The 144179-nt window shown below is 34.0% G+C and overlaps 7 protein-coding genes across 15 annotated transcripts in view; 3 read left to right on the top strand and 4 right to left on the bottom strand.

Annotated features, from left to right (window-relative positions):
• Positions 1-26324, bottom strand: part of Ssh (Protein phosphatase Slingshot) — an 87600-nt gene extending 61276 nt beyond the window's left edge. For 2 of the 3 annotated variants that reach the window (XM_076768638.1, XM_076768639.1), the window contains exons 1-2: positions 26124-26324; positions 20388-20443 (exon numbers count right to left, since the gene is read on the bottom strand). In XM_076768638.1, the coding sequence (XP_076624753.1) occupies positions 20388-20443; positions 26124-26180 (113 nt within the window). In that variant the 5' untranslated portion in view covers positions 26181-26324. Of the gene's footprint in view, positions 1-3639; positions 4093-20387; positions 20444-26123 lie in introns of those variants that run through there. The other variant, XM_076768640.1, reaches the window with a different exon arrangement.
• Positions 26325-26943: 619 nt separating this feature from the next.
• Positions 26944-28367, top strand: Sbds (SBDS ribosome maturation factor). Its single transcript, XM_076768650.1, has 2 exons — positions 26944-27364; positions 27514-28367. Exons 1-2 carry the CDS (start codon positions 27234-27236, stop codon positions 28139-28141), a joined length of 759 nt encoding a protein of 252 aa, XP_076624765.1. The 5' UTR covers positions 26944-27233; the 3' UTR covers positions 28142-28367.
• Positions 28368-28508: 141 nt separating this feature from the next.
• Positions 28509-30891, bottom strand: LOC143343599 (corrinoid adenosyltransferase MMAB). Its single transcript, XM_076768651.1, has 3 exons — positions 30490-30891; positions 29097-29466; positions 28509-29029 (listed from the first exon to the last, which is right to left on the bottom strand). The coding sequence occupies exons 1-3, from the start codon at positions 30564-30566 to the stop codon at positions 28802-28804; spliced, it is 675 nt and encodes a 224-aa protein (XP_076624766.1). The 5' UTR covers positions 30567-30891; the 3' UTR covers positions 28509-28801.
• A 1592-nt stretch (positions 30892-32483) lies between these two features.
• Positions 32484-38976, top strand: Pmm2 (phosphomannomutase). Of its 4 annotated transcripts, XM_076768144.1 has the most exons (6): positions 32484-32839; positions 32921-33079; positions 37098-37182; positions 37419-37613; positions 37704-37971; positions 38249-38976. In XM_076768144.1, the coding sequence occupies exons 3-6, from the start codon at positions 37123-37125 to the stop codon at positions 38512-38514; spliced, it is 789 nt and encodes a 262-aa protein (XP_076624259.1). In that variant the 5' UTR covers positions 32484-32839; positions 32921-33079; positions 37098-37122; the 3' UTR covers positions 38515-38976. The 4 variants fall into 4 exon arrangements, with proteins under 4 accessions (XP_076624259.1, XP_076624261.1, XP_076624262.1 ...); XM_076768146.1 differs by lacking the exons at positions 32484-32839; positions 32921-33079 and adding an exon at positions 36368-36432; XM_076768147.1 differs by lacking the exons at positions 32484-32839; positions 32921-33079 and adding an exon at positions 36617-36685.
• Positions 33129-36387, bottom strand: Sgsh (N-sulfoglucosamine sulfohydrolase). Its single transcript, XM_076768141.1, has 10 exons — positions 36252-36387; positions 35711-35840; positions 35490-35626; positions 35279-35429; positions 34888-35126; positions 34618-34737; positions 34335-34541; positions 34090-34259; positions 33833-33979; positions 33129-33767 (listed from the first exon to the last, which is right to left on the bottom strand). Exons 1-10 carry the CDS (start codon positions 36364-36366, stop codon positions 33627-33629), a joined length of 1557 nt encoding a protein of 518 aa, XP_076624256.1. The 5' UTR covers positions 36367-36387; the 3' UTR covers positions 33129-33626.
• On the bottom strand, positions 38970-42225 carry LOC143343341 (methylglutaconyl-CoA hydratase, mitochondrial). Its single transcript, XM_076768143.1, has 3 exons — positions 41789-42225; positions 40671-41458; positions 38970-40012 (listed from the first exon to the last, which is right to left on the bottom strand). Exons 2-3 carry the CDS (start codon positions 41417-41419, stop codon positions 39853-39855), a joined length of 909 nt encoding a protein of 302 aa, XP_076624258.1. The 5' UTR covers positions 41420-41458; positions 41789-42225; the 3' UTR covers positions 38970-39852.
• A 22459-nt stretch (positions 42226-64684) lies between these two features.
• On the top strand, positions 64685-138769 carry LOC143343592 (ras-specific guanine nucleotide-releasing factor 1). 4 transcript variants are annotated; one of them, XM_076768633.1, is made up of 27 exons: positions 64685-65019; positions 80670-80862; positions 82673-82803; positions 83818-83934; positions 118338-118444; positions 119107-119254; positions 119942-120237; positions 120524-120753; positions 121282-121475; positions 121660-121785; positions 121868-121970; positions 124474-124725; positions 125400-125445; positions 125530-125665; positions 126302-126687; positions 126758-126858; positions 127303-127413; positions 127807-128022; positions 129914-130093; positions 130507-130829; positions 131152-131279; positions 132235-132255; positions 134862-135240; positions 136003-136100; positions 136230-136512; positions 136906-137103; positions 138149-138769. In XM_076768633.1, exons 2-27 carry the CDS (start codon positions 80835-80837, stop codon positions 138365-138367), a joined length of 4557 nt encoding a protein of 1518 aa, XP_076624748.1. In that variant the 5' UTR covers positions 64685-65019; positions 80670-80834; the 3' UTR covers positions 138368-138769. The 4 variants fall into 4 exon arrangements, with proteins under 4 accessions (XP_076624748.1, XP_076624751.1, XP_076624749.1 ...); XM_076768636.1 differs by lacking the exon at positions 125400-125445 and having other exon boundaries at positions 125514-125665; XM_076768634.1 differs by lacking the exon at positions 125400-125445 and having other exon boundaries at positions 125505-125665.
• Positions 138770-144179: the final 5410 nt, after the last annotated feature.

Below are 144179 nucleotides of genomic sequence, written 5' to 3'. Positions count from 1 at the left end.
TAAGACTACATCCTGGTTGTAGTACCGTGCGTCGAACATACAGGTTACCGGGGAAAAAAGGAAATACCGTGCTCCAGATAGCGCAGGACAACAAAGACCTTCTGTCGCGTAACACGTGCTCGGTCGTTTCGAGTTTGGCCCCGTGAAAAGCAACCGAACACAGCGAACCGGTTTCTTCGTTTCAGCGTGCGCTCTTTGGACCCGCTCGAAATGAGACAACAGACGTCCAGACTGGAGAGGGTCCTCTTTCTACCTGCCCCGAGGATCCCACTTTCAAATCGCGATCAAAAGTATACGAAGGTCGGAACCTTTTTTGCACCAAGGAAACGTGACGGAGCACCATCGTACCACGAACCACAAGTCACTTCAAATCTACAGTACTGAGAATTAGAATGGTTGCAAGCTAAAATTTTCCATTACTTTAACTTTAAGAAAAATGTTTAACCCCTTAACGTTCATGCCCGAGTCTGACTGCTTTGAAAAACGATATTTGTTTAATCTAATGGTTTAAGGGATGATAATATTTATTTTCTTTCAAATTATACGTTGGATACAACACTGTAAGTAACAAAAACTGCATTCTTAGAAACAAATCTAATAAAGAAACCTGATCATTCTTGGTTAATCCGAAAAATATGAGCGTTAAGGGGTTAACACTAGATTTACGGACTGAGTCAACTTGAATCATAAAATGATTTAACAGGTAATTATTTTAAGTACATGAAATTTATAATTTACATGAAGAAAGTTCTTATCAGAATCCTAAACACACAAAATGCGTAAACATTTATGTTCAATCTTGTCAATTTATTAGTAAGCTGAGGCAAAAACAAGCTCTTTCGTAATTCCAATTTATACATCGCGCGCGAACAGAGCATTTTTAGTGAAATAATATAATTTTATAAAATCAATTTTTTGTCAAATAATTTGGCCCACCAAGGTAATTTCGATATTTATTTATAAAAGATATATCAATTAATATCTATTTTACATTTAATGACGTAGGGTTACCATCGTTGGAAAGAATCAGAAAATCTTTTACTAAACCCTATAAAAATGGTCCAATTTTCAAACTGCCATAACTCCTGCAATAGTGAATAAATTGGAATGGAACTTTTTTCTGGAGTAGAGCTCATAGGTACATACAAAAAAGTATTAGATAACTTTTCTATGGGGCTTCAAACAAAATTACTAAAAATCAAAAACGAATATTTAAGAAAAATCGACAGGGTGTAGGTGCATTTTTCGACAAAAAAAAAATTTCATATCGTTCTGGAAAAATTATTTTCGGTTGTGGGGGTCAATTACAATAATTTTTGGTGAATAGACCTACTCTCGAAATCCTACCCACTTTCTAGAAAAAAATTCAGTACTGGCGGAACTTTAAACGTTAATAACTTTTTAACGAAGCCTTCATCAACAAATTAATATTCTTGATTTTCGTCTTATTTTGGTCTCTAGAATCTCCCATTAAAATTTTTCCCAGGGGTGGCCGAACACCCTGTATAATCAACATCCGTAAATCTAGTGTTAAATTATATGGGAAAATTATGGTCTAACGATTTAACTTTCATTTTTGTTTATTCGTATTTAATCTAAAGGGTAAATGCTATCCTATTAAATAAAACTTAAAAGAACTGACTACGAGGGAACAAAAATTAAATGAGTAAGACATTATATGAAATCTATTATGGCCCTCGGTGCTTGAAGAGGGTTGTTAAACCTGCTCCAGTTATTAAGCATAATTATTAATATGACAATATAGAATAAAAAGATATTAATAATAGTTTAAAAATTTTTTACTATAATCGTATCTCAAGACTTATATGTGAAATGATTAGACAAATTTTATTTTATATATTTAAAAATAACTATTTAGACAGTTTCAATTCGTCTAAATTTTATAAACGTACATTATTCGGGGTTACTGTAGCTTCGATTCATCACAAAATAAAATCAACTTGTTCTGTTTGATGAAAAAGTGAGGGCACTTCGTTCATCTAAAATAAGATTGATATTTCGGTGTAAAATTTTCAATTTCTCGGCTAAATACCTAAGGAGGAGCACACGAAAATTTGAATAACGATCTATTCCTCTGCCGTGTTCAATGTTGTGGTTTCCGTCTCTAAGCAACACCGCATTGCTGTACAACTCGTTAGAAACGATGATCGAATGCGTGCTAATTCAAAATTGGCTAACTCTCTAAGATACAAATTAACATTGTATGAAAGGAAAAGCCTAATCTTGCACTCCTGTTCTTCGAATTAATAATTTATTACCAATAAAATTAGGTATCTTAAGGAAAAATATTTGGCTTTATCAAGAAACAAATATTTCAAATCCAACCTTTTTTTAAAAAATTGAATTATTTTGATATATTTAAATTATATTTTTGAATAACTTTACTATCGTCAGGAATGATAAAATAACAAATACGTCGATGAATTTTGGGACTTTCGTGGTCTACGTACTACGTAATAAATATTTCCTCCGAAACAGTTTTCAAACATTATAAATTACAATTCCTCGACGACGTTTAACGTCTTCGTAATCATACAAAGTGTTACAATATCTCAAACTTGGTACCGTGAGAGATTCGAAAAACTTGTACAAAAGCTAGCCTCCTCAGCAGCGCTCTCCTTTGAAAAATAATTGCTCTTGAGGGTCTCCTTTCAAACCCCGATCGCATAAAGGATGCAGCTGTTACTCCAGTCAATTAACGTGCAAGGTAACCACCTTGCCAATAGAAACGAGTGTTAACGTCAAAAATTGTGCACATTGCACGAAACAGTGTTTTCATTCTTTATCTAGCAATCAATTTCAGGCATAATTTCAATTATGAAGATAAAAGTTACTCTGAAACATTGGCTCTAATTTTTCTAAAATCGAAACTAACGATAGAAATAATTTAATACCAAAAAAGGATCATTTTTACCGATTCTTATTCTTATTCAGTATTTTCAGCACCATTAGGTTAGTAAATTTGCAATATTATAATCCGTAATGTCACGTTCGATCAATAGGCGATGAAATTTTCTATAAAAATAATTTAAACTAAGAATAATCTTTGCGATCTATGGATTAGGAACCAGTGGCCTACTGTGTCTTGTTTATATAATATTATACTGCCAGCTTTGCACGTGGTTTACCGTTTATTTACTCTTCCTTAGCCACCACCTGCAGGAATTTTGCAATGCTATGCAACTTATATTTTAAGTTCAGTTATTTTACAGATCCGTTTCAAATTTCATCGCGATCTCTCCAGCCGTTTTCCCATGACGCAATAACAAACAAACACGCACGACTAAGTATTATTTACACACTGACGGGAGCAAGATCCAATGTAAAAACTTATTCTCCGAGTTGAATATTACAAATGAAAGCTGCACGTTTTTACTTTGTTCGGACACTGTACCCTGTAGCGGTGATTAAAAGACCGCGAAACGAGTGTAAACACAATCAACGCACGATTCGAATATCGATTTTTTTTCCCCGACAGTATCCTTTCGCGAGAACAATACACGCTTGACGTCCGGCACACGAAGCATTCTATTCGCGTATTGTACGAACGCGTGCGTTTACGAGCAAGCCACATTCTCCCGTGTTACGAAAAAAAAAAAGAAATCGGAAAATCTGTACCTGATGTATTGAATGTACCCGTGTCTGGCATCTTCGAGGAGGAACCCCGGATTCCGCATCGCGACGCTTTCGAAGACCATCAAGTCAACGCATGCCACGGACCAACGATGGTAACAAAACCTCTTTCACGAGTCACTTACGAACACGAGATTCGATCCGAATCTAGGCACTGCACACTGGTTCCGCGAGTCATAGCTTCGTCCACGGACGCCGTTTCGTCGAACATATCTTACACCGTTTTCGAAAATCATCAGCTCGCAAACACGTCACAAGTCCTGGCTCCGCGAACTTCGTTAGTAAGGAAGAACCGCTGGATCGCTATTCACTTGGAAACTGAGGTTGCCGCGATACGCGATTGGGACTTTCGTTAAAACAACATGATAAATTCGTGATACAGCTTTGTTCGACGACCGGAAGAACAACGGTGAAACAGATACGCACGGTCGGACATTCGCGAGGCAACTGAAGTGCGAAGTGAGGCGCGGAACGGTGGGAGTTCGGTTACCTCCCCCCTCTGCCCTCTGCCAGATCCGTTCGCCCCACCATAAACCATAGCGGCGACCCTAACCTAACCTACCGGACCGAAATGCGGCTCGGTCGATCGAGGAAAGCGTGGAAGTGTGGAAACCGGAGGGAAGGACGTGTTTTATGGGCATCGCATACATTTCCGTTCCGTGTCGATTCTGTATCGCGTACATTTATTCACGCATGCGTGCTCGTGTGTACCCTTGTCCTTTATCTTTCGGTCGTTTGTTTCTTATCATAATTTAAGAAGAATCGAGATATGTCGAACAGAGAGGATAACCTTGCAAAATATTGGATGTCCCATACAACTACGAAACTCTACATTCATGCATGAGAGCATTTCAACGTTCATACATATAAGAATCATATATAAAATTTTTCTGTTTCCATTGGAATCATTTTTGCTGTTATTACTATTATTCCACGTATAATTATTATCTTTTAACACGTTGACTAGAGATGCATTTAACGTTTGTTCAAATTTTAATATAAAAAAAAGAAATATTTAATAGTTTAATGATGTACCTGTATAGCATTCTTAAAAAAACTAACACTATTTAAAAGTTTATAAGCACTAGAATTCATTCATTCTAAGTATTTGGAAGAACAATTATAAATTTGAAGCGCTGATAACCAATGACCACTTTAGAAGTCAATGTGTTGATTTAAATCGTTCAAATTATTATATGCAATATTATAATTTTATTAATACGTAATCCTTCCTTTAAATTATATTATTATTTCTGTAACGGATGACAAAAATGGCTCTGTCGATTGGCCCGAACCTTCTACCTTATTAATTGGTACCAAAAAGATTAAAACATTATGGTCTATACAACAAGATGTAAGTCTCAAGATTATATTAGTAAAATTAGAAAATAGTTGCTTCATATATGGTACAGTATTATAACGTATTTATTACAAACACGCACTGCGGATCACAAAAGTATTTGAAAGTTGAAATTGAAAATTTCAGTAGAAATTTGATCCACATTTTATTGCTATTATAGCCTTAATATTATTTACTATAAAATGTACTAACTTTGATTGTAAGAAATAAAGACTATTATACTATTATAGTATTTTATTTTTAATGTGATAACCATGTGTTTCATGCTCTTTTTACCCTGCCTATAAATTCTTTATGGAATTCAAGCAAAATCAAACAAATTTTATTCACAAATATACTAAAAATTAGAGTCTATTAATGAATTTTCAAATAAGCAAAGTTGTACACAAAAGTTAGTTTATAAGCGAATCTAACAGTTTATTTGTTATTTGACAATAAAGTTTGCCCAACTCTGAATTCGAATTAACTTTGTGGTGAATGTTATATGTATAACACCTATTCTTTGACAACTTTTGTAATACACTTTGCGTCATTGTGCAATTGAAAACTACTTACTTCGTAGATCCAATTTTGGCACATTGTCTTTTGTATTTTCTTGTAGAATTTTTAAATATCTCATTTTAACTATGATTTCATCAACAAACACAAAATTCTAATTCCACTAACAGTCGTGCAATCTCACACCATCACCGATCCACCATTGTTATTTTATCAACGTTAAACATTCCGCGCATCTAGTTCGCGCACCACGTGGCGCCTGTTTCTTATCTGATGGCGCTGCTACTCCTATAACGTAAAGCGCGAAAAACAAATACATGGATACTTTCAGTTTTATACTTTTTACATCGTTATCGATGTATTATTAATTCTAGAAGGTATTTTATAGAACATCTCTGTTTTAAAAACATTTCTTTAAAAGATTTTATTAACCCTTTGCAATACAATGATAAGCCTGACACGTCGTAAACTCATTATACCAAGTTTCACAATAAAGAGACTATTATTATAATATTAATATACTAAAATCAACACATTATCACATTTTCAAGGTATTCGTAAAACAAATCTATTCTTTTTGAGAACATTTTACAAATGAATAAAATTTAAACAAAATTAAATACTATAAATGTCAAAAATTACTTGTAATTAAATAGTACGTCAAGGGGTTAAACTGATTGACCTGTAGTGACACCTAATGATCCCTATGAGGGTCTGATTAGGTTCCAAGACTCTACTCTGTTTCAGAGTTTAATAATTTCATGCAAAATACAGGTATATACGACTAATTTCGCATTGCAAAAATTGGTATTCGTAAAATCCGCCGTTCAGTTTTGTTTTTATTAATTTTATCGCCTATTTGATCGTCAGACCATGCGTCCACCAAACATTTTTAACAGCCGCTGAACGTAGACAAAGAACAACCCGTCTGATCGTTAACTCGATCACTGATCCACTCACCCGCGCAACATCGTCTGCTGCGTTTCCCCCTTCTTTTTTCTCCCCTTGATCAACCCTTTGCTCTTTCTACGCACTAAGCGAGACAATCGATAGTCGTTTATTTTTGCTCGGTTTAGCGGCCGACGATAAATTTTAATCGTCGTCGACAAAATTATTAGCAAAAAGTGCGATGGTACGATTAGAAAAAAAAAAAACAAAGAATAAAACGAAAGCATGAACTTTAAAAAAAGAAGACAAGTATTTTACGTTACGAAAAATCAGAAATGAATTCTGCGATGGCTCGATGAATCATTCCTTGAAACGAAGAAACCACAACCTTTCAACCAAGTGTCCCTTACGATGGAATGGACTGCACGTTATACAGATTGACGTGAAATGGATACTGCAATCCTTGGAAAGTGGTATCAATTGTCTAGGAATCCGGCGATGCTAACACCGATCACGTCAACAAGAAATATACTGCGTTTCTTCAATTTTTGTTTTCCAAACATAGTACGTCAAATACTTTATACTTGTAGAAGTTTAAGAAGAGTATTATACAATCTGGTATTGAAACATTGAAAAACATATTGAAGAAATTAATAAACGAAAAAAGATAATAGAAAAGCTAACTGCATTGCGTTTAATACCAAGATGTAACAGTCATAATAACAATGATATAATGGAACAACTTTAAAGAGATAAAGATGCTTGACGGAGATATTATACACATAAATTATGCACAAGCCGAACTAGTGAACGAAAGTGAAGACGATGATGTGCATTCTAACACCGAAGCGTTCGAATCATTTGAAAGTGGACTTTGGCAGTTTCAGACGCAAAGAGACTGTCAGTTTACACAATTACGTGAACAAACATATATGATTTAACAGCCGATGGGATATGAAATTTTTAACACTAGATTTACGGATGTTGATTATATACCTATTTTAACTGAAGTGAGTCAATTTGACTCATACAACAAAATTCAAGTTGTTTGTAAAAAAGATAGTTCCAAAACAATTTAAATGAATGATTTATTATTAATAATTTCATTGAAAACATTTTGCACGTATGCATTCTATTTTTAAACTACATTTAGGAAAAGAAATTTTTAAAAGGAAAAGAAACCCTAGGAAATTAGATGTAAAATCAGTATCATTTCCGCCCACACATTATATTTTCGGTAAAGAATTTTTTTCTCGAAAGTACGTAGGAATTCGGGTGTAAGTGTGTTCACCAAAAATGCTTGTGATTGACACCTGTAACTAAATATAATTTTTTCAGTATGATTTGAAATTTTGTAATTTCTTCTAAAAATTTCAGTACCTACTCGAATTTTTTTCTTGAAAGTGGGTAGGAATTCGGGGGTATGTGTAATGACCAAAAATGATTGTAATTGACCCCCGCAACTGAAAATAATTTTTTCAGAACGATTTGAAATCTTTTTTTTTTCGCTGAAAAATTTAGGCACCTACCCCCTGTCGATTTTTCTTAAAAATTCGTTTTTGATTTTTAATAATTTTGTTCGGCGCCCAACAGAAAAGTTGTCTAATACTTTTTTGTAGGTACCCATGAGCTCTACCTCAGAAAAAAGTTTCATTGAAATATATTCACTATTGTAAGAGTTATGGCTGTTTGAAAATTGGACCATTTTTATGGGGTTTTTCTCATTTTGCGGGGACAAGGACCAACTTTTCGAATATTTTTGTGATTTGTACATATTCTCCATCAAAATACGCATAGTTTGCTTTTTTAAACATCAAAATCGTCCAATCCGTTCAGAAGTTATGACATTTTGAAGATTCGCATGAAATTTCGGGGTAACATTTCTGCCCAGAAATTATATTTTCGGTAAGGAATTTTTTTCTCGAAAGTGCGTAGGAATTCGGGGGTATGTTTATTGACCAAAAATGATTGAAATTGACCCCTGCAACTGAAAATAATTTTTTTAGAACGATTTGAAATTTTTTAATGTTGTCGAAAAATTTCACACCTACTCAAATTTTTTTTTCGAAAATGATTAGGATTTCGAGGGTATATCTATTGACCAAAAATGATTGTAATTAACCCCCACAACCGAAAATAATTTTTCCAGAACGATATAAAATTTTTTAACTTCGTCTAAAAATTTCAGTACCTACTCGAATTTTTTTCTCTAAAGTGGGTAGGATTTCAGGGGTATGTCTATTCATAAAAAATGATTGTAATTGAACCCCGTAACCAAAAATAATTTTTTCAGAATGATTTGAAATTTTTTAATTTAATTTTTTAATTACTTTTTAATGAAGCCTCAGCCAAGAAATTGATATTCTTGATTTTCTTCTTATTTTGGCGTCTAGAATCTCCCATTGAAAGTTTTCCCAGGGGTGACCGAACACCCTGTATACATAGTAATCAAATTTTTAACAAGTCAAATTGGCTCAGTCCGTAAATGTAGTGTTAATTAGTGTATGTGCAATAAATGTCCGTAAATCTAGCGTTAAAAATAATGGAGACTAAGTAACAGGAATAATCTTAGAATTGTATTCGCACAATGACGCGTATCAAGATTTCTATAAAATGGAGGATGCGTTGTAGAGTTTTCAGTTTCACGTTAACTGTTGATAACTACGTTCGCGACTGTGTATTCATTGATTTTTTAGTTTGTAGCTCTCTTTAGGGGTCATTCACCTTCAACTCGTGTAGCTGCAGCTGCTGCTGAGTCTCCGCTGTACTCTCTGTTTATCGCCCACTTGTCGATGGGCTCGGTAATGAGACGCACAAAACCCTCGCGATTTATGTTTCTATCGTGGATGCGGATTTTTCTCGTCGGTAGGTTCGAAAGGTCGCGCGCGTTTCCTGCCGATGATATGCCAGAGAAATTGTTGATATTTAAACGAAGCATCGGGAATGCTATACAGTAATAATGATCATCTACGAAGATAGAAGAATCTTTCGAGAATAAGTTAATTGTTTCTTTCTCGGGTTTTTACTCGCTAGAATTTTTTTACGTCTTCTTTGTTACGTCTAACGAGGAAAGGGCAAAACCTTCGAGTTTTGGTTTATGTTGAGATTATAGATTTTGTTTTGTTCCTTGTGTAGAACAAATTTCTTTTGCTAAATGTATTTTAAAAACAGAATGCATACGTGAAAAATGTTTTCTCGTGCCTCGACTAGCAGTGGCACTCTTTAAACAAAATTTTAGTAAACTTGTTTGTTTAGTAAATAAAAAAATATGACATTTCATAGTTTTGTCATAACTTCTAAACAAAGCATTTATAAATTTGTTGTTACATAACACTTTAGTGTTATTTTTACTCGTAGAATACACTGCTGAAGTGTGTACGGAAAAATGCGGAACACCCTGTATATCACAATATGAGACCGATTTCTATCGCAGAAAATGTGCGTTAGCATAAAAATCGTTATCAATAATCATATATCATTTTTATTCATACTGCAATATATAATAATAATATATCAATAATTTTTATGCTTTCTTAATTGGTTTTTAGTATGTCTTTGGTTTATATCTATTGAAAGGATAATAAGAATGTAAGCATAGATGGAGATTGTTTGCAAGAGCATAAATTTTTATAATTTTTTTTTTAACCGTCTGGGCGTATTATTAAATGATTTCTAAATTTTTGTTATTTTCTATTAAACAAATTTGCGCGTATTCACGAAAGAGGAATAAAAAGTGTAAGGAAAAATTTTCAACACAAGGACAAATGTATCCGTTGAAATTTTCATTTGTTAAATATAATTTCGGTGGCTCCGCATCGGTGCATAGGTATTCTTGTTTGCTCAATTGGGACATTATTCATTCTAGTCGGTTATTGGTACATTTACCGTACTTATACCACGAATGTCGGGTAAAACGAAGAAACAATGACTGCGAAGTAATCTGACGACCTGTCTGGACACTGAAGCCGACCCCAAGGTTGTCTACCTTGAACGGAATTGTTGGTCGTTTGGTAATTTCAATAACAAAGAGCCGCGACTTCGTCGGGAATAATGACCGGACGTTGCGCGTCTTTTCCTTCGTTAACGATACTGCTCGGATAATACGAATGTTATTTTGCACGAGCAAACAGCATAAATTCGAAACACTTCGGCTGTTGCGCACTTTCGCGCTTCTGGGAAGAGAAATTTATACAGGGTGTACGGCTACCCTTGGGGAAAAAATTTTAATAGGATATTATATAGGCCAAAACAAGACGAAAATCAAGAATATCAATTTGTTGATTGAGGCTTCATTAAAAAGTTATTAACAAATTTAATTAAAAAAATTCAAATCATTTACGAAAAAATTATTTTTAGTTGTGGGAGTCAATTACAATCATTTGTTGTGAATAGAAATATCTCTGAAATCCTACGCTCTTTCGAGAGAAAAATTCGAGTAAGTGGACTTTGTTGACAAAATTGAAAAATTTTAAATCATTCTGGAAAAATTATTTTTAATTTCAGGAGCAATTGCAATCATATTTAGTGAATAGACATGCCCCCGAAATCCTACGCACTTTCGAGAAAATAATTATATATCGAATATATAATTTCTGGCCAGAAATGGTACCTCGAAACCTCATTCATATCTTCTGAACGGATTGGAGGATTTTAATGTTTCAAAAAGCAAACGACGCGTATTTTGGTGAAGAATATGTAGAAATTCTAAAAATATTCAAAAAGTTGTTCCTTAATCCCGTAAAGTGAGAAAAAGTCGAGAAAAATAGTCCAATATTTAAACTGACATGACTCCTACAATAGTGAAGTGTATACGGAAAAATGCGGAACACCCTCTATACTAATATTGAATTTTGCCTATTTATTCCGCACTGTGCGATCGTTTGGCAAGTAGAATGAATAAGGGGAGACACACCAACGATTCTCGATCCTCCAAGATTTCTCCTGTAGCCTCGGAATTGAAAATTAGTGCTAATGGACGATAATTTATCGAACGACCCCTCGCCCATTTAACTACTACCACAATCAAACACGACGTACGCGTAGATTTGTCTTAATCTGTTTTAATTAACCATACTGCACGCATAACTACCGAAACGGTTACTATTAAGCGACCCATACACGCTAGATATTATACTAGCAGACTTGTCTTTTTTATCAACTATCATGTCCGATGAGTTAAACAGTCTGCTCGAGTATATAGTCGATTAATATCATTCTTGGAAAATCTATTACGTCCACAAATTAATTCGCATCCCCGACATTAAATTACTCATAACATTTACTCAAATTGAACTTTCTTCCCGCGATTTTGAAATCATAAAGCAGCCAAAGAATACCAACTTTAAAACTACAAGGGTGGTCCCAGAAGTACCCAACCTAACAAACAAAACACAAGAAATTTGGGAACAAATATCATTATTTGTCAACATAATCTCCTTTTAGCTGGGTACACTTTCCCCAGCGGTGTTCAATAGCTTCGATGCCCTGTTTATAGCGAGAACCATCGAGCTCCTCAAAATAGCCATTAACCGCAGACTCCACCTCTTCATTATTGGAAAATTTTTTACCACTGAGCCATTTTTTCAAGTTTGGAAAGAGAAAATAATCCGAGAGGGCTAAATCTGGCGAATAGGGTGCGTGAGGTAGCAATTCGAACTTTAACTCCGGGATTTTGGCCATCGCAATAACGGATGTGTGAATTGGTGAAACAACACATTCTTTTTCGCCAAATGCAGCCGTTTTTCCTTGATTTAGTCACTCAAACGCTGCAATAAATTCGCATAATACTCGCCGTTGATTGTTTTTCCTTTTTCAAGATAATCAATGAAAATTATTCCACGCGCATCCCAAAAAACTGATGCCATGACCTTGCCAGCAGATAGAACTGTCTTTGCCTTCTTTGGAGCTGGTGCTCCCCTTACAGTCCATTGTTTCGACTGTTCCTTCGACTCAGGTGTGAAGTGATGGACCCAGGTTTCATCCATAGTTATGAATCGACGCAAAAACTCGGCTTTATTCCTGTGAAACATCGCCAAACACTCGATCGAAACATCCTGGCGACGCTGTTTTTGTTCCAATGTGAGCAAACGCGGCACCCATCCTGCGCACAGCTTTCTAATATCCAAATTTTCAGTCAATATGCGTTGTACAGCACTTTTTCGAATGCCTACCATGTCTGCAAGCTTGCGCACTTTCAGTCGACGATCGTCCAATACCGTTTTGTGGATTTTCTTCACCATTTCCGGTGTGGTCACTTGATTTGGTCGACCACTGCGGTGTTCGTTTTGGCTCGTTTAAATTCTGCCATCCAATATTTTATTGTTGCAAATGAAGGAGCAGACTCCCCTAGAGTAGAATCTAGCTCAATTTTGATATTGGTTGGACTGAGACCTTTCAAATGAAAACATTTTATCACGAAACGATGAGCAATTTTTTCCATGTTTACAAATTCACTGCGAGCGTTTACTATTAATGGCTGTCAAACAAATACTAAACAATGTAGCGTCTTCAAACTCGAAACTTGAGCTCTGTGAGGTTGGTACTTCCGACCACAGACAAGGTACACGAATAGATCTTTCACCTAATGTATTTTTTCGGCCCGTTTCGTACGGTTCATAATTAGACATTAATCGATTAATTTCATTAGAAAAAATCAATCGATTAAGATTATTTAAAAATTTCAAGATTATTAAAATAGCTAAGGATGTATCTCAATGATACGTATACCGCAACTCACATGTATTCACGCATGGACAGCTTCGAGAATTTAAGAAAGAAGGCGAATGTGAGTCTTTCTTTCTTGCTTTCGAAACAGCTGAAATCCGAGGTAAAGAATAGACCTATCGCTAGTGGGATGAACGCTATCGCTGTACCATGAGTGTCTTATAACATGAGATACACTCTTCCAAAGTGGAACAAAATGTTAAAAAGATCATGCATCAAATTGTAAGGAGATCCTCGTAAAAAGGCTTTAATCTTCCTAATGGTTTTAATGGGTCGATGATCAACAATGACTAACTTATGACTTATGGTCACTGGTGGTCAACAGTGAGGTTGACCTCAACGTCAACGGTCCAGTGAAGATCCAGAAATGGTCAAGAGGTGGGACCAATTGAAATAGGGTTGTGCTCTAGACCAAGCGGTTCTTAACTCTTCACGTTGACACTGTCTCCCCACTCTTTGACTTCCCTACTTGAAGACTACCACTGGACAAATTCTTCAGTACCCCTGGAGCATCCAGGGGGGTCGGGTCTCGCGGGCCTAAGCCAGGCCATTCGTGGAGTGCCGACCACTGGGGACTAGGAGTGACCAGGAGTGACCAGGAGTGACCAGAACTGACCAGAACTGACCACTACTGACCAGTGCTGACCAGTGCAGATCCGACTACTGACCAATACTGACCACTACTGACCAGTGCCGGACCGTGATGACCACTGGTAAGAACTATTTAAAATTGTTCTCCCTACTTCTATTTTGTCGTTTGATACGAACTGAACGTTATGGAACTGTCCATCGCTTTTGCTAAATTACGAATCGTTTCTTATGTTACAGCTGGAGCTTTAGTGCTTCTTTGGTAATGGTAACTAATGCTCAACAAGTAGTAAGCCCACTTTAGTTATTTATATTATTATCACAAAATTGACCGGTTTATTTTATTTGTTTGGTCATAATTCGGTATTGTTTTATAGTCCGGTTTTATCTGGTTATTATGTCTTCCTCCTCTATTTCTACTTCTGACTTATTTTTTGAATTGACATAATTGTGCTGAATCATGTACTATTTTTGTTTGCATATTATTTTATGAATTTTGATGTCACTAATCAGAATAAGATTGTTATTCTTGTTCTATTTCGCTACGATATTTCGTTTAATTCTTGGATACTTTCATGCTTTGATTTCATCGTTGGATTTAGAATAAGATTTTTATTCTTGTTCTATTTCGTTAAGATATTTTGTTTAATTGCTGGATATTTTCATTCTTTGATTTCATCGTTGGATTTAGAATAAGATTTTTATTCTTGTTCTATTGCATTAAGATATTTTGTTTAATTGCTGGATATTTTCATTCTTTGATTTCATCGTTGGATTTAGAATAAGATTTTTATTCTTGTTCTATTGCATTAAGATATTTTGTTTAATTGCTGGATATTTTCATTCTTTGATTTCATCGTTGGAATTTCAATTCTGCTCAAACTTTGTTTCTGTTCATCTTCGTTTGTACGATTCTTCAGATAATTTTCATAATTGTTTGCTATTTTACTTCAACATTATCTCTCCTTCTATTTATCACTCGTTACGCAAGTATAGGTTGAATACTTTATATCATGTGTAAATTTTGTACATTTTCTTAGGTAGGTCTAGCATCGAGAATCTTGTAGATTCTCACTTTTAGGTACATCAGCACGACTAATTATTCCATCGCTTCGTCTAGTTTGCATGGTGTTTATTAAATTTCCTTTCGTATGTCACTAATATGGGTATCAATTTTAGTTTCAGATTATTCGCAGGGACATCGGGGGAGTACGCCACATCCGCCGAGGGACTTTTAATTCTAGGTTAATTAGATATAAGCTTCGTCGCGAATCTTAAAATTAACGTCGAAGATTTCTTTATTGTACATATTTTCGCGTCTGTACCAAGCAATTATTCAATAAGTAGCTTCTCGTTTTCTCGTTCCCTCGTTCCTAGCTTCGGTCACCGCTGTTTCATCGATTGAAACATGTGATCGGCCGTGTATCTGGTCCGAAAGATCTAATCGCCTTCCCTTGGTAAGCTTGATTGAGGGAAAACGGCACTTCGCTGGAAGGTGTGGAGTTTCCGTATTCTGCGGAAACGCATACCTTCCAGCGGAAGTCGACCCTGTTTCAGGTACTCTCTCTTTGTCAGACAGCCTAAGTCGGGTCCTTCGGGCTCCCGGCGGGTTGCGTTGGAGAAATGGAGACCTCGACTCGGGGTTGCAGTTCTCTGTTTTCTTGTTGAGATCGAGTTAGCAAGGGCAGTAGGTTCGATCCTCGGATCAGCTGCACGGTACAGCATCGCGTCGCGTCGCATCGCGTATCCCACGATTTAGCTTCATCCCTCTTTTTAATCACATAATTGCTTGGTACAAGGAACTTCGTTTCCTTCTATCGTCCGAATTTTAGCTTCAACTTGACTAGACTTGAGCTTCGACGTTAATTTTAAGTCCCTATTGTATGCGTCTCCCAATATTGCCAAGTAATTATTTAACAAGTAGCTTCTCTCGACTCGTTCTCTCGTTTTTTGCTTCGGTCACCACTGTTTCGTCGAACGAAACATGTGATCGACCGTCCAGTTTGTCCGAAAGATCTAGTCGCCTGCCAATGATAGATCGATTTCTAGAAATAGAAATCAATCTACCAAGGGTAGTGTTGATTCGATCCGAAGATCTGCTGCACGGTTCAGCATCGCGTCGCGTCGCGACTCCCATAATTTAGCTTCATCCCTTTTTAAACGAAATAATTACTTGGTACAACTAAGCTAGAAGATCGAAGGAACATTGCTTCCTTCTATCTCTCTAGTTTAGTAATCTAGTTTGTAAGAATGTAAAAGGAAGATCGATGGAACTTTGATTCCATCTATCTCCCTTCGGGTCTCCACTCGCAGCAACCTCCTCGTGGTGAGACCTGGGTAATATTATTTAACGTTTAATTAATAATCATATCACTCTTAGCTGGGTAATGCAATTATTAATTAAAAGCTAAATAATATTAGCGAATTGGCTGCGATCCGCTTTGCATAGGTCATCATAAATATAGAGCTTCTTCGTTAGACTATTTTTGATTCTCATTGATTCATCAAAGATTCTAGAGTATTGTCAAAGACGAGGTATACGAGCAGATCTTTCACCCAATGTATTTTTCGGCTCATTTTTATGGGGTCTCGAACTAACTGTACATATTTTGGTTAAAATAAGCATTTATTCAAATAAAATGGACAATATGTATTAAACCTCTTCGCAGTTCCACGTTTCCAAACATGCTAGTAAAGTGTCTGACTAAAAATGAATTTTTGGAGAATTTATAAGGAGACGAAAAGTTATTTGAATTGGAATCAGTCGGTAGAATAATCGACTACCTAGAAGTCCTGCCCGGATGCGAAAATGTACAACGTGCAATTTAAACCAGTTTCAGCCCGATGCGAATGCCATTAGCTACCGGCTATGCTGCCCATAATCGAAAGGCGTTTGTCGGTCAAGTCAGTCCCTTAAGGGGCCCTACTTTCTAAGTCTTCATCGTAAATATGATACACTATACAGGCTGAGGCACGAACAAGCCTCCACGATTTTTCAACCCCCTTCGACGATCTGACAAAAAGTGTTTCCTATCGAAGTTAATCAGTATTTAACCGACAAAATTGCAGTTGCTTAAATTTAGAAAGAAATTGATTTTTGATACAAAATTAAGGTCACTGTTATATTTTTAAATGAAACCAGGTATTTTTAACTTTGTAGAATCGATTGTTTCAATATTTGAAATAATTCGGCGATACATAACACCAAAGCCTCGCATTTAGACGTAAACAAATGAACGTAAACATTACGAATGCTCATTTATTCAACTTGAGAACTTAACACGCAAAATAAAAGGAAAATTTATACTTAGTGTTATGTATCGCCGAATTATTTCAAATATTGTGGCAATCGATTCATGAATTCGTCTCGACGTCGCCTATAAAACTATCAAGTTAAAAATACCTAGCTCCTTTTTAAAATATAGCAGTGATCTTAATTTTTTTTATCAAAAATCGATTTGTTTTTAAATTCAAGCAAATGATAGGGAACATTTTTCATCGAAAGGGACTGAAAAATCGTGGGAACTATTTCGTGGCTCACTCTATATACGAACATGGTCATGAATTAGCATACGCTTACTTAGTCTGGTCTAGAATACGTAGAACTTCATTTATATAAATCCAACAGTTCTGAAAATATAATTTTAAAACAGGGAACTGTTACTTAATCGAACAAGCGAGTTCCTTTCTGCGGAGAGACTCTGATTGTTCACGCTTCCTCCCTGTGACAATAATTCAATTAAGCCAGCTTCCCGATCCGAAGAAACTCTCGTGCGAATTTCCTTGAGCCTATTGGATGCAAACATTCGCTAATTTGCAGGAAGTCTGAGCGAGCGACTCTTTTCTTGCCTTAATCGTTCGACTTTCTACGCCGGTACTTGCGTAATTTGTTAAATTGCGTCGACGTAATCAAACGACCCTCTCTTAGAAACAGGAAGAACACCGGAAATTAATGCTTCTCTCTTCGCGAATAGCGACGCGCTTTCACAGATTCGTTCATCGAAATAGTCTTCTCGCGTCTTTCACGAAATACGAAACCTAAAAATGCAAAATATTCTTACTAGATTTACCTACGAATATAATACTATTATTAAGCGATCTGACGCGCTATCAAGTCATGCAAACCGTCTCGAGAGGTTGCAGAGGTACTAAATGTTGACCACTCGACGATTATTCGTCATTTATCTCGAAATGGTAAATGCAAAACACTGGATAAATGGGCACCGCACGAGCTAAACGAAAATCAAAGATTTCGTCGGTTTGGAGTTTGCTCAGCTCTGCTTTTAAGAAACACACACGACCCATTTCTTGACCGAATCATAACATGCGATGAAAAGTGGATCTTATATGATAATCGACGGCGCTCTGCTCAGTGGTTAGACCAAGATGAAAAGCCAAAACATTTTCCAAAAGCAAAATTTCATCAGAAAAAGGTTATGGTCACTGTTTGGTGGTCCAGAAGTGGAATGATGCATTACAATTTTCCCAAACCAGGCGAAACTGCCACAGTAGTGAAATATTGCGAGGAAATCCAAAAAATGCATAACAATTTGAAAAATTTATGCTCAATACTAATCAACCGGAAAGGAGCTATTCTATTGCATGACAACGCTCGAGCACACGTCTCACAAATAACAACTTAATGAATTGAAATACGAAATATTTACTCATCCACCGTACTCACCAGACTCTTCACCAACAGATTATCATCTATTTAAACATCTGGACAATTTTTTGCGTGAGAAAAACTTGAAAACTCAGGCAGTAGCAGGAAACGCATTTAAAGAATTCATCGGTTCTAGGCTACCAGAATTCTACAATAATGAAATAAACAAACTTGTATTACGTTGGCAGAAGTATATAGAATCGAATGGCTCCTATTTTGATTAAAAAGCTTTATTCTAACCTAACACATATTGTTTTAAAGTTTCTATTTCAAAACCACAATTATTTTTGCACCAACTTGAAAAAAAACAATACGAAATGGGAGATCTCCCCAATCGGTTAATAATGATGTTACCACATTACCGACCGGTAGCCTATTAATCGACTTTCTGCCGCCAACGTTTACCAATCGGTAATCTATTAATCGGTTGTAATGAATATAAAAAATATTAGATTTAATTACCCTACAATAACTTTCTACGATAACAGAAAACGAACAATATAGTTGAGCACTTTCACAAAGTTTGATATAACATTTCTATAAGTATAAAAAAAGCGCATATACATACATGTATATTCTCAGGCGATAAGTTAGGGTCGACCACTACCAGTCGGTAAAGTGTTTTAAAATTTACTGAAATTTTTCTTTCGACGCGAATTTCACTAGCTGTTGCGCCATCAATAATAGATGACAAAGTGCATAGAAAGTCAATTCCGTTTCGGTTTAGAGTAACGGGTTCCCGTGACGGACGTTAATAAGTTTGCGGTCGGGTTCTGAATTGACGGCAGGTCATACGAAACGTGAAAGTGAACTACAATTCCTGTTGTCGGGACATCACCGAGCCTTGTACTCGATTCGAGCAAAGTTTTATTTCTTTCCGCGGAATGCAGGACATTTTGCTGACTTTCACGAACAATCGAATGCATGGAATTCCCTCCGACCATTGTTATTCGCATATCGAATCAATCGAAACGAAAGAAAAGGTATGTACATCGTTCTCGTATAAACCTCTTAACCCTGTCGTTTCCCCCCAGTCACGGTACACGTTTCTACTTCTTTCTCCTTTTTTCTTTACGTTACGAACATACAAATTTTTTACTACCTAACTTGAAGATTTTTAAACTTTCTGGTCACGCCAAAATATTTGTATATTCATGTTGAATTGCTAGCTAAACGTGTGATTTATATCACGTTTATACAAGTAATATTTCTGTTTTAGAACTTTTTGGTAACTTCGATCAAAGTTTTGATTGCCTGAGTTAAAACTCTGATTTTAATACAGGATAGTCCATGCAACTTGTGCATCTCTATAACTTCCAAAGTATGCGTTGCTAAAAAAAAAAATTTGTATAAAAAAGGCGAAGGCGTTTCGAAGATTCGGAAATATTATACCTTTTATATAAAAATATGGAAGTATATCAAATTCTGAGTAAGAAAGTGTTAATCTGTATTAACCCTAAACCTAATAACTAATGAGTAATTCCACTTTATTTTTTCTGCAGAATAGTAAAAACTGTCGAAAAATAAAGTGAAATTACTCATTAGTTACTAGGTTCAGGGTTAATACAGATCAACACTTTTTTACTCAGAATTTGATATTCTTCTATAGTGTAGTATAAAAAGTATTTCGTTTAAAAAAACAAAGTTTGCCTTCAAATTTCCAAAACCCCTTCACCTACAAAAAAGACAAATGCACTACATAGTGTACCCTTTAAAACCATGCAACTTTTTCATACAAAATTTTTTTGAGCAATGCATACTTTATACGTTATAGAGGTGCACAAGATGCATAGACTACCCTGTATATGGGACTTCATGACGAGTGGAGCCTCGTTACTGTGAAACTTGGCAAAAAGAACTTACGACGAACCAGACTAAGGCAAGGGGTTAATATAACCGTTACCAATTACGTAGCATTCACGTAATATTCTATTTGGTAATAGAATAATTCCTTCAAGTTACTTTCTATACGCGATAATTGAAGAATCCAAAAGTGGCGCGTAACATTACCTTTTACAGTTCCTCGCCGCTTCATCGTCGTCTGCCGGCGCACCAGCGCCCGAATCCTAAAACCAACAACTACTGTTAGCCATTAAGGACGACAAAATTGAACGAACACATACAATAATATGTATATTCAACAAACTATCAAGATTAAATTCAACTTCCTAGAATTCCCTCAGAATGTAAAAATACAAAGTGTTCGACCACCCTTGGGGAAAAATTTTAATGGCAGATTCTATAGGCCAAAATAAGACGAAAATCAAGAGTACTAATTTGTTGATTGAGGCTTCATTAAAAATTTATTAACATTTAAAGCTCCGCCTGTAGAATGGCAATCTGGGAACTGCGTGCACGCGATAGTGACTCTCCCTCAGCATTAAGAGCTCCATTAATACCCATTGTTTGTATTTTTAAACATTCAATTCGTCCAAAAGTTACGATTCCTTAAACATACGCATGAAATTTCAGGGCAACATTTCTGACCACACAGTATATTCTCGATAAAAAAATTTTTTCCTGAAAATACGTATGATTTCGGAGGTATGTGTAATGACCAAAAATGATTGTAATTGATCCCCGCAACCGATAATAATTTTTTTAGAATAATTTGAAAAATTTTTTTTTCGCCGAAAAATTTCTACACCTATCCGATTTTTTTTCTCGAAAGTGGATAGGATTTCGGGGGTATGTCTATTCACCAAAAATGATTGTAATTGACCCCCACAACCGAAAATAATTTTTCCAGAACGATTTGAAATTTTTTTTTTTCGCCGAAAAATTTAAGCACCTACCCCCTGTCGATTTTTCTTAAAAATTTGTTTTTCATTTTTAGGAATTTTGTTTGACGCCCTACAGAAAAGTTGTCTAATACTTTTTTGTAGGTACCCATGAGCTCTACTTCAGAAAAAAGTTTCATTAAAATATATTCACAATTGTAGGAGTTATGGCTGTTTGAAAATTGGACCATTTTTATGGGGTTTTTCTCATTTTGCGGAGTCAAGGACCAACTTTTCGAATATTTTTGGGATTTGTACATATTCTCCATCAAAATACGCGTAATTTGCTTTTTTAAACATGAAAATCGTCCAATCCGTTCAGGAGTTATGATATTTTAAAGATTCGCATGAAATTTCGGGCAGACATTTCTGGCCAGAAATTATATTTTCGGTAAATAATTTTTTTCTCAATAATGCGTAGGAATTCGGGGGTATGTATAATGACCAAAAATGATTGTAATTGTCCACTGTAACTGGTAATAATTTTTCCAAAACGATTTGAAATTTTTTAATTTTGTCGAAAAATTTCACACCTACTCGAATTCTTTTCTCGAAAATGGTTAGGATTTCGAGGGTATGTCTTTTGATCAAAAATGATTGTAATTAACCCCTGCAACCGAAAATAATTTTTCCAGAACGATATGAAATTTTTTAACTTCGCCGAAAAATTTTCCGGTCGGTATGGCAGTCAGATTGAGTCACGAAAGTCCATAAGGTATAAGATCTACTCGTATATCTCGTCTGTGGTGAGAACTACTATCGCGTAAATTGCCGTTCTACCGGCGGGACTTTAAACATTAATAACTTTTCAACAAAGCCTCGATCAACAAAGTGGAATTCTTGATTTTGATCTTATTTTGGCTTCTAGAATCTCCCATTAAAATTTTTCCCAGGGTTGGCCGAACACCCTGTATATTATCAATATAAAAACCAAAATTATTGTGCCTGTGGTTTATCTTAAAGATCATATTCCAATAGGAAATGTGGAAGACCTTTGAATTGATTTGCCAAGTTACAACTTCGTAGAAAACACAGAAATTCACACTGCTCGCATCGGTTTCCCGCCGATTGTTTAAATTCCTAGAACACAATGTTCGCTTTATGATCAAAGCACAGTGTGACGTGGTTGAATGAAGCAGCACGCGCACTTACACGGGTCTAATGCACACTGGAGTGTGCGCAATGAAAAAAAAAAAAAGACAGAACACTGGCAGCCTAGCACCTGTTAAGGCTGCCTTTGTTAAACGATTTTACGCGTTGTGCTTTGAAGTGCCACTTGCCTTTCACGGTCGTTGTACGATACTTCGCGTTCCTTATTAAAACTCAACAGCTGCGACACGATGTACGAAATGTCGGCAAAGATACGAAACGGAGACGCAGACATGTGGAAAGTAACAACGTATTGGGTCAACGTTTTCCAACGTGGCGCGTACGCCCCACAGGGAAGCAATTAGAGAATTATATTACATTAAGGGGGCAGTCTCATGTGTACGTTGCAAAATTTAACCATATTTATTAATTTTTTTTAAACTGAATGTTACATCTAACGCTATAGCTTATTTAACTATCCTTTGGGAATACAAAATAAATTTTTCAATAATTTTTATTGACTTTTCACGTTTTTATTACGCCCACAGTAAACATGTGTTTAAACACTGGCGTAGGTGAGTGCAGCTCTCAAGGTTGACTAAATCAAAACAAATCAAAAAGATTTTTATTCGGTAGGTTTCCTGTTATCGCCTGTAGCAGAATGTGGTCCGATAGTAATATAGAATATAATTTATTCAAGTCTAATAAATCATACAGCGAAATTGTAATACTATTTCGATTTTGAAATTTTTTAATTTAATTTTTTAATAACTTTTTAACGAAGCCTTATTCAAGAAACTGATATTCTTAATTTTCGTCTTATTTTGACGTCTAAAATCTCCCATTAAAATTTTTCCCAGAGGTTTGCTGAACACCCTGTATATTACTATACCAAATTTATATTTTATATTATGAAATACAAATTAATTGCAAGTTGATAAATATCTATGATAAGTATTATGAATTGACCAACAGGTCTGACTAGTTACGATATAATCTACTTCCTACAAACCGAGGTGGGGCTGGAGGAAGTAGATTGCACTATCAATAGTCAGACTTGCTGGCCAACTTTTAACCGAATAAAATTTTGTTTGCAATAGTTGAAACGTAATCAGGTATTTTAACACGTCAGCTGATACGTCGGTTTCGCTATAACAAGATTCATAAATTGCAAGAACCCTCCTACAACACGGTTTGGCTATAACACGATTAAAAAATTGCGAAAATCTTTGTAAAACACTGTACTTCTACAGCACTGGATAACATGACTTTTGCTTAACATATTTAAAAACTAAATTACATTATAATTTACTAAATTAAGGTTGCGTTAAATTAAATAATATTTTTTGTGTTCTTTTTATTTTGTGTTATACATACATTTATATTTTTCATAAAAATTAGGTTGCTTATGTAGAATAAAAAAAGAATATTTGTTTTTAATAAGTTTTCGGAACGTAACTCCCCTTTTTATACTGGCTCTGGGTCTCATATAATACGGTTTCACACAACACGGCATTTTTTAGGAACCTATCTAGCGTGTTATAGGGTTACCTGTATTTATATACGAGTGACACAACTTATTCTCTAAAGAACTACAAATATTAATTTCCAAGATGAAATATTAAGAAAAATAAATGTGAATAGGACACGTGAATTTCGACGAGGTTATCAAAATATAAACACCGTGATAAACGTTGGATTAAATAATGGTATTTTAAAGCACGATGTGCAACTTTTATTGTTACTGTACTTGTGTATACAAGGTGGTCAGCCACCCCCGGGGAAAAATTTTAATGGGGGATTCTAGAGGCCAAAATAAGACGAAAATCAAGAATACCAATTTGTTGATGGAGGCTACATTAAAAAGTTATTAACGTTTAAAGTTCTGCCCGTACTGAATTTTTTTCTCGAAAATGCGCAAGATTTCGGGGGTATATCTATTCACCAAAAATTATTGTAATTGACCCCCACAACCGCAAATAATTTTTCCAGAACGATTTGAAATTTTTTTTTTCCGTCGAAAAATTTAGGCACCTACCCCCTGTCGATTTTTCTTAAAAGTTCATTTTTGATTTTTAATAATTTTGTTTGACGCCCTACAGAAAAGTTGTCTAATACTTTTTTGTAGGTACCCATGAGCTCTACTTCAGAAAAAAGTTTCATTAAAATATATTCACAATTGTAGGAGTTATGGCTGTTTGAAAATTGGACCATTTTTATGGGGTTTTTCTCATTTTGCGGAGTCAAGGACCAACTTTTCGAATATTTTTGTGATTTGTACATATTCTCCATCAAAATACGCGTAATTTGCTTTTTTAAACATTAAAATCGTCCAATCCGTTCAGGAGTTATGACATTTTAAAGATTCGCATGAAATTTCGAGATAACATTTCTGCCCAGAAATTATATTTTCGGTAAGGAATTTTTTTCTCAAAAGTGCGTAGGATTTCGGGGGTATGTGTAATGACCAAAAATGATTGTAATTGACTCCTGCAATCGAAAATAATTTTTCCAGAACGATTTGAAATTTTTAAATTTAATTGTTAATAACTTTTTAACGAAGCCTCAGTCAAGAAATTGATATTCTTGATTTTCGTCTTATTTTGACCTCTAGAATCCCCCATTAAAATTTTTCCCAGGGGTGGCCGATCACCCTGTATGTTATTGCAATATTAACACTTTTCCTAAACTCCTAGCAATAATATGATTCAACCGATACTTTAATAATTCGTGCAACATTAAAATTAATAACGTGATATTTTTAAATAATACACATCGTGTCTTTATAATACCACTTAAAAAACCAAGTTTGTCGGGGACATTTACCTTCGGTCGCAGAAAGCAGCACTATTTTGTTTCGGCTGAATCATTTTACTCGGAGAAAACGCACTCGTCACGGCTCTAGTTCACGGAGAACAGATACATATAACAAAATCCACGTGTTCCTTTCACTCTCTTTTTCGACTCTCTTTCGCCGTATAACCAAGGTGACGAGAAGCGCCAAACCGACTGGGGCTGTCGGCATCGCGACGCCGTAGATTATTACGTCCGACGCACACGTGTGATTTTGCACAGAGTATCGGTAACAAGAACGATTCCTCGCGACGAAAACTGGAAAAAAGAAAAACGCGGGAGCTCGGATTCTCTGCTTCTTCTTCGAACTTCGCTTTTCCGCAACACTCACAGGTTATTTTCGTTATCAACGAGTTTTGTAACGCATTGGATACATAGATTCGCTAACAAACGGTTCACCAACAACGTCGTGTTGCTTCTTTCGTCACCAGGAATCCAAGAAAGCATTGCACTTGACTTTTTTTTAAAATAAAATACCAATAAAAGAAAATTAACCAATAATATTTCCCAACGAATCGAGCGACAAAAGGTAAGACGATACCAGATATGGTTGTAATCTATGCAAAAAACAAGTCATCTAGTGCGGTAAACTGCACGAGGTTCGTTGAAACGATACCTGGAATAAAAAGATATGTTGCTTCTGAACGGATTAGATAGCGAAACTATGATTAGCCGCGAACTCTCGTGCGGCTTTGTTTCGAATCGTGACCACCGATCGTAGGAAACATCAAAACAAGCCTTTGTTTATTATGACCCTGATTTTTCCACGATGCCAGGTTTCTTGACTCGCTGTCACTGCGAAACACAGGACAGAGAACTTTGAATTTTCTCGATTCCCTTCTTCGCTCGACTGTCAATACACCGCCAAATAAGGAAAAAGCTGTTCGAACGAGGCCCAAGGATCCCGCAACGTGTTTCGAGCATGATATTCCGGACGACAACGGAAGTAAATTTTCAAACGACGCGTTCTTGATAGAAATTGACAGCACGTATCAACAAAGACGTACAAAGCGAGGAAACTCACCGAACTCTGCGGGGAATTGGATACACTAGGAGATCGTTGCACGGTGACCAACGCCATGATAATGGCCTCCCACGTCGTCGAAATGCTGGAGACAACACTCACTGCCACTATGCATAGACGTACAAACGACCGTGTCGTTCGAACCACGAAAAAACGATCATTTTTCACGCACTTCCAATGGCATCACGCTCGCGGCGGCCATGTTCGATACAGTCTAATGTAGCATGCGGTCTGCGCATGCGCGCGTCCATAGCATGCGCAACCCCGCGATTCTGCTTATCGTACGATGACGTCATTTCTACCATTTTTTTTTCTTTTTCCTAATTAAAATAAATGTAAACACATGACAAATGGCTCAAATACAAATAATTATTAAATTTCTAATCGATACTTGTTGGAATTGTTAGAGAAAAAGCAATGTAATTTCGTAAAATTTTTTGTGCATCAAACGTAAATTTTGTAACTGTGGAAGATAAAATATTTCCATCATTTTCTTTCAAATTCCTTTAAATTTTATGATTCTAAATTACATCAAATCAGAGTAACATATTTTATTTTCAACAATTGTATAACAACACATAATCTTTTATCGAATAAGAAATCATACGTAACAAATATGTCTAATAATATTTTTGTATTTATTTGTAATTAGAGTTATAAGAAAAATATACTATGGTACTTGTACTTTTCCCACTTTCCGAATCGAATTTCAATGTATTCCAGGAAAAATGATTACATCATTTTTTTAGCAACTTTCTGGATAAGTGAAAATTAATTATTACGGAAATAATATTAATAAATACGTACCAACTTTAAAAAATGATTCTACATGAAATGTAAAGTAACCGTTGTAAAGGTGAACTCAGGCACGCATCAAAAAATGTTTCAACCCTTTCGATAATACAAAGAAAATAGACATATCGATAATTCGATAATAAATCGAGTGTTCAAAAATCGCAATAGAAACATTAATAACTTTTAGAATAAATAAGAACTGTGCATAAAGTATCGAAGACGAGTCTATGATCAAATTGTGCGAACTATAATTTTCCTACTTGCACATATACGTTTTTGTAAAACACATAGTGTATAATAGCTGCAATATCGAAAATGTCGAAAATTTTCACACCAACGAATCAAATAAGATTAACCAATGTTGCCGTGGTTCGCATGAAAAAATTAGGCAAACGATTTGAAATCGCTTGTTACAGAAACAAAGTTGTCTCATGGAGAAATAAATTGTAAGTCCGTGACAGTTGATCGAAAAGAAGACGTACTTTGTCAGCACGTTCTTTACACCTAACCTGTTTCTTGTAACTTGTTTCATACTTTTTTTATGCATTGCTCATTTAAATTTACTCGTAACGATAACAACGACATTACATTTCAGAGAGAAAGATCTCGACGAGGTTCTACAAACACACACAGTATTTATAAATGTTTCAAAAGGTCAGGTAGCAAAAAAGGAAGATCTCCTAAAAGCATTTGATACAGATGACCAGACAGAAATTTGTAAAGAAATCCTTACGAAAGGGGAGCTTCAAGTTTCAGATAAAGAAAGACATTCTGCTCTAGATTCTATGCTTAAAGACATTGCGACAACCGTTGCCGATAAATGCATAAATCCAGAAACTAAACGTCCGTACACTGTAACAATGATAGAAAAAGCTATGAAAGATGTACATTACTCTGTGAAACCAAACCGAAATGCAAAACAGCAAGCTTTAGACGTTATTCAGCAATTAAAGGCTGTAATGCCGTTAGAACGTGCTCAGACAAGACTCAGAGTCACAATTTGGGGTAAAAATGCAAAAAAGTTAAGAGATAAAATAGTTAAATTAGTAGCAAAGTTAGAAACAGAAGAATGGGATAATGGTACGTTGAATTTAGTTTGTTTGATCGATCCAGGTCGTTACAGAGAAATAAATGAAATGGTAACAACTGAAATGCAAGCCTCTGGATTATTAGAAGTGCTCAATTTAAAGGAAATTGTTGAAGGAGATGAAATTTTGGAATAAATCGTAGATTTAATTAAGTGTTGTTAGTTATAATCTTATAAATCTTAATACAGTTAAGTGTCATAACTTTTATATTTTATTTGAATGTACATTCATTTACAATCCTTTTTTTGTATTTCTTTCTGTATGTATAATTACATCTAAATTCAGTATAAAATATTAAGTTTCTATTTAACCAAGGTTTATTGTGTACAAAAATAGTGTAATTAAATATTTATGAAGCTTATTCGAGTAAATTATTTAAATAAATAACCACCATTATTTTGATCAAATTATATCCGAGTATTTAATGAAAGTTTAGTAATTCTGAATTTTTTAAATAAATGTATATATATATATATATATATAAGGAAATAAAATATTTATATCATAATGAACGACTATACCTTATTAGAATTTATTAAAAATGTTTAAATATCAACTACTTGATACATTGCATAGTTCCTATATACATATTTTATATAACAATACAACAATATAATCAATAACTGTCATTTGTAACTCGAATGAAAAATATTTACAACCTACCAATGCTTTGAAATTTATATGGAAACAACATTATTATCAAATTGCAGCATACATTTACCGTTCGCATTATTATCAATGAACGGAAATGATTAGAAAATATTACTGTATGAATTTCTTTCAAGAACATTGAAATTACTTGTTTTCATTAACTTCTGCTCTAGGAATATATATATTTTCTGTTCGTTGATCACACTTGGCTGCAATACGTGATGTTGTCAATAGGAAGTTCTGTAATTTATTTAAATATATTTGTGCTTCTTTATTTAATAAACCATCTTGAACCAACGATGCAACGTTTCGTTCTACTCGCTTGCATATCGCTTTTGCCGAATGCAGAGTCGAACACGCTTTACCACCTCCCTATTACAAATACATGAAATAAAATAAATGAGGTAAAATAAAAAAAAAAGACGAATTTCGTTATTACCGGCATAATATACGTTTCCTGAGGTGGCAGCTGACTGGCATACTCTGATATCCATTCTTCCAAATCACTAATATGTTTCCTTTCAAACGACTTACTTTCTCCAGGCATTGTTTTTGATATAGCATGACTTAAATCAAATAGAATCATTTGTACTCTTTTTAATTTATCGATATAAGGATGATCAACTTTACTATCGCTAGCAAATTCTCTTGCCAATCCTATTTGTGCAAGTAATTCTTCGGTCGAGACAAGAGCATTAAATGTCACGTCATCTTGCAAGTTTAAATCTACATCTGTGCTTGTGACTTGAGAATCCTCTTCTCTGATAGAAGTAGCTTTTTGCTTTGTTACTTTCGATATAGAACTGCTACTGCAATGTTATTAAAAAATAATTTTATCCCAAAGTTGTTCTACCTTCTATGCCTTCTATCAATGATAAAGATGGTAAAAATATCGTTCTAATAAGAAATATTAATAATTTGACTGAAAGTACTTATTTTTTTCAATAATCTATAAATTATCCCTGAATAACAATAGTAATTTTATGGTATTAATTATTGATATTTATTTAGTTTATTGTTTGTTCTTGATATTAATTAACATTGATTAATATTTATTATCAGCTAAGAATACAGTTAACTAACTGGTGCTTTTTATATGTTTATAATTATTGACAACATATGTCTCTATATTAAAATTTCAATCACATTTTGAATATTAACAAACATATAAACTGAATATAATTTTATGCTATTCGATACACAATACCAAAAATATTTATAATTTATAACTGATATATATTCAAATATTTAATACAGTCTATTAATTTCCATACATATGTTTCAATCCACTTAATATTATCAGATTTTTTTCACAGACTAAAAACTCATATAATAATCAGTTCTATTATTGAACACGTTATACATAAAACATAAAAACATTAAATACATTCATAGTCAAATGCACAATATAACACGGAACAATGTATTTTGATAATATAAACAAATAGTTAATATGCAGAATGTAGAACAAATTGCTCTTCAAATTATATTACAATTTTATACGTGTAAATTATAAAGCAAAAATACATAATAAAAAAGTGTACCGTTTTATACGGTGACACATAAATTGGAAATGTCTTTTTCTAAAAAAACTGCTACTGTATAAAATTTCATTGTATATAAATTATAGAAAAAAAGAAACGATAAAATACCGGTAAATTGCTAACATAAATTGGTACAATAATGATTGTCATGTCAACGTCTGTATATTTACATTTCGGTAAGAGTTATAGTCTAAAAATATTTCTGCAGCATCGAAATTATCCGTTCCTCTACTAGTCTTGCCAAAAAGTATAAAATAAAATTTAGGTTATATCAATCTCACCATGTACCTATTTCGTAAAGACGCTTGTACTCCAACCTTATATACCAAAAGAGGTTTTTTCCATACACTTCTAACTACTTCCATGTCAGTAACAAACAAATTACAATACAATTGCGTTGATACGATTTTATGTGTATAATTTTAGTTGCAGAAAACGTTAGGATTTATAATCAGTAATTTGCTTCTAGATCACACTGCTACCCAAAACCTGCGCACTGTCACGTACAATTTTATTTATATTAAAAATTTCGACCAAAAAATGATATAAATATTGATTATACATTTACAACCGAATGCACGCAAACTGGATTTCAGACATACTTTTTATTTCGAGAAGATAATAAATTTGTATACAATAATTAAACAAAAAATAAATATCAACATGCAAGGGATCTTGGGCATCATGTTTATATTTCTGTATTTTTCTTGCGCATACAATTCAATTTTAATTTATTATTTACATTTATTTACGCATAATATGTATGCAAAATATTTGAGTAATTTCTATAGACTTTATATGACTCATGTATAATAATAGCTTATTACACATTTCATAAATAAATAAATAATCCCATTATTTAAACAGTTTAAATGTTTCGAATAAAATATTATCAACAACGCTATACATAACTGAAATATGTTTGAAGATTTACGTTTAAGATGTACATAAATAAATGGCAGACTGGACATTATTTAATAATTAGTATGTTAACTGACACAAAAGATAAATTTATCGGAAACATAGGTAAAGTTGTTTTTCATTTAATATGTGAAAATTTCGCGTTTGATATTTTATTTCTGATAAACTGATCGCAGCTTATTTTAAAATATGAATGAGCAAATAGCAGTGACGTATCTTAAATTGCAATTACTGTAAGTTTTTATAATTTGTTTTTTATTATGGAGTTATAATATGAATATCGAATCATACGAATTCTTCGAGCAAAATTATTAAACGATTAAAACGCGTTCCTCCGTCCCCATCAAGAAGTCTATAGTATAGTTCTCTCAGTGAGGTCAGATTTGGCATAAGTTGAGTGCATATCGACGGTGACACTACTAATGACAAACTTCCTTAGCGTCTATGGGAGTGGTGGGGGAAGCAAAGTACGTTAGTGCCCACATAAGTGACCAAGTTCAGGACCGGCCTCAGAATTTAACGGAGATAACGAAAGAACATAAGTGTGAGTGAGAAAAATTTTTTTATAGAAATACTCGTTTTAAGATCCCTTAATCATATTTTAACTATTGGAAAAAAAGAAATTTTTTTTTTACTATTCCTATGAATGAGCGTACATATGTATATTATTACGATTGAGTATAAATATTCGAATGAATTTCAACGAAACTCACATTTAAGTTTTATGTACATAATCAGCCCGCGGATAATAATGATTGTTGCTGTTTTTTAGTTGTTTCGATACATAGGTGTTATTTATAAAAAATGTTTTAAACGTTTCATATAAATCTTAAAAAGATTTTCTTTATCTTCTTTAGAAAAGAAACAAATTAAACAAAATCTTATACATTACACATTTACCTAAATCGTATTGAAAACGAAAACGAAAACCACAAATATTTTAAAATAATGTTGTGCAAAATGGTCTCACTTACAAAGGGTTTGTGAGAAATAAATGTTTAGAAAATAAAAACAAGTAAAATTTACTAAAATGAAAAGCCACTATTAATCAGTACCGTGCACGCTGTAACAACCTTGAATAGTAAATATTTTTTAAAGATATAATCTAAATAGAGGAATTAATTACTACAGAAATAGACTCTTCCTATTGTTTTTCAATAGTCGTATCAATTCATTAGACTGAATCAAACATGTAAAACGCGTCGTTGCTGGGTGCAACGTTTTTATACCCTTCCACAAAAGAAGAGACAACGAGCGACATCGTCTTGCACCAACGAATGGCGAGTGCCAATTGCCAATCTTGCGTTTCTAACAATGTTATTTCAAATATCGCACCGTGAAATGTGAATCACTATCCGCCATATTAGATTTACCGGTAATATGTGAATTATGCTACTTACATTACTTGCAATGTATGTGTCTGATAATAGTTGGCGCGTGTAATTTACAATTATGAAATAACGTTAAGTTCCTAGTTTATACATATATACATTTAAACAAACGATATTTTTTAAATACATTTTTACGGTTAATCGAAGTTTTTAACTGTAAGTAAGCATAACCTATACGAGTAATGCTCGTTTTACGTGGTTTTCAAAATACAAATTTACTCGTATTAGTCGGCGGTCTTTTTCTGTGTCTTGTTTTTATAATACAAGTTAAACAGATCTATAATAACAATCAGAAATACAACAGATATTTGGGATATAAAGAATACGTAAGATTTTACTGTAAAAACGACGTAGATGTTCTTATTAATGCTTACTCATTTGTTTTAATCGATTCGCTTGTACATTAGATGAATGAAATCTCGACAGAATTAAAAGCAGTAGAAAAATCGGCAAACAAGTCATCGTCCTATGTTCATCAATTAAATGAGATTCTTTCGAAACATCGAGAAAGGGATATGAAAAATATTTCTATGCCACGCGTCGTTCTTCCGTTATAAACTTCAGCGGCAAGTATATTTAAAAGAAAGTATTAAACTATTTATAAATTGTTTGTACGCTAAAATACAAAGGTGGTAAATCTAATAAATCTACTAAATTTTTGAAACACATACCTGGGCTTTCCTGATAATGTTTTGTTTACGTTGTCATTACATCGTGATTCAGTTGAAAGATGTTTAATAATCACTTAGCGACAATAAGTGCGTAAAGGGAAAGATGGAAGAGGAATTATGTAGTCTTCTATAGTTAACATTACAATATACATCGATTTTGTATTTTTATAGTATTTTTCGGGACACATTAGTTACTTGTACTTAAATTAATATTACACCCTGTAATATTTTTTAAAACATTAAAATAGTTAAAAATTCATATGGTAAAATAACAGGTTGAATGGATTGTGATAAATGTATATTTTTATATGCTTTTAATGTGACATAATGATATAGAGAAGTATTTCACTTTCCCTTTACAGTTTCAGAATTACATATATAAACATTAACGAGTACAAATATTTCTGAGTATTTTAGCAATATTTAATTAAGTAAATCACTCTTAAATAAGATTTTCAAGTGGCATACATTGAGGGCTTTTAGTTTTAATATTGCTGAGAATTCCTCTTGGTGCACAAAGCCATGGATCATTTGTTACCTCTTGCCACTCAAATAATCGTTTTTGTAAGTCAGTAAATATTTCCTAAAGAAAAGTTTAAGTATAATTTTCCACTTTAGAATTTATTTTAATTAAAAACACAAAACTACCTGTGCAGATGACTTTGTAGCAATGTTATTCTTTTCTTCTGGATCATACTTTAGATCATATAATTCCCACTCGGATCTCTCATAATAACTTTTTAATGTTTTGTACCACTTCAGTGGTTGATTGTTTTTAGTTCTATTTAAGAGATCCTAAAAGAAAACATAAATTACATGTTATATAAATGTTGCTTTGTAAGTGTGAATAACAAGTCAGTACAGTATCTTTTTAACAATGGTACTTTTACTATTTTGCAGATTACCTGAAATGTTGGGGATACGTATAAATCTTGATCAATGGGAAATGGCATTTTGTAATTAATATTATGTATAAGCTTATATCGTTTAGTTCTAATAGCACGCATAGGATAATACATGGTAATTTCATGGTGTGCCTGGCTGGCAAAAACAGCTGTATTGTTTTCTATGGGCTCTGCATTACAGATGCAAAATAAAGCAATATTAGGGATTGTTTAAATGACGAGAATTAATTGTTTGTTGGGTTTACCTTCATCAAGAAGTGGTAGAAGCGATTTTCCCGTTAAATGCGGAAAAGAAACTTCATTTGTATCGTGTGAAAATTGATCCTTGTAGGATATGTTAAACCAGTCTAATAATGTTGGTACAATGTCCAATAAAGATGTTAAGCTATATGTCACGCTATTTTTTCTATGACCGCGAATTGGTGATCTGATCATCATAGGTTCTGCTAAACCTAACATTATTAAAGAGTTAATTACTCTTCTGTAATAGGCATGTTCAATTTTTTTGATACATTTTTTTAATAGTACCTGGTTCATATAAATTCGTTCGACCATTCGGAAATGGTATACCATTATCGGATGTATAGATCACCAACGTGTTATCTTTAAAACCAGCATTTTCCAATTCTTTTAAAACTAAACCTACACCTTTGAAATTTTAATAATCTGTTATTAGTTCTTCAAATATTCTTAAATGACAAATTCTAAGTTATTATGTTTCATTATTTAGTACAATAAAATAGAAGCGCGTTATTTTCGTATTAATCAAAATCGTGAAGCTTTAATATGTAAGAATACCTTGGTCTAAACGAGAAATAGTTGTATATTGAGCAGCAATATCTCGCCTAGCAGCTTCTGTATTTTGAACAAAATAAGGGAGCTTCACTTGATCCCATTGATAATATATTGGATGCCAGTCAGGGATATTACCCATACCAATATCGCCATTACCAAATTTTTCACAAAACTTTCCATATTCTGGATGGGTGTGACCACATCGATGGGGATCGTGAAATGCAATATACAAAAAGAAGGGCCTAAAATGTTTCAAATTAATCTGTATCTGTTTCTTCTTTTTCTTTTTATCATTACTTATGATATCAAATTTACTAGTGTGTATTTTAATGTGGTCAGACAAAATTTCTATATCGATAAGAGACAATTAATTTAATATGTAACAATTTCATACTGTGTTCCATTATGGGAGAGGAATTCTCTAACTAAAAGTTTGATTTTAGTGATATTACGACCAACTTGAAGTATAGAATTATTTTCTTCTGTTTGCGAGAAATCAAATGGGTATACACTCTCTGGTCCTACGTGCTTTTTACCAATAATACCTGAAAAATTTATCATTCCAATGAACTAATCTTTGCTATTGCTATTTAGTTTAAATATACCTGTACGTATATTATTTTTCTTCAATATTTTTGGCAAACTTTGAACATTTTCAAATGAATTAAAATGATGAATTCCATGGTGAAGACCATACATTCCATTTTGATGACAGGGTAAACCAGTCAGTAAAGAGGAACGACTAAAATTTTAGGAAGGTGTATATAAGCTATTGAATATATTTTTTCAAATATTAGAAACCCTTATCATCAAACAAAAATTGTACCTAGGTGAACAGCTGCTAACCGAAGTATATGCATTATTAAATAATAAACTTTCTTTTGCCAAATTATCTAAATTTGGTGTTTGACAAATTTTATTCAAATAGGATCGCATTTCGAATCCTCCATCGTCGGCTGTATAAAAATTAAATTATCGTGTTGATGAGTAAATACAAATTATATTTTTTTTATTTATGTACGTATTTGACGGATTCGTCATCACTATTTAATCGAGGAACCGCCCATTACATTTATAATAAATTCTATGTAATTTAATATGTGCTTCTAATTATAAACAAATAGTATCGAATAGATCCACTTAATATTGTAAATTGTATATTACATTAACATTGATCCATAATTTGTACAGATGTACAAAATCATAGAAAATCATTATTATCGCGCACACGAGCCGTCGGTCTCGTGCGAATTAGCGTTGTAATATATGACGCATGGTAGCAGACGTGTTAAATATAAATTGGTCTTATTTGTTATACAACGAAAATTACGATACTTTATGTCAAAGAAAAAATAACTAATGTTTACCCAAAAGTAAGACTACATTTTTATGTGTCACAATGTTTGCATTCAGATTACACAACTCTAATAAGATAAGACCGATAAAGTAGTATAATTTATTCGGACAAATATTCTTTAACATTGTAATTCTAACAGATAGTAACGGAATCCACAAAGAGCGCGTCAAACTGGCCACGTCTCAATTGAAGTACCGTTTATACTATTTTTTTTATTTATTTTACGTGCAATATTCAATTTATTCCAAGATCGACGAGACTATAGTTAAAACAGAATTGGAATAAAATATCTAATGTGGTCGCGAACTTTCTCTTATTTTTTCTCGTGCATATGATATGTAGTATCAGTTTTATGTATGTATATATATATATATACATATATAGGTTATATTCGCTGACACGAATGACGAGTGGTGAAATTTGTCGGACTCGTGACTTTGACGTGTATTTTACAATTTTTATAAATTTTACAAATATGGATTTTAGTGAAATGTCTTTCTCTTTTTTTATTCGTACAAGTAGAAATGTTTACTTCATTCATGAAAAGAGATTTTTAAATGTATTAAAAATTTGCGAGGAAGAATTACGATGTTACAGCTGGAGCAGGACGAAGGGGGGGGAGCAAGTTGTTAATATATAATGATGGGAAATGCCTTGCACGTGATTTAGAAATATATTACTCAGTCGCTTAGTATCACCGTTTTTTTTCAGATAGTAAAAATAATATAGTAAAGATCCTTGGGTATTAATGTTGATTATTTATTTTTAAATGCCTCTCAATGATTGCATTTGTATTTTTAATTATTCCGTGCGGTTTTATTTCAGCAAAAGTTTAATATAAGAATTTATGTTTCAGATTAAACGATTAAAACTATTTTACTATGTCTAAGAAGATAATATGTTTATTTGATGTTGATGGCACGTTAACTGATCCTAGACAGGTATATTTTATTTATAGATGTTTATATGTAATAAATTCTAGAATCACTGGAATAATATAGAAAAAACTTTTTCTACAGAGTAGCTTGTTTTTCCAGTTTAAACATAAACTATATGATAGTATTATTCTGCTATTAATTATTTATATAAAATAGACCCTAAATATACTTATGTAAAAGCAGCAGACGCAAACTTTATCTTTCTATAATTATGCGAATATTTCTCGAATTTTTATTAGCCAATTAAGCCACACGTAGAAAAGTTTTTACTGGAGACTGTTAAAAAGGACTTTGACGTAGCTGTGGTTGGAGGGTCGGATTTAAATAAGATTAAGGAGCAGTTGGGTGGTGGAAGTTTATTTGAAAAATATAAATATGTTTTTGCTGAAAATGGACTCGTTAGTTTTATGGATGGTAAAAGATTACCTACCGAAGTAAGCAATACAGCCAGGAATTGCTATTAAAAGTATATGATACTTTTTAAATTCTACATGATGTATTTTAAAATTAATTTCTTATTTTAGACAATTCAAGATAATATCGGCGAAGAAGCACTGCAGAATTTGATCAATTTTTGTTTGAAATACATATCTGAATTGCATTTGCCCTTCAAACGTGGAACTTTTATAGAATTCAGAACAGGCATGATCAATGTATCACCAGTTGGTCGTAATTGCACTAAGCAAGAACGTATTCAATTTTATGAATACGATATTGAGAATCAAATTCGTAAGAAGTTTATTCACTCCCTTAAGAAACAATTCCCGGATCTTGCTTTAACATACAGTATTGGTAAGTAAATTTTTTATTTACGATAAAATGTATTTATTCTTATTTATTTAGTTATATGTCCGCGCTATTAATTGAAATAATCAGGTTCGCTGTATTGTTAACGATTGTGTTTGTGGTCGCGAAAAAAATATTAAATTAAAGAAGGTAATTTTTAAAGAACTTGCTTTTAGATTCGGTTTAAAAAAAGATCGCCTCGCGAACGCGGAAAGATGATAACAAATATTATTAGTCGAATTAAGTTGTAATTGAAAAAATTCCTCTTATTTCACGTGTACAGGAGGTCAAATATCTTTTGACATCTTTCCCGTTGGCTGGGATAAAACGTACTGTCTTAGACATATCCAAGGATATGACGAAATACATTTCTTTGGCGATAAGACACTAGAGGGTGAAAATGATTTTGAAATTTATGAAAGTGATTTAACAGTTGGGCATCGTGTGACTTGTCCAGATGATACAATCAATCAGCTGATTGTTCTTATGGCACGTACTAAAGAAAACAAAGAGAAGGAACAATTTACTGTTCCAATGCAATGTGTTTAATGTTTTCGATTATAAACGGACAAAGTATTTTATTTAAGAAACACATGGTACTTTTATGTGGTACATCAGTCACTTTTGTCAAGCATTCCATTTTTTTTGTTAAAAGTAATGACATTTTGACTCTGTAAATGATTGTAAATTTCTCATATAAAATTAAATAACAGTTCAGCGAATTAAATTTTTTATTATAGAGCAAATCATGCATCTCATATTACCAAAACAACAATTTAATAAAAAAAAAATAGTTTTTTTTTCTCGGAATTTGATTCCTTAGAGAATAAAATATCAATCGACAAAGTTTTACTTTGACCTTGATAAAATAATATTTAAGAAATGTTTAGACAATGCTTTATTGATGTTTCATGAAAGATTATAGAATGAAAATATAAATTTATTTACAGTTATTTTATTATAAACTAGATATACAGGGATAAAAGGTGAAATAAAAGTCAGTATTATAAACATAGTAATATTATTTTCAAAAAATATATGTGTATATTCCCCCTTTCCCCCATTCATACACACATGCTCACCTTAACAACAATAATATCTGCCTATCTTAATAACAATATTAATATAACAAATCTGAGATATAATAAATCTTTTTCTTTAAATAAGAGTAAATTATAAAATATTTAAAGATATAATCTATGGCATTGAGATTATTTCCTTTAACACAAGCGTTTAAAATATCTCTGTTTATTTTAAAGATACAAAACGAAGCAAATATTGTTCATTCTGGGGGAGAAAATATTTTGAGATATTAATCTTTTTTTTAATTTTATAAAATATACATGTGAAAAGGAATATTGGTTTATTACGATATTCCGAAGTGAACAGTCTTCTCTTTTAATACGTTTTCGTATCTTAAAGAAAAATAAAACGGAAATATTCTAGATGATCACGTTAACGGAAACAATCCTAGATTGTAAAGCCTAAATGTTCTGTTATAAATGCAAATATGGTTTCTTGAACACATTTATGTAAAAGTTTGTTGTGTTACAAGACTGTAATAAAAGTATAGCGTGTTGTTCGGTTTCCGTGTTCAATGCTAGTATAGAAATACATTTTTCTGATATTTTAACCCCTTAACATTCATGCCCGAGTTTAACTGCTTTGAAAAACGATATTTGTTTAATGTAACGGTTTAAGGAATGATAATATTTGTTTTCCTTCAAATTATACGTTAGATACAACATTGTAATTAAAAAAAACCGCATTTTTAGAAACAAATCGAATAAAGAAAACTGATCATTCTTGGTTAACCCGAAAAATATGAGCGTTAAGGAGTTAAGCGTAATGAAATTGTAAAATATATTGCACGTTAATTTTGCAGATTTACATGCCTTGATAAACAGGTATTCGTTTTGCTGCAAATGCCGCAAGTCCTTCGATTCTGTCTTTTGTGTCTATGATTTTGTTATAACATTGTCTTTCGATTTCAAGTCCATCCATGATTGGCACGTCAAGGCCTTTTGATATTGCTACTTTTGCCACTCTAAGGCATAGAGAAAAAAAAGTATTAATATCATTTGTTGAAGAACAAATCAATATGAGAAGCATGAAAATTGTTACTCAAAGTGTTTGTTTCAAAGTTACGGTCGAAATAGTTCGAAAAGAATGGATTATCGGGAGATATGTTTTAGGCGAAAACACAATAATTTTATTTGTTATTTGTTCAGTGTTTTCACGGTTATTTTAAGGTCAATTTGATCTTTTTAGATGGAAAATGTATTTCAATTCACGAATTTTCCAATGATTAGATAATATGTTTTATCTTTTTAAGATGAAGTCTAATAAGAAATGTCCTATATAAAAGGTTTTCCATTTTTCCTGTAAATGTTTCTATTTAAAAAGACCAAGTTGACCTTTAAATAACCTTGAAAACATTTAACAAATAAAAAGTAAAATAAAATAGTTGTATTTCCGTCTTGAAACCGAGAAACTTTTGTATTAAACACTAGCCTCGAAAATGTATTTTCGAATTATTTCGACCGAAAATTTTCAAACGAACGCCCTGTATATACCTCCTTTATAAAAATAAACTGTGAACTTGATAATCATATGTAAATTATGTATCTGTTATGCTAATTTGGAAAATATTAATATTTAATAACTAATTTTCATATTCAGCATAATGTATATTTGATATATACTTGACACCAATCGGCCCATTAGGTAATATTTCTCTTGCAATAGAGAGAGCAGTCTGGTAAGCAGCATCACCATCTTTATTTTGTGGAACAACTTCATTTACAAGACCAATCTTCATGGCGTGTTCACCATCGAGTACACGCGATGTGAAGATGAGTTCTTTTGCTTTAGCAGGTCCAACTATTCTTGGAAGCCGTTGAGTACCACCTGCCCCTGGTATAATAGCCAATTTTGTTTCTACAAGTCCCATTTTAGCTTCGGAAGTTGCTACCCTTATATCTGTGGCTAATGCCAATTCTAATCCTCCACCTACAGCTACACCATCTATAGCTGATATTACAGGAGTTGGTAACGATTCTATGTTAGTCATAATATTTCTTAGCAAACAAACGAATTTCGAAACTTCAGAATTATCCATCTTTAATCTTTCTCGTAAATCTGCACCAGCACAAAATATTTTTGGGATTAAGCTGCGGATGATTATCACTCTCAATTTTGTATCTTCTTTAATACAAGAAATTGCATTGCTTAGTTGACCGACTAAAGTTTTTCCAAGCGCATTACGAGCAGAGGGCCGGTTTAGTCCTACTACCACGATACCATTATCTTTCCCATCCAAATATTTTAACACAACTTCCTTTGCATCGTCTTTAGGATTTAGCATTACATTGGCAGAAATTGCTCTAGTCGCAGTAGTGCAAATTGAACGAAAGGTAGAGCAGACTCTGACATTCATTATTAAAGGGCCCATTTTGTAAAGTTGATGTACTAAATCTTGTCAAAATACAACCTAAAAATTAATCTTTTCATTATTAACAATAATAAATGTTTCGTTACTGTAATTACGTTGCATTTACGTATAGTAAATACAATTTTTTTTTAATTCAAATGCCTTTTGTAGTAAATACGATATTAAATATTAATAATGGTATTGACAAGTATAATTTACGAGTAACGGGTTTATTATTTATGCGTATGATTTGCATTTCTATTTTAAATATATTACTGGATAGCGAGTACAAGTAAAAATTACAAGTTGCCGAACAACGAACAACAAATCTAATTACAGTGTTATTGAATGCTTATAAACAAAAATATGTATACTGAACAGTAATCGTACCGTATTTTTTCTAAACTATGGAAGAATGTCGTAGTTGTTTCCTTGGACTTTATGCACTGTCTTGTTTCGCCAATAACATCACAACATTATTTGTGGAAGGGAGAATCAAGGAAAGTTTAAATATTACAACGTAACCTCCGCCCCACTCACTACCGCCGCGGCGACGTCGCGGACGCAACTGGTTGTTTCAGAAATCGAAAGGCCTAGTATATTCTGCCGTAATGTTATGTAGATATATTATTTGTATACTGTGGTCAGACAACAAAACTTGATGCATAGTAACTTTTTCATGAAAGTCGAGTTATATGAGTACTTTTCCATATACGTCTAAACGAGATCAATTAATTTGTAAATGATAACACCTCCTTATCGCGTAGTCAAAGAAAAAAGAGTGGCGGTAATTCATGATATGTGAAATATTTTCTTATAGCATGGTGACATATCGTGATATATTGTTGTGCCATTTAGTAATTTCCTATGACGTAAAGTATCACATTCTCATTCTGGGCCCAACAATCTAAGTTAGTTGGATTATAGTCAGATTGTCGTACATACTCGGGCAACTTTATATTGGAACGCGGAGTATAATAACTGTGCAGCTAAAAACAAAAATATTTTCAGCTGCTTTCGCAGCTCTTCCCTTTATTTGCATTTGTTCTCGTTGCTTCATTATAATCGTGTACCAACAATAAACGTAACATTTGTAAGAAATGACAACCCTGTATGTGCTGTAAGAGAAGAGATTTTCTACGTTTGCTAACTTTCGTCTGTGATTTAAAGAACGTTGATCTTTAAATCACAGACGAGGTATACAAGCAGACCTTTCACTACCGATGAGGTATACAAGTAGATCTTTCACCCAATGTATTTTCTTGGCCCATTTTTATGGAATCACGAAACCCCATTACCATTTTCGTGTCATTCGCAACGTTACCAACAGATTCAGAAATGAATTTTAATCCCTTTCATAGTCAACTCACATGTATTTACGCAACACTGCAGCTGTTTGCCTACCAATGCTAATTCAGTGAATAGTTTCTCAACTGACCGTCATACATGAGAAGAGGACGCTAAAATCACCTCCGAATTTTCAGATCGGTATGGCAGTCAGATTGGGTTACGAAAGTCCATAAGGTGAAAAGTCTACTCGTATATCTCGTCTGTGGTGAAAGGTCTACTCGTATACCTCGTCTGTGCTTTCACCTTATGAACTTTCGCGGCCGAATCTGACTGCCATACCGACCTGAAAATTCGGAGGTGATTTTAGCGACCTCTTCTCATGGATGGCGGTCAGTTGAGAAACTCACTGAATTAGTGTGATAAGCAAACAGATTAGATGTGGGTAAATGCATATGAGTTGAGAAGTACGAATTATTCGCGATTCTTTGGTTAGTTAAAGTTGTAAATAATTTGCATGTAATCATCGAAGTGAATAATGTTAACAAATTCAAGAATCTTGTCATCTGCTACTGTAAATCAACAAAAGTGTGAATTATATTTAATTTGTATGTACATTATATCGCCATCCATCAATATACATAATTCTAAAGTCAAGGTATTTACGTTGTTCTAGGAAGTCGCGTATCCGCGGTTTCTATTTGAGGCATCTCTATTCCTTTTCGAATAATAAGCTTCGCGAGACATCGGCTCTTTCCCCCACCCCGCCAACTAATTCGCGAGCGTTACCGAGGTGTCGCCATTTGTACTCTGACGATTAACGTAGTAAGACGCGTCAAGACGTACCGGCGTTTCGCGACCGAGGTGCGTAATTCTAACCTGTTTATTCTTCCATTATTACTACTCGCGTTTTAATTACGATCTCTTGCAATACGGTTTCGATTTAATCATTACTTAATTATAATAATCGTTTATGTTCTGTAGTGGATCTTTGTTTCGTTTCTGTTACAGTCTCTTATTGGAATTCGAAATCAAGAAATTCCTTTTTGAAATACAAGACGTGTTGAAACATGTCAAGACGTGTCGACGTATCGCGACAAACGAAGTACGTATTTCTAACCTCTTGATATTTCTTCGTTATTATCAATTATTGTTTAATTATGATTTAATTTGTATTTTATTTCTGTTGCAGTCTCTGATTGAAATTCGACGCCATCGAAAATTTCATTGGCGCGTAAACGACACCATGATAGATGGCAGTCAACTCGACTTTCGAAGGGAGTATTGATAATGTTTAAACAATTAACAAAGAGTAAGATATATATTCATATTTATTCGTTGATATAGAGAATATTTCGCCTTCGAGGCATTGACCTTTTACGGTTAGTCGTAACGAACTGTATAACAGTTGTAAGTAAAGCAGTATTTCTGTGACGAACATTGAGTAAGAAGAGAAAAAGAGAAAACTGATAGGAAAAGCACACGAGTGCTTGTTGTATTTCTTGTCTCCTGTCCCTTTCTTTCCAGGAAATTTTGTTGGCCGCGCGCAATGCGGCCGGTAGATTCAGTGTTTGTGCGTAGCAACAAGTTTGTTTCTCGGGGCAAAGTGACCCTGAGTCGTTTTCGTGTTAGGTTACGCGATAATAGCATCAGTGTTTCTTACGCAGTTTTAAATCACTTCCAGAGCATCGTGGCTCTCCTTGTTTTCTGAATCGCGAAAATAGAATCCTTTGTTCGCCGATTTCAATCTTCGGTCGCGGTACTCTAACTTAATACTTTCTAATCAAATTTATTATTTTTTCAATTTGAAATTTAAACTCCTCGTTACCGGAATTAGAGTCAGTGCATCACTGAAGAGGACTATTGGGCGATGCTCCACGAGCAAACAATGTAAGTATAAATTTATACTTTCAAATGTTTAATTAAAAATCTTTACAGTTGTAAGAATAGATTCTAATTGTTTTTTTTTACAGTTTTCTTACAGTCTCTGGACCTCATTCTGGAAACCGGCAGCAGTACCCGGGGGGTATCGGGCGGTGGACCACGAGCGAACAACGTAAGTATAAATTTATACTTTGAAATTTGTTAATTAAAAATCTTTATAATTTTAACAATAAATTCTAATTGTTTTCTTGCATTTTTCTTACAGCACCTGGACCTGATCCTGGACCTGAACCTGAACCTAACCAACAGGACCATGCTGACTGATGGATGACTTCGAGAATTTCCAGTCATCATTAGTGAGTCGCATGTTGTTTGTGTTCCTCTGGTCCCCAACCATGTTGTAGGATGAAAGATCCGAATCAACACGGGTGACCAGTTGTATACTTGCTATTTTTGACGAGTTAAGCGACCGCGGGTATTTTCAATACCCGTGAGTAGTAACATCAACTGTTATATTTTTTAGATCAGGTTTTAGGGTCTTCTTGCACTCGCGTTTCTTAATGTTACAAATAAATATTACACATTATGATTATTATAAAATTTTTACAAATATATATAACACAACTTTTATAAAATATATGAAATATTTTTATTAACTTTGTATGAATTATATGATCGAATAGAAAATGAATTAATATAAAGTGAAAACATTGTATTTATCACATGATCGAGTAGAATATGAATGATAATATGACATTGTACAATAATATTTACACCATTAATAGAAATTATTAAATATTGATCGCTTATTTAATTAATACATTATATGATGTATTTAACGTGCAAGAAGGCATTTCGCGATAGGTCAATTTTTGAGTCAAAGTAACATGCATCTTATACTAGTTACATATTTAAAAAAATTTACTTTGACGACAGAATTGATCAAGGATAATTGAATATTTTGAATAACAATTTAATGAATTCATTTCAATTTTTAAAGTAAATTATTTTATCATGAAATCTTAATTAAAGTCTTTCATTTTAAATAATTAAATTTCAATCATAACAGTTTTTTTGAATAATAGTATTTTTCAATATTAACGTATTTTATTATGGATATATTACATATAAAAAGTCGAGTCATTTTAACTAAAAATTAAATACGAAATACCGTTTAGCTATTAACCAGTATTTCTAGTCAGGATTTTCAGATAAATCTTTCCGTGTTCGTTGCCTGAACTCACTCACGTGCCCAGGTGTTACTTGGCTGAGCGAAGGCAACGGGGCACGATGACTTTATTTATAACAATTCTACGACATATTGACGACTGACATTGATTAGTGAATCGTGCGCGACGTACTGTCTACATGTGTGTGTTGTGGTTAGGTTGTGGAAGTGCGTCGTTTCAGATGTTTTTATAATTGTAATTTACATACAGAATTTTATAACATTACAGTTTTATCAGTAATAATATCAAATTTCAATTCGTCATTTATTTGAAAATTGTTGATCTTAATAGATTTCAATCTTAATATTTTTCAATTCTCTATAATGGTACATACATTTTATTAAAGACTAGATTCCATATATTAAAACATTCTACATATACAAATGTTTATCTATATAATACAAGTACGCAAAGATCACTAGCCCTTGTCAGTCGATTTCAGAAATTGGTACGTACCTTAGAGTGTGAATGTTTGCAATGTTCGGGTGTCGGAGGAACCCCGGGGAGTCCTCTCTAGTTTAGGTCGCGCCCGGACATAGTGTATGAGAACCGTGGAGTGTTTGTTTGAGAGACTGAGTTTTGCAATTTTTTAAATATAGCGTTAGGTAGGCAGGTAACTTGTTCTCTGGTGTGTGTGTTTAGACCTAAGTAGGTAGCGTCAGGGCAGGACTGTCCACATTAGTAATTCGGGCAGGCGCGTTTTCGCGTGGCAGTTCTGTTCCTGTAGTTACGATTTCGAGAGTAGAAATCTTGCTGATTCAAACGGTGCATGCTGTTTGTTTTAGCTTTATTTTCGACTCCTCGAATCGCGCGACTCTTAAAGTCGCTCTCTCGTGCTCGCGGTCGTGGCTAGGTCTCTTTCGAAACGCTCGTCCCCTCGAGATTCACCACGTACGCTCTTCCAACAATTCGTGCATTGTTGGAAGACTACGTATTGCACAAAATCTCGAGCCCAGTCTTACGTAAGTTTTAGGCTTTGGCAGGACCGCCGAAGAAAGAAAAGGCTCTACATGAGTTGAAGAGGCCCTGACAAATTGTCGCAAGAGTGGGCTACAACAAATGGCTCTTCATTTTCATGTTCTGATGAGAATGGAAAGTCATCACCGTTATTATTTTGTCACTTAACTCGTCAGTAGTTTTGTAGTTAGTTTGTATTTTTGGTTGGCTCATGTATGCATGTACTTCGTACATGATTGCACCATACATGCCAGCTATCAGGGCAACTCACGGTTATGATATACATAGAGTTGCGAATATGCAATAATCGCGTTTGCTTGTAGAGTTGCGAATCACTGTTTTTCGCGTTTCCTTTTCAGGGTAGTGCTGCGCCTTGACACGATACGCGATTGGTTTTTTGCAAACTTAGGTACTGAACGTTTGCTTAAAAATAGCGTTGCGAATTATTGATAAACGCGATTGCTTGTAGAGTTGCGAAATACTATTTTTCGCGTTTGCTTTTCAGGGTAGTGTTGCGAACAATCACGATTCGCGTTGCTTTTTCACTCTTTTATATATATAATGGATGTCAGCCGCGTTTGAAATTTTCATATTATAAATTAGCGTTGCGATCTCGATTAATCGTGCGATTTTTTATTTAGCGTTGCGATATTTTCAATGCCCAAATTCTACCCCAATTGTAGTGCTAGTAGTAGTTAATTTATTTTGTGGCCAGTACATCTACCAATAGCCCTTGATTAAAGTTAGAGTTGCGAATAATATATAATGTTCGCGTTTGCTCGTAGAGTTGCGAACAAATATTTATCGCGTTGATGTGTTAGTGTTGCTTATAAACTCGATTCGCGATTGTTTTTATGCAAACCTAGGAACCGGGCGTTTGCTTTAAAAATAGCGTTGCGAATTTTTAGTAAACGCGATTGCGAATTAGAGTTGCGAATTACTATTTTTCGCGTTTGCTTTTCAGGGTAGTGTTGCGAATAATTACTATTCGCGGTTGCTTTTATTGTTACAAATCGCGTTTGGAATTTTTTTATTATATATTAGCGTTGCGATTGTTGATTTATCGCGTTGTTTGCCCCGTAGTGTTGCGATATTTAAAACGTCTAACTTCATCCCCATATCTGCCACTCTATTGTAGTTTGAAGTAGCTTGAAGTAGTTAGTTTATTTATTGCATGTGTATTTGCATCAACGATGGACGCCGCCAGCACCATGATCCAGCATTTTTGGGCAAAACGCGATTTGCATTAGCGTTGCGAAACATAAATATATGTCCATTAAAAATAGAGTTGCGAATACACAATAATCGCGTTTGTTTATAGAGCTGCGAATTCCTATTTTTCGCGTTTCCTTTTCAGGGTAGTGTTGCGAATTCCTTACGTGATTGCTTTCATTGTTATTTAAGAATAATGTTGCGAATGCACTGATCGGTTTGCTCTTAGCGTTACGAATTACTATTTTTCGCGTTTACTTTTCAGGGTAATGTTGCGAATAATCACCATTCGCGGTTGCTTTTACTGTTATGAATCGCGTTTGGAATTTTTATATTATAAATTAGCGTTGCGATCTTGACTTGTCGCGTTTTTTATTAATTAGAGTTGCGATTCAATGTCCAAAAGCTGGCCAAAACGCTGACCACTGCACTAGGATCATCAAGAAGCAAGCTGGGGATTCTGCAAAGCCTCGAATGGCTCAACATCATTATTAAAAATAGTGTTGCGCATGATTGAATATGGGTGCACGCGATTTGATTTATAAACGAACACTGTGTGGTTCATTTTACGAATAACAAGCACCACTCGTGTATAGATTTTTATTTTATAAATTAGCGTTGCGAAAGAAAGAATGGTCCACTCACGAGTTGTTTGAATTTAAGACGAGTGGACGTTTATTCCAACTATCTGAAATATATCTTTTTTTTTAATACAGGGTGTTTGGCCACCCCTGGGAAAAATTTTAATAGAGGATTCAAGAGGCCAAAATAAGACGAAAATCAAGAATACCAGTTTGTTGATGTAGGCTTCGTTAAAAAGTTATTGACAATTAAATTAAAAAATTACAAATCGTTCTGGAAAAATTATTTTTGGTTGCGGGGGTCAATTACAATCATTTTTGGTGAATGCACATACTACCGAAATCCTACTCACTTTCGAGAAAAGAATTCGAGTAAGTACTGAAAGTTTTGGGTGAAAAAAAAGACTTTCGAATCGTCTTGGAAAAATTATTTTTAGTTGTAGGGGTCAATTGCAAGCATTTTTGGTCAACAGACGTACCCCCGAAATCCTACTCAGTTTCGAGAAAAAAATTCATTACCGAAAATTTCATGTCTGACCATAGCGTTGATATGTTTCACTGAAATTTCATGCGTATCTTTAAAACGTCATAACTTCTGAACGGATTAGACGATTTTAATGTTTAAAAAAGCAAATTACGCGTATTTTGATGGAGAATATGTACAAATCCCAAAAATATTCGAAAAGTTGGTCCTTGATCCCGCAAAATGAGAAAAACCCTATAAAAATGGTTCAATTTTCAAACAGCCATAACTCCTACAATAGTGAATATATTTCAATGAAACTTTTTTCTGAAGCAGAGCTTATGGCTACCTACAAAAAAGTATTAGACAACTTTTCTGTAGGGCGTCAAACAAAAATACTAAAAATGAAAAACGAATTTTTAAGAAAAATCGACAGTGGGTAGGTGCCTAAATTTTTCGGCAAAAAAAAAAATTTCAAATTGTTCTGAAAAAATTATTTTCGGTTGCGGGGGTCAATTACAATTATTTTTAGTTAATAGACATACACCCGAAATCTTGCGCATTTTCGAGAAAAAAATTCAGTACGGGCGGAACATTAAACGTTAATAACTTTTTAACGAAGCCTCCATCAACAAATTGGTATTCTTTATTTTTGTCTTATGTTGGCCTTTAGAATCCCCCATTAAAATTTTTCCCAGGTGTGGCCGAACACCCTGTACATTTCTCAAAAGAAATACTGCTTGAAAGTACTGTTGTTAATAGACCAATTGTCTTATTCTTTATGACGTATTAGATAACTGTAATTTATGTGAATGTATTTTTATTACAGATTTGTGATGTATTAAAAAGTGCTATATTATGATTAATTTTATTGTAGATTGAATTTATGATTCCAATCAAATATATGTATAATTTTTTTCTGTATCCATTAATACAATTTCATTTCAGCTATTAATCCTTTGAACAAGTTCTTGTTACAGAATATACATATAATCATTGAAGAATGGAATTGGGAATGGTACACGGATTCCATCTTGATCGTTCTTAGAGAAATATTTCATATAATTCGTGGGATTAAACATCGAAACATCGTGGGATTGACGAAGACACCAAGAAGAAAATATTTCCTCAGATTTCTTCGTTTCTACAGACTGCGTTAGAATACAAGAAGTACAGATGCATATAGATTATAAGGTAAAGGAGCGTTCTTCAGCGTTTTATTAAATACTACCAAAGCGTGCGCGTACATTTAAGTACGAATTATTAATATTAAGGTACATATTAGTATTCTAATATGCAAGATCCATACGTAGAGTTGCACATTTCTGGTTGGATCTTCAGTGTCTTATTAGGCACTATCATAATAAAAGCATCCATTTAAGAAGGAACAATTAATAATAAAGTACATATTGGTACTGTAATAATCAGGATTCGTATGTGCAGTTGTACATTCTAATTTTATTTTTAAAAAACATGTGATGGATTATCTCACATGTATCAACATTTTGTTAGGTTCTCGATCTCTTCATCAGTCAGAGTTCGTACGTGCAGTTGCACATTTCAATTTCTCTTCGTTGGGCAGTTCTTTTAAGAATCCTTCCTTTCTAGCTCATTTCTAACTTTTCGATAGCTTCACCCTTAGATAGGTATTCGAATCCCTCGCGAAAGGAAGGGTGGTTAGAGCGAGGCTAGGGTGGGTTGAGTAGTGGTCATTCGTTGCTCCATTCGCAGCAACGAATTATCACTACTCACCACTACTGACAGGTGAATTGCATGTGATTTTTATTCCTCCGGTCCTCATGTCGTAGGACGAAAGGTCCTAATCGACATGGGTGACTGGTTGTATACATGCTTTCTTTGGCAAGTGTACCGACCGCGGGTATGAATCATACCCGTGAGTAGTAACACATGTATATTGTTTTATCTTCGGATCTTTCGCTTAAAATTAGAATCTTCTTGCACACCGCGATTTTTAAGATGACAAATGTCATGGTAGATTCAATTATATTATATATAATATTGACTGAAAGCAGCCTGTCTTCTTTTACTCCGTTGGGAAACAAAAGAATTCTTATAATTTCATTTCCTACCGTGTGAAGCGACTATGGTCGCTTTCTTTAGCCAGTTGATAATGTTGCGACCGACATAGAAATGATCGTCCGTGGTGACACCACCGACGAAGTATACGAGTAGACCTTACACTTTATGGACTTTCGTGGCTCAATCTGACTGCCATACCGACCTGAAAATTTGGAGGTGATTTTAGCGTCTTCTTCTCATGGATGGCGGTCAGTTGAGAAACTATTCACTGAATTAGTATTGATAGTCAAACAGCTATAGTGTTCGCGTAAATACATGTGAGTTGACTATGGAAGGGATTAAAATTCATTTCTAAATCTGTTGGTAACGTTGTGAATGACATGAAAATGGTAATGGGGTTTCGAGACCCCATAAAAATGAGCCGAAAAATACATTGGGTGAAAGATCTGCTCGTATACCTCGTCTTTGACAATACTCTAGAATCTTTGATGAATCAATGAGAATCAAAAATAGTCTAACGAAGAAGCTCTATATTTATGATGACCTATGCAAAGCGGATCGCAGCCAATTCGCTAATATTATTTAGTTTTTAATTAATAATTGCATTACCCAGCTAAGAGTGATACGATTATTAATTAAACGTTAAATAATATTACCCAGGTCTCACCACGAGGAGGTTGCTGCGATTGGAGACCCGAAGGGAGATAGATGGAATCAAAGTTCCATCGATCTTCCTTTTACATTCTTACAAACTAGATTACTAAACTAGAGAGATAGAAGGAAGCAATGTTCCTTCGATCTTCTAGCTTAGTTGTACCAAGTAATTATTTCGTTTAAAAAGGGATGAAGCTAAATTATGGGAGTCGCGACGCGACGCGATGCTGAACCGTGCAGCAGATCTTCGGATCGAATCAACACTACCCTTGGTAGATTGATTTCTATTTCTAGAAATCGATCTATCATTGGCAGGCGACTAGATCTTTCGGACAAACTGGACGGTCGATCACATGTTTCGTTCGACGAAACAGTGGTGACCGAAGCAAGAAACGAGAGAACGAGTCGAGAGAAGCTACTTGTTAAATAATTACTTGGCATACGCAGATACACTAGAGACTTAAAATTAACGTCGAAGCTCAAGTCTAGTCAAGTTGAAGCTAAAATTCGGACGATAGAAGGAAACGAAGTTTCTTGTACCAAGCAATTATCTGATTAAAAAGAGGGATGAAGCTAAATCGTGGGATACGCGACGCGACGCGATGCTGTACCGTGCAGCTGATCCGAGGATCGAACCTACTGCCCTTGCTAACTCGATCTCAACAAGAAAACAGAGAACTGCAACCCCGAGTCGAGGTCTCCATTTCTCCAACGCAACCCGCCGGGAGCCCGAAGGACCCGACTTAGGCTGTCTGACAAAGAGAGAGTACCTGAAACAGGGTCGACTTCCGCTGGAAGGTATGCGTTTCCGCAGAATACGGAAACTCCACACCTTCCAGCGAAGTGCCGTTTTCCCTCAATCAAGCTTACCAAGGGAAGGCGATTAGATCTTTCGGACTAGATACACGGCCGATCACATGTTTCAATCGATGAAACAGTGGTGACCGAAGCTAGGAACGAGGGAACGAGAAAACGAGAAGCTACTTATTGAATAATTGCTTGGTACAGACGCGAAAATATCTTCGACGTTAATTTTAAGATTCGCGACGAAGCTTATATCTAATTAACCTAGAATTAAAAGTCCCTCGGCGGATGTGGCGTACTCCCCCGATGTCCCTGCGAATAATCTGAAACTAAAATTGATACCCATATTAGTGACATACGAAAGGAAATTTAATAAACACAATGCAAACTAGACGAAGCGATGGAATAATTAGTCGTGCTGATGTACCTAAAAGTGAGAATCTATAAGATTCTCGATGCTAGACCTACCTAAGAAAATGTACAAAATTTACACATGATATGAAGTATTCAACCTATACTTGCGTAACGAGTGATAAATAGAAGGAGAGATAATGTCGAAGTAAAATAGCAAACAATTATGAAAATTATCTGAAGAATCGTACAAACGAAGATGAACAGAAACAAAGTTTGAGCAGAATTGAAATTCCAACGATGAAATCAAAGAATGAAAATATCCAGCAATTAAACAAAATATCTTAATGAAATAGAACAAGAATAAAAATCTTATTCTAAATCCAACGATGAAATCAAAGCATGAAAGTATCCAAGAATTAAACGAAATATCTTAGCGAAATAGAACAAGAATAACAATCTTATTCTGATTAGTGACATCAAAATTCATAAAATAATATGCAAACAAAAATAGTACATGATTCAACACAATTATGTCAATTCAAAAAATAAGTCAGAAGTAGAAATAGAGGAGGAAGACATAATAACCAGATAAAACCGGACAATAAAACAATACCGAATTATGACCAAACAAATAAAATAAACCGGTCAATTTTGTGATAATAATATAAATAAGTAAAGTGGGCTTACTACTTGTTGAGCATTAGTTACCATTACCAAAGAAGCACCAAAGGTCCAGCTGTAACATAAGAAACGATTCGTAATTTAGCAAAAGCGATGGACAGTTCCATAACGTTCAGTTGGTATCAAACGACAAAATAGAAGTAGGGAGAACAATTTTAAATAGTTCTTACCAGTGGTCATCACGGTCCGGCACTGGTCAGTAGTGGTCAGTAGTCGAATCTGCACTGGTCAGTAGTGGTCAGTTCTGGTCAGTTCTGGTCAGTTCTGGTCAGTTCTGGTCAGTTCTGGTCACTCCTGGTCACTCCTAGTCCCCAGTGGTCGGCACTCCACGAATGGCCTGGCTTAGGCCCGCGAGACCCGACCCCCCTGGATGCTCCAGGGGTACTGAAGAATTTGTCCAGTGGTAGTCTTCAAGTAGGGAAGTCAAAGAGTGGGGAGACAGTGTCAACGTGAAGAGTTAAGAACCGCTTGGTCTAGAGCACAACCCTATTTCAATTGGTCCCACCTCTTGACCATTTCTGGATCTTCACTGGACCGTTGACCTTGAGGTCAACCTCACTGTTGACCACCAGTGACCATAAGTCATAAGTTAGTCATTGTTGATCATCGATTCATTAAAACCATTACGAAGATTAAAGCCTTCTTACGAGGATCTCCTTACAATTTCATGCATGATCTTTTTAACATTTTGTTCCACTTTGGAAGAGTGTATCTCATGTTATAAGACACTCATGGTACAGCGATAGCGTTCATCCCACTAGCGGTAGGTCTATTCTTTACCTCGTTTATGTGTAATAGGTACACATGGGTTGGAAAATAAAAATGCCTGGACAGTTGAGACTCAAAATCGTATGCAGGTTGACACAAATCGGATTTTAGCTGTTTCGAAAGCAAGAAAGAAAGATTCACATTCATCTTCTTTCTTGAATTCCCGAAGCTGTCCAAAGCACCTAAGCTCACGTACACATGGCTGTGAATTGGTGTGTGTAAATGGAGGGGTAAGTTTACTCTGGGCACCGGTCTGCCGTCTCATAACACTGTAATGAATCAATTTTTAGATTTATCAAGACACATATGTATAATCTCCGTCTCTGTAGTATTACTCATTTTCTATTCGTTAATTTTTGTTAATAAGTGTCTTTTTGTACATCAGTTTGAACAATTGCCATACCGAGTGAAAAATTCGGAGGTGATTTTAGCGTCCTCGTCAGTTGAGAAACTATTCACTGAATTAGCGTTGATGGGCAGCAGTTGTAATGTGTGCGTAAATACATGTGAGTTGACTATGCAGGCATTGAAATTCATTTCTAAATCTGTTGGTAATGTTGCGAGTGACACGAAAATGGTAATGGGGCTCTAGAGCCCCATAAAAATGGGCCGAAAAAATACATTGGGTGAAAGGTCTACTCGTATACCTCGTCTGTGGTGACACGAAAATGCATTGGATGGTAAGTCTATGTTTTACCAGTCTATGGTTATATTTTACGAGGTCGGTACACCTACTTTATCCTGTATTTCAGCAGAGACATTATCACAGACCAGGTATGCCATCGTACACCTCGCCTATGAGTTAAGTGTTAACAGTAGAAAGTAAAATAAAATAAATGTTTGGATGTCACATTTTATCTCGCTTCAAAGATAAAAACAATAGTTAGCTTTTATCTTTTCTTTTATTTTTACAATTTATTTTTCTTATTTTTAAAATACTAGGAATACAAATGTTTTAGCGAACGTGTGATTTTGTGTTTAAATTTCGCTCTTTTATTGATGCAAGTAAGGTATTGTTATAAATAGTCCGAATTAGGTCGTGTTTAAATTCATTTTTATCAGGGAAACCTCATTGATCCGTTATAAATATTCTTGAAATATAATAATAAAATATTATTTACGTTTTCAAAATGAAAGTACAGTTAATTTATTTTTATTCATTTTTATTCATTTACCATTTCCAGTAATACACGATTGTTATTCGTGCGAATTTTTCAATCGAGAAAACTTTATTCAAAAATTAATTCGAGTCACATATTTACTTTCAATTCCAAATTTTATTCTACTGTTTTCATTTTAAATTATCCAAGTAAAATCCGACTCCATCGACCCGAAAGTAGATTGTGTCCTTCACCCTTGAGTGTCGTTCGTAAAAAAAATTATTAATAGAAGTTAATAATAAGTGACCCAAACGATTCCATTTAGTAACGCCATTCGTTCAAAGCTGTAGCAACGTTCCAGTATTGATATTCGATGTTATGTACCGCTTTCTATTTATAGAGCGTGAATCGAAATTTGGTACACGGGTGCTGTCGACCAAGGATACCACCCTCCGACGTCAAACCTGAAAAAACTTTCTATCACCGTAGGAATTTTCGCGGTCATACGGAACTAGCTACATAGAAATTACTAAAATATCAGTTCCATATATTATTAATTGCACGTGTTACAGGTGCTTTCTGATCAATTTCAAGCTTCCTTTCAATGTGGTTCGAAAGTATACATATATTTCGCCAACCTCTCTAAAGTAAATCTTCTGGTTCCCTGGTGGGGTTAGTAGCGAATACAAGGAAGAGGGATTGATAAAAAAATCTATTATCTGACTTTTTTATTCGTTGACAAATCTTGAATGAAACATCAAATTTCTATTTCCCTTTATAATTTCTAGGGCTGGGATTCTTGAATCAAAATTTTTTGTTAACCCTGAGGTACGTGTCTATGAATTTTTTACAATCCCCTTATGTACATTTATGCGTAAAATTGTGTGTCAGGCTACATCATTCCTCAATTTGGCTCTGCATTGAGTTCAGAACGGGGGAGGAACGATCTATACTTGCGGTAGTGCCTCGATAAATCCTCGAGATCTCCTCTGATCCTCATAGATTCAATTTTTTCCATAAAACGTCCTCTCGTTTGGCGGTTAGACGCATTAATGGCCACCAGGAAGGGAAATTAGCTTGGGGGTTTCGAAAATTCGTGTCTCGCTGTTTCGTGGCGTACCGAATTTCCCCTCCTGGCGATCCTGGCGGCGATCCAGGGCGCACAGAATGGCCGTGTTCGAAGGTTCATCGAGGATCCTTCGATTGATACGTGGCATGGAATTTCGAACACGGCTGTCCGGCCGGGATGGAACGAATTTCTGCGCCCGGTTGGACCGACGAGGATCTCCCGGCGGCCATGTTTTCGCAATTTCGGCCCCTGGGACACGCAGGCAATGCCTACAACCACGACACTCAAAGGAATCGGTGATGCTACGCGCTCGAGGAATCTCGTTTTTGATGTTATTGGTCCGCAGCCATTTACCCCTTCGACTACGAAAAGCCACATAGTCGAAAAAATTCGCAATGCACGAAGTTTAGCATCCCCGTAACAAGATTCGTAATATATTTCGAAGGCCTGTAATTTCGTTAACGTTCGTCTTCGTTTCTTTTTTTATAGTTTAAAATCGTGACACTATTATTGAATTTTCATAGCTCCAAAATTTCTTTCATGTTTGTGCTCCATTTCGATTGTTTTGCTAAAAAACAAAAAAGTGTAGAAATATTCTGTAATTCGGATAACGTTCGCCTTTTGTTTCTTTTTTTACAGTATAAAATCGTGACACGATCATAGAATTTTCGTGGCTTCGAGATTTCTTTCATATTCGTCCATTTCGATTATTTTGCTAGAAAAGAAAAAAGTGTCGAAATATTCTGTAATTTCGTTTCTTTTTTTATAGTATAAAATAGTGACATGATCATTGAATTTTCATGGCTTCAAAATTTCTTTCATTTTCGTCCATTGCGATTGTTTAGCTAAAAAAGAAGAAAGTGTCGAAATATTCTGTAATTTCGTTTCTTTTTTAATAGTCTAAAATCGTGACACGATCGTAGAATTTTTGTGGCTTCGAAATTTCTTTCATGTTCGTCCATTTCGATTGTTTTGCTAGAAAAGAAAAAAAGTGTAGAAATATTCTGTAATTTCGATAACGTTCGTCTTTTGTTTCTTTTTTTCGTAGTATAAAATCGTGATACGATCCTAGAATTTTCGTGGCTTCGAAATTTCTTTCATGTTCGTCCATTTCGATTGTTTTTCTAGAAAAGAAAAAAGCGTAGAAATATTATGGGAACTACTGCACGTTGAATGCAGTGCTTGGAAATTGAAGAAGATGTGCACGCACATCGTCCGTTTGCTGAAAATTATGTTCCGCGAGATGGTTTGTCTTATTTCGAGCAAACGGATTTACAGATTGCACGCGAACAATATTTTATCTATTTACCAATTCGACGTGTTTCTATTATTTTCGCGCGGTAACGGTTGTTTATTGCTTCGACGTAAAGCCACGAGGAAATACAATTATTTTAATATTCGGTCGTTACAGTATTTATAGATTTATTGGTTTTCGTATTAACCAATTATTGGAATATCGAGTTACTTTTCATGTATTATGTGAAATTGATTATTCGATTTTGAACGAGTACGAAGAATTCTTTTGCAACCGTGATACGCGTGCAATAAATTTTGAAGTGAATTCCGTAGAATTTTTGCATTTTAGAGATTTTCGTAGAAAAGTAGATTTTTTTTGTAACAAAATTGAATTAATTTAAACTTTTAAACGAATAAAGTTTTCGTTTCGTTTCACGTTTCAAACGTTACACCGTACTTATAATAATTTATATTAATTAATCACAGTGAGAAATAACAGATATTCATTTTACTTTAAGTTGAGTTTTTAGCAGTCTCTCAGTCTCCCAGAAGTCGAATTAAATTATTCATCAAAGCATTGGAAAAATATAATAAGGTTAGTGAAAGGTCTATTTGATCTTTCTGGTCAGTTTACAATTCAACGTAATAAGAATAAATATCAATTTTCTCATTTTATATTATCGATTAAGAAAATACTGTCTAATTATTTGATGTTATTATTAAACCAAACCTCGCACGTCTGCGATTTTAAGAAATTTATTCTACGTAAAAAAACACGTTTCAATGAAGCGATGAAATCTAATAACAAGGGAATTATAAAGTGAAGTGAGATGAAAAATCACAGTAAACAGTTTCATACAATCGAATCATTTAAGTTATAATTAATTTGATTCCAAGTACCTCGGAAAATTCAGTTATCTGAACCGTAATTAATTTAATTGTAATTACATCGTTGAGGAAACATTCTATCGAACAATATCGATGCACGTGTTTATATTAAAACCGGTACTTCCCAGAAAATGCACTCAGGTATGACAAAAATATTTCTAATCTTCGTTTTCAAAAGTAGAATTCTCGTATTATTATTTTTACATAACAAATTATTCCAATTTAGCAGTTTCTTTTTCCTCGAGATGGTCTCAAGATCATCATAGGTTGTTGAATTCATTTTGATCTTGACTATAATATAACATTATAAAAAATATGGAAAAGTTGGAATAACTTTGAAGACTGTTTTAACACTAGATTTACGGATGTTGATTATATACCTATTTTTATTGAAATGAGCCAATTTGACTCATACAACAAAATTCAAGTTGTTTGCCAAAAAAATAGTTCCAAATCAATTTAAATGAAAGATTTATTATTAAAAATTTCGACCATACCTGGGAAAAATTTTAATGAGGGATTTTAGAGGCCAAAATAAGACGAAAATCAAGAATACCAATTTGTTGATGGAGGCTTCGTTAAAAAGTTATTAACAATTAAATTAAAAAATTTCAAATCGTTTTGGAAAAATTATTTTCGGTTGTGGGGGTCAATTACAATCATTTTTGGTGAATACACATACTACCGAAATCCTACCTACTTTCGAGAAAAAACGAGTGTGAAATTTTTCGATAAAATTGAAAAATTTCAAATCGTTCTAAAAAAATTATTTTTAGTTGCAGGGGTCAATTGCAAGCATTTTTGGTCAACAGACATATCCCCGAAATCCTACTCAGTTTTGAGAAAAAAATTCATTACCGAAAATTTCATGTCTGACCATAGCGTTGATATGTTTCACTGAAATTTCATGCGTATCTTTAAAACATCATAACTTCTGAACGGATTGGACGATTTTAATGTTTAAAAAAGCAAACTACGCGTATTTTGATGGAGAATATGTACAAATCGTAAAAATATTCGAAAAGTTGGTCCTTGTCCCAGCAAAATGAGAAAAACCCCATAAAAATGGTCCAATTTTTAAACAGCCATAACTCTTAGAATTGTGAATATATTTCAATGAAACTTTTTTCTGAAGTAGAGCGCATGGGTACCTACAAAAAAGTATTAGACAACTTTTCTCTAGGGCGTCAAAGAAAATTACTAAAAATGAAAAACGAATTTTTAAGGAAAATCGACAGGGGGTAGGTGTCTAAATTTTTCGACAAAATTAAAAAATTTCAAATTGTTCTAAAAAAATTATTTTTAGTTGCAGGGGTCAATTACAATCATTTTTGGTGAATAAACATATTCCCGAAATCCTACCCAGTTTCGAGAAAAAAATTCAGTGCGGTCGGAACTTTAAACGTTAATAACTGTTTAACGAAGCCTCCATCAACAAATTGGTATTCTTGATTTTCGTTTTATTTTGGCGTCTGGAATCCCTCATTAAAATTTTTCCCAGGGGTAGCCAAACACCCTGTATATAGCAACAAAATTCTAAATGAGTGAAATTGGTTCAGTCGGTAAATCTAGTGTTAGAGGGGTTTCCTTTTTTCTACTTTCAATAATAGCAGAACAAATTGATATATTCGATTTGAACACGACACCCTGTGTATAGCTAGATGAGGTAATTTAGGTGCCTCCACTTAAATGCTTTGCGTGTAATGCCCATTGAAAAGACATTAAGCAACCTCCTACAGGGTCTCGAGAAATCGAAATCCTTATAAAATAAATATTCAGTATTTCTGCCCCCCCATAGTATATCGCCCGACCAAGACGTCTATATTCATAAGGTCAACACTTCGCAACATAAATCTCTCTTCGCACCTTCGTATGCATAATTCAAATAAAAGAGCCTGTTGCCTGGAATGGGATCATGTACTTATATCTCGGAGAATATCAATATCTTATAGGGTGGCAGACTATAGTATAGCATTCTGGGTCCATTGGGATAAATAGAAATATCGTTTGTCGGTACAATTCATATTTTATAAAGTGTAATTGTAAGTTAATCCTCCATTACACGTGTTCGTTACTGTCACTTTGACAAGCTATTTTTATTTCAATGTCAGTTTAACGTTGTAGCACTATCACGAATAATATTTTGATAATATTGGAGAATATTAACATTACGTGGAATTTGTCTAAGAAGAAAGTGAAGCAATTATTCAGCTTGCAAAATTGTACAGAATTTCTTTTATTTTTATTCTATTCCTAAATAATTGTGTATAATTATATTTAAATATTTTAAATAGCACAGTTAAAGATACAAGAATAAATAAAGATAGATTCGTGTATTGACGATAGCGAGTATTTACCAATAGTCTTCAATTTCTATTGAAAATGAGTAGTGTAAAATAAACTATTTGTGTCTCAAAAATAAAAACAGATTTCCATAAACATATATTGATTTCATAGTGTGATATTTTGTCGGCCACGAGAGAGAATCATTAGGGAATCCATTAAGATACTAATTGCATGTGAAAAAATAGAATTGTGGAGAGTAATCTAACAGTCGTAAGTAAGATAATTGCGTTAACTTTAAATTGTGAAGGGTACGTTCGTTGTTAATCAGTTTCTGGAAACACAAATGGAATAAACTAGAGCCAGCATTATTTAAATATTCATTGTTTCGAAACTGTATTCCATGTTTTATCGAGGCAAATACACAAGCAGAATTTTAAACAATGTTTTCTAAATAATCGTAGTTTAGTTATATTTACAATTACTGTACCTAAAATTAACACTATTATAAAATATAATATTCACCAATCTAGTCTTCAACGAGTAGAAATGGTTTATATGAATTTTGTTACTAATTTTTGTAATTTGTTTGTTGCCTCTAAATTATGTAAAAATTTACTCATCTTTTATGGTACAGTTTACAAATTGCTGCGTTGTATTAGACAACAATTTAATAATATCAACAAGGTTCAACGAGTGCCCTGTTTTAAAAATAACTGTGCGTCAATTTTTAGTTTTTAATAACTCCTCGAGGAATTATTTTTCAACATACGTTTGATCAAATTTTTTACCAGAATTTACGGGAAAATATTTGTAGAGAAATATCACAGAAGTTTCCGATAGAACTACTTGCTCTGCTAGAAAGTCACGTTTATCGACGATCTACGTTTCATTAGTTGTTTGTTTTCTTCTTTTAACAACATTTATTTCCCGAGAATCAGATGACGAACGTAGAACCTGTGATATCGTGGATATTTATCAAAAATTTTGTTTCAAGAAAAACAGTTAACGTATTTCCGTCTGATCGGTAATATACAGTGTTTGGCCACCTCTAGGAAAAATTAAAATGGGAGATTCTAGAGGCCAAAGTAAGACGAAAATCAAAAATATCAATTTGTTTATTGAGGTTTCGTTAAAAAGTTATTAAAAAATTTCAAATCGTTCTGAAAAAATTATATTTATTTACAGGGGTCAATTACAAGTATTTTTGGTGAATAGACATACACTCGAAATCCTACCCAGTTTCGAGAAAAAAATTCGACTAGGTGTGAAATTTTTCAACAAAATTGAAAAATTGCAAATCGTTCTAAAAAAATTATTTTTAGTTGCAAGGGTCAATTACAATTATTTTTGGTCATTATACATACCCCCGAATTCCTACGCACTTTCGAGAAAAAAATTCCTTACCGAAAATATAATTTCTGGCCAGAAATGTTACCCCGAATTTTCATGCGAATCTTTAAAATGTCATAACTCCTGAACGGATTGGACGATTTTGATGTTTAAAAAAGCAAACTACGCGTATTTTGATGGGAAATATGTAGAAATTGCAAAAATAATGGAAAAGTTCTTCTTTGACCCCGCAAAATAAGAAAAATCCCATAAAAATGGTCCAATTTTCAAACAGCCATAACTCCTAGAATTGTGAATATATTTCAATGAAACTTTTTTCTGAAGTAGAGCGCATGGGTACCTACAAAAAAGTATTAGACAACTTTTCTGTAGGACATCAAACAAAATTACTAAGAATGAAAAAGTAAGTTTTAAGAAAAATCGACAGGGTGTAGGTGCCTAAATTTCACGGCGAAAATAAAAAATTTCGAATCGTTCTAAAAAAATTATTTCTAGGTTCTGGGGTCAAATACAACCATTTTTGGTGAATACACATACCTCCGAAATCCTACGTTCATTCAAAAAAAAATTCGATTAGTTGCTGACATTTTTCGATGAAATTAAAAAATTTCAAATCATTCTGGAAAAATTATTTTCAGTTGCAGGGGTCTAGTGTAATTATTTTTGGTGAATAGACATACCCCCGAAATCGTGCGCATTTTCGAGAAAAAAATTTAGTAAATATAGACATTTTTCGGCGAAATTAAAAAATTTCAAATCATTCTGGAAAAATTATTTTTGGTTGCGGGGATCAATTATAATCATTTTTGGTCAATACACATACTACCGAAATCCTACCTACTTTCGAGAAAAGAATTTTTTACCAAACATATAATGTGAGGCTTGGAATGGTTCCCCGAAATTTCATGTGAATCTTTAAAACAGCATAATTTCTGAACGGATTGATGGATTTTAATGACACGTATTTTAGTGAAGAATATGTAGAAATTCTAAAAATAATGGAAAAGTTGTCCCTTGACCCCGTAAAGTGAGAAAAACCCCATAAAAGTGATCAAATTTTCAAACGTCCATAACTCCTACAATAGTTAATATATTTCAATGAAACTCTTTTCTGAAGTAGACTTCATGGGTACCTATAAAAGAGTATTAGACAACTTTTCTATAGAACGCCAAACAAACTTATACTCTGTATTTTCATCCAACTTGAGTTCCTCTTCTCTATAACTATCGCGACACTAAGAGACGATTCAGTATGTGATTGCAGTACGTGAGCGTCGTTAGAGTCTGGGAGAAGGCAATTTTCCAAGTTTCAACAGTATTGCAACATCAATTAAGTCTACATATTTTCTTGCAATAAAAAAATACACCAAATCTTACGAACCGAATTAATATTAAATTTTATCGATGGGGTTGTACAAAATTTGAAAAACTGAAAAACTGAATTATCATGTGGGCTTATAAAATTAGAGCCTCTGCTAAAATAAAATGTATTCGTTCGATCAAAATAATTTCAATTACTATAACTATGGAATTCAACAATGTTACTATGAAAATTAGAAAAATTAACTGCAGAAAATTTGAAATTACAATAATAATAACGTGTATTTATTGTACCAATATGTTAAATATTAAGAAATTAAAATTAATCGAGTAAAAGGAGCAAATTTAGCTCCATTTCAATAATTTATATGTTAGAAACTATTAACTATCCACTAGGGTGGTCCTTATTTTTCGACTTTCGATTACTTTTTGACACATCCCCCAGATTGTGACACTTGGTGACAATAACGTGAGTGTGATTTTCATTGTTATATCTAGAATCCTATACAATTGAGCGTCTGCTCATCGGGGTTGTACAAAACTCGAGAAACTATAGCTTCTGTTAAAATTAAATGTATTTACTCGTTCAAAATAACTTTAATTACTATAACTATAGAAGTTAATATTTTTACGAAAATTAGATAAATTAACTGCGGAAAATTTGAAATTACAATAATAATAACGTGTTCTTATCGCATCAATCTTGTAAACATTAAGAAACCCTCCATTTAAATAATTTATATCTTACAAACTATCGACTATCCACGCTTAATATTTTACGTAGGGCAAAAGGGGATTGTTAAAATCGAAGTTCTCGTAAGGGGAGCGTAGTCAAACTATCCGTGGGTAAACCGTCGAGACGGAAGTCGAGAATCGCGTCCGAGCGGTCCCGTTGCCCTCGACGGTTCCGCGCATCGATTCACGGATTCGTATTGAACTTGATCCCATTCCTCGTAGCCCAATTAGCCCACATATAGATCCGCCCATGCTGTCACGTGGGGTGGTTTTCACCGGGAGTGTGCGCAGTGACAGGTAAGCGCAGCTTCTGGGGTTGGAGGAAAGACAGAGCAGAGGAGGCAGCCCCGTGAACCCGTGGCGACGCGTCGGGTAGGCACGTCGCGACCCCCGACGCCGAAACATCCTCGACCACGAGACTGTCGGGCGCCGGCAAACGGGCCAACAGTATTCTCAACGATCACGGTTTAATCGCCACCCGGTGCTTACGTTTTTTCCATGCCCGAGCCGTTCGATTAATCATCCCCCTTTTGATCCCCGGGGTTGTCTCCTAGGTGGAGATTCGCGTTTGGCACTCGAAGCCTCCGACGTCGGCATAGTTAAACGTCTGCGGACGAGGACAGCTGCAGTGGAGGGGGGTGGGGGACGGAGAATCTGGAGCACGAACAGGTGGTGCGGCATCGGAGGAACACCGGGGGAGAGATATATCGGGAGAAGTAACAGGTACTGTGACGAAAATGCTTTTACTCGTTTCGGTTTGATGTTCCCCGGCGCGCGGCACGAACGACTTCTTACGCAACCGCTGGGACGGTTCGTCATTATTCTGGACGAGTGGTGCTTGGAAATGTAAATGTTTCGGTTGTTACGGAACCGTTGTTGAGCCGCGGGGACGCTGGCGGATGATGTGTTTGCGCGTGGCTGTTACGATCGAGCAGTCGTTGAAGAGCGTGAATCAGCTCTGTTCGATTGATACCCTGATACGAGAGTTTGTAATGTTGGGTATTTTGAAGTTTGTAGAAGTCGAGTTTTGGGAAAATTGTACGATTTTGTTTCGTTAGGCGAGGGTTTTGATTTTTAGGGAAATTATAGTAATATTACCTTGGTATTTGTGAAGGGGATTGATACTGAGATATGGAAATTAAGAATTTTTGATAAATTATATATATTTTTATTTTATTCCGAATGAATTCACATTTTCCCAATTTGTCTTAATACGAAAGTTTATAATATTGGGTATTTTAAAATTAGCGAAAGTCGTATTTTGGAAAAATTATAGAATTTTATTTTATTAGGCGAGGATTCTGATTTTTAGGGAAATTATAATAATATTACCTTGGTATCTGAGAAAGAAATTCATACTAAAATATAGAAGTTTGAAGTTTTGGATAAATTATATATTTTTATTTTATCCTGCATGAATTTACATTTTTACAATTTTCTCTAATTCGAAAGTTGATAATATTGGGTATTTCGAAGCAAGTAAAAGTCGAATTTTTGAAAAATTGTAGAGTTTTACTTCTCTATACAGGGATTTTGAGTTTTAGGGAAATTATAGTAATATTACCTTGATATCTGTAAATGGAATTGATACTGAGATATGGAAATTAGGAATTTTTGATAAATTATATATATTTTTATTTTATCCTGCGTGAATTTATATTCTTACAATTTGGGGGTGAACTATGGTGAAATCTATTTTGTATAAAAAGATTTCGACTAGAGCAATTCTGCTATATTTTACATTGAAAAATTAATATCGAAACATGCAAGTCCTCAGTTTAAATATTTATGTACAGAAAACATTGAATTATTGACGTAAATTTCTCTTGTACGTATTAAGATATTCGCATTTCATAAGTAATATCAAAATATACAAATGCTTTGAGCATTTCTTTAGAAAACGTCAAGGGATACTTCCGTTCTATTCTGCTTTACAAAATCGACAGTAAAACAACAAAAAATAGGGGTGTTTTAAATTTGATAAATATTGAATTTCGTACGAATTAATAATTTGTCCATTGAATTTAGATTCAGTGTTGCGAATTAGGGTGTACAAATTTCGAGTAGTCAAACAAGAAATATTTGTTGCATACAGAATCAAACTCTTTATACTAGAATTTCACATTTTGATGGAACCCTCATTTCGACACCCTGTGCTAAAATATTTGGCAATAAATTTAAATATTTTATCGATTAAAACTAATTTTCCAACTCTGGTGCTCGAAACGCAGTCCCAGATTTAATTCTGTATTTCGTTTGAACGATCGAACTTCGTAAGGGATTTTATTTACAGTGAAAACAGGTGATGGAACGATGCCATTTTCACAGGCAGAAATAAATTAAAAATATTTCATTTAAATAGATATGTCGTGGTGTGTTGTAATACCAAATGCTTTTGTCTTGTTAGATATAAAAACATTTCGATGGTTAAAAAATGAATGCTTGTAAGAGAAGAGGGGAGGGGGGAGGGGGTGCAAAGGAGGAATTGTATCCTCTTTAGTGTTCCACATACTACCACTCACTTTTCCAGGCTCAGGCTGCACCCCCAGGGATCTTATTAAACTTGTACACATATGTATCCTGCATTCCCTTTGACCCTTTATGCCACAATTTAATTGTAAGTAATTATGCACGTGCGTACTATGCAATTTCACTTCGCATTTCCTTCTACACAACTGTCACCTAGGCGAAAAAATATCAATATTTTCCAATTTAAAAAATTTATCAAAATTAGTAGAAACTTTGTTTTCTTTTGAAAAGAAAAAGAACAAAAGATTATAGATATGCTCATTGCATTAAAATTATATTTTGTATATAAATCTGTTGTTATATAACCACAAAAATATTCAAAATGAAACACGTTTTAAACTAATGAAACGAAATTTTTTAAGAATATCTTGGCGTTTATATAATTATGTAATTTGTTTGCATCTGATGATAACTCATATTTAGTCGATGATATTTGCTTGCGAAGTATAGTTTTCAGTGAAAATATGGATGTTTGTGAAACCTTTTGTTCTTTGGTATTTCATCCGGATTTATTTTCTTACTTAACAATGCAAGAAAAATATAAACGTATTTACATTCTATTACGTTGTTCTTTATGTTATATCGTACTGTTCTTTTAGATTAACTCGTATTTATATTGTTTCTAAAATGGACCAGAAGAAAACGATTGAAATGTTAAAAATTGTTAAGAATGTCTTTACTTTATAACAACTAAAAAACCGAAAAACGAAACATTTTTTTTACGAGTCCGTTGCATCGAGGCAATTCGACGCGTGCCCCATAAATTTGCAAACTCGTTTTTCTTGAAAACAAAGCCTCGAATGGAGAAATTTTATTCTATATTTTCGAGTCACTTTTTGATGTAGAATCACCATGGTACCGCCGCTTATTAGAGTATGTACAGGGTGTTCCACATTTTTCCGTACACACTTCAACAGTGTGTTCTACAATCAAAGTGTTCTATAACAAAAAGTACACATGACAAAAATACGAAATGTGATGTTTTTTTATTTACTAAACAAACAGATTTACTAAAATATTGTTTAAAGAGAGCAGCTGCTAGTCGAGGCACGAAGAAATATTTTTAACGTAGAATTATATGGATAACTTAAACAATTCTTTGTCAGAGTTTAGTTTAGTCGTTGAAGTACTCTTTTTCCGACGATAACTTTTTGTTGTCATAAAATTTTGAACTATTGTTCAAGTTTATGTTCAAAGGATTGATTTTATTTTATTATAAATTTTTTTTCTTATTTTAATGTCCCGAATCTCAACCGAGTTTCACAGTTCATATTTTTGCTTCTTAACAAGGCATTTATGAACTTTTTGTTATATAACATTTTAGTTTCAGTTTTACTTGTTTCACTTAGTTTACTTGAAAAATGCGTAACACCCTATATTTTGAAATGATCGATGGTTTGAAATTTTCCTAACAAACGAACATGGCTACTCGATCAAAATCTCTCGCAGTATTCGAATACATGTTGTTAAATTTTTCTATTATTCGCGGTACGTCGAGCCATAACCCTAATTGAGAGCAACCTGGGAGGTTTCAGAGACTCGAACGCACGCTGCCACGGATTGCGCTTCCTTCTTTTCTTCTCGTGTTTCACCCCTTGGCTTTATCGGATCTCGTATCGGTATTTTTACCGTTCACCGCTCAATTTTCTTCTTCGTTGCCATTCGATGCCACGTATTTGCCGCTCGGATCGAGTAGCTGTTTCTCATTTCCCAAGGACGAGCTGCTGATTCGTTGCTCGCCACGCGATTGGAAGATACGAATTATGCGGGCTTATGGTTCGCCATTTTTTTTTTTTTTAACGACGGTCAGGTGTGTCGGAACGTATATTTTTGGACGTGACAAGTTGAGCACAAGGGACGACTAAGGTTTAAAAAAAACTTGTACCGTCGTTTATTAATAGAATTTCCTTCTAAACTACATTCTGAGGAGAAATTCTATTATTTTTAAAAAGGTTTCCCCGCTGTCTTCTAATATTTTTATTTGTTCCTTGAACGGGATGCTTATATTTTCTGTAGGGATATGAAAGATAATTGAACGAAATTTCATCCGGGTTAAAATAGTACGAGTTACAGGGACAATCACAAACATAGATTTTCAATTTTAACAATATGTCCGTGGTGTCTTATATTTTCATTGCTAAAAATATTACAGTATTGCTCAATATACGAGTATAAAAGCACTTTATTTTCAACATGGTTTTGATGCTAGAATCGTCGGATTCCGTGCTACCGTGGCAGCTACGATATAGTATTTTGGTGCGCCTTTAGAATGTCTAAAGCACCATTTCCTTCACGCTAAACCCGCTGCAGAATATTCGAACGAAGACGTCGAATAAAAGTACACGTGAATAACTTTATTCTGTGAAGCGAAAACCTAAAGTGAAATACAGTGGAAATAAGATTTTGCAAAAATATAGTTTCCTGTTGGCTTGGAATATTCGAAAGGATCTATATAAATCGTGTAAAATAATTACGACGATTTTTAACTTAGTATCGTTCGAAAATTGCGTTACTTTTCTATTTTCTTGGGTAAACTTTATTAAAACATCTTTAATTGTTCGAAAGTTACGAATTTAGTTTGATTTTCGCAGAGCTGCTCTTTCATCCCCATAACACCACCCCTATAGACTCAGGGGAGGATTGGCATCAGGATTACGACCCTATAGATCTACGAATATGCAAAATTTTTAAGCAAATTCACACAGGGAAGTGGATTTCGTCGATCCTGAATAATTTTGTCGCCCTTTCGTAATTTTTTAAACAGATTAGAATAGGCGGTTTTGTTTTTTTTTAGAAAATTTCCTCCCGGATAATCTAAATTATAAAAATTTAATTTAAATAGTATCCTTACAATTTAAGCTTCTCAAAGGACCCTAAAGCCATAACGAAACGTCGAGTTAATGTAACTTTTATTAAATAATAATAATTTGAATTATTAAAATTTCCTCCCCGATAATTTAAATTATAAAAATTTAATTTACATAGTATTTTTACAATTTAAGCTTCTTAAGGGACCCTAAAGCCATAACGAAACGTCGAGTTAATGTCACTTTTATTAAATGATAATAATTTGAATTATTATTCGCTTTTTACGATCTCGAATAAATACACCTCTTACACAGAATCGATTATCGACTTAATAGCAAACGATTAAATTAAATTAATTTCGGTAATATAATAAATTAAATATCTGTATATTTCGGAAAGCTTAAACATCCTTTCGTATTTTATGAAAGAAATTACATTATTCGAATTTGAGGATCATTTTTTTCTTTTTATTCTTCACTATTTGTGTTACATCTTTAACTAATTTTCTTCCCGTAATTAGCAACTAGAAGACTAGAAATAGACTTTTCTTCTTTATTTTTGCGAGAAACATAGTTTATTAATTCTTGAAAATTTTTCTTCCCCCTTTCTTAATATATTCTGACACTTCTCCTCCTTAATATACGCTGTGGTTTAAAACAGTCTGTAACCTATCAGATTCCACTGCTAATTGCTGCCAAACATTTAATTTAAGGCAATTTTAAATAAATATCCACGCCCTCTAATCGACTTTTCCATGGAAACTTTCTTTCTTCTCCCCTCTTTGTGGACAAAGTTTTATGTGGTATTAAACGATTAAGGGGATGTTGATTATAATTACTTGTTTATTTATTGTTATTATTATTCAAAGCTTTTTATATGCACACGTGAAAGCATGCAGATGAATATGCAAGGGGTGGTTCAAGATCATCATTCTGTACGGTTAAATCGGAACTTGGTACGTTAAAATGCAAATTCTTGAATCGTAACTTTCTTGGAAATTAGATATTCTAATTCTCCGTTAGAAGATAAATAAAAAATATAACGTTCCAATAAAGACAGATTAAAGGCCTTGAAATGTTCTTGGACACTTTCATTTCTAGCACAAAGCATCCAAATATTTTACTTAATTGTTTTTTTATATGAAAAATATTATTTCTTTAGAAGAACAAATAATATTCTTCGAGATTTCGAGATCATCGAGTTTACCCAACTTTAAAAACTAAAAATTCTAAAATATATGGAAATAAGCTATATTAAAATAAGAAATTACTTGTAACAACGCCAGCTATTTTCCTTCGTTTTCATTGCAACGAACATGTTAAATAAAATTAAAACTACACGGATCGTTCGATTCGAATAGCGAAAGATGTACAAATTTTTGATCAAAAAAAATCTCTAAGTTAGAAGAAACTGAGTCTGGTATCAACACGGGACCAGCTTGCATTATTAAAAGTCTGCGAAGTATTAAATGGAAAGTGTTGTCAATATTGGATCAGACACTGTGCAAATACTCGATGGCCTGCACGTTCGCCTGACCTTAAGCCACTGGATTTCTTTCTGCGAAGAGCTGATAAAGCAACCATTTCTGACGATATTCCCACACCGTATGTGTTAATATTAGCCTAATCTCTGATTAGAACAAGCAGAGATTCGTTGATTTATTATCTAAACAATTTTATCGAAGTTCATGGACGTGATGTTGGCCACTCGTTAAAATTAACTTCTTGCTTTAAATTCTCATAGTTATAAATCAAATCCCCAGAAAATGGAGAACTCTAAACATATTTTCTTTCTCTGCATCTTTTACTATTATACAATCTCCGGTCATCTATATTCACAGTTTGTTTTGCGCGTAGAGGATTATTGTAGGAAATTCTGTTGATGTGTGCATAAATATAAGGGGCAGTTAAAATTTGATCGAATTGTTTGCTTTGCAGTGTTGTTCATTACGAGGGTAATAAATTAGGTTCTTCTTAAAATAACAAGTTGTGATTTGTAGGCAACGGTATCGAAAAATCATTATTAGAACGTCCTTATTTTCGTTCGTTATAAATAGGAAGAATGTCTATTTGCAAGAATATATAATTATAACAAGGCAAGTTTTCTATTCTTTTTGTTAATAAAATTTCACGAGTAACTGGAATACGTTTATTTCATATTTGTACTATTACGAAGAATGTGCGCTAAAGATATTAATTAATGAGTAAACAAATAACACGAGTCAACCTTCATTAGCCTTGTTCTTCTTTCATTAATTCCCTTTTAGATTTCATAGAACTCTGAAACGAAGAGGAACAAAGCCAAGGACAGTGTCTTTAGAATTACACACCGATGTAAACGTGCGAGTATCGGAACATTTTGCTGCAGTGAATTTTTCTTTCATTCTGTTATGGCATAGTGATAACAGTATGCATAGTCTATTTAAACGTCGTGGCTTGTAATTCCCATTGGTTGTTTCATCGATAAATTCAGTAGTAAATCTAAATTATTCCACGAGTGTAAAGGATAGCTTACGAGGGCAGAAATTATTAACAGCTTTTTCCGTCAGCAACTTTAATCTCACTAGTATTTTTCGTAATGGAAAAGAGATTAATTTTAATGTAACGTAATGTAGTTTAAATATATTCATTGAGATAGCGAAGGGAATATTAGAACAGATAAAATATTTAAGATTATGATAACGAAACAGAAAATGGCCACTAATAGCCACTATGTACGAATTGCATATTTTATAAACGGATGATAAATGGTATTTTACAACATGTATACATGTTTTTTTAGAATATCTACATAAATGACAAATAAGCATTGCTTTTCAATTACTCGGTATGTAGTATAAAAATAAATACAGGATTAAATATACAGCGTGGTCAGTCGGACGTGTGAATGCAAAGTTATAAAGGTTAAAAGTAGGTTGTAGTCATAATGTTAAAAGTAAAGTACAGACTCGTTTATTTAAAAAAGGAAATTGCAATAAGTTGTTCGTATATCAATTAATATGAATGCAATTTCACGCCAGTAATATTTTTCTTTATAGATATGTAACTCCAGAAATAGTTTTAGTCAATTACACAAGGTACACAAATCGAGTGTAAACGTATTTGTTAAAATTTGAAATTGTTGGTCATGGAGAATACAATTTGTTGAACATTAATCAATAGCATCTAAAAGTGTAGTATACAGGGTGTTTGGCCACTCCTGGGAAAAATTTTAATACAGGATTCTAGAGGCCAAAATAAGACGAAAATCAAGAATACCAATTTGTTGATGGAGGCTTCGTTAAAAAGTTATTAACAAATAAATTCAAAAATTTCAAATCGTTCTGGAAAAATTATTTTTAGTTGCGGGGGTCAATTGCAAGCATTTTTGGTCAACAGACATACCCCCGAAATCCTACTCAGTTTCGAGAAAAAAATTCATTACCGAAAATATAATTTCTGGCCAGAAATGTCTGCCCGAATTTTCATGCGAATCTTTAAAACGTCATAACTTCTGAACGGATTGGACGATTTTGATGTTTAAAAAAGCAAACTACGCGTATTTTGGTGGAGAATATGTACAAATCGCAAAAATATTCGAAAAGTTGGTCCTTGTCCCAGCAAAATGAGAAAAACCCCATAAAAATGGTCCAATTTTCAAACAGCCATAACTCCTAGAATTGTGAATATATTTCAATGAAACTTTTTTCTGAAGTAGAGCGCATGGGTACCTACAAAAAAGTATTAGACAACTTTTCTCTAGGGCTTCAAACAAAATTACTAAAAATGAAAAACGAATTTTTAAGGAAAATCGACAGGGGGGTAGGTGCCTAAATTTTTCGACAAAATTAAAAAATTTCAAATTGTTCTAAAAAAATTATTTTTAGTTGCAGGGGTCAATTACAATCATTTTTGGTGAATAAACATACTCCCGAAATCCTACCCAGTTTCGAGAAAAAAATTCAGTGCGGTCGGAACTTTAAACGTTAATAACTGTTTAACGAAGCCTTCATCAACAAATTGGTATTCTTGATTTTCGTCCTATTTTGGCCTCTAGAATCCTCCATTAAAATTTTTCCCAGGGGTGGCCGAACACCCTGTATATTAAAATAATAAAATTTAAAAATTACATAAAAATATTCCTCGATATTGGTGACATTATAAAGGCCTTATTACTAATTGTATTTAAGGGTTGAAACAGTTAAAAGTGTTTGTGAACTATCTGGAACGACAATATTCAAGAGAATGTATGATTTTCCATACTTTTTGGAATGCTACGTTCTCATTATACGATGAAGTTACAAGAATTTTCTTTGATGTTCAAATCATTTTATTCTGATCCGTTTCAGAAACGATTTACAAGATTACATAATCTAAAAGGTACTGAGGTATAACAGGAAAAGCGTTGCTCTTGGAAAGGATCAATATAAAATGGTTGTAAAGTCAAAGAAAATACTTGAAATGAGTTTATATTATAATAATATTTTAATACTGGCCAGGTTAAAGTTATAAACTACAATTCTTGTTATTCACAGGCTCTATAATTATTCAGAATTTCATTTTTTATAAAGTTATAGCTCAGTTCTAGGCAAGGATAAAAAAATCTCTCTATTATAATTATAATTGCAAGTGAAACTATTTTATAAAACAACTTCATGTCTATTCATAATTAATTTATTAAACATTCATTTTACTATAACGCAATCTTTATTTTGAATAAAAATATTTTATAAATCAATTACATCCCTATCCATAATTTGTTTATCAAATAAATATAGAATAAATATTTATTCTACTATAATAGAATTTTCATTTTCAATAAAAATATTTCACAAATTAATTACACCTCCAAATAAAGGTGCAATTAGATTTTCTAACACGGTCCTTAAATGGAACCGTTTGATATTTTTACATAAATCGATCCCTTGAGTCATTCTCGACATAAAGGGTGTAAAATAAGGTCATCGAGACTTTAGTACTTTAGGAACATTTCATTTTTACTTGATAAATTAACGGAAGTATTCGAACATCACATCGCAAGCATTTCCTTATATTTCTTCTTTTTTAATATCGTACATCACGTTTTCTCGATAGTTTATCATCAAAATTTAAACAATTTTCCTTTCTTTTATATCATTCACAATATTTCATTTTATTGTTCGTCATTTATAATAACAACGTTCGATCGATGATGAATACAAATATTCGTACGTTCCACGAGGTCTGAAACATTCGCTTTCGATTTAAACGGATTCAAAGAGAAGAATTAAGTTAGTAATTGGTATCGTCGAGGCAATAGAATTTTTTCTCCATCGATGTTTTCTTTGTGCACCTTATCCGACAATTTGGCGCGAATGGTGATCGATGTTCCCGTATTGTCATAGTCGAGCACTGATTGGCTATTGTCCGGTGGTCGCCACGATAAAGCGGACCGTATTTCCGGTGATCAGATCCTAATTGTTCCAACGTTCCCGAACTTTCGCTGGTATTCGCGAACAGATACAATATTCCTGACATTTTTCTTTCAACGACGATTTACTGGCGGATAAACGAATCGCCGCTCCGATTTATTTCCTGTCTTACACGACGTTCGCTGGAACGTCGATTATTGGAAATCATAAAAGGAGACAGAACGTTCTCGATAAAAGAATTTTCCGATGATCGACGCCGTAGAAGCAAAATTGGGAAATTTGTACCAGAACGTGAAAAATTCTTTGGACGATACTATATTGTATTTTAGATCGACAAAATTATTTCATTATTACTACGGTTGGACAAAAGATTGTACGAGTTATAAAAAAATTAAAAATATTCAGGTTTTTTATTTTATATTAATAATACACGTGCGTGCAATTTAAAATTTGTGACATTGCATTTGATCAGTTCCTTGGGATAATAGTTTTTTTTCTATCCGATCTTCCGTAGTAATTCAAAACATGCTATTGGATCTATCGAATTACCGTATATCGTCGTTTATAGGATAATTAGAAGCTGCTGGCTGTGAGTAAATACAGGTTGTACTTACAAATATATGAAAACGATTTAATATTATGTTAAAAGTTTTAATTTCAAAGTTGCTTTTGCTAAATAAATTACACGTCGAACGTCAAAGTGCGATCTATTACAATTATAAAACAAAAAGATTATTCTCAGATTATTTTTAGTTAAAGAATGGTCGAAACTCTCCGGGTAGATCTAACAATAAAGGACAACGTATCATTTGATCTTTTTCGACGAAATTAAAAATAAAAATTCGTCTCGACGTCGAGGGGTAATAAATAATAATGCGCGTTTAATGAAATTCTGCGAGATACAGTCGCAGTGTGGACACGGGGATTTGTCGGCAAATAAATGAATATTCCAATAAATAAAAATCAGTTAATCCTCTCCGTGCTCGTTGGAAATATTCCGACAAGCGACGGTGTTCATTTTATTTCGTATCGAGCGACGAACGACGACGAAAGGAAGAAAGATGGCGACGGTAAACGGAAAGTTCGATCCTTAAAATAAATATTCCCTTATTTCAATGATTTGTTTCATTACGCCACGCGTGGCCCGTGGATTGAAAGTTCTACGATACCCGCGAAACAAACGGCGGAGTAAATAGCGATTGAACGCTTCGACGACCGTTTGTTGGAATTCTGTTTTATGCTTACGGGGTTGAATGGATCGTTGCAACCCTTTGCGATCGTACATGTACACGAAGTGATTGAAAAGCGTACGTTGGAACCGTAGAGACGATAAATGTATTCATTTTCACGTAAATTTTATTTTTAAAAATCACAAGAATCTTGCAAGGAATTCCTTTGATTTTTAAAATATTTTTGTTATTTTTAAAAGTGTAACTATAACGTGTCGTCTATTATATTTTGTTTCGATGATGTTATACGAAAATAGTTTTAACGCAGGACAAATTTTCTGTTACTTCGTACATTCTTCTTTCTTCATAAACTGTGTTATTAGCCTCAAAAAAGATTAAGAATTCCCCCAGACGGTGTTGCGAGCTTAAAAGGATTAAGAATCGCTGTCTTAGAGAATTTGGAACATTTCAGTTGGGAGGAAATGATCGTTGACGACCAAGAACCGTGTCTATACGCCTCGACTGGAAGATATAATTCTTAACGAGGTTTCTGCAAACCCTGAGGGAACCATTAAGAGAACATCCATGTGTAAAATTTCGCAAATTACAATGAGGCGATTGATACATACACAAGTACCGTTTCTTGTCATTTAAAAAAAAAAAAATATTCTTTATATGGATTCTGGACCAATAAATTTTGGTAAATTTAGTATCGTTGGATGTAGTGGTAACAAGCTGTCTACTATTGTAGGATTTATTTTAATTACTGATGAACCAAAATTTACAAAATATGGAGTAATGAGTCTACATAATAATTATTATTATTATTAATTATCTTTATTACGTAAACATATATGTAATATGTATATATGATTATTTAGTAATACTGTGTAATGGAATCTGATATAAATTCATATTTTTGCCCAAAAGATGCCTTTTCGTGATACTAAGGGTATTAATTATTAGTAAATGCAATACGCAATTTAGATTAATCGCGAAATAATCTTTGCCCAAAATTCTAATCACTGTATCTGAATTCCATTCATGACTGACCTACTTTCTTCAGTATACAGCCGCAAGCTGTTTTCGAAACATAACCTCAACAATTTACATGCATGGGCAGTGGCTCACATACGAATTTGCAATCCAGATATCAATGACAATTTTATAGTAATAAAATTTTAATATTTTAATAAATGCATCCTAGACGTGAATAAATTAATTACCTAATTACTTAATATTTTCCAACAGATTATCGTTATCAAAAGTATGGCGGCTGAAATATCAGAATTTCATTAATAGAAAATTATCGTTGAATTGCAAATTTTAATCTTCTGCTCGCAGATGACAATTGTGTGAATTGATTGTTTACTTTGCTAAATGTCTAATTATGCATAGAACTTTAATATAATGTTCTATTGAAATTTATATCTAAATACGTTCAAAATAATTACTTTTTAGCAATAAAAAAAATGGTCAGGAGTCGCAGAAACGTATTTTTCAGTAAAACGATGCTTGCTTTTCTCATAGATCGAAAAGTAAAAATGGAGAGTTTCAAATTTTTTTTAATGGAATTAGAAAATATCTAGTGGAAACGTTATTTTATTGAGTTGCTAGTGAAACTCATCGCAAAGGATAATCCAAAGCAAATCTAGCCATAAACGCAATTATGCAAGTCCAGAAAGGACTCTTACGTAGGAGACAACTGTTTAACGAGCCTGTGGGACCTGGTATTAAGCGACTAGTCTCGGTATTATCTGGAGGTTTAACTCGATCTGTCGACAGTTAATAAAATATATCAGTATGCTTCGACCTCCAGAGATTATAATAACTTACGAACAACTACGTGTGCTGGTGTGTTTTATCTTTTAAGAAAAGTTTACAAGTTGCTCGATTAGCCTTACTGATGAGTACGCCAACAGAACGAAACGCTTCTTTGCTGGTAGCCATCTGTTTCTGCTAAGCAACTTTTTTAAAACTTTTCTTAAAAGAAGAAACGCACCGACAAGCTTTGCTATTTTTTAACTTCTCTGTTGCATGATGCAACCAATCAGGATTCCAACAAAAAGAATCCCTATACAGAGTATTCCGCCACCCCTGGGAAAAATTTTAATGGGGGATTCTAAAGGCCAAAATAAGACGAAAATCAAGAATACCAATTTGTTGATGGAGGCTTCGTTAAAAAGTTATTAACAATTAAATTCAAAAATTTCAAATCGTTCTGGAAAAATTATATTTATTTACACGGGTCAATTACAAGCATTTTTGGTGAATAGACATACCTCCGAAATCCTACCCAGTTTCGAGAAAAAAATTTGAGTAGATGTGAAATTTTTCGACAAAATTGAAAAATTTCAAATCGTTCTAAAAAAATTATTTTTAGTTGCAGGGGTCAATTACAATCATTTTTGGTCATTATACATACCCCCGAAATCCTACGCATTTTCGAGAAAAAAATTGTTTACCGAAAATATAATTTCTGGCCAGAAATGTCTACCCGAATTTTCATGCGAATCTTTAAACCGTCATAACTTCTGAACGGATTGGACGATTTTAATGTTTAAAAAAGCAAACTACGCGTATTTTGGTGGAGAATATGTACAAATCGCAAAAATATTCGAAAAGTTGGTCCTTGACCTCGCAAAATGAGAAAAACCCCATAAAAATGGTCCAATTTTCAAACAGCCATAACTCCTAGAATTGTGAATATATTTCAATGAAACTTTTTTCTAAAGTAAAGCTCATGGGTACCTACAAAAAAGTATTAGACAACTTTTCTGTAGGGCGTCAAACAAAATTACTAAAAATGAAAAAGGAATTTTTAAGAAAAATCGACAAGGAGTAGGTGCCTAAATTTTTCGACGAAAAAAAAATTTTTAATTAATTCTAAAAAAATTATTTTCGGTTGCGGGGGTCAATTACAATCATTTTTGGTGAATAGACATACCTCCGAAATCCTACCCACTTTCTAGAAAAAAATTCGAGAAGGTGTGAAATTTTTCGACTGAAAAAAGAAATTTCAAATTGTTCTGGAAAAATTATTTTTAGTTGCGGGGGTCAATTACAATAATTTTTGGTGAACAGACATACCCCCGAATTCCTACTCCTTTTTTAGAAAAAAATTCAGTACGGGCGGAACTTTAAACGTTAATAACTTTTTAACGAAGCCTCCATCAACAAATTAGTATTCTTGATTTTCGTCTTATTTTGACTTCTAGAATCTCTCATTAAAGTTTTTCTGGTATGGTCGAACACCCTGTATAGTTGAGCAAAGAAATTTAACATTTATCATTTAATTTGAATATCAATTATTCGTGAGCGTATAAAGATTCAAGGATTAATTTCTTTTCATAATTTTATGAAAAATAAAATAGAATTCGTGTAATAGGGGGGTTAATTTATTATTATGTAAAACGTGGAGGCTGAGATCTCGGAATTTTATCAATAGAAAATTGTCGTTGACGTTTGGACCGAAAATTAAGTAAGTTATTTTAGACTTTGATCGACTTTCAGTTTAGAATCTCGACTCTAATTTAATCTAGTTTTGTCTAAATCGAGCAAGAATTTTAAGCAATAGCAATTTTAGAGCGTGCAATTCTTTTATTTGAATAATATTAAATATTTCGAATTTAAACATCCTTTCCTACAGAATTAATGAATTTGTCTCGATTTTAACTATTACACCACGAGAATAAACATACGTAGTCCAAGATATTAATTACACTTGAGGCTATCGCCTGGACCTCCAATGTGCTTTCATATTTCTGTTTCATTTTCTTTTTATATTATTTTTTAACATAGAATCGAAGCTCTCTGGGTCGAAGTAAAATAGCCTTGCACCACTAATAAAAGCAGACGCTGACGGCAGCTATTTCTGTCAGTCTTAAATACGCTTGTAACAGAAAGTTCGCGCCCTTTAGCTCTCTAATGGTCTCACAGAATACCTGCTTCCCAGGTTTTAGCTTTTTCGTTATGATTTCTTGCGAAACATACTTTCAACGTTGTTAAAGGATGCCCCATTGAATGGCAAGCTACGTGTTTTCAAACGGAGGACAGTAAAAACGATAATAATGGTAAACGTTAATTGCCTGTAGATCATAAATAAATGTATATTAACGACAGGAAAAAACAGAAACAAGAAACCTTCTCCTATCGATCGATATAACTAAAATAAGTCGTCTATTTAATTTGTTTAAACCTATTTAAAGAAATGTACATACAAAATGTAGTAAAACAGGATGTTCTTCAATGGAGGTATACTAGATCTCTCAGACCTCATTTCAGAGTTAATTACGTCTTTTGTTTTTGAGGGTGTGAAAAATGTGACATTTGTATTTATTATTAATTTAGAAGAATTTAATACGTTGTTAGTTCAAGAAGAAGGTTACGAAACGAAAGTCGAGTGTCGTGGAAATAATTTTACGGTTTTCATCGATAAAAAAAACGTTAAAGGGTTATTTTTCTGGTTGTCTTATTAGATCCGTGGAAGGACTTGTTCGAAGAAACCGAAGAAATTGGAGTTCCTAAGGTACTCTTGCGACGCGATAAACGTCCTCAGCGTACACGACAGCACGGTGTTATTTTCTACGCTATCCCATCGCATGTAAGAAATATCGGACAACTAACACTACTTACCTGTGATCATGCTCAGCCCGAAGATGCAAAGAACCGGTGAGTTACGAATTAAATCACAGCCACGCAAATATTTATTTTCATTTTACACAAATAGTTTGATCAATTTAATGTAGTAATTCTCATCGAAATTTCATTCCGTATTTTTATATTTTAAATTAATTTTCTAATTTACATTAAAAAGAATCACGTAGAAAAAGGAAAATACAAGTCTGCAACACAATTTCTACAGCAGTAATTTTCGTCCCTTAAATTGCTCAATATCGTAAAATTAATTATATGTTCATTTTGATGAGGAATTCCGTAGAAGATGATTCTCGTATTAATAGCCGGGAACAGTTATTTTAAATCGATTCGACGTTCTAATTATAATGCAGCGTCTGTCATACGTATTGATTAGGGGTGAAATTCAGGTGTCTAAATTTTCCGCTTAATTTAATGGCTAAACTTCGAAATCCTGGCTATCGCGTAGACCAACAAATTCTCGAATCAATTTACAATTTAATAACAAAGTAATTTACGATTGTTTCGATAAATACTGCCATTGAACAATTTGCAATAGAAAGGAGATCAGTTTTTCTTCGGAAAGAATATGAGTACATTTTCGAAATTTTAAAATTTAAAAATGTTATTTGTAACGCGAGTCTGTTATCGACTTGTTTATACGTAGTTATATGGAAACACGCGCGACAGATGTTTACACTTACTTTCTCGAAAACAGAACTTGTAATGGAGAGTATTTTTATTTCATGTTTTTATTTGATATTTCGTGGAGAGTTCTCCTCTCTACTGCACGGAGATATTGAATATTCTGTATAGTAGTTCCGTGCAATCATATTCAACTATATTCCCCGTCGAGTTCCGAAAACATAACACAAAAATGCTACTTCAAAACACACAAAACGATACGTTTTTACGAGAAAATTGATTGTACCTTTTTAATATTTATTCCCTTTTTACGATGCAGAATATGCAAAATTAAAAGCAAATTCGATTTCAAGTTTCAAGGTGAAAATTAATTTTTATACAAGTTTTTAAAATCTTTATAGAGTCATGCTCGAAATATGTAACAAATATTCATTTTTACTAAAGTATTTCGTTATTTTTATTAAATATAAATCTTGAAAGCAATGCAACGTTGTTTCACAAATTCGCCAAAGTTATGTTTACACTGTGTATTATCCTTTTGTCGCAGAGTGTACAGGCTAATACTTCGCTATAGTAACCTATATCAAGTTTCTAAGCAAACACAACGTTATTTACTTTGCAACGAAGACATCTTGAACAAAGTCAGGCATTACACATGGCTTAAGAATATGGATGGTTATAAACCGTTTTCCAAACATCAATATTTCCATTTTGTCCACTATAAATTCATAAAATTAGCCATTGTGGTGTGTGGGTCGAATTTAAGAATGCAAATACTTATAAATTAGACAGTAATACCACTGTGGGGACCAATACTCTATGAGTCAACATTAAAATGGCGGATAGATAACTGGAGAACTTAGATTAAGTTACAAATAAATACAATTTGCAATAAGCACATGAACGGTTATAAACCTTTTTCCAAACATCAATATTTCCATTTTGTCCACTGTAAATTCATAAAATTAACCACTGTGGCATATGGGTTGAACTTAAGAATACAAATACTTATAAATTAGACAGTAATATCACTGTGGGGACCAATACGCTATGAGTCCACACCAAAATGGTGGACGGATAACTGAAAAGGTTAGGTTAGGTTTAAAATAACAATATAATGGCGGGTAGTTTGAATAAAGGATACTGGACTCGATGATGATAAACGTATATTTTACACAGAATATTCGTCGTGTGTTTGCAGTGAGGGTGAACGATTCTCAGCTCATCATGATCTCTGAGAAGGCGCAGGACGACCATTCCATGACGGGATATTTGCACAAGCGGACCGCCGACTTGGCAAAGTGGCAATTACGATGGTTCGTTTTATATCAGGTGAGTTAGCTTATACTTGACCTCTTTTAATTTCGTTTATAGAGCGGGAATCCTCGCAGCTTTTAAACGCATTAACCGCAGTTAAATATACAGTAAATTATATGAAATATTTTTCGTCACCTGTCTGAAACCAACGATTAAAGGAACCATTCCAGCGACGCAAAAATTAATTAAAAGTTCTATAAAACTCTAGTTAAAATTAGTCGTTACATACACATAATACCATCACCTCGCGATTCGAGGCAAAACATTTTACGCGTTATCGAGCAAACTGTGATTTGCCTGGGGGAAAAAGTTGCAAACTCTGTAGTTTCTTCAATTCATTCGAAAGTTTCTTGAGAACACCTTCGAGCCATGTCGTAAAGTTCGCGGAGGATGAAGCTTCGATTAACACCGTTTTTTCGCGAGTTACCCGCGAAAGTCGCGAAGAAAAGTTTTTACTGAGAGCGTGTAAGAGTTTCCCATCTGCCACTCCTCGATTTTCCATTTCCAACCTCTCTTTAAATCTGGAATTGTAATCAATTCTCTGTTCCTGCTGTTATTAATGCAGTTTGCAAATATTTGTCAAAACTCGCCTTTAAAACATGTTCAAAACAAATGGCAGGTCTAACACGATATAAGAAACAAAGATTCACACTGAAATATTTCTTTTGCCTTCTTTGGATTATGAGAACTTCCATAAATACTTTTCTAACGACTTCGAGGACCCATTGACATTCTTTGTAAGTTCAATTGATAATTAAAGAACACGATAGTTACCAAACTCAAAGCTTAGAATAAGACGAGCTAGCTAATTTGCTAGAAGACAATTTATATTTGAGCAGAATAACATACGTACAGTAGTACCTCGCTTTAAAGCAAAAATTTGGATCTGCCAGTTGTCTTTGATCCAAAATCGAACACTGTTAACGCTAATACAATTTTGTATACTTTTCCTTATATAAATTATTAGAATTTCGTGTTGGAGTATCTTTATTGTTTCTTCCACGAGCTTGTCGTATTTGTGTGTTTTAGAATTTGTTGTTTTACTACGAGAACGAACACTGTTCGAGACCCAACGGCGTCATTATGTTGGAAGGATGCTATTGCGATCGTCTGATCACCGTCAAAGGCAAGGAGCCCGACAAACAGGTAGGTGTTGGCAGCTTTTAGTTTTCGTGTAGTGTCAGATCTGTGTACGTGATAAATCTGTTCGACAAATGTTGAGTAAATACCTCTCGGTGTAAAGCGAGGTTGAATTCTTCAAAGAGCGATTTACAACGCGCAGAGTAATTAATTGCGATAGCACGAACAGTTAGAAACCATTTTCGAACACTGAATTTGTTTCGACGCATTGACTGTCGTAAACGTTGCAGAGAAAACGATTTGTTACGTAACAAGCGATGCAGCAACGTTCTAGGAAAACCCCATCCTAGTCGTAGAATTAACCAACTGAATTATTTACTAATGTGCAGCGGCGTAGAGCCGACAAATTTCCCACCACGATGAAAATTATTCATTCCCAATTTATCGAGTCATTAACATGGAGATTACTTTATAACTTTCGTGCACAACCGGGTCGGGCTACAGGGATAAAACAGTAGAAGAAAGAAATTACATTAGAAAAAGTTAAATGGTTATCTCTATTTATAGAAGTGGAACTCTGTATTCTTTAGTAATTAATCGAGATGTTTTATTCTTTATAAAGGAGCGTTCTAGTATTAGGCCGATAAATGTTTAATTTAAAACGACACTTTGGGCACAAAGTTGATTTAAAAATGAAAATATCTTTTAACGAGTGTTAATATCATTTAAAAATGATCTTAAAATCATCGAAATCAAAACTAATTTTGTTCTATTTTTTTACAGTACGAACCAATGTTTGAGGAAGAAATTGTTTGGTTTAGAAGAGTAACTATGATTGGTAATTTTTTCAAGATTATTAATTTGTACAATTTTTACAGATTCAAAAAACCATCGTTGTTACAGAAACCTAACAAAGTGCACGAAAGCTGGCGTTTTGTTTATTATTTTACGCGAAGTTTTGAAGCCCTCCGCCGGATTAGACTAGGTAAAATGAAGAGCAGGAAATTAAAAATGGATGTAATATAATATTTCCCGTGAATAGTTAATGGTAACGAAGTTCGTTAGGTCTTAAAAGTCGTTCCGTTGTTTTCTAAGTTTCAAACGTTGTTTTTCAAGAAAACATTTTTTTTTTAGTTTGATCGTCTAAAATAATGATTGTTGCCAATATCGATAAATTTATAGTATATAGTTTGATAATAATATGGACGAAATTCATTGAAAGTGCTCGTGGTTAGGTTAAAATCGAAATCAGGTATGCTTACCTGGCCCAAAGATAGGTCAGAGCGTAAAAATTTAATTCGCCAGCCTTGACCTCGTGACTGATGCATTATTTCACGATCCAGCGAACTAGATCTGCAGAGAATGTAACTTTGCGAATTTTTGAACATACATAATAGCGTTGCTTGGTTGGCTCGGTGATTATGCAAGAACGTTTTATTACTACAGCAGTTCGGTAAAATAATTTCTTCGAGTTACTCGAAGGCCCCGGGCGACAGTACTTCTTTGTACTCTGCTCCTTGAAACTTGGTGCATTCGTTTGGTTAATCAGATTTAACTGTCAAACGTAGAGAGGAGAAAATTTATGGGTTACTAGTCTTAGAAAATGCATGAAAGCAATCGTCAAGGTGATGTTATATTAAAGTTCCACGTTGAAATTTTCAACGAACGCCCCTCGCTCGCAAACGAAAACACCCTCTGACTTATGTTATCGAAAGAGGTTACCGTTAAATTTTCACGAATAGGTCAGGAATTTAGTGCAACTGGGTTGTAAAGTACTTCAGTTATATTAAAGTAGCTCGTTAACTATATCTATATAGACTATAATCCTTGAGATTCGAGATTGGAACGCATCCAATCAATGCATTTGCACGGAGTATGAATCGCCATTATGCTTCTCCGAGATAGAGTGACATTTATAGACGTCGTATCTGTCTGGAGACATCCAGCATTGCAAACAAAAGTTTTTTTTATTAAATAGTCTAATTCATATACTAATTGAATTAAAAGAAATAAATCTAATTATTCAGTAAAGTCTCTTTAAATGATAAATTATCGAGATTCTGAACTCAATGACTTACAAATGATCTTACCTTATATCATGAAAAGGTAATATTTAAAGAATAATTTTCGGTGGCTTATTTTTACTCAGATTTTATTATTCGTTTTTGTACGTTTCATTAGTCGACTATTTCGCCTATATTTCTGATACACTCTGTATATTCGGTGAGATACCTGCGAATGCGAGAGTCCAGGTGCATTACGTAGGTATAAATGAAACAAATATTGACGCGAGTGCGTAAACAAATAGGGGTCTCTGGAATATTAGCATGCAATGGCAGACATTTTCCAACGAGCGTTTCCGTGTAACTTGTTATTCATAAAGTTACGTGCACGACACAAAAAAATCAGTCCAACCGAAACACGTATATGAAATTGATGGATAGAGTTCGTTTCGTTTTATTTTATAATGTTTCTTTTTCGTTGCCCCTTTTAAACGAAGAGATATTTGAAAATCTGTTTTAAGGTCCTTTATCACGAAAGAATGTATGTAAAACTTAAACCTAACCTCACTTTTTATATTATACAAAAACATATTCTACAATAAAAATAAAAAATATAGAGTATTTATCGTAAATTATAGATTGCGTGACATAGATCTACAATATTTGCATAATTAAAAAGAAAATAAAATAAAAACAAACGTTTAATCAAGCATGAAACTTATTTCTAAAGTCTGGTACAACTTACAATAAAATAAATCAGGATTCGAGTATTTTCGTTGAATAAATATATTCAAGTGTATATTAAATATTCCTACATAGATGTATAGTATATTTGTATATTTGAGCAATCAATATTTGGGTATTAATTGCAAGAGTACGTTCGTTCGTTTTAAACATGATATCATCTGTAAACATTAACGTTCGCTATCGAAAAGCAGTATATAAAAAAAAAAAATGTTGTCCCAGCCTTCGAAAATGGTACAATAAATTTACACATTAATGACACGGCATCGCGACATTTAATTTGCTCGAAGTCGCGTTTATCGTTGCAGCTGAGAATTTTATTACGAATCGTGTACCGCGTAACGACGTATAAAATTCACGCGAGACAGAACGCTGATTGTCCGGCTGTATTCGAATTCATTTAATCGTTAATGTAGAAGAGAATGTATATTTTCCGTTGCGATATGCATCAAGTCGTAACACGTAAAGTGTTAACGCGTAAGCTGTTCTATCGATTTCTTCAAAGGTCGCCTGACAGGTCAACTCCTTTTTTAATTTTTTTTTTTTTCCTCTGCGCGTTGCTCCCGCCATGGCACTTTCTCATCTTCAAAAGAGGATTATAAATCGTTTAGGCACTGTGGAAACGTGTTGCACTTCGAAGGCTGCTTCGAGGAAATTGATATTTTTCAGACGGTGTTTTGAAAATGTCCATCGTCACCGAGTCGGTACGAAACTCCGTCAGATACGAAAATAATTTATCAGCAATAAACGTATCGTTTCATACTTTGCATAGAATTAAAAAAAAAAAATTATACCTTGCACAACGATTGTTTTTAATTAAACAGATTTACTTGTCGAGTACACGATCGCGCCAGGCACTGTAATTGAAACAGGAACGTGATAATAATTTGTTAAAAGTAATTAAACGGTACCAAGAAAATGTATTGTTCCCACGTTTATGCGAGCGAAATATTTCATGCGCTTTAGGAACGAACTTTAACAATGGGTTCCAACACTGTTACGTAATTGTTATTTCGTGAATTCTAAAATAATCGTTGAAGCTTAATATTTATTTAAACATACTGTTTCTTGTTTATAACAAGACACTTTTGCTTGAATTTGTTTTTTATCGTGACGCTTTGGGACGTTTTAACGTTATTTTTAATTTATATCTTTAATGTTTTATTTTACACAAGCACCGAAACGTTATTCCGCGTGTTAGCGAATAATTACGTTTACAGTATGCAACTGCGTTTCACGGTTCGTCACAACCCCAAATAACATCTTCGTATTTTGTTCCATGAATAAATTGTTCGCTTATTTATTCTAAAATAGAATAATCTAACAGTGGATTATTTTGTGCACCTTCTGTACTCGGTATATAAACAAAAATTAGTAGCAATATAGTGATATAGTTCTACAAAGATTGGGACTTTAAATTTTGTGATTTTGCAAGGAAATTTGTTTAAAAAAATTACCAAAATTACTACGTCCCGAATCACTATTGTTCGTATTCAGGAATTATTTTGATTAACACGTTGACTGTTAGACCAGAACTGTAAAGCTTTTTATGAGATCAAAACTGTGATTTTAGACAACTGTAAACTATACATATTAAAATTTCTCTTAGTAATTATTTTCGTAACTGCATTAAAATTCATGAATCCTATTTCAAATTTATTTTCTTTAACATTTCAGTTTGAGATTTAATTGTTTTCAGTTCCAATATAAAAAGTATCAGTGAAAGTGTTAAAAAAAAATTGTCTTGACACCTTAGTGTGGAAATTCTATGGATTCAAGAATCTCCAGGTGGAGATGTCAATTTATTCTTCCTTTGAGGTTGAAGACCGTACACGAAAACTTAGATACAAGCAATCGTGGGTGGTAACAAAGGTTAGGGAGAATCATACTCTGTAGGAAAGAGAGGAAACATACACACACACAAACCACGCGCGCGCTGCCTACCGGAGCGGTCACCCATCTCGAAGCATACGCGGCCAGAACCGCTTTACGTGAAACAGCGCTTCCAGTCGACTCCAACCCATGAGACCGACTTCGCTGTGATTACAACTTATTTTAATTTTTTTATTCACGTACACTTCATCGATTCAAATAATCGAATAAAAATGTTTATTGAAGATTCGAGTATTATTAATTAATCATTTATCTTTTATATATTAAAAATAATTTTGTTAAAATTATTTGGAAAAAATTTGAAATTTCTCTGAGGCGATTAACTTTATTCGATATTCTTAATTGTAAAGAAATTATTATATTTCTCATATAATTATTTTAAAAATATATTAATGGTGATATAATTAAAAATATCTTGCGGCTAAGATTTTTAATTACAAGTTCCTTTTGCTCGAAATATTATTTATTAATCGTTTATCGTATTATGTATTAAAAATAATCTTGTTAAAATTATTTGGGAAAAATTTGAAATTTCTCTGAGGCGATTAACTTTATTCGATATTCTTAATTGTAAAGAAATTATTATATTTCTCATATAATTATTTTAAAAATATATTAATGGTGATATAATTAAGAATATCTTGTGGCTAAGATTTTTAATTACAAGTTCCTTTTGCTCGAAATATTATTTATTAATCGTTTATCGTATTACGTATTAAAAATAATCTTGTCAAAATTATTTGGAAATAATTTGAAATTTTTCCGAGGCGATCAACTTTATGATATTTTTAATTGTAAAGGAATTATTATATTTTTCATACAATTATCTTAGAAATATACTAATGGTGATATAGTTAGGAATATCCTGCGGCTGGGATTCTTAGTTACAAGTTCCTTTTGCTCGAAACAAAGTGAGGTTGGGTCAGCAAGCTGTGTGGTTGGACACATACCGATCACAGTTCTAAACAACTGTTGCATGTTTCTGACTGTAGCTCCTCCAGCATTTCCTTTTGTGGCCTAACTTAGAAATTGTATGTCGAGAAGTTTGAAGTCAACATTAGTTGATACAAACACTTTTAGAAGGTCTCAGGTCAGAGTCAGTTAAAAAGTTCTGCATTTCCTCACATTTCTCAAAATAATTTCCTTAGAACCCATAATTTTAAATTCATTTGGATTTTTTAAGTAATAAAGAGCAACCATCTTCTTTATTTATAGCATCGAGTATTCGTATTATCGAATGCCGATAATGAAAAAATTCTAGACGATTGAATCTAGAAAACAAAAGACAATTTCCAAATTTTAAATTTGCCTGTTTTATACAAAAATTGGAATATATTGTTCTGCAGCTACCACTAACACAGTATGTATTCGTCCCAATCAATTTTTGCGAAAACCAATATTTACAGATTTGTTGAGACTTCTCCATTTTCGTCGTTCACTTGGTTCAAAATGAACTGAATTTTTATGGAGAAAGAAAACAATCCAATAGATTCCAACAATATGAAATAGAATACATTTGAAGTTTTCCAAATAGGGTGCACGATGTATGTTATAGAAACCTGATACGATTTTAAAAATTCATTTATACAACCGGTTTAACAATTTTTTTTTTAAACAAAATGAAAATAATAAACCTTTGAAATCTTATTAGGATTTATAATACTTTCAAAAAACTGAAGATGCAAATTCGAAAAAGTTTAAGTTTCTTAATTGGTCTGCTTTTATTTTACGTCTTATGCGTCATTTCTCTTCCTTGAGATCATTTAAATTTCCAGTTTGCAAACTTTGTAACTTCGTTCAGTACGTCGAGAAGAGAATAAAAAATTTTATAATCGCGAGGTGGTTAAATCAGTTTTAATGAACTTCTACGCAACGAGAAACTTTCTAAAATCGACTGGCGCTTATAATAAATTTTCGCAGAGGACAATACAGCTAAGCTTCATTTAACACTTTGGCTTCAGGTTATAAAAAATATTATAATAAATGACAATGGCAATTAATTAGAGACCCAGGACGTCTCTATTGGATCGAAACAATTGACCCAATCTTTTAAACTACTAACCCATAAAGAGTGATTAATAATTTGTAAAATTGTTGAGATTACGTTTTCAATTGTACAGCGAGTAAACGTATCTACGTTTATATTTATATTTATTATATTAAATTGTATTAAATTGCTCGACATATTGGCGAAGGTAATGATTTAGTATTTTTGAAAATTTCTGTTACTATCGTGAATATAAGAAAACAACACCCTAGATTTGTCTTCGAAAATGTTCTTGGATGAGTAAACGAGGTTTGACGACACCAGAGGGAATTCTTCGAGCCAGTTCCTGAATTTTTCGCATTTCTCAACCTATAAAACCCCACTGCACGTGCATAAAATTTCTTTATCAGCCAATAAAACTTAAAGAAAGTCAGAACTTTCTTCTTCGTAATTTATAGAACATACAAGGCGAAACATCGAATTTAATACGTTATATTTTATTTTTATTATGTATTATGATTTAATCCTACATGTCACGTTGTCCTTATCATTATTTAAAAATTGCAGAACCCTCTTAACGATAGTATAATAGCTTCGTCGACAAAATGGCGGAAAATTGTCGAATAAAAAGTTGTAATTTTTCATTAAACTTTCTTTTTTAACGGTAGTAGACATGTAGGATGAGCATTGGCAATTCATTATCTTGAAACGATGCTTTACATGTAAGAAAAAAGCAGAATGAAAATATTAAATAAAATCTCAACATACCTCGAAAAAAAAAAGGAAATTATAGAACATATAAGACGAAACATCGAATCTAATACGTTATATTTTATGCAATAATTCGTCACGATGTTAACTAAAACTCACAATCGTCGTTTTGATTTAATCCTACATGTCACGTTGTGTTTAGCATCATTCAAAAATTGCAAATCCCTCTTAACGATAGTATAATGGTTTCGTCGACAAAATGGCGGAAAATTGTTGCATAGAAAGGCGCAATTTTTCATTAAACTTTCTTTTTTAACGTAGAACAATTTTATCGAATTCCAAACGTCTTCGTTCTACGATCGAGTTTAATCTTACGTGTGAAAACCTTGTTCGCGTGATAGCTTTTGAAAGAAAGGAATCACATCTTCCGAGGAAGAAATCGATTGCAGCCCATCAGCCTTGGCGTGCCGCGCGTTCTCGAAACAATGACTATTGCGAACCTCAGTGTTCTTCTTACATCGAAGTACGCGTCTCGTTTTACCGGTCCATTGTCTGACGACCAGCATTGTCCCCGCTTTGCATAGCCCGCGAGAAGCGGTGAAGCAACCTTCTATAGGTCTCGACTGTCGCCCTTCTTCCGATGCACGTGACGCCATTGATGGGGTCAAGTTGGACGCGTAAACAGAACTCGGAATCGATTCGATGCTTAAATTGGAAAATGAGACGTCCCGCTTAATAGTCAAGCATGTAATAGCGTAATCGGATTTCGAGGCTGGCGTTCGAAAATTGTAATATAGCGGAACGTAAATTGCCCGAACGAAGTGAAACGTAATAGTTTGATTAGGCTGTTATTGGTACTAGTCCCATGCACCGCACGCGACCTTTCGAACTGTTGACCGGTCTGAAACTTTGGCATTCGATATACATATACTGGAACGTTATTACAGTACAAAACGAGTCGTTCAAGTAGATTCCAATTTGAAACGATCGATCGTATAGAAAATTGTTTCGAATAAATGTTATGCAGCAGATAATTTGGTGCAATGGGAACTTTTGCGGGCAAACGTTGTTGTTTTGTAATCTAATTTTAATTAAAATCAAAGTTGCACAAAATTGTATCGCTGGACAAATAATAATTTTTTAAAGGCGTCGTACGATTTTAACGATATTTATATTTTATTTTAACTTATTTTATATTAATATTATATTTCAACGATTTTAACATAAACTTGATTAATAATATTTCCCGGTTCTTTTAACCGTTTGGAAATTGCCCGTGTTGTTTATTGTTTCTTTTTCTGAAACGAATAGTTATTTCCTGGTACACTTACCGCGAAATAAGACAAAGGTTGTGCTAGAAGAAGAATACTTTCTTTTAAATTGGAATTCTTACTAAAGTTTACGAACGCTACCTTATTGTCCTTATCGTCTAGAACCATCTGACGTGAAAACAACTTTCTGTAATTCTTCTTTATTGTTTCAATAACACTTGGATCCCATTTGTTGGATAGTAGGGCTCGCGTTACGCGGAGGGAAGAAGACTTAATACTTTTACTACCTTGACACGAAACGCGAAACATTCCATCGGTAGCAATATAGGTCCATTTGTCTCATATTTTTATGGAATGATTCAATACATATTACATCTTACCATTTATTGAACGCTCCGCCATCTTGTACAGTTTGGTTTCGAGCAATTCTATTACTAGAAAATTCTGTTTGCAAGAGTATTTGTACAAAGACAGTTTCAATTTTAATTTTAGGTAAATTATTCAAATTTTGTAATATACTTTGATATATACTTTTAATTTCTGTATAATTACGTTACATTTCCACATTTTGTACGAATAATTACTAACTTAATTCAACTGCTGTTAGCAATGAGTAGCAATATTTATTTAAATTCTACATTCAAAGTTATTAAACATTCTCACAAAATACGCAAATGTAACGTAATTATAAAGGAAGTAATTATATATGAAAATAAGCATGCTTCGAAATGTCGCTAATTCAAAATTAAAATCTCATTGAAAAGAAAGATCGACGATCCTAAAATTTCGAAAAATATAACATTCAGACTTTGTTATTAATAAGTTACCCTTTGTGTGGCTCAATTTTTCGAATTTCAATTTGCCGTACATTTTGCGATTGTTTAAGCTCCAGCATCCACGCGACGTAGGAAAATGTGCTGGTTTCATCCAGCGTGAATTAATTAAAGATGAGGTCCGGAAGCGATTCGCGTAGAATGCGCGAAGCTCGAGGGAAAAATTGCGAAACAACGATGTTGCGTACTACCTTCCGATGCAGTTTTCCCGTTTTCCTCTTTTCCCATTTCTCCGCGACTCCAATTAGCAACTTGTTTTCTATCCCGTACATCCAATGTATCCGAAGTTGGACCTTTATCGAGGTTTGTTAGCTTTGTGAGTTCTTTCGGATGGGAATTCAGGCATGTCGGTGTTGCCTTTGTTAAAATATGCAAAATGTGAGCAATATGCAGCGCGGAGGTCAAACGATATTACCTTCAGCGAAGGTAGCTTCCCTATCAGTATCAAATTACAGTTTAACAACCGCCAATTGAAACAATACTTGGAAATTAAGCTACTCGGAGTAATATTTGATTCTCGGATATTATGGAATCCACATATTAACGAAGTCAGAATAGTCAAAGCTTCATTATCCTCAAAATTATTGCTGCTAACATTTTGGGAGCGGATTTAATCAGTTTATTATTAACATTCTCGTGTATTTCGAAGCACGAAGTAGGTCAGAATTTTTAAATTGCATCTTTGTACTTTTATTCGTTTACAGAGCTTCCTTATACAGAGTGTTCGGCCACCCTTGGGAAAAATTTTAGTGGGAGATTCTAGAGGCCAAAATAAAGACGAAAATCAAGAATATCAATTTCTTGATTGGGGTTTCGTTAAAAATTTATTAAAAAATTAAATTAAAAAATTTCATATCATTCTATAAAAATTATTTTTGGTTGCAGGGGTCAATTAGAATCATTTTTGGCGAATAGATATAACCTCGAAATCTTACGCACTTTCGAGAAAAAAATTCAGTAGGTGTCAAATTTTTCTGCGAAATTAAAAAATTTCAAATCCTCCTGAAAAAATTATTTTTAGTTGCGGGGGTCGATTACAATCACTTTTGGTCATTACACATACCCCCGAATTTCTACGCATTTTCGAGAAAAAAATTCCTTACCGAAAATATAATTTCTGGCCAGAAATGTTACCCCGAAATTTCATGCGAATCTTTAAAATGTCATAACTCCTGAACGGATTGGACGATTTTGATGTTTAAAAAAGCAAACAACGCGTATTTTGATGGAGAATATGTAGAAATTGCAAAAATAATGGAAAAGTTCTTCTTTGACCCCGCAAAATAAGAAAAACCCCATAAAAATGATCCAATTTTCAAACAGCCATAACTCCTATAATAGTGAATATATTTCAATGAAACTTTTTTCTGAAGTAGAGCCCATGGGTACCTATAAAAAAGTATTAGACAACTTTTCTGTAGGACGTCAAACAAAATTACTAAAAATTAAAAACAAATTTTGAAGGAAAATCGACAGGGGGTAGCTGCTGAAATTTTTCGACAAAAAACAAAAATTTCGAATCGTTTTAAAAAAATTATTTCTAGGTTCTGGGGTCAATTATAATCATTTTTCGTGAATACACATATCTTCGAAATCTTTCGCACTTTCGAGAAAAAAATTCAGGAATGTGCCTAAATTTTTCGGCGAAATTAAAATATTTCAAATCGTTTTAAAAAAATTATTTTTAGCTACGAGGGTTAATTACAATCATTTTTGGTCAATAAACATACCCTCGAATTTCTACGCACTTTCGAGAAAAAAATTCGAGTAGGTGTGAAATTTTTCGACAGAATTAAAAAATTTCAAATCGTTCTAAAAAAATTATTTTTAGCTAGGGGGGTCAATTACAGTCATTTTTGGTGAATAGACATACCCTCGAAATCTTACTGGCTTTCGAGAAAAAAATTCGAGTATATGGATAAATATGTGTGTGATTTATACAGTCGGGAACAGTACTGTTTATTTTTTATACCGAGAAAAAACTGTTAAAAAATTCTGTCAATGACCATCGATACAAAAGAATCTATTTCCTTAAGTGAGCTTTTTACTTTAAACTAAAGTACTCGTTTTTTAGTTATAAGACGTTTATATTTCGCGCACGTTAGTTCGTTTAGCTCGAAAGTAATGATGATGGATTGAATTACTAACGAAGTTAATACTCGGCTTTACTACGAGCAAACTTAATTTAATAGGGAAAGTATATTCATGCCATTAATTGAAAATTCGTCGATCTTCTTAGGTTCATTTTGATCTCGTTTATTAAACTGTAAAATGACTGGTACGAAAACGAGTCAATTCTTTTTTCCATTGCCAAACGAGAAGACGTTGAAAAAATTTCTTACGGTACTCTCGACCGTGATAAAAATAACAATAATATTTATTTTTTAATTCTTAGCAGCAAAAAATGATTTAAAAATTATGATAAAAATTGTAAATTTGCAGATATGGTACTTTGTTAAAATTCATATTAAAATCGTTTAATCGTTTTTTGGGTTTCCAAATAATATTTTTGTTAGCTTGTAGTGACTACTCGGCGAAAATTGTACGGTACTTTAACTATTCCCTTGTTTTACCAAGCATCAAATATGTACTGTCTCTGGACCATACTAAATACAAAATTCAGCCAGGAAGGGTACAACACAAATACTAACAATAAGTTCAACTTTCTCGTATACGACCATGACTGTAAATTCCTACTCGATTTACTTATACTTAAGACACTATAAAAGGATCGTCTTTGACATATCATTTCTAATCGAAGTTTAATGGGCATGTAATGGCAATTAGTCACTCTCCAGGAAATCTGTCTATGTACTTGCGCTGTCAAAGACGCTTTGAAGGTTCCCCCTCTTCAATTTCAGACTAAGTAATGCTAAGTACGACCGCGTGGAATCGATAGACATGATTGTTACCATAGTAAACATGTATTCTGATCAAGTGACTCTTAACCAACCCAACTTGCTCAAAGAGAAGCCTTTTGGAGAAGTTTTTGGAAATATGTCTATGCTTCTAGAATTTTTTCGCGGTTTCTCGGAGCCATAAACGGGTCTTTCCTTCTTCCATTGACGTCGATGGGAAACAACGTGGTTTGAAAGTAACTTCATTTAGATATTTTGATTCTGGAACTGCTTAACTGACGGAATTATTCTGGTAAAAATGGGAATTCAAAGCACACGCAATTAAAACGGACGGATGGGATAATTGAGAAATGGTTTTTAGAAACTATTTCCTTTTGTTCATTTATTCAGTTGCATTTTCCATCGGGTTTAACGAAGCCTCTGCGGTTTAAAATAAAATTTCAATTTAAAATCGTGTACGAAATCATTTTTACGGGGTTTAAAATTTTCAATGACAAAACAATTCGTAAATACGTATTCATAAAAACGGGTTTTAAAACTGACGTATTCTAAGTATTTATCCAATGAAATGCACGTTCTACGAAAATTTATTATGTCTACCATGGATCTTTTTTCCGAAAAATTCGAGATTAATATTTTTCGAACGAAGGGTTTCGTATTCTATTTCTTTACCGGGCGTCAAAATATTTAGACACGACCCTGAGTCAATCCCTTTCAATGCTGAGAAAAATGAGCACAATGAATAAAATATAATCAGAACACGCGTGTAAAAATACTGGTACGGAAACCTAACTTTAATTTAAAACAAAAACACAGTGAAACAAATTTGATACTGTTTCATGCAGTCATTATGTCACAGCGAGTTTATACGAAAAAACACGTTTTCGACGTGTATGAAAAATTACATGCCACGTAACTTCGATTATTTAACGTAAATCGAGTGTCTGCGCCATAACGCGAAAGTGTATTAAAATTGGAGGAGAACAGACGAGGTTGTTCCTTTTTACGCGTAGACTATCCACTGTTGTAGCCCAGTCACGTACACGTGATCTGGTAATCCCCCCTCCTTTGTCAGCTGCATCCCATTATTTGTTTAAAAGTCAATAAGAAAGTAAATAGAAGCACTACAAGGAAATGTACGCAGGTTTCCTCAACGCTTTCCACTCGAGAATGGTAAGAAACGAACGATCAATTTTGTTGGATTAATAGATTATTTCTTCCACGAAAATTCTATTTTTGAGAATTTATTAAAGAATTTATCGAGTGCAAAGGGTTAACTATGCAAACAGCTTTCAAACGAACCTTGAAGCGTTATATTCTTGCTCGAGGAGCAAGGGTCATGGCGGACGAGCGTTTCATTGGCGTTTTGCGGTCGAGCGTATCGACAGTGCCATTGAAGGCCGCTAGCGGATCCCGAACAGATGAAGGTTTTCTTCTATAAGTCTCGAAACAGAAGGTCTCGATGGCTCGCTGGAAAACGGTGGGAAAACGAGCCGTCAAGATCCTTCGTTTAACACTCGTGGCTCGAGAACCACGTCCTTTGAACATAGCAACGTCGAAAACGATCGTCTACCACGACCCTAACTCTATTAAGAAAGTAGATAGATACCTACGTTGATGTTTCAAGGCAGAAAGGAGTGTCTCGAGTGCCTCGCTCTTAAAATTTAACATCTAAATCGTCCATTAAAATACGTTTATTTCGTTATGGGACCACGTAGAAGTACGCAAAGTCTTTCAGTTGGTTGACAGTTCTTTGCCAACGACGGTGTTTCATCCTTTGAAGTTTTCAGGCATGTAATGTGTTCAAGAAAGAAAAGAATGTAGGAGGAGTAGAAATGGAAAACTTAGGATAATCTCGTAGATCCAAATACGACCACGTCAAGGTTACATAATTCAACAGGTATCAGGAACTTTAAGAGGTGATTCTACGTGAAAAAATAGAATGAAAATTAAGAGTGATATAACGCGATTAGGGATTTGCGTTCCGAGTTAATTACTCTTGAAAATGCACGTGAAAGGTGTCATGGCGGATGCAGTGACGCAGCGACGTCAGCTGATGTCAGCGCGATGGCGGCAGCGTAAGCTCCTCTGTATAATGACACTTAATAACTCGGATACAAAACCTCCAACGCAATTTCGTTATCGATATTTTCTTTTTTGTCTTATTTTGGTATGCAGAATAGCCTCTTAAAGTTTCAGACACCTGTTGCTGAGTCTGTATAATCACAGTATAGAAGCGACGAGATTCACATATAATTAAAAGTAATTCAAACGAACCGGCGTTTCGACGCACTTTCGTTAAAAATATTTCACGAATCATCAATAACGTTCATACGTAGGTATAACGAAGAATTAAAATTTTTATTAGCTCCCGGGCGGAGGTAGGTCAACGGAACTCCATATTGTTCTTTTTCGCTCGTTCTACGTTCATTTTTCTCGTCGAATGTTATACGTCGTGCCCCGCCCAGTTCAGAGATATTTTATAACAATTACAGCAATAAAAATTATATCCTCGCTGAAACGTTTCCGCTGCGAGCTGACCTAATTCAGCACCTTGCAAAAGTTCAATTTATAAAACCTATTAAACGCGCGAAGAAACGTCACGGAATCGAACATTTCGCAATAAATAAATATTTTATTATTCGGTCGAGTAAATTTCATGAATTCCTACGTGTTGGTTGTATCGATTATTCGAATAAAATCCATTTTCAAAAGTCATTTTTCCAAGAGGACACCTCGACAATAATTTCAGATTTTTTCTGAACGTTTAAAGTTGTTGAACACCTCTTTGAAACAGCTTGAATGTATGAACTTTAGCAGATAACAACTCGTGAAACATTAAATCGTTAAGCGGCGTGAATTAATTGCTTACTTGAACTACTTGGCTTGGGGCACTTGTTGAATTTGTGTACTTAGGGATTATCGAACTTTGGATGTGGAATATATGGTTGAAAATTTGAACTCGTCGAGCTTGCACGATCGAACGAACATATAAAATTATCATGAGCCAACGTTAATAAAATGTAACCTCGACTTTTGCTCCTTGTAAATAGTGGATGACACCTGTGGATACTAAAGGAAATGTAAAGTAAATATTAGTACGATAAAACGAAGAGTACAAACCTAATTTGATCAACCTCCAGTTCTTATAAAAATTATTTCCCTGACATCCGATGAGAAATTATTACGCTCCGTTTAGGTTGTTTCGACGCTTGATAAATTTCCCTTTCATTTGGATGCTTTCATAGAAATTATGGCTAAGTGGATACACGTTGTGGGAGTTTTTAATAAATAATGTTCCTCGATGGGAAACGTAGGGTGAGTAAGCTACTTTCCTGCAGTCATGTCGCGAGGTTGAGTATACGAAAGTACTTGAAGTACTTTTCATTAAAACTGGCATTTTCACGATCACAAACGCCTACTTGTTATTATCTTAGACAGAATATCGAGTGGAATAGTTTATTCCATTAATAATGTAATTTCTGAATTATTATAGCGAGCGTTGCATTCATGAAAATTAACAAAATTCCCTAGCTACGACAGTTAATTATATAACTTTTTACAGGTTTCGAACAAAGTTTCGAGTACTTGTTAACTACGTCCTCGAACCTGATATTTTGCGTTTCAGGAGTTTGGTCTCAGGCATATTTTCTACTTACTTTCATTTTGTGAACTCCACTTTGTTCAGTGTGCACGCGTAAGGTGGGAAATCTTGTTCGCTTGGCCATCCTTGATGAAGAAATGTAAACCCTTGAGAGCACTCCTTTATTTTTACGCTCTTAGAAGTATACAGGATGTTCCTAAGCTGCTAGGCTAAACTTCCGGCGCATTCTATTGCTGCTGGGAATTGTCATGGCGGAAAGTAACCTAACCCAACCCCTGTTTCGTCCAGATGCTGAAATAAATATTGGAACGTTTGTAATAATTTTGTTAACGATATCGTTGATAACTTGTTGCGTATTGATTCGAGAAAGCGTTGTTTCGTGTGAAATGTGTTTACATTCTTATTTTTCTAAATTATGTATTTTCCGTCATGCCAAGGTGACCTTGAGTGTTTTAAATAGCAGAGTGTTGTAACCGATACAAAACAAATTTAGTGACCTGTAAAAGAGTGACCTTGAAGTGTCCTTTGTTCAAGTTCCTTCAAGGTCACTTTCGTAAAACAAAGTAAAATACTTCCTTTTGATCAAATGATTATACGAATGATATTATTCAATGGTTATAATCTTTAATAATTCTCGAAAGATCTGTACTAAATATTAGTACAGAATTGTTAGGCAATTTATCGAGCACACTGTATAAAAAATGTCCCGAAGTATGATATACTATTTCCATTATATTCATTTATTGGTTTATATAGTTATTATTAATACAAATAACAGTAGACACACTCGATCTTAAGGATACAAAAGTATTGAATTATTAATTCTGAGTAAACTTATGATGATTAATTTACACATTCCTGAGTATCTATAACTGTAGGGTATATTATATTAAATTTATGTTCGAATAGTAATTTCGACGCAATAATAAAAAACCGAAAAATGAAAACGAGCCTGATATTTCTCTCGGAAAAATGAAATTTTAATTTTGCGTATATTTCCCGATACATTTTAAAGTAATGAAATTCTTTGAAAGGGCCGTTGTTATTGCAAATCCCGTTGATTCTCTGTCAGATATATTAAAAAATCGATACTATTCTTGCTTTTACACCATTTGTCATATTGCATGCCATTTTTAAAATTTTAGCTACCTATTTTTCTTTCAAAGACTTTATTTAATTCATAACTACCTGAATGATTGTAATTGGTTTATTGTTAGTGTCTAGTTTTAATTAGCTCCTCGATTATCATTTTGGAAGTAGTTTTAACCGCCTTCTTGTTCACCATCCCCAAACTAATTTTAACAGACCCTCTTGGCCATCAAATCTGAGGTACCTTTAATCATCTGCTAGGCCAGCATATCTAAATGTTGTTAACTAGCTCCTTGGGTACAATATCAGAATTATCCGGCATTGCCCCAGTCCCGAGTATGTTGGATAATCGGAATTTTACTATTGTTAACTAGCTCTTTGACATAGCAGATTTAACTAGTTTCTTTTTCACCATCCCAAAAGTAGCTTTAACAAAGCTTCTTGGCCAACATTTCAGGATAGCTTAAACCAGAGTCTTCTTGACTATCATCTCTGAAAGAGCTATAGTAGCTTTCTGAGGTAGCTTTCACAATCTCATTGGGCAATTCTCTAAGCTTTGACTAGCTCTGTGACCAATACTCAAAGATAGCTTCCTACCGTTTCTGAGGTAGCTTTAATTAGTTCCTTTGCCATTACTGCAATATAGTTTTGACACGTTGGTTGATACGCTAGTTTTAGTTAAGCTATACATCAAAATTCATTGTTTTCCTTAAATCCGAGCAACGCTTCCGCGATTGCCTCGTGAATTTCATCTCCGTTGCAAGTCGAGCTGTTGTTTGCTTATGCAAGCGTTGCGTGGCTAACAGCGTTAATAAATGTTATGTCATTAATAGTGCAGCGTGTTGAATCGGTAGTGGTAGGAAATATTATGACGCACGACGGCATGATCGATAACACCATAAACTCGCCGGAAGCCAACGCAGAGGCTCTTTTAATGAGACACTGATGTACACCGTTCGCTCCGTGTACCAAGATACACTGTCGTCCATAAGTTTTGCGTTACCGGGTTTCAACACATTTTCTCGCGTATTCCTCGATATTCGCAAGTAGAGACAGATCTTGTAGGATATTAATTCGAACCTAAATGAAAAACTTGCCATAAGCAGAGATTTTATTCACCCCTTGACGCTCGTATCTTTTCGTTCTAGGCCTGCTTTAGGCGTCAGTCGAGCACTTTCGAGAAAGAGGAAAGTCGAACATCTCCCTCTAGCGGAGAGCGTGGAAAGTATCGTCACATACTTAATTCGCCACGATCGTCAAGATTAGCTGGAAATAAATAAATTTCATTTACTTCCAACGATTTCAACGCTGCAAAAAGCATTGGAATAGTCGAACGGAACATATTACAAAAGGAAAAGCTGCTTTAAATCGTATTAAAAGCGAGCAACGAGAATCGAAACAAGATGACCAAAAATATGACAGACGAGCGGAATTTCATTTGCAAAACGATACTGTAGAAGCACGGGCGAGTTTGTGAAAATGACCAGTTCTTGTACCGCACCGTTGACGTTGGTTGTAATTAAAATAGCGGAACTGTGACTTGTCATCGTGGTCGTTTGAAAGCTTTCACGAGTCGAAAGGCGCAGTTATCAAACGAGAAACTCGACCGAGTACCGGCAGTTTTGAGAGAAGGTTAAACAGACACGAAGAGCGACTGACGTTAAAAAATAAGCGAAAATGTTCTATCGTACGCGAATTCCCGTACACACGTACGGCCATTTTTTAGTGGAATAATGTTCAAAATAGAGGCGAACTTACGTCTGAATATTTTACTCCGAAAAGTATTCGTTAGAGAAAATACTCCTTTTATTGTTTTGTAACTCTCTGTTACTCGCAATTGTAATTTATTTAAGAAATTAACCATTTTATTGTTTTTCGTTTCGTTCGATAATTTGAAGCTTCAGGCTAACCTTATCAGCACCATGGATTCCTTCTTGCGTGAATTGTTAAAGTAAATCGCTCTACATGGTAACGAATGTACTTGTAAACGCAAATTGTCCCTTTATATCGGTAATAACATTCATTTCACGCGTTAGCGGCGCCGGGACAACAAGTAGGTAATTAAACACGTTCAGGATTACGTTATTATACCAAAATGAAGTACCTAGCACGAGTTGGTATTCAGGAATATCAAGTTGCCAGCGTAGAATCATTTGTAACGAAGTCAGACTCTGTCTATTATAGAACGAATTACGCTATGCATTTTAATGCGAACAAATTGATGAAAATATTTAGACATACGCCTGTTCCTTTGCGCGTAGAAAGAAATAATCGAGATGTTTGGTATAGAAAAAACGAGACAACGTTACTGGGAATTAATTTCAACGAAAAGTGCACGGCAAGCTTTGTTCCACACTATGAAATAATTCACTCTAGTGTGTATATTACTAATTACTCTACAACTTTTGCTTTGTCGAGTACGAAACAGTAAGCCCCTTTCCAGGTGGAGAATTAATTACCTGGCGTACAACAAAAGTATTTCCATATACAGTCAAGGACAAAAGTTAGTGGACAGATGATGAAGAAGGATATCAATGAAAATTCAATATACAGGGTGTTCGGCCATTCCTGGGAAAAAGTTTAATGGGAAATTTTAGAGGCCAAAATACGACGAAAATTAAGAATACTAATTTGTTGATTGAGGCTTCATTAAAAAGTTATTAACGTTTAAAGTTTCATTCTGACAGGAAAATTTTTCGGCGAAATTAAAAAATTTTAAATCATTCTGAAAAAATTATTTTTGGTTGTGGGGGTTGATTACAATCATTTTTGGTCATTACACATACCCCCGAATTCCTATGCATTTTCGAGAAAAAAATTCCTTATCGAAAATACAATGTCTGACCATACCATTGATTGATTCCCCTGAAATTTCATGCGAATCTTTAAAATGTCATAACTCCTGAACGGATTGGACGATTTTAATGTTTAAAAAAGCAAACTACGCGTATTTTGGTGGAGAATATGTACAAATCGCAAAAATATTCGAAAAGTTGGTCCTTGACCCCGCAAAATGAGAAAAACCCCATAAAAATGGTCCAGTTTTCAAACAGCCATAACTCCTACAACAGTGAATATATTTCATTGAAACTTTTTTCTGAATTAGTGCTCATGGGTATCTATAAAAAAGTATTAGACAACTTTTCTATAGGGCGTCAAACAAAATTACTAAAAATCAAAAACGAATTTTTAAGAAAAATCGACAGGGGATAGGTGCCTAAATTTTTCGGCGAAAAAAAAAATTTCGAATCGTTCTAAAAAAATTATTTCTAGGTTCTGAGGTCAAATACAATCATTTTTGGTTAATATACGTACCCCCGAAATCCTACGTACTTTCGAGAAAAAAATTCAAGTAGGTCCCTAAATTTTTCGGCGAAAAAGAAAAATTTTGAATCTTTCTGGAAAAATTATTTTCGGTTGCGGGGGTCAATTACAATTATTTTTGGTAAATAGACATACCTCCGAAATCCTGTGCATTTTCGACAAAAAAATTCAGTACTGGCGGAAATTTAAACATTAATAACTTTTTAACGAAGCCTCCATTAACAAATTGGTATTCTTTATTTTCGTTGTATTTTGGCCTCTAAAATCTCCCATTACAATTTTTCCCAGGGATTGCTGAACACCCGGTGTACTGTAAAGATAAATGTTAAATAAGGCTTAAACTTGTAATTATGATGCTACAGTAATTAAATTTCATTTATATTCATTTTCATCATCTGTCTACTTAATTTATGGGTAATTTCTAGAATGTCTGCATTCTTTGCGCATTAAAAGCGCCAGCACGTATTCGTATAAACTTTTTCGATTGTTTTTGCGAGCTCCACGCGCCACGAAGCAATCTGTACATCGAAATATCTTTTTCTTCACGTACAATACGCATCGGGACGGAATTTTATTTTGTATCGCTTGTCAAACAACAACACGGGAATCAGTTCCATTTAATCCGATCCTGAATTCACGTGCGCGTAACGTTTTTCAATTAAATTTATACATTTCGCTACTGTTCGAATATTGCGCTGAGAATCGTCTATCCTGTTCAACATCTGTCCGTTACCAGCGCGGCGATATTTATTTGTGTACAGTTTCAATTTCCGTTCACTTGGTATCTTCTGGTTCATTGTATTTTAATATTCAATGCCGGATGAACGCAACCTGTGGATTGCATTATGAGCGGACGATTCCGCGTCTGTTAATCCGATTTGTTTCTATAACGAAGCCGACACATCGCGAAATAAACACTGTTCGTTAAAGGTATCGGTGTCTGGTTTCTGGGGGAATTTTTGAAAATTCCGAATCTCTGGGACCACCGTATATTCTTTTCTGCGTCAATTTTTCCTCCCATTCAGATAAGTATTATTTTCTTTATTGTTCGATGGTATTTTTGGTAATGGCGTAGCGCGGGAGTAGCAGCTTCGATGACCTTGACCTTGACTTCTGATTAATCTTCAAAAGGTTTCAACTGTTTCCTATCGTGTGTTAAACAATTGTTAAAAAACTTGAAAAATATAATACGTAGGTATGCAGTATAGGAAATGCAGATGACCTTGACCTTGTCGTATGTTGCAAAGGACATCCTCCTAATCCATCTTCGAAAGGTTTTACAGCTGTCGATCATTGTTTGTTACAAAGTTAATAATGACACTAATTCCAATTGAGGTTAGGTTAGGTAATTTTATTTACTAAATATAATATGTTATAAGGTTACAAAGTTATTGATAAAAAAGGCTTCATTTTTTACCAATTAAATCAATTCTTTTTACTGTGGCATATAGTTACAAAGTCGAAGTGAAAAATAAAAATCTAACCTACAAATAGGTCTAGGGACAAATATTCTAAGCTATTTCGATTCTGTTTATAAACTTGTGCAACTAAGCACAATAAAAAGTATATGGCTCGAGTAAATATTATTTAGTTCGACAACTGATGTCCAAATAACAAACAAAAATGTGGAATTAAAAGACTGAAAGATCTAGAAGGCTGCCATTTTTCCTCCCAACAGCCGCACCAAAAGTTCCTAGATGATTTAATTAAAGCGAAAATTTAAATACTATAGCTTGTAACGCTTTATTTAAAGTATATCGTGTTTCTTAGGTATTATACGTTAATTCGAGCAATCTTTTGTTGAAACAGTGATAACGACGCAGTGATAATTTGCAAGAAAATCCGGGAGAAGGAAGTCAATCGGTTTGTAGAGGATCAGGAGGTAGGGATAAGTATTCCAGTGGCTTGATACGGCTAAAGTCCTCGCGTAACGTTATTAAGGATGCTAACTAGCGGCACGTGTTCCCGTTGCGTTTATGACTTAATGCTAAACACGCAAAAGACGGTCTCTGGTTGCGGCAGTAAACTAAATTAGAGTGGAAATGGAACAGAGGCATTAAGTCAACTTGACAGAGTTATTACTACACTTAATGGCTCGAATTATATGTATATAGTTCAAGTTCGATGATCATGAACGTTGCCATTTAGTTGCATTTTCAACTGGAATTATACCAAGTGCACCAGGGCTAAGTGGACAAACGTGAAATACGAATTCAAAACCTCGAAACAAAGAAAAGTTTCCACTGAAATATCGAATTTTAAAGTTATAAGATTATAGAAACGCGCAACGTCGAAGTATCTCGTTTTCGAAAATCAAAGTTTAAAGTCACTTTAAACAAAACTTCTTTCGTTCGTGAGTAAATGTTAGCTTGTTAAATTTGTTTAAAAATAAATTTGTTATAAATATTTCCTACGTGGGTACCTGTTGAGGATTTTAAATTATTAAAATGCACAATAGTGCAATATTTTGACTTAGAAAATGAATTTGAAAATGTATTTTTAACTTGTAGGAAGATATGTTATAATATTAATTTTAAATATTAAAATATAAATAATTTATAGTCACTTGATAAGTTACAGTTAATTTTTATTATATAAAATTTGAGAAATAAGTTTGGTTTCTAATATCCGCATGCCGAGCGCACGACAAATATTTTTCACACTCATTTTTAACGCTAAAATATTTTCGTAATAATCAATAAACACTCCGTTGAATGTACGCAAAGTATGAAAATTTATTTGGGTCAAAAAGTTAGCACCCTACCATGCTAATTTACTACGACACGGTTTTGTAACCCAAAAGGGGGATGCAAAAGGAAACTTTTAATTTAAAAAGATGTAAATAATACAAACTTTAGATTAATGCAATTATCGTCGAAGCTTAATAACTTGGAGTACACTTTTGATGTATCATTTTTAATCTTCCATTAATCTTGGACGCCAAGCAGTTCCACTTTATTTCACAATTAGAGGGGTGTTTTCCAGGGTATTTAAAAACCACGGTTCTATACAGGGTGTTCCAAAATGTTAGGACAAGTCGAAACGATGGAATATTCTCTTGAATAAAAAGACATGAAATCAGCGAACTTGACGCTCGAGTTTCTAATCATAATAAACAAATTGATTCTTTAAAATTCAGGGAAAAACGCAGTAAGAAATAAGCAAAGTGTTATTTAATTTAATTTTCTTAATGTTCAAGAGTCTCGAGTCCTCTTCTTCTGTCTTGTTGCCGAAATAGCGTATGAAATACATACGTTGCAATTTAGAATACCTGTAATTAGGTTAAAAGAGCCAGTCCGTGTAGTATCAAATCCTCATAGAATTCTAGTTTGTAAAGAGTGTGTCCGGCTTAAAGTTAAAATATTTTCTAAACGAATTGTTGGACCGATTTGATTTGATAAAGTTTCGAGAGCAATCAACAACAGTGTGTCTTAGTATGTCTTTCCAAATATATATTATTATTAATTCTAAGCCCAACATAGTATTTGGATAACGTTTTTTTTTATGATAAATCGGATTCTGTTAAAGCTCGTGAAACTGCTGATTAGATTTCATTTCGCTCGTTTCCGTAACTTTTATTCTTTATTTTGCGACGATTCTCCGGTTTCCCGTAGCCTTTTCCTGCTCTCGTTTTCCACGCGCTGGCTCCTCTCGGTTTCTGTTTCCCTCTGCCCTCTATTTTCCGTCTATCCCTCTCCCGCGGTCGCTTCGGAGGCCGCAGTGGCACAGCATCAGCCGGCATCAGAAGGGATAAATCGATTCTGTTTCGAGCTAAGAATAAGCTCCTCGTGGGAGCTTACTCCGCGAAAGCGCGCAATATTCCTCGCCGATGCTTGTCTCTTATCGCGACAGACGCCTACCGGTATCAGTGATCGTTGCTCAGACAAAAGTCGCTCTTTAATTCCTCTCCTTTCGTGGAATAAGTCGACTGATCATCCAGGGAAATCACAGAACATTCGTATCACGGTTTCAGATGATAGAGGAGAAGCTGGGATTATGTGATAAGGTAGAAATATGAGACACTGAGACTTTGAGCCATACGTAGCATTGATACACATAGCAGTGAATGAAAACAAAGTACGATCATAGTAATCATCGTATAGCAGCAGCCATCGTTGTGTATCACTATTCCATATTGTAAAATTGCATAAAGTATAATTCTATTGACATATTTTAGACTTGTGTTTTATTAAAAGTTTTCTGTAAATTTTTTAATTCAGTTTCAGAACATATTTTTTATAGGTTTCGCGTGGCCCACAATATTTATACTCGTGGAGTCTATTTTATGTGAAATTCTCTAAAATTCATCATTTAATTTTGACTATTTTGAGAGTTTCTAGATTAAAAAATAAAAAGAGTATCTTACATTCTTACTACTTCTTTTATTGATCATTTGATATCGAAAATTAACCGTTTATTAATTCTTGACATAACCCAATTTGTTTTTCTAATGAGGCAGTATGATTTCGAATTTAAAAAAAAATAGAAACTTTTTAAAAAATGTATCAAAAATTACGGTAAGAGTAATATTTCACTTTAAGAAATGTACAGTTATAACTAGCTGATTTAACAGGTACGAATACACAATTAACTATTTTCATTTGGAGCTAATAATTATTTGAAGGGACCGGTATTTTCACAAACATATTGAATATAACATTTACAGTGTACGTTATTAATGTAATTTAATTGTAATAAAATATTTAAATTATTTTTCACATTATCAATATTCGTGCTATTTTACGATTTTGAAAACCAGATATGCAACGAATGAGATTTCAAAAAATTTCAAAACTGTAGATGGAAAGTGAATTTTATAGAAGAAAAATAATAAGTATTTTATTTATTCTTCTATATTATTTCAATTATTAAAATTTGCATATATTTTGTTGAAATAAATTCCAAGAAGAGACGATCCTTAAAAAACAATATTGTTTTGTAAAAGAAACATTGCAGTTGATAAAGTCTCGTAACTGGTCGGATATTTCTAGCACTCGATAAGGTTGTTTTGTACAAAAAAAGGTAGCATAACACCACGGTATATTATCGATTCACCTTGACATCCAACATTGTGAATATTCATAGAAAATGCGAGAAAAACGAAAATTTCGTTTCACCGTGTTCATCGATTCTCGCCAAAGGTATATTAAACTACTCTAAAAATGATTTCATAGTTGTTGCTCCATTCTGTTTGTCCACTTTCTTCACGTTACACAAATTAATCCACATAGTTTTAAAATTACAAGCAAAGCACGTGCATTTCAAGAAGGAACTTAAAATCATAACAAAGTGGATAGTATTACATTTATAATAAACGTGAAAATAATTAAAAAAAATAAATAATAAAATATTTGTATTATTAAATAACATTTAAAAATAATTCAAAGTTATCACTTTAGTTAAACAACATTTATTGATTTACCATCTGCACGATAACACATGAGATAATTTATGATGCTTTCAGCTTACACACACATCAATTAGAATAATTGAAAATACCAGGCTAAAGCAGGAATTAAACGAATTTATATAATGAAGTAATATTGTTAATTATGTTTCATTCTTCGGATTGAAGTAATCAAAAATTGCACTCGACTCGCTCGAACTGAATATATTTACAAACGTAGAAAATCGCGGTTTATATTTTTATTAATAAGATAGAAAACTTCTATTTTTGTTCAACCTTTTATGAACGATTCAATAATTCCATAGTTCCAGATTTCTATTTATTTGAAGCTTTTAACTTACGCTATGCAATAGTTAACATTTTACAAATTTATTGTTGCTTCGCTAAAACAGATAAAATTAATGGCATTGAAATATTAATATAAAAATTTTATTTCAATCGTTTTTGTATTTAGATAATATCATTGTCAAAGAAAGTATTATTTCTTTCGCGATGCAATATTCATGAATTCGATACGTCAAAGTCTCGATAATTAAAATTTCATCGATCGACTTCTTTATGAATTGTAAAGGATATTGAAATTTGCTCCTTTAAAGTTTAAACGTTATAAAGCTTTTTGTCAGCAGAATTTGAAAGGCAATTCGCTTTGTTCTTTTTCATCTTCCTGCGCATTAATAGCTGTAAGAAATTGACGCAAACATTTCTCCAACAATAGTGTTACGCCGGTGATATATTGCGAAAATGCGGAAGTTATGGTCAAGGTTTCTCGAAAGCACTTTCGTTCTTATCATTTTCGTGTTTCTAAAAAAACATTGTGTTTTCAAAAAATCAAAATTTAACTGGAATTAATTCCCAATTTAAATATAACTGCATTGTCAAGTAGGTCCTCACGAATCAGTCGATCGGATTAACAATTAATATTCCATATTGTACAAATTACGAATTTGAAAGCACCAAACTGTTCAAAATTCGTGAAACAAATGAAATCGAATGATTATTCTGTGAAATAAACATTTTAATTTCTAGCATCATTGAAAATTTACATTTTTTTCAAGTATAATAATAATAATAAAAAGTCATACTATTAATTGGATATCATAAAGTAAATATTTGAGAATATAATTAAATTTGTGCAACGTTATTATTACCTTATAAAGCTCACGATTTTTAATTGTTCAGAAAAATCAACATTTTCTAAATCCTGTCTAAGATCACTCGTTTCTGGTACAAGAGTTCCTACAAAAAACAGTGCTTATTTTTCAACTTTTATTTTTTATAGCCACTGCTTATTTCACACGACGATTCATTCGATTCGATACAATTCTAGTTTAGAGTTCTGCACGACGTGGAATATTTTTTCTATTAATTTAATAAACGTTTTCACCTTAAAAGTAACGTTTAAAGGGTCTGTGATTATTATAGAAATAGATTCGACGAATCGATTTCTCGATGTTCCAATGAAAGACAGAACGTCAAGGATGAATTGATACAATTTTAATAAGGACGCCCAATTAACTGGCTGTCGGATCCTCCTTGCACAAAGATTCTTCTTCAAACGCCAAGTTTTATTGTGCAGAAACAGAAACGCTTTCTCCGAAATGGTGAGCACTTCTGAAGCTTTTGTTGTTAATCTCCGTTCCGATTCCCTTTGCGTGTTATGTCAGGCGAATTACAGTTATACACGGTGGTAATCCCATATTCAGCCTCAATAATGACAAGTGGCACTGGTAATCCCATATTCAGCCTCAATAATGACGAGTGGCACTGGTAATCCTGCGCCAAGCGCAAACGTCACGAAATTCTCGTAGTATCATAACGTCGATTACCTTCTTCTCTTATAGCTGTCTTGACTTTTCACAAGTAACGGAAACAACCTTCGTTAATCCTTTCGATTCTTCTTCTGGGGATTTTTTACGCATACACGTTCGTAATGCTCATATTTTCATCGTTCTCGACTAAACAGAAAGTTGTAGAACTCTGAACTCGTGTCGTTTTTAATTAAATTATTTAGAAAAGAGAAGAAAACTGAACCACGTTTTTGTACCAACATATTTAACAAAAAATGTATAAATTCATTATCTATAGAATTCAATAATTTTACTCAAATTAAATATATGCATTACATTCTTACGAGGTACTTTTTCTGATAAAATTTTCAATATGTTCTTCTACGTTTCCACTTTAATAATTTCTAGTTATATTTAAATTAATATTTGTATACTGAATAGGATCCTAACTAGAGGTAAAAGCAGTATCTATAATAGTTCTCTTTGATATATACAGGAACGTGTACACATTTTCCAGGAAGAAAACTGAACCACGTTTCTGTACCAACGTATTTAACAAAAAATGTATAAATTCATTATCTATAGAATTCAATAATTTTACTCAAATTAAATATATGCATTACATTCTTACGAGGTACTTTTTCTGATAAAATTTTCAATATGTTCTTCTACGTTTCCACTTTAATAATTTCTAGTTATATTTAAATTAATATTTTTATACTGAAAAGGATCCTAATTAGAGGTAAAAGCTGTATCCATAATAGTTCTCTTTGATATATACAGGAACGTGTACACATTTTCAAAAAGTGAGCTTGTCAGCTTACAGAAATACTGTTTTGTTTTTTTCTTTTTGAAACTTGCTCCCGGGTCGTCTACTCTTTATGTTGTTGACATAAATGATATCCCTACGAGACTTTGCTCTCCACCAGCTGAGTAACTATTTTCTCCCTGGCCTTGGTTAAACATTTACACTGGCCATTTTGCTTCAATTTCTTCGCCCGTCGGGTAGCCTCGACTGTTTGTGGATGTTCGATCTTTTGCTGTATTGGTTCTGCAGGATTCAGCCAGCTGGGCAGCTCTGATTCGTCCATCAGCCAGAAATGATATGTTTTTATCCAAGGGTGCTCGATTTTAATTGATGTACGCGAGCATCGTCCAAGTTGGCGACGACAGAGAACGTTTCGAAATAAGAAATTATATATTTGGAGATTGTGAGGGAAATTACATTCGAATAATACGTGAAAAATATATCAGTACATTTAATACATCGATGTTTCGTCGATTATAATTCATAGTCCTTTTCAGGATACGTCTCACTTTAATTATTTATATCTTAAAAAATATTGAGTATCTACACCTAATGTTTTACATAGACCAAAAGGGATCTCTATCGTTCCCCAAAAGCACATTAAGATTGAAATCGGACAGTTCGTCTCCTTCTTTTGTAGATTGGATCCGGGGAAAGTAGCTCGCTGAAAGTACAAAGCGATTTCGCGATTCCCATATGCACTTCTCTGAAGAATGCAATAGTATACTTACTGCAATCCTTTGTGGACCGTGCAACAGAGTATGAACGACAAGTGTTTGAGAACAGAACGTACAGGATCAAGCGAATGTTTATTCTGGGTTATCGATCGCTGGGAAAAGAGCGATGCCAGCGAACGGGATTCTAAGAGTGGATATTTTGACGTTTAACGACACGTGGCATCTGCACGACGTTTGCACGCGAGAGATTTAATCCTTTGGAGCTCGCAGAGCATCTGAAAAATGCGTAGAACATTTTTCTACAAACATTTTCAAACACGGTTTGGTCACTCGACGAATGTGGAATAAAAAATTGACATTCTGAAATGAAATCAACACCTATTTATTCATTACATTGCAAAGGAAATATAATTTTTATGTTATTGATTTTATTAATATTTTACTGAACGATTAAAAATTTTAGTTTTCTGTCAGCCTCGCTTGAAATCGACTGTTCGAATTCAAATTTTATGTATTTCTGCGTTATGAATTATTTATTTGCAAATGTCAGAGAACATCGTTTGCAATATCCACTTAGAGATGATAAATAGAGAATTTGTTATGGGGTTTTTGTTTTTTTTAGTATTTAAAGGGAAGAATTTTAGAATTTTGCGTTATGATAAATAGAACGGAAGAAGTGTATCGATAAAAATAAATTTAAAAATGATCGATAGTCGTATTACATCGTCGACGTACTGATATGACAGAAATCATGCAGCTGACCGAGTTTTCGCAACCCAATTTTCCTTAAAAATCAGAAGTTGTCCACGCGTTTGATGGTCCTGCGACAGTACCGGAAACGAAAGACGATTGGCAATTTTCTGCCCTTCATTGACTGTAAAAATCTCGTTTCCGTCGAACCGGACATATTAAAAACATGTTCGAAGCAATGTGTTATTCTTATTTTTCCAATAAAGTGACTCGATAGTTTTAGTACATTGAATATTAAAAGTAAAATTTATTTATTTATATTTTCTAACAAACAAAAGTGATTCTTAAGGACAGTGATTTTTAATTATAATCTTAAATGTACATTTAAAGATACTTTGAAACAATTTCATTCATTTGTAGTGAAATATAAGTTGAACAGGATACGTCACAATGCTTTTCAACAATTTTCAAAATTTTGTTACAAGAATATTTGTATTATGGAGATCCATTTGAATATAAATCTATTAAAAATAAAAAATTATTGACAAGTAACCAAATAATCGAAAGGTAAATCGAATATTTCAAATTACATCCAGCCAAGATGACATTATTTTAATGAAAATTTTTGAAATGCTTGGCAAGTTTATGGTCAACCAAAGTACATAATTACTGTAAAATATAAATATGAATGTGTACGAAAAATACTGTACTCTACCAAATTCTATGCAAACTCAGGAAATTGAAGAGAATTGTTCAGTAATTTGATTCAGAGACACCGAAGACCGATAAAACTTGATTGCACCTTTAATTAATTAAAGTCTAAGTGGTTGCAGGGTTGATACAGAAACTAGAGTGCTTTTGTGAAAAATTAAATTCTCTGAATATTGTTAATTGGCAGCCTGAATGCTGCTGACGATTCTTATAAACTGTTGACACCTAACTAGGTAATAAAATCATGATACTGTGGCATATTATCAACAACTGTTCAGTAACAATTAGAAATAAAGGATCAATCGATTGCTTGGCTAAATAAGTTATAATAATATAATAAACAATTAATGTAAAAGAACGGTATTAACATCTAGTCAAATAATTAAGCAATTTAAAAAAATTTTTGAAAGAATTTTTGAAATTTTTGAAATATCGAATACTGACAATGCATTCAAAGTCTGTTGTTATGGAGACAATAGAGGACGATACGATTTTCCAGAAATGTCATGGTTGCAGATTCGATAAGTAAATAAATAAAGTGGGGAATTTTAACACATTTGCTCTTTTCCTGCGCGTCATTACTGCGTCCGCGGAATATCTTGCAACGACGAAGAGGATTACGGTGCCAGGGGATCGTTACTCTTTCAAAAGTGGTAAAAAGAAGTCTTCGTAGAGGCACATTCATCGATTATCTTCTTCAGCTTTTTGCAAGGCGCTCGTGGGATTCTGGCCGTATTACTCTCGACCCTTCATTTCCGACTCCGTGACTTGCTATATTCGCCAGTAATGCTTCGATCGTGTTACCAGTCTACAGAGAAAATAGATATCTATCATAGAAGCGACAGCAAGAGTTTAATTTAACGTTCCCGTCAAGTTTTCTAATCTAATGTATTCGTCAAGTTTCGAGTCCTAACAATTAGGCGATACTCGACATTCTTTATATCGAACTTGTCAATTTCGAAACCTTGTGCATTTCATTGTAATTTTAACAACCAATAGGAACCTTTTAAATGATAAACTATTCATTTTGTCGAAGAGGTTTCATAATATACAGGGTGTTCTGCCAACTTCGAGAAAAATTTGAATGAGAGATTGTAGAGATTAAAATAAGACGAAAATCAAGAATACTAATTTGTTGATTGAGGCTTCGTTAAAAAGTTATTAATGTTTAAAGTTCCACACCGACCAAAAAATTTTTGGGCGAAAAAAAAATTTCAAATCGTTTTGAAAAAAATATTTTCAGTTGCAGAGGTCCATTTCAATCATTTTTGGTCATTACACATACCCCCGAATATCTACGCATTTTCGAGAAAAAAATTCCTTACCGAAAATATAATTTCTGGCCAGAAATGTTACACCGAAATTTCAGGCGAATCTTTAAAATGTCATAACTCCTGAACGGATTGGACGATTTTAATGTTTAAAAAAGCAAACTACGCGTATTTTGATGGAGAATATGTAGAAATTGCAAAAATAATGGAAAAGTTCTTCTTTGACCCCGCAAAATAAGAAAAACCTCATAAAAATGGTCCAATTTTCAAACAGCCATAACTCCTATAATAGTGAATATATTTCAATGAAACTTTTTTCTGAAGTAGAGCCCATGAGTACCTATAAAAAAGTATTAGACAACTTTTCTGTAGGACGTCAAACAAAATTACTAAAAATTAAAAACAAATTTTGAAGGAAAATCGACAGGGGGCAGCTGCTGAAATTTTTCGACAAAAAACAAAAATTTCGAATCGTTCTAAAAAAATTATTTCTAGGTTCTGGGGTCAAATACAATCATTTTTAGTAAATAGACATGCCCCCAAAATCCTACGTACTTTCGAGAAAAAAATTCAGGATGGTGGACAGATTTTTCGACAAAATTACAAAGTTTCAAATCGTTCTGGAAAAAATATTTTTGGCTGCAGGGGTCAATTATAATCATTTTTGGTGAATAGACATACCTCCGAAATCCTACGCAGTTTCGAGAAAAAAAATCTTCACTTAAAATAATATCTGACTCTAAATGAAATTTCGTACTTAATCCCCTGAGATTTCATGCGTATGTTTGAAAAGTCATAACTTCTGAATGAATTGGACGATTTTATTGTTTCGAATTGCAAACAACGCGTATTTTAGTCATGAGTACTTAGAAATTCTAACAATATTCGAAAAGTCGTTCCTTAATTCTATAAAGTGAGAAAAACCCCACAAAAGTAGTCGAATTGTCAAACAACCATAACTCTTACAATAGTGAGTATATTTCAATGAAATTTAGTCTAGAAATAGAGCTCATGGATACTTACAAAAAAGTATTAGACAACATTTCAGTACAGTATCAAATAAATTTTATTAATAATTTTAACAATAATTTTGTTAAAAATTTTAATGAAGCCTCAATAAACAAATTGTGCTCGATTTTCGTCTTAATTTGGCCTTTAGAATCTCTTATAAATTATTTCCCAGGGGTGGCCGAACACCCTGTATACAGCTTTTTTGAAGAATGTGATGGAACGCTTCTATGCGTTGTCTCGTGATTGAGTTTTCATTGGATGGAATTTTATAGAGCGACTGTGTGTACTTGAGATAGTAAAACAAACAAAATAAAACGTTGAATTGCGTTTGACGTTATCACTTATCCTTAAGATCACACTAAAGCACATGCGTTAGATAACAGTAGTGATTATACTCTAAGCTTGATCCGTAAATGCGTTTTAGAATATGTTATTAACTAACTAGAATACCACAAAGAAATATGATACAATAAAATTTTTCCATACGATGCTTCGTTTCCCAGAAAATCGAGTTTTAATACGATTTGCCTGTCGCGTCTGACCAATGTTCGATGTTTCTACTTCTACTGAGCGTCCAAGTCTGACCATCACTAGATATTTCCACTTTCACTTTCAAATTCAATTTTCTCGAAAACGAAGCTTCGCACGAAAGGATTTAATGCTTCCTTTTCGACTCATTTTTTCATTAACAAACCATTTTTCGATAGTTATCTTCTTCGTCAGCGTGGATATCTCCGAACGAAATATTTCCTAATCGAGTAGCAGTAATCGGAACATTCGAACAATTTACACAATTCGAAACCGTGTTATGTTTCCATTTCCATGTTAATAAAGTTCGATAAACACGGAATGTTTCGTTTAATATTCCGTTGGGAGAAAACTGTCGGTGCAAATGGTTTCGATGGAATAATTTGTTGTTATCTGGATAAAATTTATTTCTGACGTTCGAATCTGATAAATACGCGTGGTTTCCTGTTTATTTTTTTTGCAATTAGATCAAACGTTGCACGCGCTAGAGGGTATCGGGGGATTCCTGGAGTCCTGATACGTTGTTTGTGGACGTTAAAGGGGAATTGATAAAAGGTATCGTCCGGTTATTCTGATTGATTGGACAGCAGGTGCCTTTTAAGGACGACTAGTCGCGAATTCCTGAAATTGTTGGTGGTAAATTCTGGGAATAGCGACTGGGTCTGCTCGTCGTCCATGGCTGACGGTTTATGAGGTTGTCAACCTAAGCCCGGGGCACGTGAATCGTGCTTGCAACGACGTTTGCTGGCAATTTTATTACATCGTTTATTCTCTTGTACAGCCACGATACCAGGAATTAATTATTCTCACCAGTTTACAATTAGTAAATTTCTTTCATTTTATTTTACAATTGTTACCAATCGTTGGGGATAGCGAAACAGTTTTAATACTGAAATTTATTATTTTGATTCTCCCATTCAAGCTTAGACGCCAATGTTTACTTTTTTATTCTTGCTACTCAAACATAGACATCAGCGTTAAGTATTTTATTTTCCCTGGGTTTAAAATATTTTACTTATAAATATAACACTATACAGAAATTGTTTATTCCTGAAAAAAGTAATAACTCGTTGCGTTGTGAGTTTTCTGTTATTTTCTGCAAGTTCGTTTGATTATTTCTTACAATATTTTTGTTATTTTGGAACATTGCGTTTCGAATAAAATTTTGCGAAGTGTGAACGAGGGGACCAGCAACCGCGAAGAGATTAAAATTTATTCTCTAATATTCAGCATTACTAATTCAGGTCCTTTTATCGTTTCAGAATTGTTTCGCGATATCCTATAGGCGAGAAAATCAAAGGCAATACGAGCTGAAAGCAACCACGGAGTCCGACTGTACAACGTGGATCGATGCCATACGAGAAGCCAGGTAACTGTACCGTACATAATTCAGAGTTCAAGAGTGGAATAATTTAAATGACGGTATCGCAAATGAATCATGGTTGTACCGCGAAATCGACTTCGTCCACCTGGGGCGGAACGTTCGTAACGCGATCGGAGCCGCGACAAAAATTAATTGCACGAAGCTATCTCGTTCCAGTCGAACAATTTTTAGGCAATTTTTTCTTCCATGAAATTGCTATTCATTATTCTCTCTGCGAAATTCCCAGTTGCGCGAAAAATATTGGGTGTTCGGTATTTTATATACTATGTCTCGAATATTAAAATTAAATGGAATATTCCGTGTACGTAATTACGTATGATCGACAGAAATGAACCTTAGATTAATATTTATGAAGATCTAATAAATGAAGATTTTCTTACGAATAAATAGAGGTATAGAAATGTTTTTTCAAACACCCTTAAAACATAACCGACGAAAAGTGCAAAGAATAATTAGATTTACTTGAATATTTCGTTCAATAATCGTTTGTTTTACTTTGACCAATGATAGAGAGAAGTTTTTATTGACCCTTTAATGCCCAAGGTCTTTCATCGAAGAACAAAAATATATTTAGCATGAAGTTATGCTAACAAATTTTGTCAAAAATGCATTGTTTATTTCAACGACTATTTAATTGTTGATTACAGTTTCAACAAGTTGCTGCTGCAAAAGGAGAAGCTCGAGCAGAAACATTTGCACCTGTTGCAGATCATCGAGAGCGAGAAGACGGAGAAATCTCAATATGTACGGCAGTGTGAAGATCTAGCGTCGGAAGTGAAGAAGCTTCGAACGGAAGTAAGTCAGAAAATAGTGTTTTTTCACTTGCCAATAAAGTGAAAACTATGAAACGATATACAGGGTGTTAGGTCATCCTTGGAAAAAATTTTAATAGGAAATTCTAAAGGCCAAAATACGACGAAAATCAAAACATCAATTTCTTGATTGAGGTTTCAATAAAAAGTTATTCAAAAATTAAGTTGAAAAATTTCAAATCATTCATGGAAAAATTATTTTCAATTGAGGGAGTCAATTGCAATCATTTTTGGTGAATAGACATACCCCCGAAATCCTACCCAGTTTCGAGAAAAAAATTCCTTACCGAAAATATAATGTCTGACCATGAATGAATGATTCCCCTGAAATTTCATGTATTTCGAATCGTTATGAAAAAATTATATTAGATTAATAACAGCATATGTTCGTAGGTTTGATACAATAAAGTGTTATTACAATAACTTGAAAATTCGACAAAGAAAAAATGTACAATTTCATTTTATATCTTAGGCTGGATTTTGCATTGCTCCTGCGACCATTTTGGTTGTTGAATTACAATGTGAAAGGATAGCTATAATTCTGGATTATCCTAAACATAGGGTAATGTTTTCAGTTTCTGTTATTCTCAATATTTAGCCGTGAACAGGATTTTTAAAATAAGTTCGAACTATGTTTCCATGCTCGAATCGCGGTGTTTTATTTCCACAGTTGTTCTCCATAAAGAAAAAGAGTAGACTGACGTCCGTAACGCACGCTATGAGATCGGAGTTTCAGACGTGCATGTCTCAAGGCATCGGGCCAGGATCGCTGTTTGGCGACGGGGGATTCGATTCAGGATTATCAGAACTGGTATCGCAAGATATGGCCGAGAGATCGTTGAAGATAGAACAAATTAAAAAGGTTCAAAGCTTCTTCCGGGGCTGGCTGTGCCGTAGACGTTGGAAACAAATCGTCGAGCAGTACATAAAAAGCCCTCACGCGGAAAGTATGCGAAAGCGAAATAGGTGAGAATAAATTTCTTCCCTGGAATTTGGTTTAGAATTTATTTTAGAAATAATTCGAAACGATCACCTTCGATGTCTGCGCTTATATCGAATTAAAAATCAGACTGCATTGTGGATAATACAAAACACGTATTCAACCATTTTGTAATTAACATTAGCATTTACAATTAATAACAGTGTGGCAGATATTTACGAAAAACAATTGTTTCGTTTTACAATTATTTAAAGGTTATATTGAGAAATGAAGTACAAGTTTGTTAGATTCAGAATATTCATTGTGTTTCAGTTTGGTGTTTAAAATGGTGGAGGCTGAGGAAGAATACGCGGAGCAAATGGAGATTTTAGTCACTTGTTTCCTGAGGCCTTTCAAGATGGCTGCGAGCTCGAAGAAACCACCTTGTAGCCACGAGGATGTGAACAGTATATTCCTGAATAGCGAAACGTTGTTGTTTCTCCATCAAATCTTCCTGAAGGGTCTCATATCTCGTATGGAGAATTGGCCCACGTTAGTTTTAGGTAAGCCATCGTTAATTGCACGAAGCAAAAACACAGTTGATTCACGGAGAAACATAATAAAACTCAGCTGAACATCAAATGCTGTAACTTCTATTGAATTAAGAGCATGCGAATGCATTTATTTTCATTGCATAACAGTCAGAAGAATGATTCGTAATTAACTACTCACCGATTTTCAAAAAAATATATTTACAATAATTTGCCTGTAAATATTTACACTTGTAACAGTTAAACAATTCCTATGAAGTTAATTTTGCTTCTCATAGTATAAGAGTATGGATATACGAGTGAATATAGACTCACCTCGTTAAAAGTCTAGATTTGTACCTTGATAAAAGTCTTAATAGGGTACACAGGCCGGATCGGACTTTGCGCTTAAATAAAAATTGAAATGTTTATGTTTATACTCTCTAGTACTTGAATGAGCGTCAAGAAAACGTAGACAAGCGTTTGTTATGAATTAATAATTATTGACAAATATGGAAAAGTGATTTGCAGTTTAAAGATTATTCTCGTCGATTATTTCAGGCGATTTGTTCGACATGTTGCTACCAATGTTGTCAATTTATCAAGAATTTGTCCGCAATCACCACTACAGTCTTCAAGTGTTGACCAGGTGCAAGCAACTACCTTCGTTCGCAATATTGCTCACTAGATTGGAGAACAAGCCTGCTTGCGGAGGACGTTCTCTGGAAACCTTTCTAACATATCCTATGAATCAGGTATGCACGCCCAATTCACGGTTTTCTAATATTCAAAATAGCTTCTAAAATTAAACGTATCTTTATTTGTAAAAAAATTGTACGATAACCAAATCTACAGACAAAATAGAAAATCTAATAAAACAGTAGTTACAATTATAGAAACGGAGTTTTTTAAATTCTAACTTTTAAAATATCTAATCAGGTGCCAAGGTATATTATTACACTGCACGAGCTCTTGGCGCATACTCCATTCGAGCACGTGGAACGTACAAGCTTGCAAGATGCGAGGCAACAGTTGGAAAATTTGTCGAAGCAAATGAACGACGAGGTATCGATCAAAAGTATTGACTATTCGAAAGAGAAAACATTAATTTTTTATTCTTTCGTTTCACGTGTGCGTGCTTTTTCAGGTCAGCGAAACCGAAAATTTACGGAAAAATTTGGCCGTGGAAAGGATGATCGTCGAGGGCTGTGACATTTTACTGGACGTAAATCAAGTTTTCGTCAGGCAGGGTGAGCAATCTTGTTACTTTCGTCGGTGTATACAGGGTGTTCCAACTGAGCCAACCACGTTATTGAAATAATAGAAAATAGAGAAATATTAAATTTTTTATAATGCAAGTTCATCTCTCTTTTCTTTTGTTATAAACGAAAAATTATGAACTTTTATTATTCTAACTTGAATATTCCTTCCGTACCTATTCACTCGTATTCAGTATTAATTTTGAGCATAAAATATCTTTTCACTTACAGAGACGACCCACGTTACATCGTTTTAAACTATTTCTGCTGAAATTTTTTTATCTCCTATTATTTTAACAGTTTGACCCAGTTTTGTGAGGCGCCCTGTATATTTTGTGTTCTAAGGTGTATCATGCAAGCGCAGAAGACGATTAGCAGAATGTATTGGTAAAGTTCTGGGGCGGATAGTGAATATTCATAAAGGGGAGTAAAAAGTTCTTACAAACTGGCAAAGTGAGTAAAGTTTGCAACGAACGCGACGTTAGCATTTAAATTAAGGGACTGCGGTGAGGCGACATAAGTAATGTAACCCAAAACTTGCTTATGATGACCTATTCTACGTTTCTATAAATGTTATTTCACGAGAATTGGGGGTGCATTTAAATTAGAGCTGGGATTTAAATATTTAACAGGTATTCAACTACTACTAATATTCAGGTATATAATTAGTGTACAAGACATTCAGAATTGCCGAAAAATTTGGCAAAAGGAAAGTTTTCATTCAAATTGTACAATGGCAATATTTGTATAACTTTGTTTTTGAAATCTAATAGAAAACATTTTCGGTTCCTCATTTGTGCCTATTCAATGTCTCTTCGGTATTGAATTTTTTCTCAAATTTCAAAATAATAATGCAGTTTGAGGATGAACAGACTCAGAATTTATTTTTCATACTATTTCTCTATTTTTTTTTTTATATCGAATCGAAGTGCAAGCACATATGTATCGATTGATTTTATTTTACATTCTATATATTAATAGTCAATACTGATTTCATGGTTTTTTAATTCCGTTGTCGCTAAGTTTCTTCTTTCCTTCAATCAGAAACGTGCTTTTCCCTTTTACCGTGAACATCGGTAAAAAAATTTTCATTGATTTGAAATCGATGAGAGACTTTACAGTCGATAATACCTCGGTCGAGCTGGTCGTTGTTGCCTCGAAGGTCCGGCAGGAAGTTGACGAAAAGCGTAAATTCGTGGCCAGAGGCGCAAGCGCGCCCTTGGATTTCTCGGAATCGATGGGGTTCTATTTCGCGCACATGTAAATTACGCCGAATCCGTTTGATCATGCGCGAGAACAATTATCAGGGATGTGACAGAGGCGCGACACACATAATAATTTTTCAAAAATTTTATCAGAATTCACGACGAACGATTACCTACGAATTATTAAAAACGTTAAACAATTACAGAAAATAGCATCACAGAAATGTCTATCAAAATACGAACACTACTTTTTCAGTTGCTCTTGGGCCAGTCTAATCGAATATTAAATTAATTACAAACTAAATTTACAATTTCATTCGATTATCTATGTTTGAAAAACACCCATTGACAGATCAGTACGTTGGAGAATATATAAAATTCAAGTGGAAATTTTTTAGTGAAAATGCAAGAGTCTCGTGTTTAAAAACGCTTCTTGACACGGCCCTGGGTCCCTCATGTTTGGTACCGTATCACATGGCTGCCATGCAAACATACTTTCGCCGCTCGTAGTGTGCAGGAAAAGTCCTACCAGTAAAAAGTTTTTCCTTTCTTCATCGGTTAAGATTTTGAATTTTTGAATTTTTCGAAATTTTCTGTCCGCGTTTGTCTCGTTACGAGGTTGGAATGCCAACGGGTGGATAAACAGAAACTCGAGCTCCATTTTGGAGTTCGATCGGTGAAAATTGAGCGTGCTTGGAAAATGTAATAAGGGTGACATCGGTTCCAAACGAATTACATTTCTTAAATACTATATCGGGGACCATGAAGACGAAGAAAGTGTATTGTTAGGGATCAAAGAAATTTAGGTACTTTGGTGTTGTATTTCCCCTGTGTTATTGTTGTTGTTTTGATTGTTAAACGAGTTTCTACCTTTCGTTAATTAAGACGCAGAAATTTTATTTAACGTAAATAAAATATACATCGTATATTTACGTTGTATATTAAAAATTAAATTTTTTTTTTACATGTTAACGTATCTAAAAATTATTTTTATTTCGTAGGTAATTTGTATTTTCAATTAAAAATTTCCTAAAAGAGTCGAAGACATAAATTTAAAAATATAAATCGAACAGTTTGGAGATTCACAATTATTTTCTAAGTTAATAATAATATGAAGGTTCGAGTATCATTGTTGTTTAATATGAGTAACTGGAAAATGGATTATTTTTCAGTCTTGAAGATATATTTTTTGGAGCTACAGGAAATCTTCTGATACTATTAATTTTCACAGTAGCATTGTGAATTTATTTCCGATATTTCTCGAGTTAATGTATCCTTGTTTCTTTCAGGTACGCTTATCCAGATCGTAGATAAGCCAAAAGGTGCACGAAGTAGATTGAGCGCGACGTTCGGAGGCAAAAGTAGCAGCGATAAAGAAGCAATCAGACAGTGCTTCCTGTTTTCCAATCATTTGTTATTAACTACGCGTCAGTCGGACGACGACGGTCGTTTGAACCTTGTTCCACAAATCGGAAAAATACCTCTTTGCGATGCTGTGTTAGTGGAAGACCCCAACGATCAGGGAACCGCGGATGATGACGGTATTTTGACAATATTATTATTAAACTAAGCCTTATAGACTAACGTAGTTGCAGCTTTAAATAGTTCTTTGACGCTATTGCAGCTAACATGCATGACTTTTGGCCTTAATACGTCGAAATAAATAGTTTGTAATAATAATTGAGCACAGATTCCTAGGAAATTCTAGCAGCTTCGAAGACAACAAATTTTATTTTACTCGCATCGTTTCTTTCTTCCTTCTTGATCGTATTTTGAAAAATGAATACAATTTTTTATTTATATCTTCGTGAAAGTGGTGACAATAGATTGGTGAGATTGTCTCGAGAAAAATAAGTCCAAACACGACCTTGTTCAGACTACATTTAGTAATACTGTATTTTAATTATTTTTTGAACAGAGCATCCAAAAATGTTAAATTAAAAAAAAAAAAAAAAACGTCTGAGAGTGGACGTGTTTGGACTTATTTTTCTCGACAAATCCTCACCAATTCACCGATAACACTTTCACAAATAAATTATGAAAAATTATTTAAAAATTTTGTATCTTTTTTTTTACAGTCAGGTTTAAAACCTAAGAAATGTAAACGTTGTTTTAATTGCTTTATTAATTGTTCTAAATAATCGCAACCTTCGTTCTGACGAAGTGTTTAATTTAATTGCATCCACCTCCTATTTTCCAAGCTTATTTTATTTAGGAAACTGCGCTGGCTTTCTACGCATTGGCTGGTCTGTTGTGAAAAGGTGTACAATAATTTATATATAATTAACGTAGTATTGCCGCGACCGCGAACTGATTTTAGAACTGTCAGTATGTTCGATGTCCAGCGGAATCAGCGAGAGCAGCGGAAGTGGTAGCGGAAGTACGAGTACTCAACTACAGAACCGTGATTTTAAGATACTAATCGACCTGAAACCAGGCGAACCTCAAGCAACGGTGCACCTTGTAGCTCCTACTATACAGGTATGGTCAAAATAAATCATCATCAACGTAAAATGTTTAATCTGTGCGTTTGTGATTTTTCTAAAACTTCTACTATTTCTGTCCAATCCAGACGAAACTTTATTTACTTGTTCCTTATATTCCATCGGAAAGTATCGACTACTTTATGGAATTATAACCCTCAATTATTATTACATTAATATAAAATCTACTAATTCTGAATCAATGTGATTGGGCAATATTTAATCAACCATTTTTATAATAATAACATCACGTGGAATTTCCAAATGCTCAAAGAAAGAAAAGGGGTTGTTTCCTTCTTTTGAAATTATTAGATCATTCGTTCAGGTTTGTCTGTAGGCCTCTTTTACTTTACTCGATTTGAAAATAAATATCTCCTACTCTAGGACACTTTAACCACAAAGTTAAAACATAACGTGACCTTCAAACAACCTTGACTATTTTTCAGTATAAACACATGTTTTTGTTGTCTAATCTCGCTGAAATTTTGCACAGATCTTTTTTTCCACTGTCACAATCTGGGTGGGAGGGGTTCGAAAAGTAGTTGAAAAATAAGGACCACCCTACTGTGGGTGCATCGTGTCTGTCACGTGTTAGCAATGAACGTAAATCTCACGAAAACTGTGATCGATGTAGGAAAAGGCTGCCTGGATCAGTGACATCAGCCAATGTATGGATAACGTATACGCCAACGATTACTTGCACTGTGGCTCGTTGTCGGACACCAGTTCCGTCACAATGCCACAGTCCATGAAGAACGATCCGAAGCTGTTCAAGGACGACGTCGACATTAAATTCAGCGGTACCTTGAACTCTTGCAAGGTCCCACACATTCGATCAGCCACGCCTGAACGTTTGCTTCAACGTTTGACCGATCTACGATTCCTCAGCATCGACTTCCTCAACACGTTTCTACTGACGTATCGAGTGTTCACCGACGGCGTGACGGTCCTCGAAGCACTGAAGAACGTATATTACGAGGCTGAGCCACCGGATGCTGAGACGTCCACCGGTTCACTCGAGCAAGCATAATTACTCAAAATTATTTCGAACGTTTCAACGTACGTGTCGAAAGTATAATTTCATTTTCAGGTCTTTGGACGTACTGGGTAGCAACGCGGCGGAAACACAGTCGCATAACGCGAGATACAGCAGTTCGCCGCGAAGAATAAGCGGTGCCAGTTCCGTTTCCGGTATAATATATTTAAAAAGTCTTACAGAGTATTTATGCACCAAACTTCTTTCATCGAGAGCATGTTTCACGTTCAAATTGTTTCTGTTCGATTTGTAATGATATTTATATTTAAATAGAGTCATTTCACTTGGAAATAATAATTTCTTGACAAATTTTGGAGCATTGCCAAAGTTATTGTTCTAGACATTCTAAAAGTATTTGTATTATTTTTAAAAAGTATTATGAAAAAGTTGTAAATAGGAAGGGGAGGGGAATGGTTCCCAAAAGGGATCAAATAGAAATTGTTATTGTATATTTTATTTTGTCAGTCTTGAGACGGCTGTAAAATTCACAGTACCTACTTTGAAATAGTGTTCGTTGTAAAATATTGATGTACCCCAAATGTTACATTGTGGTGATATTAATAAAATTATTAATCATTAATATTCTGGTACACATATAGGTTACGGATCCGAAATAAGCGACTGCCGCGATGTAAAAAGTTCCTGTGATTTCACTGCAGGTGGATATACACTCAACCCAAAGGGTTATTGGCGAATTGGATCTAAAAAGAGTGCGTTTCTCTTCATTATTTATAATGCTAAAGTCCACGAAATATTGGAATATCGTTCTATGAATTTTACAAACGAGTCAACAGCAATTGCAATCGAAAATAATTTTTCATTATCGATTTAAGAAAAAGTAACTGACTAATAAAACAAATATACATTGAATTCATGGTGACCCTGATATCCCTGAAAATATAAGGGTTCTATTAAATGTATATTTTACCTGAGAACAATCTCTCCCAAAATTAATAAATAACCAGTTATTTTAGATGACATTTACTATTGGCTCTTATTATACAGAATGTTCGATTTTAATCTATTAAATATTATATTATTAAAGAACACTCTCTGCATATAGAATGTATATATTATTTTAGACGATCGTTGATTTGTTTCAGCGGACGAGGAAAAGCAACCACGCGTGATAGCGGAAGCTCCGCCAATTATAAAACGCAGCCCGACTGTACAGTCGTCGATCGCGTCTGTTGGGTCTCCAGCTACGCCACGGAAGATCAGTATTCAAGTGGATTCGAACACCAAGGAAGAGGATGACGGGTTTCATCTGACTATACCAAAAGTCATTACTGTTTCGTCGAGCTCTGAAACGCTTACGGGTAAGAAAATAGCCTGACCAGGTGTACCAGAAGAGAGAAAAATTCAATAAGTACAGTTGCGGACAAAATTAAGTGGACAGGTAGGGGTACAGTATTTCTAAAAGTGGTCAAAACGACCAGTCTTTCTTTTTCTCTTTTACGAGGTAACGTACTTCTAATTTTTTCATTATATGTATAGAAAGTTGTGTTTTGATGTTTATTCGTAAGATATCCTTCTCTTGTATGTTATAAAGTTTTTTAATTTTCATCGGATAGAAGATAAAACGCCCTTGAAAACGAAGTTTATTCCAAGTAGTCAGTTCTAGTGAAAATAATTGTTTATGAAAAAGTGCTGGCTAGTAATTACGTAAACATCCTGTATTTAAATTCATCTTCAATTAAATGAACAATTTATGGTCCAGTTTTATCGTACACTGGTCGTACGATCAGTAGGAATTGCTAAAACTTCTTTGAGTATGTAACGTCAAAGTAAATTTCAAAATAAACATAGAAGATAGCAAAAATTATAGTAGGTGATATGGTAATTGGATAGAGGATGAAATGCCCTTTAAAATGAGCGTTTGTAAGAGTCGATAGCTTTATTAGTTCCGGAGATATAGCGATTTTAGTTTCAAGTCGATGCGGTGGCTAGTTTCGGAGATAGGGTTTGTTTACGTTTTTGAAGCGCTCGCGCGAGTTCATTCATCCCCCGCGCGCGTAGATAGTAGCGCGTAGTAAATTCTTGGAAATACTACGCCGGAACTAGGTCACGCGAGTCACGTACGCGAGGTAGGTCAGCCCCACGCACGTGCGACAAGGAGGTCCGACTCCGCTAGACGAAGACAGAGATAGTCGAATTAAGAAAAATTACCATTTACATAAATTACGATATCTCCGAAACGGAAAGTCGGATCAACAAAAACAAAAAACCATTTTAAAGGGGAGGCTTTGCCGCTTCTAACAATACCTTAATAATTAATAAAACATTAATAGTTTCGGAACTGCAAGCGTCTAAACTTTTACTATTTTTAATACGCGTTCATAGCCTTTTCTGAGACGGGAAGCGCGAGACAGCGGAATTTAAAAAATTACCTTTCACATAAATTACGATATCTCCGAAACGGAAAGTCGGATCGACAAAAACAAAAAACCATTTTAAAGGGGAGGCTTTACCGCTTCTAACAATGCCTTAATAATTAATAAAACATTAATAGTTTCGGAACTGCAAGCGCCTAAACTTTTACTATTTTTAATACGCGTTCATAGCCTTTTCTGAGACGGGAAGCGCGAGGCAGCGGAATTTAAAAAATTACCTTTCACATAAATTACGATATCTCGAAAACGAAAAGTCGGATCGACAAAAACCAAAAGCCATTTTAAAGGGGAGGCTTTGCCGCTTCTAACAATGCCTTAATAATTAATAAAACATTAATAGTTTCGGAACTGCAAGCGTCTAACCTTTTACTATTTTTAATACGCGTTGTCAGACTGTTCTTAGCCACTGGCAACCGTAGATACTCTCTTTTTATCTTTGCTATATGTATATTTCCTATTTACATCGGAAGTTAACCAGAATTTGCTATCAAATTTTGTCCAGTTTTTTACAAAAAGTATAAATCATTCAACCGGTCAGTTGACTAAATATTTTTCTCAGAAAACAAACAATAAGAATAGAAGTGAATATTGTAAAATTCATTGTACATATACTGTAAGAAAAGTCGTGAAGTTAAATGGCGCTAAAATAATATTGTGTGTTAGAAATTCTAATCGAAATTTTATAAACTATCATTTCACCAGTTACTGTAGGTTTAGTGTTAATTCTGACCGCAACTGTAGTTACAGCTCCAAGGCAAAAGTAACCTGGTATCACTGTACCTAGTGTAAACCGTATAAACGCTATTCACGATTTCAGATAATACAGTAATAAGTGCTCCTTCCTCTCCGAGCAACTTAAGCTCTCTCACGCTAGTAGGATCGACAGGATCTGGATCAGGTTCAGGATCTGATCGAAGCCCTCAAGATGGTGGCACGTATTCCCGCGGAGTTTCCGAGGAGACTGTCACGCCTGTGGCATCGGAAACCTCGAAAGACGGTGAACTCATATTATTAATACCAATAATAGTTTTACGATTTTTATTCTCCCATATAGAAACGATATAATATCATACAAATTTATATAGATACAATAGAAAACAATAGAAGACAACAATAGAAAATTGATGTATAACTTATATTTTTAACTTACTTCAAGGAATAGTATTAATATAACTTATATTTTCTACTTACTTCAAAGAATATTATTATTATTATTGTACTAAGAATATTACTCTTATTGTACTAGCTAATTAATATATAAAGAATTCTCATTTCGACCATCTTTCATAAACATGTATTTTTTACAGTGGAATCGACAAAGTTATTCACAATAATATATTAACAAAGTTTACATGATATCAATTAAAATGAATGGTATAATTTGAGAAAATTGTCGTACAATATTTTCAGACGTTCAGTTTACCTACGACGAGTCGGATCCTGAGACGCCAAAATTATCGAAGGAAGACAGCCCGCCGAAAATGCCATCAACGCCGCTGAAGAAGGTTCCTGAAACGACGGAAAGGGAGGCAGAATTCAGCAAGCAATGGAAAGAGAAGGAGAAGAAAGCCGTGGCCGAGAGCAGCGACGTCGCTGCGTCGACCGCGCAACCCCAATCTCCGTTCAAAAACCAACAAAAACAACAAATTCCGCATTATGCCGAGCACAGAGCATCGATCGTTTCCGCCCCCGCGGCTACCGCAAGGAGAAGTTCGTTTTCTACCATAACTGGAGTATGTAAATCGAAGCACTTTTACATATAAATTTTTGTAACATATTATTTTGTACGCTGACCCTGGGAGAAGAGTGATTCTGGACGCCGAAACGAGAATCAAGAATAACGAAACAGACGATAGAACTGTAGAGTTTCATTTAAGAAAGCAACGATGATGTTTAAATCACAAAAAAAATATTACAGAAGTTTCCCTTTCGTGTTCTTCCCCATTCTAAAAAAATAAATATGCTTGAGACGTTCGAGACGACACCCTGCGTGCAGAAAATGGCAGCAACGTTTTCTCGCGTTTCGTTCTTAAACGTACCGTTCTCCTTTTGCAGAATTATTGGGCCAGCAGACGATCGATCCACGAAACCGAAATGTCATCGAAGCAAGGGAACTTCCAGCACGACCAAGTTATCAGCAAAGTCGGAGTAGTGATAACCAGTTTTCGACAAAGTCAACGAAGGTTCGTTCGAGCATTCCTGACGTGTTTAAGTGTTTACATCAGTATGTTGTTGTACTCGTCACGAGAAGTGCGCATGTCGATCGATTCGAGGTTTTTATTTTGTCTGGCGATTACGTACGATGTCTGGTAAAAGAGAAAGGAAAATTTTATAGTCACGTGTTTGTATTCGCTAAAACTGAAAACAGTGAGATACAATATTTCGAGGACAATGGGATGTACACGATAAGCTGAACCGATGGAGCAATGTTACGATAACATAACGATTGGCATTCTTTATCGAACGCTTTACCTCGAATATTCTTTAAGATTATCGATTTGTATAGGCGTTTGTATCTTTCGATGAGAAAAAAAAAAAAGAAGAAATTATCTCTATTTCGTTTCTCGGTATCGCTATTGGATGTTTATTGCAATAAAGGTATTTTTCACTTTCTTACGCATGAGTGCTTTGTCTCGGTGACTTACGTGTTTTCTTCCGCCTATGATCTTCCTTTTTGTTCGTAAACAGAAATTATTGGTATCTTTATTGTACAAAATACTGTATGCATAAGAATTGAGAATTTTATTTCTACATCAGTCTGTCTTTCTCATTCTTACGCTCCATTTCTATGTAAAATATTCGGATGTATATAGAAACCATTTAATTAACAAATAGTCGGGGTCGTAACAAACTTCAAAGTATTTTTTTATTGAAATTTTTCATTGAAATTCTATTGGAATTTATATTTGTGTGGTTAACGAAATGAATTTTTCCAGGGATTCGTATAATTCTTTGCAATCCTGTGTAATACTCCATTTAATAACTTTTTTTTTTTATTTGCAAACCAAGTGCTTCGGGTGTATTTGTCAAGTACGATGCATCACAAATAAATTCATCGAATTAATTTCGTTACTCAAGATACTATTTTCGTTGTTTTAATGCAATTATATTTGATATGACGTTTTGTGTCATTCATAGCGTTGGACCTGAACCCATCTGGTAAGTGTCATCCTTTCTGCTTCTGGAAAAAAAAAATGGTGTTTCCACTTCTGCGTGCCGCATGACGAGCTGTGTATCACAAATTCACTTGTACGCTATTTTCTTTATTAACTGTTTACGCCCACTGAACGCGCACCGCCAGAATTGCAATTAATATTCATTGAATTCTACACTGTTTCTTTTTGGTACGTATATAATTGATTTTTGTCACTTGAAGGAGCCAGAAATGTACTGCTGACGTGGGGAACTCCTTTTAACGAGCCTCTGCACAATGATAGTGCTTGAAACACTAAAGTCACTGACATGCAGTTTTGTGAACATATGGTTAACAATTTTTTAGATATTTAATATTGAAATTTAGGCATTCTTCCCCCCCCCCCCCCCCAAAGTATGGCTGTAATTTACGACTGAGGATGCTGCGTGTGTTCACAAAACACTAACCCAATGACCCGATACTATTTTCAGCCCATACCTCCATTTGGAATTTTTCTCAAAATTATAATCTTTTTCGTTCCTTATGTTCTTTTTAAATCATATAATATTAACTAATTTTGTTTCGATTAATTTTTGTTACTTCTCCTTAATGTATTTACTAAATTAACGAGTAGTGGAGAATGTATGTACATATATAAACGTAATCATACATTTTTTAATCGACTAAAAGTACCAAGTATATATTAACACGAAAGATTAATACATTAACAAAATCTCCACTATTTTAATGCCTAAGAAGTAACTCATTGTGAATAAATATTATTTCTATGACAAGAATAGATTTCCTTTTTTTTTAAATTATTATAAAAACACAATTTACCATTTAAAACTATTTGAAAATTATTCTTATTGAAATAGATATTTCAGAATTGCTATAATAAAAGTTTCATAGAAGTAATTGTTTCCTAAATTAGAGAAAGTTTTACATAATAAATAAAACTTTATATAATACTTATATTATATAAATACTAGTCTTATTTCACAATATAGTATCATATTATACGTAATATCATATGAAGTAATTAATAGTTCCATGACAGATATTATTACTACTCGAATACAAATTTTTATTAGCAAAAACTAGTATTTATTTATTACTGTTACAAAAATTTCCATAATTGTTTCGACCCCAATTTTTGAGTCTTTTCAATTACATTTTCATTGAATTTTGTATTTCTTCAAAATCTTACTAAAACGTTTTTTCGAAGCCTAATAATAAAATTTCTTGATGGTCGATTAATTTCCTGTGTCGTGTCGGAAAATTTTTAAATACACGATATTTATCACATAATTTGACTTCGCTGCAAACTGCACTGCATCAAGATCACGAACGAGCTAAACGAAATAGAAATAGTTTTAACCTACTAGACGCCTTCTGTCACTTGATGTCCGCGTTTAGAATATTCACCACTTATACTTACAGTTTGTATGACAAGCTATCGAATGCATAATTTGGATTGTTGATATTTGTTAGTTTATTAGACGCTCAGATGTACATTAGTTGGGATGTACATTAGTTGCACATTAGATTAGAAGAATCATTCGTAATAGGCTGATTGTCCATTACAATTGTTTTCCTAAAGTTTGAAAAAGTGGATCTTACATCGTATTAAATATTACAAGATTACGTAAATGTGCTGAAAAAAATAATTTGCATATAATAAGAAATATAGAGAGATTTAGTCACAATTATTAATCGATACTATCGATGATACAATTCAATTGTAATTTAATTATTTCTGAAAATTAGAGTAGGAAATGGGAGTTAATAAAAATATTTTCTTTGCATTAATGGAAAATTAATTATATTATTATATTATTAAAACTGTCATAATGGTTGAAGCTACGAATGAAAAAGTTATCAATTTATTCTTTACACATTAATGTACGATTATCCTAACTCACTTTTGACTCGAAAATGTTGAAAGTTTCAGCATATTTCGAATGATTTGTAGATAAAACTAGAATAAATTCTTTCACTATGTATAGAGCAGTTTGTAGATTATATTAAAGAGAATATTGTGCAATTTTTTTAACATAATTATTCACTATTCTCGGGCATACCGACTGTTGTGAAATCAAATAGAAAAAAGAAATAACAGAAACAGAAAAAGTAATAACTTTTTAACAATAATAAGAAAATTGTAGTAGTATTGAAACTTCAAAAAACTAATAGGGTCTCCTCGAAATTCTATTTGTAAAATCAAATAGAAATAGAACAAACTAATAACTTTTTAGCAATAATGAGAAAATTATTGTTTTTCGAAATTCCGTTAACACGGAAGAATGTTATCGAACGTCGTAAAAATTTCAGATTATTAATATTCCATAATTTCCTTGAACCTTACGTGTGCGATGTCAATATGGTAGAACAAAGTCGTTAAATGTTCAAAGGTACCTTAGAAAATGCAAAGGGAACGTTTCGAAAAAATTAAGGGTTTATTCCGTGAATTATTTGTTGGCTGGTGCATTTTCAATGTGTCACACGTTGTTCTTAAAAAGAGTCGCGACGACAAAGGTGCAAATGATAATGCAAAATGATCCCACCCGCGATAAATATTTATGTGAAAAACAGAAGCTAACGAAATTAATGTTCGTTTTTAAATATTTAGGAGCAGCACGTCGAAAGCTGCGACTGCGTTCGCGATCGCGACGTCCGCGTCCAGCAATCCTCCGGACAAAGAGATCAACGGGAATAGTCGCATCGATTCCTGTCGCGATAGAAATAGACGAAAAGAGTCTGGCATGTCCACTGCAGCCACGATGCGAGTACTAAACGTCCTCAGACATTGGATCTCGAAACACGGCCACGATTTTGAGTCCGATCAGAGATTGAAGAACCTGACGATCGAGTTTCTGGAGGACATTGTCTATTGCCCCAAGTTGCTGCCAGCCGAGCACAAAGCTGCTGGCCAGCTGCTTAGGCTGATCACCAAGGAAGAACCAGAGATCAACAAAGTGGATCTGATGAAGCTGTTGGCCCCCCCAACGGTATATATCGCAAAAACAGTTACTTAAATATTATACTGCCCAGGTTACGAGCTTTCTCTTCTTAATTAAGTGAGCCAGGAGGAGTCAGAAGTTAAATTTTTTTAAATGCAACATTAAATTATAGCTCCACTCTTTGTTTACAAGTCGTTTTCTTAGAAACCAACGAAGATATTTAATTTTGTTTTTGGTTATATAAATAATAGTTAATGTAGTTACATAATTGAGACGAGAAAGACTGCACTTCTACTGTTGCGAGGTGAGATGTTGGCAAGCTAAAGAACGCAAGGGGGGAGAGGAACTTGTATGCTCCGCCCAATCCCCTCCACTGTGTAGATTCTTACCCAATAATAACCAAGAACCTGAGGAAGGTATTAGCTTGTGAATGGTGTGTCAACATCTTCTCTTTCAACAGTCCATGACTATGCACGATTAAAGATATAGTTCGATCGAATATTATGACACGAAGGGTATAGCTGAGTAAGGGGGTGAAATGTGCCCTTGAACCGGATTTTTTACATAATTTTCGTACTCGATTGAATACAAAAAATAGGATAATCCGAATTTTCCTTATAACTACCCTTCCGAACAAGGTAGAGGGTTGAAACTTGGCACAGAATGTTTTATTCTGATGCTCTATCGATGGATCCATCGTATGTCAAATTTGGTTCAAGGGAATAGTTAACCCCCTTATTCAGCTACACCCTGTATGTAATGTAAATTTCGAAATGTTTAATATATTCGATGAAACGTCTGTGGTCCCAGGTTCAAAGCAAAGAGAGCATCGAGACACTGTCTGCGCTGGAAATCGCGGAACAGATGACGTATTTGGATCACAAGATCTTCGTATCTATTTCTAGCGAGTAAGTAAATAAAACGATTAAATGTTCAATGATCGAATCGATCGTTCAGAATGTAATTAAATTAAATTTAATTTAAAATAAAAAAAAAAATGTACGAAAGATACTCGAATCGTTGAAATTCTTGCACAGAGAACTTCTTGGTCAAGCATGGATGAAATCCGATAAGGCGAGTCGTGCTCCCCATATAATCCTAATGACGAAAAGATTCAACGAAGTGTCTCAGTTGGTTGTCTCCGAAATCGTTCAGCGTTCGAACTTGTTGGCGAGGGTCGCAGCGATCGAGAAATGGGCAACCGTCGCGGACATCAGCAGAGTTCTGCACAATTACAATGGCGTGTTGCAGATTTGCGCAGCCTTCACGAACAGTAGCGTCTTCAGACTGAAAAAGACTTGGGAAAAGGTTTCGAAAACGGTGAGCAGTAGAAACTATCGATTGAAAATGGTGTTAAGTCTGAAGTTAAACGATTCTTTGTCTACGAACTTGATTTATTATTGAATTTGTCAAAATTGCGACCTATACTGTTGCAAATTGAAAAATGTTCCGTTTAAAAGAAACGTTTCAACTTTCACCGATAACTAGACTGTGGATCTTTATGCAAATGCATACTTTTATTAATAGAATTAATTAAATGGGAGCTTCGTAGAGGGTTGTCTCAACCCTAATAATAATTCGTATTTGATATATTTTTGCATATTAAGCGCATAATAAATGCATACAAGTCTGTAGTCTACCGATAGCATTTATTCGTATAATCGAAAGCTTCAAACACAAAGTACAGAATGTATTTATTTTGTATCTTTACAGACGAAGCAGACTATCGAACGACTCCAAAACATCGTTTCCTCAGACGGTCGGTTCAGAAACTTAAGAGAAGCGTTGCATCGTTGCGATCCACCCTGTATTCCTTATTTAGGACTGTACCTGACCGATTTGTCTTTCATAGAGGAGGGTACACCAACCAAGACCAAGGACGGCCTTTTGAATTTTTCAAAAATGCGAATGGTACGTGACACGTTCGATCGATGTGAAAGCACAGGTATACGAGTAGACCTTACGCCTATGGACTTTCGTGCTCCAATCTGACGATCTCCTACAATAGTAAATGCATTTCATTGAAATTTATCTCTGAAGTAGAGCTCATGGATACCTACAAAAAAGTATTAAACAACATTTTCGTACAGCGCTAAACAAATTTATTAAAAATTAAAAACGAATTTTTAAGAAAAATCAACAGAGAAATTTTTCGACGAAATTAAAAAATTTCAAATGACTCTGAAAAAATTATTTTTAGTTGCAGGGGTCAATTACAATCATTTTTGGTGAATACACATACCCCAAAATTCCTACACGTTTTCGAGAAAAAAATTCCTAACCGAAAATTTAATGTCTGACCATACCATTGATTGATTCCCCTGAAATTTCATGCGTATGTTTAAAACATCATAACTTTTGAACGGATTGGGCGATTTTAATGTTCAAAAAGCCAAACGCCGCGTATTTTAGTGTAGAATATGTAGCAATTATAAAAATATTCGAAAAGTTGCTCCTTAAACCCGTAAAATGATAAAAATCCCCTAAAAATCGTCCAATTTTCAAACGACTGTAGTTCCTACAATAGTGAATATATCTCAACGAAATTTTGGGGGGAAGTAGAGCTCATGGGTACCTACAAAAAAGTACTAAACAATATTTCTGTGAAACATTAAACAAATTCATTAAAAATTAAAAACGAATTTTTAAGAAAAATCGACAAGGAAAAAGGAGAAATTTTTCGACGAAATTAAAAAATTTCAAATCATTCTGAAAAAATTATTTTTAGTTGCAGAGGTCAATTACAATCATTTTTGGTGAATACACATACCCCCAAATTCCTACGCGTTTTCGAGAAAAAAAATTCCTTACCGAAAATATAATTTCTGGCTAGAAATGTTACCCCAAAACTTTAATCTGTACATTACTGTTTTCTCTTTAATGGCAACGAGACTGATGTTTATGATGTTTGTGATGTTGTGTACGTTTAACCAACATCGTTTCTTAAATGTTCCAGATTGCTCACGTGATCCGTGAGATACGGCATTTCCAGCAAACGCCGTACAAGATCGAACTGATACCAAAGGTGACGAACTATCTGCTGGATCCTTCGTTGCTCCTGAACGAGAAGGACCTGTATCGCATATCGCTGGAGATCGAGCCGAGGACGTCCAGGTTAAGTAATTCGACCTTAATTAATCTGCCACCCTCCATGAGCAACACGCCCACGAAATGAAGATAAGCATCGTGAATTACACGTAAATACCCATTGTCCTCGAGCTATTTTTTAGAGTAAGACACCCGACCGCGAGGAGATCCATATTGAATGTTGAATTAGAAATCGTCGCCGAGAGATCGGCGACCGTAGACTTGAACGTGACACGATCTCGATCAAGTCTATGCTTTCCAGATATTAACGCGTGAACGGGGATTAATGTTACGCTAATGTTGTAATCCAGAGCCTAACCTGCAAGTGTATCCAGTTCCTCGAGTTTCTTTCAATACGTAGATGTCAAATGTTATCGCGATTTGCGTAGACGACGAAGAATTGCGTTTTCGACCCCGTCCACTTCTGCTTGTCGTCACAGTAACGTCCACGTTTTCTATGCTTGGACTCGTGAATGTCGATCGGATTCAAAACGGTACGGATTTAGGGGGGTGGGGGGGTGGGGATGGACTGTACTTCCTTCGAGGATCGATTTCGAGGTTTTGACGATTTCTGTTGTAACGCAGGATTGTTTTGAGTACCTGCAACCGAAGAACGTGTACAAACGATACCACGAGATATTCTTATTTATTTTGTTATACTGTACTTATTACTGTTACCGAGAATATATAGTTCGTCGAGAGAGGACGTTAAACGAATGGACGCTGTCGTCGAAGTTGGATGGATTTTCTGATGATTTTCAGTTAACTAAATACGAGCAGTATTACCTACACGACGAGTTCAAATGGAAATTTACATTAAAACTAGCGTGAGGTTGGAAATTGTATTTGACAATCAGTAGAGTAACGACGCAATGCCAGACCTTATTCGTGGACCTTTAGTTACCTCTAAATTCGGCCATTTTTCGTTACGTCGGGATTCGTTGATGATTTGAAGAGATTGCATATCTTTGGTTCATAAATCGTTGTGTGTTCTCGAGAAAGAGTGTATTTCCAATCGTGCTGTCATGTATCTGTGTACAAATTTTATCGGTAACGGGATTAATGTAAAATAATATAGCTTAAGATTGTACAGCTTCGAGTATACTTTCGTTTTTCCGTTTTGGCGTGCAAAGTTGAACTTCACACTGCAAATCTCCATATCGCCGCGAATGTGATCGGGGCGATTCCGAGGAACGTTCGTTCAAAATTTATCTCGGTGACACTTTCGATGTTACTATCTGGTAATTGTATTATCGAAGCCATTGTTGTGCGTATCGACGCGTTAAAAATAAGAGAATTATTTATCAAGCTAAATGGATTATCTACGTTTCGTCGCGTTCCGTTACGAGACCTGTGCGAATCGTCGCACTGAAGCTACAAATTATCACTTTCAATCCGAATTTCTCTATATACGGTGATAAGTTTAATGACGAAGTACTTGCCAAATTAAACTATACTTGCACAATCAAGGATAGGTGATTGTGTACTTTTAAGCAAAAGTCATTCACCGAGGATGTAGAGTAACGTTCCTTACAAATCTTTCCCTTTTTAGATAATACTATAATAAGATTCAATCAGCTAAGATAACGTACTTCCTTCTTTGTAGTTTTTTTTATCTAATCATAGGACCGACAGGTGGGGAATAGTTTATGTTCTTATTTTCTGAATTAAAGTCTTTCGACCGTCTTTATTTACGCAAGTTTTACGTATTCTTATTATTTAACGAAATTAGAGCTTTCCAACGTGCATAATAATTATATTCCATTTACATATTGAATCATAAATTCTGAAATGTTCCCTGTGACTGTTCCATGCGAACGAGAATCCTATCAAATTAATCAACGAGCCACTTTTCGACAATCGATGTAAATCTCGAACTGTAGTCGGATCGAACTCCAACTGGCACCTCCGCCATATTGTTTGGCAGCGCCCTCTATGTTAGGTCACGTGTCCCTTCTGCGCAGTCGCGTTGCATTGGCCGCCAAAGCAACGGTTGGTTGAATTTGGTCCAACTACAGTCGTACTTCTAGTCCGAATTCATCTTCTACAAATAACTGCGACGCAGAAGAACTATTTATAGTAAATAAAACGTGTATTGCTCGTAAATGTTATCGAGAATCGAATTGACTGTAACCTACGTGATCCGTAAACGTACATGAATTTTAATATTGCCGATCTCGTTAGTACGTATGGATGCTTCGTGCAAAAATAAATGTATATTAGACGTACGCTCGGTTCAAACTATTCTAGCCACACTACCATAGCTAAACGTAAGAACTGGTAGAATAGAGGTTATCAATTTTATTCTACTGTTATCAACAGTATGGATAGAATCGTTTGACTCGAGTGTACAAAATCGCGGGGGAGTACACAAATGCTGTCTTCGATCGATTTGATTTAAAATTGATTAACAGTAAATAATATAGTACATTGTGTTGTGTTCAATGACTCTCGAATAACGAAATTTATTTTTTATTTATACCTGATACCACGTTCAAGTACGATGGAATTTGTGTACTTTATCATAAATTATCATTTCCACAATGTTTAAAATTTCGAACGTGAAATATCCTTACGAGTCAGGATTAGAGTACCTGAACATGATGTTCCAACTATGTTATTAATCGTATAAATAATACAAATGTGACGTATTTACGGATACAATCAGAAAAGAAACGATATTCTGCTATTGCTTCTAACAATAAGAATGCTAACTATTCTGATAATCTCAGAACAAGTACACAATTATTTTGTGAAGCATACCCTTATCACAATCAATAAATTTAATAATAAAATTAGAAGAAATTATTGTTACATCGACCGTGATCGAGGTTTCTTCTAAAGTAATTTTACATTCGTGGACGTTTCTCTTTACGACATTAAAAATGTCAATATAGATTTGTGTACAATTAACGTAATTCTTTCGAGGCTTCAAATATCAGGCAACCATGATTGCCCAAATATCTTTTATCCCTCTAATTGTTCCCAATCATTGATATCAATGACAATCTTTCAAGTTAACAATTGAAATCACGTGCCAAGTTGTTATCAAGACCTAAAACGATTTAAACGGTAGAAATAATCTAAGATATCGCATATCTTGAAACGTATCAATCGTGTTAAGATTCGTACAATCAAATAGAAGAATATTTTCTAGTAAAGTGTGTATGAAATTTAAATTTAAAATGCGACGATTATTCACATTTAATGGACATTTTCTCTTCTTTCGAAAAGAGTTCATATTCGAAATCATATAATTTCGATGAATTTTTCAATTGATTCTAAATACAACTTTCACTCAATCTTCCATAAAACGTAAGAATGTAGAGAAATTTTACAGTCTGTACACATACGACGTATAGTTCGACTTAGACAAGATTCTTGGGGTGGGAGAATATTGGCCAAGCCTTCATTTTAACCAGATGAATTAGCGAATTCTATGAAACAATATATTAAATTAATAATTTTCAATATATTCAGCTCCTGCAGCAGATTTTATTTTCTAAATTTTATATTTAGTGTTTGTGATACAGGGTGTTTGGCCACCCCTGGGAAAAATTTTAATGGGAGATTCCAGAGGCCAAAATAAGATGAAAATCAAGAATATTAATTTGTTGATTGAGGCTTCGTTAAAAAGTTATTAACATTTAAAGTTCTGCCCGTAATGAATTTTTTTCTCGAAACTGGTTAGGATTTCAAGGGTAGGTCTATTCACCAAAAATTATTGTATTTGACCCCAGAACCTAGAAATAATTTTTTAGGATCGATTTGAAATTTTTTTTCTTCATCGAACAATTTAGGCACCCTTTGTCGATTTTTCTTAAAAATTCGTTTTTCATTTTTAATAATTTTATTTGACGTCCTACAGGAAAGTTGTCTAACACTTTTTTGTAGGTACCCATGAGCTCTACTACAGAAAAAAGTTTCATTGAAATATATTCACAATTGTAGAAGTTATGGCTGTTTGAAAATTGGACCATTTTTATGGGGTTTTTCTCATTTTGCGGAGAGAAGGATCAACTTTTCGAATATTTTTGCAATTTGTGCATATTCTCCATTAAAATACGCGTAGTATGCTTTTTTAAACATTAAAATTGTCCAATCCGTTCAGAAGTTATGACGTTTTAAAGATTCAAATGAAAATTCGGGCAGACATTTCTGGCCATAAATTATATTTTCGGTGAGGAATTTTTTTCTCGAAACTGAGTAGGATTTCGGGGGTATGTCTATTCACCAAAAATGATTGTTATTGACCCCCGCAACTGAAAATAATTTTTCCAAAACAATTTCAAATTTTTTTTTCCGTCGAAAAATTTCACACCTTCTCCAATTTTTTTCTAGGAAATGAGTAGGAATTCGGGGGTATGTTTAATGACCAAAAATGATTGTAATTGACCCCCGCAACCGAAAATAATTTTTCCAGAACGATTTGAAATTTTTGAATTTAATTGTTAATAACTTTCTAACGAAGCCTCCATTAACAAATTGGTATTCTTAATTTTCGTCTTATTTTGGCCTCTAGAATCCCCCATTAAAATTTTTCCCAAGAGTGTTCGAATACCCTGTATATTCAAGGTATATTAAGCGTTTTTATATGATGCAAAATCAAAGATTAACAATTATTAAAATTTCAAACAATTCTTTGCATTATGTTCGTGTACATTTTTAAATAATGGGGACATTTAAGAAAGGCAGGATTATTGTTTCATTTAATATGTTTGCACATGTACAAACGTACGAATACGTAATTATTAGACCATGATAGGTGACAACTCCTGTTGTAAATAAATCCTAATTTGCAAAGGATAAGATTTACGTGTTACATGTAATTGCAAATATTATATACACACGTAATGCTCTTTTGTAATTCATAGTGATATGAAATTAAATTGAAAGATAGAAGATACCTTCTAAAGTTTCGTGCCCCCATGTTATATAAATGGAGCAGAAAAACAATATTCTTGTCACTAACTAGAAATTCTCAAAATATTCATAAGTGACCGTATCTCGATAAGCAGATAATTAATTAATCGTCGAAGGAATCGTCTATTCAATATCCACGACCATAGGTTAGATGCGTACGGAATAAAAACTGTCACAAATTATTTATAAAAATCTCAATGAAAAATATTGCACTTTCAATCTTAAATACTAGTATAAGTTTGAAAATAGTTTTTCAAATTGCAAATTGCTTTTTCAGTTTATCATACTTTTAATATTTATTAACTTTATTTATTTGATAACGCAGTATTAGTGATGGGGCGTAAAAATTTAACGAAAGCAAACGAAAAAACGATGTTTCGATCTGACTAAAAGGGGCATAAAATTTCTGAAACACAGATGTCGAATAATTTTATTGCCAGGAACTCGCGCGAGTTACATTACTCGCACCGACGAATTTCCGGTGGCTTGGTGCCGTACAAAAGTTTGGGAGGCAATCAAAACTTGCTGGTGTACGTGTTCTGTACTGTAACGAAAAACACCTGACGCAGCTCAGACCTTTCCGTACACGTGCACACGCGTGTACAAATAAAGTAGGCCATGTTTAAAGTTACAGGCAATCATTTTTAAGCGATGGCAAACTGGTTCTTTGAAAATGTTACGTCAACGAAAATAATGATATAGAAACTTGCTATTTACCTTTACATCCGACAATCAAATCGCTTATATAATGCTTCGACTTATTATACTAAAATTTACACTCGTATCGTTCGAGATAAATTAAATATTTCCAAGTAATTATAGTTAGAAGTCGATCGATTTCAGGAAGAATTTAAATAATATTTTTGCTCGGGTTTCATTGGAATTTCAGTAATTATTATTGTATCATTGACGTCTGTTATTTTTTAAATATTTCGCTATTTACTTCTATTATTGGACGTTTTTGTAATTATAATTCT

The sequence above is a fragment of the Colletes latitarsis genome, chromosome 7, assembly GCF_051014445.1.
Source record: "Colletes latitarsis isolate SP2378_abdomen chromosome 7, iyColLati1, whole genome shotgun sequence".
Taxonomy (NCBI): Eukaryota; Metazoa; Arthropoda; class Insecta; order Hymenoptera; family Colletidae; genus Colletes; species Colletes latitarsis.
This window is presented reverse-complemented; position numbering and strand designations above follow the sequence as displayed.

Bases quoted from the DNA above. Each gene is read 5' to 3' on its own strand.
- Sbds (XM_076768650.1), top strand. From the start codon at position 27,234: ATGTCGAAAATTTTCACACCAACGAATCAAATAAGATTAACCAATGTT. The intron at 27,365-27,513 runs GTAAGTCCGTGA...ATTACATTTCAG, and splicing joins GTCTCATGGAGAAATAAATT to AGAGAAAGATCTCGACGAGG.
- LOC143343599 (XM_076768651.1), bottom strand. From the start codon at position 30,566: ATGGAAGTAGTTAGAAGTGTATGGAAAAAACCTCTTTTGGTATATAAG. The intron at 29,467-30,489 runs GTACATGGTGAG...ATAACATTGCAG, and splicing joins CAAGCGTCTTTACGAAATAG to TAGCAGTTCTATATCGAAAG. The intron at 29,030-29,096 runs GTAATAACGAAA...TATTTGTAATAG, and splicing joins AGGAAACGTATATTATGCCG to GGAGGTGGTAAAGCGTGTTC.
- Sgsh (XM_076768141.1), bottom strand. From the start codon at position 36,366: ATGTTAAAGAATATTTGTCCGAATAAATTATACTACTTTATCGGTCTT. The intron at 34,542-34,617 runs GTACTATTAAAA...TAATAATGTTAG, and splicing joins AACGAATTTATATGAACCAG to GTTTAGCAGAACCTATGATG. The intron at 33,768-33,832 runs GTAGTTTTGTGT...ACTTTTCTTTAG, and splicing joins CTACAAAGTCATCTGCACAG to GAAATATTTACTGACTTACA.
- Pmm2 (XM_076768144.1), top strand. From the start codon at position 37,123: ATGTCTAAGAAGATAATATGTTTATTTGATGTTGATGGCACGTTAACT. The intron at 37,183-37,418 runs GTATATTTTATT...AATTTTTATTAG, and splicing joins CGTTAACTGATCCTAGACAG to CCAATTAAGCCACACGTAGA. The intron at 37,614-37,703 runs GTAAGCAATACA...TTCTTATTTTAG, and splicing joins GTAAAAGATTACCTACCGAA to ACAATTCAAGATAATATCGG.
- LOC143343341 (XM_076768143.1), bottom strand. From the start codon at position 41,419: ATGGGCCCTTTAATAATGAATGTCAGAGTCTGCTCTACCTTTCGTTCA. The intron at 40,013-40,670 runs GTATATATCAAA...TCTATGCCTTAG, and splicing joins AATGGGCCGATTGGTGTCAA to AGTGGCAAAAGTAGCAATAT.
- LOC143343592 (XM_076768633.1), top strand. From the start codon at position 80,835: ATGCTCAGCCCGAAGATGCAAAGAACCG. The intron at 80,863-82,672 runs GTGAGTTACGAA...GTGTGTTTGCAG, and splicing joins CCCGAAGATGCAAAGAACCG to TGAGGGTGAACGATTCTCAG. The intron at 121,971-124,473 runs GTGAGCAATCTT...TGTTTCTTTCAG, and splicing joins TCAAGTTTTCGTCAGGCAGG to GTACGCTTATCCAGATCGTA.